This window comes from Bubalus bubalis, chromosome 8 (assembly GCF_019923935.1).
Source record: "Bubalus bubalis isolate 160015118507 breed Murrah chromosome 8, NDDB_SH_1, whole genome shotgun sequence".
NCBI classification, from domain to species: Eukaryota; Metazoa; Chordata; class Mammalia; order Artiodactyla; family Bovidae; genus Bubalus; species Bubalus bubalis.
This window is the reverse complement of record NC_059164.1, coordinates 70,253,203-70,397,381: the sequence shown is the minus strand read 5'-3', so window position 1 is coordinate 70,397,381 and position 144,179 is coordinate 70,253,203. Positions and strand designations below refer to the sequence as shown.

The window sequence follows — 144,179 nt, the reverse complement described above, 5'->3', positions numbered from 1 at the left end:
GAATACATTTAAAGTAATTACATTGTACTACTTTTCTCCTTTTACTACCAAGTGCTATTTAGTAACCACTGGACTTTATAACCCCCAAATGTCTTCCTATTTCCAAGATTTTCCAATCCTGACCTGTTTTGTTAAAGCAGTTTGTGTTTTGTGGGAGGCGCAAGCTGAAGAAATTGTTAGGGTTAAAGACCTATTTAAATTTAATGAATATCCATCCAGGAGATTGACTTGCTATTGATCACCATTAAAGAAACCATGGAGTGGTGGCTGCGCGGGCGCAGGAGGGCCAAGAGGAGATACTCCATGTTCAAGGTCAGGAGGGGCGGCTGAGAGGAGCTACCCCACGCCCGAGGTCAGGGGCAGCGGCCGAGAAGAGCAACCCCACGTCCAAGGAGCGGCGGCTGTGCAGGCACAGGAGGGCCGAGAGGAGCTACTCCACGTTCAAGGTCAGGAGGGGCGGCGGTGAGGTGATACCCCTCGTCCAAGGTAAGGAGCAGTGGCTGCGCTTTGCTAGAGAAGCTGTGAAGAGATACCCCACATCCAAGGTAAGAGAAACCCAAGTAAGATGGTAGGTGTTGCGAGACGGCATCAGAGGACAGACACACTGAAACCGTAATCACAGGAAACTATCCAATCTGATCACACGGACCACAGCCTTGTCTAACTCAATGAAACTAAGCCATACCATGTGGGGCCACCCAAGACGGACAGGTCATGGTGGAGAGGTCTGACAGAATGTGGTCCACTGGAGAAGGGAATGGCAAACCACTTCAGTATTCTTGCCTTGAGAACCCCATGAACAGTATGAAAAGGCAAAATGATAGGATACTGAAAGAGGAACTCCCCAGCTTGGTAAGTGCCCAATATGCTACGGAGATCTGTGGAGAAATAACTGCAGAAAGAATGAAGGGATGGAGCCAAAGCAAAAACAATACCCAGTTGTGGATGTGACTGGTGATATAGAAGCAAGGTCCGATGCTGTAAAGAGCAATATCGCATAGGAACCTGGAATGTTAGGTCCATGAATCAAGGCAAATTGGAAGTGGTCAAACAGGAGCTGGCAAGAGTGAACATCGACATTCTAGGAATCAGGGAACTAAGATGGATTGGAATGGATGAATTTAACTCAGATGACCATTATATCTACTACTGTGTGCAGGAATCCCTTAGGAGAAATGGAGTAGCCATCATGGTCAACAAAAGAGTCCAAAATGCAGTACTTGGATGCAATTTCAAAAATGACAGAATGATCTCTGTTCATTTCCAAGGCAAACCATTCAATATAATGGGAATCCAAGCCTATGCCCCAACCAGTAACGCTGAAGAAGCTGAAGTAAAACAGTTCTATGAAGACCTACAAGACCTTTTAGAACTAAAACCCAAAAAAGATGTCCTTTTCATTATAGGGGACTGGAATGCAAAAGTAGGAAGTCAAGAAACTCCTGGAGTAACAGGCAAATTTGGCCTTGGAGTACGGCAAATGAATGAAGCAGGGCAAAGCCTAATAGAGTTTTGCCAAGAGAATGCGCTGGTCACAGCAAACACCCTCTTCCAACAACACAAGAGAAGACTTTACACACGGACATCACCAGATGGTCAACACCGAAATCAGATTGATTATATTATTTGCAGCCAAAGATGGAGAAGCTCTATACAGTCAGCAAAAATAAGACTGGGAGCTGACTGTGGCTCAGATCATGAATTCCTTATTGCCAAATTCAGACTTAAATTGAAGAAAGTAGGGAAAAACACAGACAATTCAGGTATGACCTAAATCAAATCCCTTATGATTATACAGTGGAAGTGAGAAATAGATTTAAGGGACTAGATCTGATAGACAGAGTGCCTGATGAACTATGGATGGAGGTTTGTGACATTGTATAGGAGACAGGAATCAAGACCATCCCCAAGAAAAGGAAATGCAAAAAAAGCAAAGTGGCTGTCTGAGGAGGCCTTACAAATAGCTGTGAAAAGAAGAGAAGAGAAAAGCAAAGAAGAAAAGGAAAGATATAAGCATTTGAATGCAGAGTTCCAAAGAATAGCAAGGAGAGATAAGAAAGCCTTCCTCAGCAATCAATGCAAAGAAATAGAGGAAAACAACAGAATGGGAAAGACTAGAGATCTCTTCAAGAAAATTAGAGACATCAAGGGAACATTTCATGCAAAGATGGGCTCGATAAAGGACAGAAATGGTATGGACCTAACAGAAGCAGAAGATATTAAGAAGAGGTGGCAAGAATACACAGAAGAACTGTACAAAAAAGATCTTCACAACCCAGATAATCACGATGGTGTGATCACTCACCTAGAGCCAGACATCCTGGAATGTGAAGTCCAGTGGGCCTTAGAAAGCATTACTACGAACAAAGCTATTGGAGGTGATGGAATCCCAGTTGAGCTATTTCAAATCCTGAAAGATGATGCTGTGAAAGTGCTGCACTCAATATGCCAGCAAATTTGGAAAACTCAGCAGTGGCCACAGGACTGGAAAAGGTCAGTTTTCATTCCAATCCCTAAGAAAGGCAATGCCAAAGAATGTCAAACTGCCACACAATTGTACTGATCTCACACGCTAGTAAAATAATGCTCAAAATTCTCCAAGCCAGGCTTCAGCAATACATGAACTATGAAATTCCAGATGTTCAAGCTAGTTTTAGAAAAGGCAGAGGAACCAGAGATCAAATTTCCAACATCCGCTGGATCATCAAGAAAGCAAGAGAGTTCCAGAAAAACATCTATTTCTGCTTTATTGACTATGCCAAAGCCTTTGACTGTGTGGATCACAATCAACTGTGGAAAATTCTTTAAGAGATGGGAATACCAGACCACCTGATCTGCCTCTTGAGAAACCTATATGCAGGTTAGGAAGCAACAGTTAGAACTGGACATGGAACAACAGACTGGTTCCAAATAGGAAAAGGAGTACGTCAAGGCTGTATATTGTCACCCTGCTTATTTAACTTCTATGCAGAGTACATCATGAGAAACGCTGGACTGGAAGAAACACAAGCTGGAATCAAGATTGCTGGGAGAAATATCAATCACCTCAGATATGCAGATGACACCACCCTTATGGCAGAAAGTGAAGAGGAACTAAAAAGCCTCTTGATGAAAGTGAAAGAGGAGAGTGAATAAGTTGGCTTAAAGCTCAACATTCAGAAAACGAAGATCATGTCATCTGGTCCCATCACTTCATAGAAAGTAGATGGGGAAACAGTGGAAACAGTGAAAGACTTTATTTTTTGGGCTCCAAAATGACTGCAGATGGTGACTGCAGCCATGAAATTAAAAGACGCTTACTCCTTGGAAGGAAAGTTATGACCAACCTAGATAGCATATTGAAAAGCAGAGATATTGCTTTGCCAATGAAGGTCCGTCTAGTCAAGGCTATGGTTTTTCCAGTGGTCATGTATGGATGTGAGACTTGGACTGTGAAGAAAGCTGAGCACTGAAGAATTGATGCTTTTGAACTGTGGTGTTGGAGAAGACTCTTGAGAGTCCCTTGGACTGCAAGGAGATCCAACCAGTCCATTCTGAAGGAGATCAGTCCTGGGTGTTCTTTGGAAGGAATGATGCTGAAGCTGAAACTCCAGTACTTTGGCCACCTCATGCGAAGAGTTGACTCATTGGAAAAGACCCTGATGCTGGGAGCGACTTGGGGCAGGAGGAGAAGGGGACGACAGAGGATGAGATGGCTGGATAACATCACCGACTCGATGGATGTGAGTTTGAGTGAACTCCAGGAGTTGGTGATGGACAGGGAGGCCTGGCGTGCTGTGATTCATGGGGTCGCAAAGAGTCGGACACAAATGAGCAACTGAACTGAACTGAACTGAAAGAATCCTATTAGTAGGGAAAAATTGTTCTCCTCAACAAAAGGAAAGAGGAAACATTGGCCACACCCTCATCCATAGCCGCTCCTTCACCATGTTTATGCCAGAAGTTAATTAACTTCCTTTGGTGGCAGCTCTTTAGAGCACTTAGCACCTGCCCCCAGCGCAATCAATCTCCAGACTGGTCAGAAGTTTAGGTGTCCTGGTGCAAGAAACACTGTCCAAACAGGGATGATGATGGTTCAACAGACTTGCTCTTTTTGAGAATTTGATATCTGCATGGAGAGAATTTAGTTCCTGATTGTTTTGATGGTCCTTTTGCTGTGAAGCTGGAGACTTCCTCATACCAAAAGAAGTACCAGCTCTCTCAGGTGCCAGTTCTGCAGTGTAGCTTTGTGAGTGGTTCCTGAAAGCCTAATCTTTGAGTCTTTTTTTTTTCCCCTCCCAATGACTTCATATGCCATTCGATATCTGTAATAAATCCTTTCCTGCTTTAACTGGTTAGAGTGGATTCTGTTCTCTGAAACTGGTCCTTGACTGATACAAATGTAATTCTTGCATTAAAGGCATTACAACCTTTTGCAGATTTAGGCGTATAAACAAGTCAGTGATAAAGCTATGATTCAGGTACATAGACAATACAACAGGTCTGTAAGAGGTGAGTGCCTAAACTTGAGGGTGCTAAGAAATGATTCAGAGGAAAGGCAGCACTGTAACCTGATAACTATGTATGTATGAGATAACTATGTATGTATGAGAGGCTAGCAGAAGCGTAAGGAGAGGAGGGCATCCCACACCAAGGAAATGGCAGAGGTACGGAGACGAGAGAGTAGGGTGGAGAGTTGAGTTTAGGAACAAGAACAGTGAGAACAGAGGCTGATCAGGCTTCAGGTGCAGGGGTGTCAGAGCTGCGAGAAGCTTTAGGAATGATTTAATATAGACCATTTATTTTACACATTCAAACACTGAAGGCAGAGAAATGAAATGACCATTTCGAGACCAAACACTAACTTCATAACCATGCTAGAGCACAGGTCTTCTAACTCTCAGGCCAGTGTCTTGCCAGGTAGTATACCTGGACTCCTAAATTTTTATCCTGTGACTGCGAATCTTATAAGCAACGGAATTTCGAAAGTGAGTGAAAAAATGTCTGGATATCAGGGAAGATAAGAGAGTCGAGAAGGGTGAGTACCTCTGTGAGTGCCCTGAGCACGGCAACAAGAGCCCTGTCTGACTTGCTGTCTGTGTGCGTCACAGCCCATCTCAGGGGTGCCTGTGTGCGTACTGGTGTCACATCAGCCCTTTGCCCACTGCATGCCTCCAGTGGCCCCATGAGGGTCAGTAGTCTGTGGCTCTGTCCCATAGACTAAAGACCACCTGGTACCCTGATCACTGGACATAAATAAGGAAGAAGAGAGAGCGTAGGTAGATTTGCTCCTATCTGTGACTGCTCTTGGAAAAATAGTCCAGGGATCACCTGCTCTCTTTCACCCTCCACATCCTGTATCCATTTATCTCTTTACCATCTATCCATCTGTCCATCCATCCACCCCCTCCACCACTTAACTTTCAATATTTCTACATATCTATTTATTCAAGGATCTATAGCTATAAGGTCAAATACTCATCTCGTGCTTACCCTGTGTCAGGCAGTGCTCCTAGTGTGTTACAGAAATTAATTCAGGTTATATGATTCTAATAACAGCCCTGTGATGTGGATGTTTTCTCCCCATTTTACAGGTAAGGAAATTAGAGCAGTTAAGTAACTTCTCCAAGTTAACATAACTTAAATGTGTCTGCCTACCTTCATGTACACATTCCTTTTCTTCCTTGAAAGGTAACTTCCTGTCCTATTGATCACCAAGTTTGTTAGTTCTATTTCCTAAAGAAGGTGAAAGTGAAGTCATGTCTTTTGCGACCCTATGGACTGTGTAGCCTGCCAGGTTCCTCTGTCTATGGGATTTTCCAGGCAAGAATACTGGAGTGGGTTGTCCTTTCCTTCTCCAGGGGATCTTCCCAACCCAGGGATCGTACCCAGGTCTCCTGCATTGCAGGCAGACTCCTTACCATCTGAGCCACAACCTGCCTCCTTTTAGTTTAGTTCTGGCTTACTCCCCAGCCATGCAGCCGGTCCTAATTTTGGATGATAGTCATAGCCTCCTTGTGAGTCACTCTGATTTCAATCTCCACTTCCTCTTCCTCTACACCTCACAGATGTTTCCCTGGCACAGGCAGAGTGATCTTTCTAAACAGTGTTTCCCAGGAGAGACGTCCCGAGCACTGAGGGACATACAGCAGGCGTGGCCTCGTGTCACCAGGTATCTCCAGCTCCCCTCAGTCACTGTGAGAAAAAGAAGACCCTACACACGTTCAAACATCAGAGCTGAGAACTTTTGTTAGAAAAAAGTACAGAGACTTCCTTGGTGGTACAGTGGTTAAGACTCCGTGCTTCCACAGCAGGGGTCATGGGTTCAATCCCTGGTGGGGGAACTAAGATCCCACATGCTGTGAATCACAGCCAAAAAACAAAACCCACACACATACAAAAGATCATCTCTCCTAAAGCTGCTTAAAATGCTAAGATGAGTTTGCTAATTCAACAATTTATTATACCTTCCCATGTCAGGTACTGGCCTAGGTGGTGGGGTTGTTGTTTTTTAGTTTCTAAGTTGTGCTTGACTTTTTGCAACCCCATGGACTGTATGTAGCCTGCCAGGCTCCTCTGTCCATGGGATTTCCCAGGCAAGAATACTGGAGTAGTTTGTCATGCCCTCCTCCAAGGGATCTTCACTGCAGGCAAATTCTTTACTGCTGAGCCACCAGGTAGCAGGGAGGTAGCAGTAAATGAGCCCCATTTCAATCCTCATGGACAGGGAAGCCTGGCATGCTGCAGTCCTTGGGGCTGCAAAGAGTTGGATATGACTGAGCGACATGACTGAGCGACTGAACTGAACTGAACCCTCATGAAGCTCGCTGTCTACAGGGGATGACAGACATGGAGCAATTCCTCACAGAGCTGTTCAGTGCTTCACAGGAGGTGTGCGGGCAGGGGCACCAGAGCCAGAGGGGCCAGGAACTGCCCCCTGAAGGATATGAGACTTCAGCTGCAACTTGAAGGACAAGCAGGAGTCAGCTGTGCTGAGTGGATGGTCCGGACATCTGGGCAGCAGGGAGAGAATGAGGATCCTGGTCAGAAAGGACCGTGTACATACCGTTCTCAGTGAGGAAAAAGGCACAGCAAGTCCTGCAGCCAGGAGAGGCCTGGTGAGGCTGGGCCAGTGTGGTGAGGAGGCAAGAGAAAGCTGCCGGTTGGTGGGCCGGTAGGGTACTGGTCTTCCTCCCAGGACAAATAAAGGTTTATTTTAGAATACAATTTGAAGCAATAAAATGCCCCATGTTAGATGCACAGTTCAATGACCAACTGCCACCACCATCAAGGTACAGCAGGCTTCCATCTGTCAGAAAGTTCCCTGGGACTCCTTTGTACTCAGTCCCCCTCCCCTGGCCACCACTGCTCTGCTTTCTCTCTTACTCTGGATTAGTTTCACCTGTTCTGGAACTCAAGCGATTTAAGAATGGCTGTAATCTCTTCAAACAGGTTGGAGGCAGCAAGAACAGGTGGGAGAGAGCCATTAGCAGGCTTCTGTGGTAACCAGGCAGGAGCTGAATGTGAGAATGATGGCAGGCATGGAGAAGATGGCATGGAGACACGTTACAGAGACAAGTAGGATGGAATCCAGTTCTCAGCCTGTCCTTCCCAGCATAAAGGCCACACACACTGTGATCCAGTCACAGAGAACTGCTCCCCTGTCCCGGGGCCAATCAAGGTCCTCCATACGTCCTGGTCTCTGCACATGCTTGCACCATTCCTTGACAGCATCCTTTCTCCCTGCTGGCATAGTTCCAGTCCCCATTCATGATCTAGCTGGTTCTCTTCTGGGAAATATTTACCAGCCCTGTCTGGTAGGTTGACTCATCTCTTTCTCTACCATCTCTATGATTCTCATTATAATTTGTACAAGTACTTGTGTGCCTTAATCCCCCACTACACTGGAAGCTCCTTAAAGATAGGGGCTGTGTCCTCATCCTCTTGGGGTGGCCCATCAAAAACAGGTGTTCTATAAATATCTGTCACATAGATGGGTGCACTGCTTAATGATTGAATGCTGTTTATCTCCCCTTCCCCCACCTTCCTTCTACTCCCTCCCTTCCTCTCTATGTCTCTCTCTTCAGAGCCTGCTGTAAAATGAAAATAAGCACTTGGGGTAATAACTGTAAGAAAACAGACATTTATTTCTGCAACGAAGCTGATTGGAAACAGTGGTGATTCAAGTTAACTGGTGTGCTCAAATTCTACCTGACTATGGCAGGACTCTGCCCTCCAATCAGAAGCACCGTTTTTGCTGCACTGCCATGTCTATAGTGTACAGAGAAGACACGGGCACAGAACTCTGGGGAGCTTGTTTGTTATGCTCCCATTCCACTAGGAGCCTGCTCAGTCTCTCCCAGTCTCACATTCTGGATTAAACCTCGGAATAACCATCTGACTTCCTTGGAAGACTCTCCGTGGAAGGTCTTGTGTGGCCATGTTTGGGATGTCTCTGGCTCTCCATTCCTGACTGGTTCTGGAAGTGATTGCAAGAGTGAACCTGTGATCTGATGCAGTATTCCAGGTCTTCTGGGTGAGGGGATACAATTCCGTAAGGAGAGCATCTGTGATCACACACTTGTGGTGGAAGGAAATGACATTCTCTTTTGCTGGTTTTTTTCCTCCTCACTTATACTTGGGGTTTCCCAGGAAACTCAGCTGGTAAAGAATCCGCCAGCAATGCAGGAGGCCCTGGTTCAATTCCTGAATCAGGAAGTTCCCCTGGAGAAGGGATAGGCTACCCATTCCAGTATTCTTGGGCCTCCTTGGTGGCTCAGATAGTAAAGAATCTGCCTGCAATGCAGGGGACCTGGGTGTGATCCCTGGGTTGGGAAGATCCCCTGGAGGAGGGCATGGTAACCCACTCCTGTATTCCTGTCTGGAGAATCCCCATGGACAGAGGAGCCTGGCAGGCTTACTCACTTTTACTCAAATCCCATTACCTTATTTTCTTAGGACAGAGTTGCCAGGCTGAGTTAGGAAGAAGAAAGATAGTAAGAAATAGGTCTTGGCATGTGCACATCTCAGAAAAGATTTGAGATTATTACAAGTCATGTTTTGAGTAACTGGTGGCTCCTTTTTTCTAATTTTAAAGTGTCCTTTGAAATAATGGAATACCGACAGCTGATGTATTTATATGATGAAGAAACTCTTGAGTATATTATATTTTAGGCATTTTGACCAAAACATAAAACTTTTGTACCAACACTTTGGAATCAAAGTCCATATTTGATTTGAAATTAATGTCCATATTTTCTACATAAATTATGCCAGTTGCTGAGGAGTAACAATAAGACTGTTAACATGTCCTAAGAAAATGGTTAGACAGAAAAGTAAATAATTTCAGCATCACATCACATATACTTATGAACAGAACCAAGTAGTTACTAAATGGGCAGTGGTCTGTGGAGAAGGAGGACAGCAAATCTTCATCAGGGCACTGGTAATAAAGTAGGGTTTGAAGGTTAAATAAAGTTCAGGCAAATAAGAGGAAGAAATGTTTTCCAAGAGAGAAAACAACACATGCAAATCATGAAACAGTGTTCTGAGTGTGTGAAAACGCTGGCCATTCAGGTTTGGTGTGTGTATATGTCCAGGTTGGTGGCTGGGGGGGTGGCAGCGGGGGAGGCGGGGGTTGGCGAGAGAGGTGACATCAGGGCTTGTGGCCAAGAGCAGACTTTGGCCCCAGGATACCTGGCTTCAAGTCCCAGCTTTGCCACTTACAATCTGTATAAAATGGAGCTAAATTCTTAGCCTGTCTTCACTTTACTTTTATTGTTAAGAGGAGGATAAAAAAATAATACCTCCACCAAAGAATTTTTCTGAACATTAAATGAAATTACTAATAAAACACTGAGTACTACATCTTCTAGTATGAGGGGGGCTTTTGATAAATATCACTTCTCATGGAGGTAGAAAATGAGAATTTGAAGTTGACAAGAGCTAGATCAAGAAAAGCTGTGTATATAGAAGACAGACTGGTGGTTGCTGGAGGGGAGAGGGACGCTGGGACGGGCAATGTGGTGGGGGGGATTAAGAGGTAGAAATGATTATGTCTGAAACAAGCTTCAGGGATGCAGTGTGTGGCACAGGCCGTATAGCCAGTGATGGCTGTGAATGAAGAATAACCTTTAAAGGCTGTGAGTCACTGTGTGGTACCCCCGTAACTTAAACAGTATTGTTCATAAGCTCTGTGTGTGTGTGTGAAGCCGCTTCAGTCGTAGCCGACTCTTTGCGACCTGCATGGACTGTAGCCCCGGCAGGCTCCTGTCCACGGGTTTCTCCAGGCAAGAATACTGGAGTGGGTTGCCATGTCCTCCTCCAGTGGATCTTCCCGACCCAGGGAGTGAACCCACAGCTTTTACATCTCCTGCATTGGCAGGAGGGTTCTTTACCACTAGCACCACCTGGGAAGCCCACATAAGGTATACTTCAATTGAAAAAAGAAAAGCTGGGCAAACCACACTAAGGGAAAGACTGAAATGTTTCAATCCAGGGTGTGTAGAGGGAAATCTGCACCTGGGCAGCTAGGTGGACAGACAGAAGTGAGAGCAGAGGGGAGGCTATTTCAGTGGTCCAGGCAAGACTGAGAAGGCCTGAGTCCACACAGTGGCAGTGGGGGTGGGGGAAGGGAAAAGGAATGAATTTGAAAGATATGAAGGGGATAAAATTGATGTAGATTGGTGACCACCTAGATGTCAGAAGAAAAAGATGGGTAAATGTCTAGGATCATATATAGGACCAGGCGTGGGTGACTTGGGTGTTGGGGAAGCCACTCAACAAGATCATGGAATAGAAGGAAACTATGGTTTGGAGGGTTGTTAGTTTGCCAGCCTGGAGATAAACAATGTCTTCCGTGTTCTGTCCAAAGACTTTGAGGCACCAATGACTCTGAGATAGGAAGGAGATAGCTAGGGAAGTGGCTGAAGATGGGTAAAGGGTCAAAGGAAGATGTTTATTCATTTGTTACTGCCTTTATTTGTGTATTTAAAGGAGAAGGTAATGGCACCCCACTCCAGTACTCTTGCCTGGAAAATCCCATGGACGGAGGAGCCCGGTACACTGCAGTCCATGGGGTCGCTAAGAGTCGGACACGACTGAGCGCCTTCACTTCACTTTGTGTATTTGGTCAGAGTTAAATATTTCCTTACTGCCCTCAGCCATCTACCTTTTGTTCAGGGAGAGCATAGTCACACTTGGATGGGTGCCTGGAAGTAGGAAAGAGATCCCCCCTACATGGTGCCAGTAGGAAGGAAGAAGCCAGAAAAGAGGTGGAGGATAGAGGAGTCCAGGTGACTGTTGTGGGGTGTACAGGCCGGGAGACTGAGAGCAGCTACCTCAGCAGGGCCTGGGTCCTTATAGGCTTCAGGGGACAGAATAGACAGGGAAATCTTGCCAGGGGAATGAATTGTACCAATTATTCAATTACCCACCATTATGAAAATTGGTGTGATAGGTGGTACTTTTGAGTGGAGGCTCAGGGGCGGCTGGAAGGCAGAAATGAGACAATTAGTTGAGCTCTTTGATCAGGATTTGATTGACCTCTTCCTTCATTAAGCTGAGCTCTGGCCATCCCATACATCACTGTTTAGGAGAATTGATTTAAATTGCAACTGATGGGCTCACAACAACAAATGCAGAGTCTGCGGTTGCAGATGGGGGAGGCTGGAGCCCTCTTCTCTCAGTGGATGAAGTCTTCCAACCTCCTGTACCTGCTCGTGCCTGCTGACTCCAAGGAAACTTGTGGACATGTCTCTGTCCCTCAAAAGTGGGAAGTTGGGAATATACCCAACACTCTGCTCGCATTAGAGAGCAGCCTGGCCGACTGTAGTATACTACACTGAGGATGACTATATGCTCTTTACACAAAATTATGCAGATTGTGTCAATATGTTAGACTCTGAATTCTTTTTACAAAGCATCTTTGTATCTCAGTTATTTGCTTATCTACTTGTTATGAAGCTTGTCATATTATACTGACTTCTTTTCTTTTCACATTTATTATCCTCACTATTCAATACATTTTTCAAAAGCAAAACCCAAATACTATTTATCTTCTTCTCCATGCCCAACATGGTACCACCCATAGTGACAAAGTCAAATTATTTCATGAGAACATAGACAGCAGACTTGTGGTTGACAGGGAGGGAGGTATTGGAGGAGGGCAGGAGTGGGAGGTGGGGGTTAGCAGATGTAAGCTATTACATATAGAAAGGAAAAACAACAAGGTCCCACTGTATAGAACAGGGAACTGAATTCCATATCCTATGATAAACCATAATGGAAAAGAATATTTATAAAAAGAATGTATATATGTATGTGTAACTGAACCATTTTGCTGTAGAGCAGAAGTTAATGCAACATTGTAAATCAACTATACTTAAATTAAAAAAAATTTTTTTTGAATTATTCTATGAGTGCAGTTTACTCAAGAAGGGCAGGGAGGGAGGAAAACACCAGTGTATAAACCCAGGCTATAACTATATACTGAGAAACATATGTATTTTAGCGAAATATCAGAAGAACATTTGGAGTTAAATCATAAAATATGAAATGTATTATATGTTTTATTCACCATGGAGTTATGTCCATTAAGAATTTTTAAACTTTTAATTTTGAAACAATTTTAGACATACAGAAAATACAGTTGCAAATTATATCAATTGTTGAAGTGATAAAATGATGACCTTAAGAATTATTGATGTTGGTGGGAATATAATTCAGCGCAGCTACTGTGGGAAACAGTATGGCTGTTCCTTAAAACACTAGAAATAGAGCTACTATGTAAAAGCTCAGTTGGTAAAGGATCTGCCTGCAATGCAGGAGACCCTGGTTTGATTCCTGGGTCAGGAAGATCTGTTGGAGAAGGGATAGGCTACCCACTCCAGTATCTTGGGGCTTCCTTTATGGCTCAGCTGGTAAAGATTCCACCGGCAATGCGGGAGACCTGAGTTCGATCCTGGGGTTGGGACGATCCCCTGGAGAAAGGAAAGGCTACCCACTCCAGTATTCTGGCCTGGAGAATTCCACAGACTATATAGTCCATGGGGTCGCAAAGAGCTGGACACAACTGAGCGACTTTCACTTTCATATAATGCAGTAATCCCACTCCTGGGCATATATCTGGAAAAGACAAAATCTCTAATTGGAAAAGATGCATGCACCCTAATGTTTATAGAAGCACTATTTACAACAGGCAAGACATGGAAGTAACCTAAGTGTCCATCAACAGATGAATGGATAAAAAAGATATGGGTGTGTGTGTGTGTGTGTGTGTGTGTGCAATGGAATATCACTCAGCCATAAAAAAAGAATGAAGAATGCCATTTGCAGCAACACAGATGGACTGACAGATTGTCATACTGCGTGAAGAAAGTCAGAGAAGGAGAAATATCTTATGGCATCCTTTACATGCAGAATCTAAAAAGAAATGATACAAATGAATTTACTTACAAAACAGAAAGAGACTCACAGACTTAGAGAATGAACTTATGGTTGCTGAGGGGAAGGATGAGGGGAAGGGACAGATCAAGAGTTTGGGATGAACATGTACACACTGCTATATTTAAAATGGATAACCAACAAGGACCTACTGTATAGCACATGGGACTCTATTCAACGTTATGTGGCAGCCTGGATGGGAGGAAAGTTTGGGGGAGAATGGATACATGTATATGTATGGCTGAGTACCTTTGCTGTTCACCTTAAACTGTCACAATATTGCTAATCAGTTATACCCCAATACAAAATAAAAAGTTTAAATAAATGACGAAAGATTATACAAATGAGTCTACTTATAAAACAGAAACAGACTCATGGACATGAAAACAAACTTCTGGTTACCAAAGGGGGAAAGGACAGGGGGAGGAATAAATTAGGAGTATGTGATTAACAGATATGCACCTGTATATAGAAAATAGGTAAGCAACACAGATTTACTGTATAATACAGAGAACAATACCTAAATCTGGTAATAACCTATAACAGAAAATCATCTGAAATATATATATGATTTACACATATATAATTGAATCACTTTGCTGTATACCTGAAACCAACACAATATTTTAAATCAAGTATATTTCAACAAAAATAAAAATTATTGAAATAAATAAAACTATTGGTCTTGAGAGTAACTGGATCCTGATCCTCTTTTGCACTGTGGTGTCATTGCTCCTAGACCCTCTCAACAGACAGAAATAGGAAATGTATGTATGTAGGTGGTGATGGTTTAGTTACTAAGTCATGTCTAATTCTTGTCACCACATGAACTGTGGCCCACCAGGCTCCTCTGTCCTTGGGATTTCCCAGGCAAGAATACTAAAGTGGGCTGTTATTTCCTTCTCCCGGGGATCTTCCCAACCCAGGCATCAAACCCTGTGTTTCTGGCAGTCTCTTGCATGACAGGTGGGTTCTTCACTGACTGAGCAACCAGGGAAGCCTATAACACAGTACTCAGTTTGGTAGTGTTAGATGTGTTCACAGTGTTGTGAAACAGATCTCCAGAACTTTTTCATCTTGCAAGACTGAAACTCTGTACCCATTAGACAATTGTCCATCCCCCCTCCCCTCTGCCCCTGGTAATCACCATCATCATTCTACTTTCTGTTTCTATGAACCTCAATAGTTTAGAACCTTGTGTAAGCAGAATCATATAATATTTGTCTTTTTGTGACCAGCTTATTTCACATAGTCTCATGTCCTCAAGGCTCATCTGTGTTGTAGCATGTGACAAGATTTTCTTTTCAAGGCATAATATCACATGTGAAGGAACAGTGTTCTACTGTATGTATATATATTTTCTTTTTCCATTTTTCTGTCAATGGACGCTGGGGTTGCCTCCACCTCTTGGCTATTGTGAATAATGCTACTATTAACATGGGTGTACAGATTTCTCCTCCAGACCCTATTTTCAATTCTTTTGGACAAATATGCAGAAGTGGGGTTGTTGATTACATGGTAGTTCCATTTTAATTTTTTTGAGGAATCCCAATGCTATTTTCCCCAATGAAATTTCTAATTCCTCTCTTTCCCTTATTTCCATATCCCATCAGTCACCCAGTGTTGTGAATTTTATTGCTTATTATTATTAGAAAAGTGATGCTTTTATGCCAGGGTGACATGCTTTGTCTTTCACACGTGCTAATGGACAAAGTTTAGCTGGAACCAGGGTTGGGGCTGAGGTGAGGTGAGCAAAGAACTCAGATGCAAAAATTTTAAGAGAGTGGTCAGAAAACTCAGTCATTAGGACAAATAAAACTTCATGTAATATTTTTTAAAAAAATCAAATTCATTGCCAAAAAATCCATTATGAACAAATGCCAAAATTTCAGATAAAGAAGTACCTTGCAGAGTCATACTGGAGCTTGAGGCAAAAGGAAAACCCTGTAACATTGATCCTATCTTTACTTGAAATTTCCTGTTAAAATATTGTAGCCAAGACAAGTTCCTCATTTCCTGCACTCTAGTCCTGGCGCTGACTGGGATACTTGTCAATTGTTTAGGATAATTATCCCAGACTTGCTTTTACGTTTAGAAAATGCTGAGGACAGTGAGCTGTGTCTTGTTTATTGCACCACCTTTGCCACTTTTCATGCTCCTCTTTTAAGTATGACTGAAGTATGCTTCAGTCTTACTTAAGCATTGGGAGCTCCCTAGATAGTCTTTGTTTTTCATAGCTCTGTCTTGTGCATACATTAAGCCTGCCGCTTGGAATGCCCTTCTCCCGCTTAATAAATCGCTAGTCGCCATCTGAGCCAGCTGAGCAATCACCTCCTCTATGGGCCATCTTTCACGCCCCAGTTTGAATTTACTAATGACTTCCTCCTCCTGCTTATATTACAGCACCAAGCACGTTCCATTGTTACTATTTATCTATTGGTGCTTAAGAAGAACAAAATGTTTGTTTTAAATTGATTCCAGGATACCATTAGGGAGAGAATTGTCATTACATCTTCTTTGAGGACACAAGCCATTTTTACTTAGATATTAAAGGCAGGGTGGCTCCATGATGTTGGATGATTTGGGGGTAGACACATTTTTTGTCCCAATGGACTGTGAGTTCCCGAGGGCAGAGACCATGCCTTTTTCACCCTCAGTACTGAGTAGGCATATGGTGGGCTTTCAATAGCATTTGAATGGAACTGGGACTCAGCGTGCTAACACTGTTTATATCAGCCTAACCCCGCTGGTTGTTGTTGGTAGATGTTGGTCAATGGAACAAAAGGAATAAAACATTGCTATTAAGAGCTGTTTGAAAGGTAAATCCTTAAAACACATCAAAAACCTAAGAACTATGTGGAAAAATAACCTAATGTAAACTTAGTGATATAAATAGTTAGTGGTGAGATATATGAACTCTGCAGCAGAGAAATAGGTCTGAAAGCCAAAGAGATAAGAGGCTGGTTAAGGAGAAGCTGCCAGTCTGTGCTGGCTCCCCCTGATAGTAGCAGAGTTAACTTGAGGTGAAAGGCTTTGAGGGCGTAGGAAAGTAACCTCCAGACTGTTACTGCCCTGCTTTCAGTGGAATTCTTAGGATCAGAACCTATTCCTTGGAGGGAAAAAAGAAGTTACTAGGGCTATTTTCCCTCTTTTCCTGAGAAGCCACTGACAAGAAAAAGAGGAAGGAAGGAAGGAATGGAACGAGGGAGGAAGGAAGGGAGGGAGAAATAGTTAGCTGATTAAAGCTCCTTGCAATTATGCTAATGATAGACGTCCTGGAAGGGAAACTAATGGGTACTTCCTTCTAAGAGTTTTTATCTATGAAAAACTTTAGGATATACCTGGTCAGTCTAGGATGGCTTGTGATAAACACAGCTGGAGCCTATGGATTTATGGGGCCCGGCTCCTTGGAAAGTGACATACAAACTATGTAACTATATGTGTAAAAGACTGACATGTTTCGTGACCCAAGTTGTTTTTGTTTTAGTCATGACAGCATGCATTGCTCAAAGGCATCATATGTTAAATCTGGGCCAGAGAAAAACTTACATGGCAAAAAAAGACCCGGAGAGCAGCTTTCACAGACCACGGTCTCTGGGATTTATCTGTAGCTCAAAATTATCTGTATTCTTGAAATTATTAGTAACTCTTTTTACTGGTCAAGATCTCTAACTCCTATGAATCTGATTTGATAAGCTGACCCTTTGTGTTATTTCATCTTAAATGTCCAACACATTTTATATTTTCTTTATTCCTGTTGGTTTTTAGAAATATTGCTTTAAGTGAGATAATATTTATAAAGTCCTTAGTGCCTGATATGTAGTAGAGCACTCAATAGCTATTAGCTTATCCTTTTCATTCTCCAGAAGTGTGAGCTTGTCTTATTATGCTGATGGCATTTGGGGTAGAATGGAAAGATGTGACAAATATTAAAGCTCAAGATGAAAGAGCTGTTGAATATTTCTACAGCCTTCCTTCCCTTTTTGGAGGCTTTTCCATCAGGAGCTCTTCTCTTGTCCAGATGGGAGACGATGGAGCTTAGAGTGAAAGCCATGGTGAAAACAGAAAGATTCATAAACCATTTTGAGGGTGGTGCTCTTGGGGATCCTTAATCGTAAAGGAAAGAATCACAGATGCCTCCTGGGTGTGTATAGTCAGAAAAAATAATGCATGATTTGATAGTTTAGGTATCTGGTTGCATTCGCCTGCTGAATGCTTCTCTATTCCTGACTCCTAGACTGGAGGGATGACCTGGACTCTCCTCCTCTTCCCAGCACAGTAGGGGTGGAAGGGCACTGCCAATGCTGCCTTTTGACCCTCTTTTACTATGCATCCATTCAGTTCATTCAACCAGTATTAAGCACTTTCTGCATAGATAACACTGTCTTTGGTCCTGGAACTATAGCAGTGGGGGAAAAACAGCATCAAATACTAAGTCTGCTGGGAAAGTCTGTGCTCTGTGGAGTCATTCTGCATGCTTCCCCTCTCCTCTATCCCACTCCTCTACCCAACCTCCCATCTCTGCTGTAAAGGTACCTTTGTGTCATCTGTCTACCCATCCACCTTCCCACCCAACGCCCCCCACCCCCACCCCTCCAGCATCCTCACTCCACGTGGTGCAGAGCCTTGGCAGTGCTTACACAAGCGCTCGCTGCGATTCCTCTCCCACGTCCAGCTGTGGACACCGGGCTCTGCTGAGTCTTCCCAATCAGGCCTGGCAAACCAAAGGTCAGTCTCCCTGCAGATGAGGTGGGGTTGGGCTTTCTTCAGTCACAAACTAGGGATGGGCTGAGAGACTGCCAGAAGCAGCGAGAATCGCCATGAGTCTACTGCAACCAGTGGTATCTTTCTAAAATGCCTTTATATCCGAGTCCTTAAGAAACCATCCTCTCTCTGATTATCTCCTGCATCACATCAGAGCGGTGATTGGTACCGACCAGATCTCAACAGTTGTTTGTCCCCTCCCAGACACTTGTTCCTCTCCTCTCCTCATTCTCAGTATGAAGAAACCATTTATATTTGCACAAGATTTTACAAGTTAAAATGTGCTTTGCCTATGTGGCAAGATCTCCTTTCACCTTTAACCAACACTGGGGAAACAGGCAGCACAGATGTTGATGCGTCATCTGAACAGGTCAACGGCGTGTCTCAGGCCACAGAGCCTATCAGGCTGGTGGTATTCTGACTGTGTCACACTACCCTTTTGCCCAAAGCTTTTTTTTTTTCTTTTGGTTCTATCAATTTTTGTTTTATATATTTCAGTGCCAAGTTATCAAGTGCATATAAATGTAGGGTTATTTTTTTAATATTCATATATTTTCAGTATGATGGTACATATCAAATTACTATAGTAAGTATATGCTATGAATTACCTTATTAAAATGATGTAACATTTTAATTTTAAAATTCTAATATTTTACAATATGCTAAAAAATTACACTCTTTGCCTCTCCTTGAACTTCCAATGAGGGATTATATATCAATCTAAAATATTTCATTACCAATAACTAAAGCTTTTCTTTTTTTTTCTCAGTATCATTCTATTCATAGTGAGGGAAGAAGAGAGTGGGATAAATTGAGAGAACTGCATGGAAATATATACATTACTGGGCTTTCCTGGTAGCTCAGCTGGTAAAGAATCCACCTGCAATGCAGGAGACACCAGTTTGATTCCTGGGTCAGAAAGTTCCTCTGGAGAAGGGAAAGGCTACCCACTCTAGTATTCTTGAGCTTCTCTAGTGGCTGAGACAGTAAAGAATCCGCCTGCAATGTGGGAGACCTGGGTTCAATCCCTGGGTCGGGAACATCCCCTGGAGGAGGGAATGGCTACCCACTCCAGTATTCTTGCCTGGAGAATCCCAAAGGCTACCCCATGTAGGCTGGTGGGCTACAGTCATTGGGGTTGCAAAAAGTCGGACACAACTGAGTGACTAAGCACAGCACAGCACATATGCATTACCATATGTAAAACAGCAACTGAGAATTTGCTGTGTGACTCAGGCAGCTCAACCCAGTGTTCTGTGACAACCTAGGGGTGGGATGGGGGCGGAAGATGGGAGGGGGTTCAGGAGGGAGGGGACATATATATACCTGTGGCTGATTTGTGGTGATGTGTGGCAGAGGCCAACATCTTTGATAATTATTAGTTGCTCAAAAAGTTTTTAAAGAGCATGTTCTTAGTAATCCCCATGTCTCTATTAATATACACATATAGGCTGTATGAATATAGAAAATGCCCATAATCTAAATGTAGGTGGTCCGCACTTGCTTTTCTCAAAGATATGCTCCTAGAAACTGATGAAGTGGATTCAAGTTTCCCTTAGCAAAATGTCATCTCTCAGAATTATGCTAACTGATGAACCGGAATGAACAGAATCACAGATTATAATCAGAGTGTGTTGGAAAAGCAGTGCTCTGTCAACTAGAAGCTTCTAAAGAAATTTGACTTACCATTTGAAATGGTAAAAACATGGACTTTTAGAATTAGAAGGAAACTGTGAGGTCATTTAATGCAGCTCATTTACTTTGCAGATAATGATCTGAGACTCAGGAAGTTGGAGTGAATTCCACAAGGTGACATGGATGAGTCTAGGAAGGGACTAGACCAGAAAGAAGCTTCTGGTTCCTGCCTGGGGCTCTTTCCACCCACTCTACTCACCTTCCTTTTAAGAATCCTAATTCTATGCACACCGAGTATTCCAAGAACCCCAGTGTGTGAAGATAGGAGTCTTTTTTCTCTCATTTCAACTCCTGGTTCTTTTTTCAAAACTTCAGATGTAAATTATGTACAGAGGTTGTAAGTGAACAGCTTGAGTTTTGATAAATGTATATACCTTAAAAAACATATCTAGGAGTGGAACTGGAGAAGGCAATGGGACCCCACTCCAGTACTCTTGCCTGGAAAATCCCATGGGCGGAGGAGCCTGGTGGGCTGCAGTCTGTGGGGTTGCGAAGAGTCAGACATGACTGAGTGACTTCACTTTCACTTTTCATTTTCATGCATTGGAGAAGGAAATGGCAACCCACTCCAGTGTTCTTGCCTGGAGAATCCCAGGGACGGGGGAGCCTGGTGGGCTGCCATCTATGGGGTTGCACAGAGTTGGACACGACTGAAGTGACTTAGCAGCAGGAGTGGAACTGATGAACAACAGGATAAATGTATATTTATTTTCATAAAAAACAGCGAAACAGGTTTTCAGAGTGGCTGTACTGTATAACATCCTATAAGCAATTTATGAGGGTCTCAGTTTGTCCATAGCCTCACCAACACTTGTATGGTCAGTCTCAAATTCTAACAGTTCTAGTGAATGTGAGGTACTATCTCATTATGGTTTTAATTTATATTTCCCCGATGATTAATGATGTTGTGCATTTTTTATGACCGATGTATTACTAAGGGAACCTGTGCTGTGCTTAGTCGTTCACTCGTATTTGACTCTTTGGGACCCCATGGACTGTGGCCCACCAGGCTGCTCTATCCACGGGGATTCTCCAGGCAAGAATACTAGTGTGGGCTGCCATTCCCTTCTCCAAGAGATCTTCCCCACCCAGGGATTGAACCAGGGTCTCCCGCATTGCAGGTAGATTCTTTACCGTTTGCACCAGCAGCGAAGCCCAAGGGTACCTAGGATACATTATAAATTCAACCAAGTGAATAAACAAGCTAAAGAGGGATGGTTTTGTTAATTCTTTTTAAATTAAGGACTTCTGCAGGAGAATTCAGATATTCTGGTTTTCTTTCATGAATCTCCAGGCAAGATTTAACTGATAATTTCTTTTCTTTCAATGAATCTACTGTCTTAGTTTTTTAATTGGTGCCCTAACAAATAGCTACAAACATGGTGGCTTTAAACAAATTTACTTTATAATTCTGGAGGCTAAAAGTCCAGAATGGGTCTCACTAGGCTAAAATCAAGATAGCAGCAGGGCTACATTCCTGCAAGTTTCTAGAGGTTGCCCACATTCCTTGGCTGGTGGCCCCTCCCACCTTCAAAGCAGCAATGGCAGGTTGAGCCTTTCTCACATCATTCTGACTCTGCTCCTATGGTCACATTTCTTTCTCTGACCCTGACCCTGCCACTTCCCAATTTCACTAATAAGGGTCTTGTGTTGACATTGGGCCCACCTTAGTAATCCAGGAAATCTTCTCACTCAACGTCCTTAACTCAGTCACATCTGCAAAGTCCCTTTCATCATGTAAGGTAACATATTTATGGTTTCTGAGGATTAGGATATAGACAATTTGGGGGGGGGGCATTATTCTGTGAAGTGCACTTACTTGGAAAGGTTGTTTGGAGAATTAAAAGTAAATATATATAAATTATATGGGTCATGGAGACTGTTCAGTGATGAAAGCTGATGTTAAAAGACATGCAAACATGAAAAGATGCTCAGTATCACTAATTATTTGAGAAATGCAAATTAAAACTACAGTGAGTCCTGTTAATATATGGCAAAACCAATACAATATTGTAAAGTAATTAGCCTCCAGTTAAAATAAATAAATTTATATTAAAAAATAAAAATAGAAAAAAATAAAATAAAACTCCACTGAGGTATTACCTCACACCAGTCAGAATGGCCATCATTAAGTCTACAAATAATAAATGCTGGAGAGGGTATGGAGAAAAAGGATCCCTTTTATACACTGTTGGTAGGAATATAAATTGGTGTAGCCACAGTATGGAAGCTCCTTAAAAAACTAAACCTAGAATTACCGTATGATCCAGCAATCCCACTCCTGGGATTCAGAGAAAACTCTGATTTATTATTAGAAAACTCTCATATATTCAGAGAAAACTCTAATTCAAAAGGATATATGCACCCCAGTGTTCATAGCAGCACTGTTTACCACAGCCAAGAAATGGAAGCAGCCTAAATGTAAAAAAGCTGTGGTACATAATATACTATAGAATATTACTCTGTCATAAAAAAAGAATGAAATAATGCCATTTGCAGCAACATGGATGAACCTAGAGACTATCATATTAAGTGAAGTAAGTCAGAGAAAAACAAATATCATATGGTGTGACTTTTATATGAAGTCTTAAAAAATGATACAAATGAGCTTATTTGCAAAACACAGATAGACATAGAAAACAAACTTATGGTTACCAAAGAGCATACTGGGAGTGGGGTGATAAATTAGGTGTTTGAGATTTACATATACACACTACTATACATAAAATAGATAACCAATGAAGATACCTTGTAATTTTCAATATCTTATAATAATCTATATTGGAAAAGAATCTGAAAAAGAATATACATATATATTTATAACTGAATCACTTTGCTATACTCCTGAAGCATTATATTTATAATTGTAAATTATACTTCAATTTTTAAAAAATTATTTGAAAAAAAGAAAAAAGTTATAATTTTAAATTAAAAAAATACAAGTCTAGCACACAAGGTCTAAAGTTCAACAATTTCTGTGCCCTTTCAGTTTCTCTTTGGAAGGATTTAGAGAAGAGTGGTCCCTTGAATCTTATACATTGGCCAGTCTATTCTCTACTCTATTTATGGCAGTAAGGTAACCTTGGCCAGAGAAAAGACGTACAGGTGGGTGGTTAGCAGTGGTCTAGAGGAGGGGGAGAAAAATGATGAAACTAGTTTACTTTGGGGATGATAAAGAGCATTCAAGGGTATGACAAGCATTCATGATTTACAAAGTGTTTTCCCAGGTCAGAGTCCTGGGAGCAGAATTGACCATGATAATAGCAACCAAACAGTATTTCTCTGGCTTAAATTCAGTCTGCAGCATTGCAGGACCCCTAACACTCACCCCCAACCCCACAAGAACCTTCTGGTTCCAGCCAAGACCCAGGGCAACATACCCTTGCTGCAGATGGGTTCCTAATTGCTGCTCCCCAGCAGTGGACCCCATCTGTGCTCCCCAGCACATGGAACCTTCCTTCCCCCTCTGCTGATGTGCTGGCAGCCTCAGAGAAGCCTGGGACACTAGGGCCAAGTCCAGAGCCAGGCCACTGTCAGGCCCATGCACACCTAACCTCCTCCAATCTCCACGTCTATCTGCTCCGGGTCTCAGGACTGGATTTACACTTTTACTGCCACCACCCACATGCCAGTTCTGCAGGACTGTATGGCTTTGTTTTCCACTGAAGTCACCACACCTCACTATGGTCCCTTCCTCCACTTCCTCCCACCACACTGTGAGCGGCTCAAGGACACCTCTAGTCCTTGTTGTTTACGTGCACGTCTATTGCAACAGCATTCCAGCAGATGGCAGTCTAGAGACTGGAGGAAGGGGTGCCTTTAGTAATTCACAAAAAGCTGCCCTAAAGACTAGCACTGAGGTTCAAGAGAGAGGGGACATATGTACACCTATGGCTAATTCATGTTGATGTATGGCAGAAATCAAACCAATATTGTAAAGCAATCATCAGTCAATTAAAAAAAAAAAAATATATATATATATATATATATATAAAAGACCAGCAGCAGTGTCCCTGCCATGGTGGGACCTTGAGACTTTAGTATCCCTCTCCTGGTACATGTGAGGTGGATTCAGCCCTGTGCTCTCAACTTCTGACACCATCCGCAGCACAAAGGAAAGAGAGAGTAAGTGCTAGCCTCGATCAGCACAGAGACGCTCAGTATGACCCCCGCCCAGGCAAAAGCAGAGAAGTGCCCCTGTTGAGCTGCCCGGTGGGGCTGGAGAGATGGGGGGCTTGGGTAGTACCATCCCATCCCTCCTTTCGATCCCTGGCACCTTTCCTGGAGAAAGTCTCTCTCCCTGGAGTGCAGGAAGGATGAAGACACCCACTCTCCCTTTCTGTCCCACCCCCAGCTGCTAAAGGTACTACCCTTCAGAAGGGCCCAGGTTGGTTTCATTTTCCCAGGTAGTAGATGTTTCTAATTTTCTGGCTCCATGACTCCTTGAGGCATTGCAAATAAGGGGGTGCCTATACCGTCCTTGATGAGTGACATACCAGCTTCCACTGGTGGCCTTGAAAGCGCTCAAACTAGAAGGATAAGGCATGAGCAAGCTCAGGCTGCCTGTTCTCATAAAATGAGTCACACCGAGAAGAGAGTGTGAAATATTCAACAGCACAGCCTGGAACACTCTGAAGGTTTACATACCAGTCCCTCCCTGCCCCAGGAAGCAGGGGATGTGCCGCATGGTATGGCTGGAAGTCACAGACCCTCGGGCATCGAGGGAAGAGCCAGAGTGTCGCCACAGAGAACAAGCTGTCAGTCACCTATTACATTAATTAGTGGCTTTCTGGATCAGTGGAAGGGGTGACACTAGAGAAAGAGATGATTTCTGTGAAGGACCAGTCTGTGTAGAGAATGAGCTAGTTAGTGACTGACAAAGAAGTTAATGGTGAAATTAGTGGTAAACTAATGAGAAACTGGCCATGAGCGGGAACTCCGCAGCATCAGCAAAGGGATCCTTGCAATGGGAAATCCTTCCAGACCTTCTTTGGCCTTTCTTCCCAGAGCTGTGAGGAGATGACTTGTGCACTTGTGCACACACGGGCACGCATACACACACTCAGTGGAAGGGGGATCTTAGGAGATTCTTCAGTCTTAGGTCATGTACATCATTGTCAGAGAGCAGTTTCAGGAAGATGCCTGTATTCTCTATTTCTTAACTTTTTCTCTGAAATGGAGCAAGTCTCGGCTATCCCATTGCTTTCCAACCTCTGATTTCTGGAAAGATGAACAACTATAACAGTGTTATAGAGAAGAATCTGTTTGTCATTAAGTCACATCCAACTCTTGCAACCCCATGGATGGTAGCCTGCCAGGCTCCTCTGTCCATGGGATTCTCCAGGCAAGAATACTGGAGTGAGCTACCATTTCCTTTTTCAGGGGATCTTCCCAACCCAGGAATCGAAGCCGGGTCTCCTGCGTTGCAGGCAGATACTTTACCAACTGAGATATGAGGGAAGCCCACAGGGAAGAGTAGAAGTATTTAATTATTTACAGAGCTCCTTGCCATCACTTTCATTTGTTTTTCTCCACAGCACCCTAGTATTGATGGCTTCAGATGGGATAATGTATAGGAAAGAGTTTAAAGTAAGAAAGTCAGAGGATATTATTATATCAATGGTATAATTAATATATTTATATAGATATATATCTATATTAATATATTATATAAATATATTGATACAATGTATTATTAACATATAACAATTAATATATTTATATATTAATATAAATATATAATTATTGATAATATATAATAATCAATGATATAATAATAACCTCTGACTTTCTGTACTTTAAACTCTTTCCTATACATTATGCCATCTGAAGCCATCAATACTAGGGTGCCGTGGAGAAAAACAAATGAAAGTGGTGGCAAAGAGCTCTGTAAATAATTAAATACCAATCATTCATCCTGGCAGTGTGCTAAAGGAAAATAGCCTTGGGTGATTTTCAGGGCTTTCTCCATAAATAAGCCACTATAAAATCTGTTAACATCAGTCCTGTTTTTAAATTGTTGTTCTGTCTTTTAAAAATGTTGCTGTGCTAAACTGTAAGGAGCAGAGCCAAGGTTTCAAAACAAGTGGCTAGAGAGGGCTTAGAACAGTCTCCTTAGGCAGGAACAAAGAGTACAGCAATCACATTTAATTGCACCAACCCCTCACAAAGTCATCGTATGACACTGGCTTTTTCCCTGACCTTTTAGTCAGTATGCAGAGTCATGCTTCTCCCGGAGAGACCTTCCTCCCGCCCCCGCCGACCTCATGCCATCTCACACTCCCTGGCAGGAAACTTCACCCAAGAGATTTTTCCCCTATCCTTTTTAACAACAGGGATAATTAGCACATAATCTAAAACATAAAAAGGCACCTACATTTTGACTTGTTTTCCAAAAGAAAGAAGCTAGGTATAGTAGTTAATTTTGTCACTTGCCTTCTGTCTATGAGCTAATAGTACCTTACAAATTTGCAGGTTAATGGTAGTAGATTGCACTTTTTGTCACTTTGATGTCTAGCTTATTTGATCATGCTTTAAAGAAAACAACTAATGGTTCTGTCTCCACCCCCAAGAAATGTCAATTCTTTTGATAGGAAATGGGTGAAGTCTTGAATCTGAGCTGAAAGAAAAGGATTCCCTCTATGCCAGCTCCAAAACCCATGGATCAGGATGGAGGGATGATTCCTCAAGACATCTGGGGATAAAGCCACCTTGGCTCTAAGGGGTGTCTTGGGGGAAATTACTTCCTTTCTGCATGCTTACACCCAAAGAGCTATGCCACCAAAGGGTTATAGTGCTGGCCCGGGACCCCCAGAGTGAGCCAAGGGACAGAGATTTCCTTCTTGGAGTAACCCAGGACCCAAGCCATGATGGCAAACCAGTGATGGAGAGTATATCACTGACTTCAGCTCATCAAAGCCTCTTACTTGGGTGGCCAGAGGTCCTGTCAGATGGGTGATGGGTGCTATAAAGAGAATTAAAGCAGGGGGTGGATAGGGGGAAATGCCATCTTAAATAACAGGATCAGGGAAGGTCTCTCTAATGAGGCCATATATGAGCCAGGCCATGAAGGGAGGAGAGAATTCTAAGCAGAAGGAGTGACCAGTGATGGTTCCTGGAACTGTTAGGAAACCACTTTGACTAGAGTGAAGTGAGTGGATTAAAGAGTTGTAGAAGGATAAAGTAGGAGAAATAACCAGGAGCCAGGCAGGTAGGATCTGGACTGGCCATGGTAAGACATTTGGATGTCATTTTCAGTGAAATAGATGCCACTGAAGTGTTTTGAGCAAGGGAGCAACCTGATCTGATTAATTTTGTTAAAAGTTCCCTCTGCCAGCCACGGATTGTATGTCAAGAATGGATTATATGTGGAGTTGAGAGAGTCAATTCCTAGGCAAGTTGAAAAGAAGTCTGGGGTCCTCAAGGAGGAGAAAGGGGTCTGGGGCTCTCGAAGCAGAGATAGGGGTCTGGAATTCTCAAGGAGCAGGAAAGGACAAATATCTTTTTTTTTTTTCTCTACATTCCTTAGTCTTAGTCACATAAAATGTTTTTTCTCTAAGCTCGGAACTGATGATTACACAACAAGCAACTCAGTTTAAACTCTGTACTAAGGATTATATATCAGCAATGTATCTTGCTTAAGGACAGTTTCTCCTTCCTGAAAACCTTCTGGCTAATCCTATTATCTTAAAATGTAATTTATGGGAGTGGGTCTAATAAGATCTTCACAACCTTGAGATATTCTTTTGATTTATTGTAATAATTAATTTAAAAAGTATATATCTCCCTTACTTAGACTAGCGAGGGGGGCACTCTCCATCCCCCTTCTGATGTCTATGTCAGAAACTTTCTGTCCCTTTTCATACTTTAATAAAATTCTGCTACACAAAAGCTCTTGAGTGATCAAGCATGGTCCCTGGTCCCTGGCCCTGAAGCTAAATCTTCTTCTTCAGAGATCACGAATCCGACACCATTCACCGTAAGCTATTGGTGTGCTGGGCAAGGTCAGAGTAGGGGGGCCAGTATCATCAATGAAATGGTAGTGATGTGAATTGTAGAAGCGTGATAGTGAAGATGATGAGAAAGGATCTGTTCAAGATACATTTCGAAGGTAAAGCCAAAAGAAGTTGATGGATTGGATTTGATGATGAAATCTGGGCGAGGAGAGTCTAGGATATTCTCTAGTATTTGGCTTGAGTGACTGGCCAACAAAGACACTGGATGAAATGGGTAAGACTGGAGAAACAGGTTTTGGAGGGAAAGTAAAAGTTAGGTTGTTGGTATGTCAAGCTTGAGACACTTGTCAGATGATGAAGAGGAGGTGTCAAACAGGAGCTGGACAGGGAGGCTGGAGTTGAGGGGAGAGGTCAGGGAATCAATGTTAATCTGAGAGTCATAGTGTAGAGATGGTATCCAAAGCCACAGGGCTGGAATGAGGTCACCAAGGGAGTGGGCATGACCAAAGAAGACGTCCAAACCCAGCCCTGGAGAATAATCCAGTGACAGACCATGGAGGTGAGGATTCAGCTGAGACTAAGAAGGAGAAGACAGGGAGGTGGAAGGTAAGTCAGAAGAGAGCACCGAGACGAGAGGGTTTCAGCTGAAGTAGGTTGAATCAACCATGGCAATGACAGTCCAGGTGGATGAAGACGGTGAATCAACTGGCCATTAAAACTGGTGACATGGAAAAAAGAATGTTTGTCAGGGGACAGGGTGGGAATGAAAGACTGATTAGAAAGAAAACAGGAGAAGTAGAGACAGTGAGTACAGTCAACTCATGAATTTTTCCGTGAATGGAAATAGAGAAATCAGGCAGAAACTGGAGGTGATGTGGGCTCCAAGGAGGATTTTTTTTTTAATGGGAGCTATTGAAACATGTTTATTTGCTAATGGCAATGGTTCAGTAGAAAAGAAAAGAAAAACTCACAGAGGTCCAAACTAATCCCCCCCAAAATAGTCCAGTTTCTCAAAGCTCTTATATTCCAGAATGTGTGCTCCCCATTCTTGCCCACCCGCTTCGCCAAAGTCTGTAATATAAATTGGTAAGGATCCCAGCTTTACAGCACGTAGATGACAACAGCAAGCAATGCATGTACTCACATATCCCAGTTTCTCTTGTAAATTATTACCTTATTATATCATGATGTTTTGCAACAGTATTTTACATTTAAGTTTTGTGTACGTTCTTCAACCCATTCATTAAAAAACGTAAACACTGCTAAAACAACAGGAAAAAGACAAAGCCATGGGATCTCAAGAGTAGGACACAACTGAGTGACGAACTAGTCGGTGACTTGGATTTCAATAGCGACACCTAGTGGCGATAAGTAGCAGTAGCCGAAAAGAATTTAATTCCTGACTGAGCCAATTTTCCATTTTTTTCTTCCTCAGGTGACAGCAGCTAGATTGACATTTTCTATTGAATAAACATCCCTAAAAGGCCTTAGAGTCATCTGAGGGTGGAAGTTCCCAGAGAAGGCAAAAAGTCATTTTCCTGTTGGGCAGGATGGGGGCTCAGAGTCATAATTTAATTTTAGTAAAAAGGATAAATTATTTATTCATCTTCTGAGCATAAATCCTCTTTGGGTAATTTAGGGTGCTGGGTTCTCCCCTGACCTGAATTTTCTGAAGAGCAGCTTGAGCAGTTACAAACAATTCTCTTGCTATATAAACCGAGAGGAGGACCAGAAGGAACTCTGGCCAACAGAGGGTCTCACCTTATGACTTTGAACTATAGAATAAAGGCCATAGTAGGTGTTCACATCCAATGAATGTTGGTTAATTCTTAATGTATAACTTCTCCCAAGACCCCTAATGGAGCACAACACTCAATTTTAAATATAACTTTACATTTCATCTTTTCTGCCAATAGCTGATACTACAAAAGCTCCCCAAGAATCTGCGATTCTCCAGATGGGACAACTCACACAGTCCCATCAGTGCCGCCGTGCATCATATTCTCAGTCCTTACTTTAAATAATGAGAAAATAAACCGTGCAAATAGATGGAACCCAAATGATAAAGGGAGAAGGGCGCACGGCTGAAAAAAATGTTTCTACGCTGAAGTATTAACCATAATAATATCATGAAAGGTCATCACGCACATGGAAATATTACAGGGATTAGAAGACAACTAAAATTCATGGGTTGGGCTTGCGAATCAACATCCCAGTTGCATTCTGAGGCAAATAAAACATGAAGCACAGGGCTGGTAACCCCTAAAGTTGTAGTACTTTGGTTTTCAAGTTCTTTATGAAAACAGAATTCTTCTCATCTTATTCTAAGCTGGTACATATTTTTGTATTAGCTTTACTCTTGGCTTTGTTTAGTGTGAAGGGAAAATTTTATGCTTGGTTGGAAACTGTGCATTGTTTATACTCTAGAGGATGCCCCTCTGGGGGTTACCAGATTCTGATTCTATGGGAGTCATTTTGTAACTTTGTAAATTGTAGGTTATTGATGGGAATGTAAGATAATTCTTGTCTGAAGGAAAATGAAAGCATTAGTTGCTTAGTCATGTTCAACTCTGCAATTCCACGGACTGTAACCTGCCAGGCTCCTCTGTCCATGGAATTCTCCAGGCAAGAATATTAGAGTGGGTAGCCAGCCATTCCTGTCTCCAGGGGATCTTCCCAACCAAGAGATAGAAACTGTCTCCTGCATTGCAGGTGGATTCTTTATCATCTGAGCCGTCAGGGAAGCCCAATTATTGTGTATAGACATGCGAATTCTGTCCTGTCTGGTAGAGGTTTAATTGACCACCTTCTCCCTCCATGAAAGGGGCCAATTTTGCCTCTGTTTTGTGCATTTCAACATTCCTGATCTAGAAATATATTTTCAACTTCTCCCTTAAACTGTCAGCTCCTTACCAGCTTCCTCATTAGTAAAATCTTTAGCACATTTTTCACTTTTATTTTTGTATTTATGTCATACTTTGATCATGACTCTTGCTCATGAATTATACTCCACAAATATATAGTAGGAATTGCAAGATCTATAAAGGCTATGTCATAGTATAGGAAAATGTTTATGATAATGAAATAAAAGGATGGGTGCTTTTCTTTTCAAAATGTTCTTTCCCAGTTAAACCCCCCAAAAAATGAGAAAAATTAAAATTTGCAACAAGAAAGTGAGTGCTTTATAACATTTTTTCAGCTTAAGTTCTTTAGAAGTCTTCTTTTCCCTGTGAGATATTATATACCAAAGAACGAACTTAAAAATTAAGAAGGAGTATGCACTTACTCTATGCCCTACATTGTCCCTGGTACTATGATGAATGCATAAGTATAAGATGGGGTCCTTGGCCCAAATAAGTTTAATATGGAAATCTATTAGCTCGAAGGTGGCTTCTGCAAGTTTGAGTAACAAGGAATTATTTCCATGTGGAGAAAAGGGGTCAGAATTTCAGAGCCCCCATTTTGCCCATCTACTCCCTGATTCATCTTCCCCTACCAGAGATTCCCAGCTTCACCCCACACTGACTTGAGGAAGGGGACCTCCCTGATCTGTCTCTAATGCTCTGTCACAATCATGGATGTGACTTGTTCCTTAATTCCTGGTAAGCCAGTGAAATCTAGCTGTAACAAACACAGAAATAAATATACAACTAGATTGGACATAAAAGGATAAAGTTAGCAAAGAGTACACAATACCACTGTTATCTCTTACACCAATTGCAAGTTTGGAGGCTCCCAAGACTACCATCAGTTCCACCAGGATTTATAGAACTCACCGAACACTGTGATAGTTTGTTTGTTTGTTTTAAATTAAAAAAAGGATAGAGATTTAAATCAGCAAAGAAAAGAGACAGGAGGCAGAGTCCAGAAAAATTGTTCTCTCTCAGTGGAGCTGTGGACAGTGCTAACTTTTCTGGCAACAATGTGTGACAATATGCATGGAGGGCTGACAATATGCCAACCAGGGAAGCTCACGGAGCCTTGATGTCCACAGTTATTACTGGGACTCAGTCACATGAATGTACCTGACTGCCCAAGTGGCTGACCTTTAGTCTCCAGCCCCTCTGGAGGTGTAACAGACACTGCATGGCCTAGAGCCCTCACCAGAAATCACGGTGTTAGACTATCTGATGTGATCCAAGACTCTCAGGGAAACAGAAACCCTCTCATCAAGCAGCATATTCCCAGAACCTAGAAATCAGGAGCTAAGGGCAAAGGCCAGACCTCTGGGGGTCAGGTTAGTTCTCTTCATATACACAGGCAGAAGCTCATTGTCCTTCACCGACCAGGAACTCCTCTGAGCTGTTAATAGGAAAATGAGTCCAGACAGAGACACAAATCCCCTTTTATCAGCACTAAAGCTTGACTTGTGATTCTAGGTAGGAGCCTAGAGTTCTACCTCTTCCCAAGAAGGCCCATCCCCTGTAGTGGAGACTTGATTCACTGCCTTGAATTCACTACTCTAAGAATTCAGCAGGACAGTGCATATGACACTGCTCCCATGTTCAAGGAAAGAATTCATGCAAATGAGAAGAAAACACATTTTGTTCAGCGTATGATGGGAACCAAGAGTAACTGACTGTGGGTCCATGACCGTCCCACCCCTAAAGAAACCCTTCCTCTGCTTCTGCTCACTCCACCTTGTCCTAGCTCCCATCCCTCTGTTTGTTGGGCTTACAAATGTTCAGACTGTTGAACAGTATTTCCACAGCTAATGAATGGCCTGAGCTGAGTCACTGCAGTGGACTCAGTGCCCAGGGTGGCTCTGGCATGGAAAATACAGGCCAAGAAATGACCAGCATTTTCTTTGGTGTGAGGCCTGAGGCCCTGAACTTGTGACCCTAAGAACTGCTATAACCTTTCTGATGTTACCAGGATCTTAGAGAATCTGCCTACTATCTCTTTATTATTCATCACCTTTTTCATGCAGGCCTTGCTTATACAGCACATCAAGACTTAAAATTTTTTTGAATATTTAAAAAATTACTAAATAGTAATTATAATTAAAGGTAACTGCTAATTAATAATTTATAGTTAAATATAAAATTTTAAAGTTAAATTGATTATAAAAGGTAAGATTTGCTCATTTTAAGTGAAACAACCCAAATATATAAAAACATATATTAATCTCCAGTTTTTCTCCATTTTTACACCTGAGGTAATGAAAGGTAATAGTTGATATATAGCCTTATGAATATGTGCAAATATGTATACGTTATTTTGTGGTTTGATGTTTACAAATGTAGGCTCATAGCATGCATGCTGCTCAGCAATTTGCTTTTTTCACATAATAATATATATCTCCAGGTCAATGGATATATTTGTCAGGATATAAGCTTGGCTGCTATATCAAAAATTTATAAAATACTGAAACTTAAGTGAGACAGAAGTGTCTATATCAGGGATGGTTATTTTTATGTTTCAGCTTGACTGGGCTAAGGGATACCCAGATAGCTGGTAAAACATTATTTCTGGATATGTCTCTGAGAGTATTTCTAGGAAAGATGAGCACCACCAAAGGGTGAACTGAGTAAAACAGATGGCCATCCCCAGTGTGGGTGGGCATCACCCTGTCTGTTGGAGCCCAAATGCTCACAGTCCCCGCTCCTGCTGGACTGCCTTCCCTCTCCCAGCCTGCACCTACAGTTTTCTAGGATAAACTGACAGAGAAGGAGAAAACTTAGGCCTGGCTTACAGCTCTCTGCATGATATGCAAGTACCATCCCAAAGTGAATGGCCTTTCTGGGACATCCCTGAGGGATAGTGATGAATGAAAGTGCTTTCAGAGTGCAGAATTTCAGACAGGGCACCTAGCTGTTCACTTTGCTTAGAAGGAAAAATGGCCAGACGTGTGATTGTACACCAATTTATGGGCTGTGGTCAACGGCTCAACAGGATGGTCAGGGACTAGTCAACTTGAAGATACAGCAATAGGTATTATCTAGAGCAGAGGAAAAGGGCTGAAAAAAACATCCACACCTCAAAATAGAGACTCAGGAACCTGTGAGGCACCATCCAAAGGTTGGACGTTATGCAATTGGAAGAGAAGAGGAGGAGAAGACGGCACAGAAGAAAATTTTGAAAAATAAATGGCTAAAAACTTCTTAGACTTGGTGAAAGACATAAATTTAGAGATTCATTCAATAAGCTTAGCCAACCCAAAACAGGATAAAAATTTTAAAGCTGCCTAAACACTTCATAATCAAATTCCCAAAAAGAGGAAGGAGAAAGTGAGGAAGAGGGAGGGGGCAGGGGATGAGAAGAGGAAGAAGGAGGAGGAGAAGGAGGAGGAGAAAGAGAGGAAAATAAAGAGAAATTTTTAAAGCAGTTATAGATAAATGGCACATGACATTGTGGGAATCATCATGGAATTCTCGTTAGAAACCACAAAGATATTCTCATCAGAAAACATAGACAATGAAACAATATACTTAAAATGATGAAAGAAAAAAAAACTGACTACCTAGAATTTTATATCCTGAAAAAAAGTCCAGAGTGAAAGTGAAATAAAAAACATTCTCAGAGGAAAAAACGAATGGAATTTGTCTCCTGCAAGCCTGCTCTGAAAGAAGTGTCAAAGGTAGTCCTTCAGGCTGAAGGGGAAATATACCAGAAGGAAATCTGTGTCTATGGAGTGAAGGAAAAGCAATAGGTGGTAACTGTTAACATAAAATATATGTAAATATGAAATATTTTTCCCTCCTGAGTTCTTTAAAACACTAAATAAACCAATAAATCCATTTTAAATATGAATACATACACAGGTTAAAAGCAAAGGATGGATGAAGATATACCATGAAAAGCACTGTAGATTTCAGAACAAGGAATACTACCAAGAATAGAAATGATATTACATAATGCTGAGAGGTTAATTGACAGAATCGTAATTGTGTATGTACCTAATAAAAGAGCTTCAAATTGTGTGAAGCAAAGACTGCTGGAATTGTAAGAAGAAAGAGACAAATCCACAACTATAATTGATTTCAACTCTCCTTTCAATAATTGTTAGAATAAGTAGACAGAAACTGATAAAAAATGGAAGACCTAAAAGACACTATCAACCAGCTGAACCTAATTTTCATTTGTAGAACTCTACCCCAACCCTAGCAGTACACATGTTCTTTCCAAGTGCACATGAAGCATTCACCAAGGTAAAACACTTTCTGAGCCTTCAAACAAATATTAACACATTTAAAAGAACTGAAATCATACAAAGTATGCTCCTGAACCATAATGGAACTAAACTAAAAATCAATAACAGAAGCTAGGTTGAAATCCTAGCTTTCTGTTGATAGGTTGATTATGCCAAAGCCTTTGACTGTGTAGATCACAACAAACTGTGGAAAATTCTTCAAGAGGTGGGAATACCAGACCACCTGACCTGCCTCCTGAGAAATCTGTATTCAGGTCAAGAAGCAACAGTTAGAACCGGACATGGAACAACAGACTGGTTCCCAATCAGGAAAGGAGTATGTCAAGGCTGTATATTGTCACCCTGCTTATTTAACTTATATGCAGAGTACATCATGTTAAATCCTGGGCTGGATGAAGCACAAGCTGGAATCAAGATTGCCAGGAGAACTATCAATAACCTCAGATATGCAGATGACACCACCCTTACGGCAGAAAGTGAAGAAGAACTAAAGAGCCTCTTGATGAAAGTGAAAGAGGAGAGTGAAAAAGCTGGCTTAAAACTCAACATTCAGAAAACGAAGATCATGGCATCTGGTCCTATCACTTCGTGGCAAATAGATGGGGAAACAGCAGAAACAGTGACAGACTTTATTTTGGGGGGCTCCAAAATCACTGCAGATGGTGCCTGCAGCCATGAAATTAAAAGACGCTTACTCCTTGGAAGAAAAACTATGACCAACCTAGACAGCATATTCAAAAGCAGAGACATTACTTTGCCAACAAAGGTCCGTCTAGTCAAGGCTATAGTGGTAGTTGTGTATGGATGTGAGAGTTACACTAGAAAGAAGGCTGAGTGCTGAAGAATTGATGCTTTTGAATTGTGGTGTTGGAGAAGACTCTTGAGAGTCCCTTGGACAGCAAGATGATCCAGCCAGTCCATCCTAAAGGAGATCAGTCCTGAATATTCATTGGAAGGACTGATGCTGAAGCTGAAACTCCAATATTTTGGTCACCTGATGTGAAGAACTGACTCCTTGGAAAAGACTCTGATGCTGAGAAAGATTGAAGGCGGGAGGAGAAGGGGACGACAGAGGATGAGATGGTTGGATGGCATCACCGACTCGATGGACATGAGTTTGAGCAAGCTCCAGGAGCTGGTGATGGACAGGAAAGCCTGGCATGCTGCAGTCCATGGAGCTGCAAAGAGTCGGACACGACTGAGTGACTAAACTGAACTGAAGTTTAAATCCAAATATTTGTTAATCCAAATTTAATAAAGATTGCCTGAGTGTTTCCCAAAAGGTTTTAGCAAAGCAAAGTCCCATGTATAAGAGTGTTTCCTGGAGACAACTTCTTTCTTCAGAGGTGGTCTGGAGGACAAATGAGATTCATGAATGATCTCTTTGGTACGAAGACCTTAGACAGGCAGTATTAATATATATACACAATAGAAACAGCATGGGATTTGGAGCTAACCAGTTGTGTGACATTAAGGAAAACACTCAACCTCTGTAAGTTTCACTACCCCTTACCTGTAGCCAAGAGTCACTCCTAAAGTCTCCAGAGTCTGACTATTTGGCTTCTAATCTAGCCACCATCACTGACTAATAGGTGATCTTGGGCAAATTAACTAACCTCCTTGTGCTTCAGTTTCATCACCTGTATAGTAACAGCAACAATGATTCAGGTCCTGATTTTCCTGGGACAGCCCTAGCTCATGTTTATTGTTCTGCTATAATTATTAACAGTGTCCTGGTTTGGGTGATAAATTAAGTGCCCACCCTGATAAATAGTGCTAATATCTTTGAAGGTTGTTGAGAGGATTAAGTCAGTTCATAGGTATAAAGGGCAGTCAGGCTCATATCTATCCTTTCAGTACATCTGAGTGCTTGCTACAGTCCAGATGTTTTCCTAGGTGCTAGGGTGTGACGGGAAACAGAACAAAAACACACTCAGAGTCTGACATAGTGGTTAAGTGCACGGGCTCCGATGCTAGACTCCTAGAACATGAAACCTGGCTCTCTTCTCTATTAGCTGTGTGATCTTGAGCAAGCAATTTTAGTCCACACCTGTCAAATGAGTTGTTAGGAAGAGTGAATGGGTTAATATTTGCAGAACACTGTAGACCAGTAGCATTCATAGTAAATGCTATATGAATATTTGTTAGATAAATAAAGACAACTTACATTCCAAATGTTAGGAAGGTTAAGTACTTTGGTATATGAGATATGTATATGCACTTATACTGGAACTTACCTTTTTGAACTAAAGTTGTTCATTCACTGGTTTTCCAAAAAAAAAAAAAAAAAAGCAAGACTCCTCCAAGGGTGAATCAATGGTTCCTTCTTTTCTAGAGACAGAGACTTCCAGGAACTTTTAGGTTACAATTTTTTCTAACTTAAAAAAATACATATAAAGTCCCATCACATTCTCACAACAATCACAGAAAGTAGATATTATTAATAGGATTTGTATAGGGAAACTGAGATTCAAAGACTTGCCAAGGACCCAAAGCTTTGTGTCTTTTTGATCAAGTCTCTAGCAAAGTTTTAAGGGGAATTTAAGTGTTTGCTCAAGGACAGTGAGCATGCTTCATTTGCCAGATCAGGCCAGAACCAGTTCAAATAACACATTGTCAAAGCCAATATTCCATTATGAGAGACAGAACAACTATAATAGTAAAACCTTGAGGCGAACACAGGCAGTTGAGCTCCAGAGACCAGTGACAGGAAGAGAAGAGACCCTGAAATCAGTGGATGCTGTGCCTACAACAGTCAGCTCTTACCTTCCCTGGGATGGGATGATGCACCCTCCCTAGGGCGTCACCTGCAGCCTGGCTGTATCTAATCCTGTGTTTAAAGACCCTCCCACCCACAACTCCCAGGCTTCAACCCATTTGATTTCACCCATCACTGTTTCCAATATTTGTAAACACAGCAGCTCTTTGTTTTCTATCAAGAGACTCCAAACATTTCCAACGGTTAATGCATGTGGGTCTAATCCAGGCTTTGCCAAACAAAACCAGCTGATCATGACATTATATGGCATAATATATGTGCACTGATGCACTTCCCAGTGCTTCTTGCCTTGCCCTCAACCTCTTGGAGTGTGCAAAGTGTGCCTGTTAAAGATCATAATATGAGCACCTTTTACTCTGAGTGCCTTTTTCCCTGAAGCCTTAAAAGTGCTCTCCACTAATGACCTATATAAGGATCTTCTTGAGACTGGAGATGGCCACTTGGGCTTTAAATCTAAATGGCATCAGATTTAAACATTTTTGTCCCTGTTTTAAACATTCCTAATATCTTCAGAAAGAGACCCTGAAAAGTGTGGAAGCAGCACTTTGCAGGAAACCACCCTCAGTAGGAAACCCCTTTACTTGTTACCTTAGCAACTAAATTAACTAACTTGTAAACAAGGCACCATCAGGCTCTACTCATCTCCGGTCCAAGCACACCTTTCAGATCTTTTAATCACACAATGCCTTGCCTAACTGGTTGGTTCTTTCCATAGATCAAAGAAGTAGAGATGAAGAATAAGTAACTAACAGATGACCAGACCTCTTTTCTCGCTTCCCCTTCAGTAATCTCATGAGCAAACGGTGTGACCAAACTATGAACAAGATAGAACTTAGAGCAACGTCACAAAAAGCCGACGAGCCTGCATGCAGTGGAGGATGGCAGCGACAGCCCCCATTTCGGTGATTAACTTGAGTTACTTCCCTGCTTCCCTTTAAAGCTTTCATGACCGAGCAGAATCTTAGAAGGAGGTTTTGGGGGAACATTGAGTGTCCCATGTCCCCAGATTGCCGGCATTCTGTTTAAAGGCACCTTTCCTTTCTGTCAATGTCTGTGAATATTGATTTTGTAAGTGGTAAGTTGATTCATTCTATAACAAATGGACCACTTTTACCCTTTCTTATGTGCCCTAGGGAAGTCCTGATTTAGAAGATGCCCCTCTAACTCCAGCTTAAGCTGCAATTGTTGATGACATAACTGACTGTGGGCTGATGTTTAATATCCCTGAAGCAGGCCACAAGACTTTGACCCATCTCAGTCTCCTCTGGAAGAATGTGTTCTTTCACAGACCCAAAAGGAAAAGAGTAAAGAGAGGAGATTGAAGACCTCAGAATTGTAAAGGGGAGGAAGAATCATGGATTCTTTTCTCTTTAAACATTAGTCATTTAAAATGTGCAATTTTAAGGCTGCATTGATCTTCTTGACAGTCCTAGGAAAACTTTCTTTCCTTTCTTAATTCTGTTTCTGGACTTCCTTCCAGCTATCAGCAAAAGCCAGAGCTGAAATCCCACTGAGAATTTTGTGCACTGCTAGAAATCCTATGTTTCACTCAGTGGACAGTTCTGAATTAATTGTTAATCTGCTGGTGGGTGTTACTTTTTTTTTTTTTAAACAGATTGTGACTTTATAACTTTTGAGAAGCCAGGCAAAACCACTTATGAGAGAAGGAAAAGAATAAGAAAACAAAAAATCTGAGAAAATGTCATTTCTCCCTGGAAGCCTTTCTGTCTTTATGCCATGGAGAATAGTTGAACCATCAAAAAATCCATTTATAATTAGTGTTAGTGAAACAAGGAGCTTGGGGGAATAAACTGAACAAAGGCAAGAATGGCAAATCTTGATACATTTTGCAAAAGGTAAGACTCAGGATTTTTAAAAGTTTAAATACAACATGTCATTTATATGCTGCTGTACTTATATGGCTCTAAGGTAATTTTTAAAACAAATATTATAAGGATAAAGTCCTTTTAAAAAAGAAATATATATATATATATGTAGGAATGCCCTTTTTCTCTGGAAATCGACTACATGTCACTAGTCTTTATCATGCTGATTAATGTCTGATCAGTGAGAGAAATTCAAGGGTGAGATATTCAGTGTTGTCAGTCAACTGACCACGGTAGTATTTTCCAGAGATTCAGTTCTTACTGTCCCCTGATGTTGCTGCCAAGGAGAAAATCCTACTATCTCTGTGCTTTGCCAGGGGCAGAGAGAGCCCACTAAGAGTATTAGCAGAGTAGAGACTGGAGTTATATGCATGGAAGGGGTTTCATGGAGAGGTGATAGCTCCTAACCTCACAGAAACCTCCTCTGACTAGAGTTGTCTTCCTCGTCTAGCTTCAGAGCACCCAGAGATGCACTTTGGTTTTCCCTTTTGCAGTGCTGCTGCTGCTGCTAAGTCACTTCAGTCGTGTCTGACTCTGTGTGACCCCATAGACGGCAGCCCACCAGGCTCCCCCGTCCCTGGGATTCTCCAGGCAAGAACACTGGATTGGGTTGCCATTTCCTTCTCCAATGCATGAAAGTGAAAAGTGAAAGGGAAGTCGCTCAGTCGTGTCTGACTCTTGGCAACCCCATGGAGTGCAGCCTACCAGGCTCCTCCGTCCACGGGATTTGCCAGGCAAGAATACTGGAGTGGGGTGCCATCGCCTTTTCCGCTTTTGCAGTGAGACCCATCCAATTGGCCACAAGGTACTCATTCTGCATTTACTGGTCAAATGCAGGGCAATTAGTCCATTTAGCGGTTCTAAAAATACTGTCATCTATGTAAGATAGCAAGATACATAGGACAATGTAAGCTTCTAGAGCTTCTTGGCATTTAGGAGCAGAGGAATAAGTCAGGCAATCCTTAATGACCAGGTTTTCATTGTATCGCTCTGTACTATTTACAACATTATTTGTGTGTGTGTACTTGCTTGCTGTGGCAGTACATGTATGAAATAACTCACCAAAATCATATTAATTGGGAGGCAGGCTTGTCTGGTGGAGAAAACATAGCTTTGGAGTAAAGCAGTGCTGTATTTTAACTCTGGTGCTCCTACTCAGCAACTCTGGGATCTAGGGAGCTGAATGAACACTCTGCCCCTGTAACCCTCATCCTGGATTGGTAAGTAGGGATGATGATATCCAGCTATGAACAGTGAAAGAGATACCATATTCAAGTTCTTAATAGAATAGGTCATGTGAGGAACATACTTTGAGAACCAGAGACCCATTGACTATTACCATCTTTCTATAGTTATTCTTCTTAATACAATCTTCTTTTTGACATAAACTTTCCATGCATACTGATGTGTTTTGGTCTTATTTATCTATCTTTACCAGGATTTTAAAATCACTTCCTAGACAAAAATCTCCTGTCTTGAGTTATTAATGCTTTTTTTTCTGAGTCTAATTTTTAGTCATTATAAAGTTAACTTGGTGTAGCAATGCAATTGATCTTTGTAGATTTCTCTTATATTCTGCAGTCAACTGGCAGATTACTTTTTTTTTTTTGGATTACTTTATTTTGTCATTTTATTTGTTGACTTTCCTGAATATATGAATAATAGTGTGACAAGTACGTTAGCCAAAAAGCAAGTACAATCAGAATACAACTCTATTCTTCCCCCCACTACTTGCAAAAATTCCTTGCCCCTGAACAAAATCTTATGGTATGTCTCATAACTTCTCTGGTCAGTCTTAGGTGGGTGTTTATTGAAAATCCTTAACAACTGTTCTGATTGGGCCCAAAACCGATCAGATCTCATTCTGACCCAATAACTGAAGCGGGCTCCTGGAAAACACCTGCTGGGATAAGTGTTACCTCTTCCATTTCTGCTTCTTGGACCATAGAGCTCAGAAGTGGGGTCATGGCAGCTGAGTGTGTGTGTGTGTTTGTGTGTGAGAGAGAGAGAGATGGCTCAGGCTGGGGCATTTATCATCTGCTATAGAGAAGAAGGCAGTGCTAGTGGTAGAGAATGCCCCTGCCAATGCAGGAGACGTAAGACATGAGGGTTTGATCCCTGGGTTGGGAAGATCCCCTGGAGGAGGGCATGGCAACCCACTTAAGTATTCTTGCCTGGAGAATCCCATGGCCAGAGGAATCTTGTGGGCTACAGTCCATGGCTCAGAGTAGGACATGACTTAAGCGACTTAGGATGCACCCACGCACAGAAGTAATACTCATGTACAGGACGCACCCACGCACAGAAGTAGTACTGTGTATTTGGGTGATTGCTCTGGCTCAGAATCGACCTTGTTCTTAGGTAAAAAAAAAAAAAAAAAAAAATCTTGTGTCTAGTGCCAAGTCACTCATTAAAATTTTATGTCATATATTATTCAAAATGTTAAAGCTTATTCAATATTAACGTCTTTTCTCTACCCCAGACTGAGGAAGGAAGGCAGATCAGCTTCTCTTTGCTTGTCTGTACCTTCTGTCCCTCCCTCCCTGTCACCAGGATGGCCCTGGCAACTTCATAGTTCACAGGGTAGGGGGTCAGGGAGGCGACTGATGAGAACCAGGATAGGTGGGACTTCACAGGCACAGATATAACCCGGAACTGGTATCTCTGATGGTGGCGGTATGTCATAAATGTAGACAGCTACTGCCTTACACTTTTAAGACTGTTAATCAGCGTGTATGTTAACTGGGGCGCTGGTTGTAGGCTGGATCAAATGTCGATACTGCCACCACGTGGCCACAGAATGTAATGCAACTCTAGGGCAAGCTGGGTAATAGTCTCCTAAATTCTTTTTTTTTTTTTTTAAAGCTCTTGAAAAACATGGTTAAGGCAGCACACATACACCTTTTAAAAATAGTTTGGTTAAAAAAATAAAGAGAGAAATAGGAGTAGCTAAAATGTGTGTGTGTATTTAAAATGATTTTCAATTATCAAACAACATCACAAGAAATGTAAAGCATTATAGTAAAAAAGACGGAGAAGGCAATGGAACCCCACTCCAGTACTCTTGCCTGGAAAATCCCATGGACGGAGGAGCCTGGTAGGCTGCAGTCCATGGGGTCGCTAAGAGTCGGACACGACTGAGCGACTTCACTTTCACTTTTCTCTTTCATGCATTGGAGAAGGAAATGGCACCCCACTCCAGTGTTCTTGCCTGGAGAATCCCAGGGAAGGCGGCAGAGCCTGGTGGGCTGCCGTCTATGGGGTCACACAGAGTCGGACACGACTGAAGTGACTTAGCAGCAGCAGCAGCATAGTAAAAAAGAAGAAAACAGAATCCCTCCACCCAAAAACAAATATGGCTAAAACATGGATTAAAAATTTTCTTCTAGCATTTCTCCGATAACAACCATAATAATTACTAGGTGCCATTTAGTTAGCTCATATGCCAAACTCTTTTCTAAATGCTTTTAAAAATGTTCTTTCAATAGATGAATGAATAAAGAAAATGTGGCATATACTACATACAATGGAATATTATTCAGCCTCAACAAGGTAAGAAATTCTGACATATGTGACAACTATATGAACTTTGAAAACATTATGCTAGGTGAAATCAACCAGACAAAATAGTACAAATATTGAATGATTCCACTTACATGAGGTCCCTAGAACAGGCAAATTCACAGAAACAGAAAGCAGAACAGAGAGGCTGTTGCCAGGGGCCGGGAAGGGGGAGAATGGGGTGTTATTGCTTAATAAGGTTTTGTTTGTTTCAGGATCTGCTGTTTTGGTAAGAAGTCAAAGGTGGCGCTCTGTCCTCTCCTTAGGAGGCACAGATACCCAGATGTCTGTGGCATTTTCTGTGATGTTAACCATCATCAGTAATTGTTGATGGATCTCCCAGGACCATTAATTCAGCAAGGATTGGGAAATGACGACACTCCCTCTTCATGTGTTAGCTGGAATGCTTGTACAAAGAAAAGCTTCCCTTCGATTTTTTTATTTTTTTGGTTATCAAGGTACATACAGTGTATACAGGAAGGGCTGGATAGAATATTTGGTAATTTCTCTTTATTTACCATTTTTCAAAATACTGTGTCAGTTTCCTAATAGTGCGTCTTCCTTGGTGACTCAGATGGTAAAGAATCTGCCTGCTATGTGGGAGACCTGGGTTCAATCCCTGGGTTGGGAAGATCCCCTGGAGGAGGGCATGGCAACCCACACTAGTATTCTTGCCTGGAGAATTCCATGTTCAGAGGAACCTGGCTGGGTACAATCCATGGGGTCACAAAGAGTCGGACATGACTTTCATATTTCATATTTCCTAGCAGTGAGCATTGTTTGTCTTAATATCATTTTGAACTCATGATTTAAGCAAATTATTGTGTTTCAGGGAATTCCCTGGTGGTCCAGTGGCTGAGAATCCGCTCTCCCGATGCAGGGGGCTAGGGTTCAATCCCTGGTCAGGGAACTAGATCCCACATGGGACAACTAAAGATCCTGCATGCTGCAACTAAGACTCGGCACAGCCAAATAAATAAACATTAAAAAAAAAAAAACATATTTGATATGTTCCAACTGTTCTAGTTACTGTAATAAGCAGAATAATGCTTCCCAAAGTTGCTCACATCCTAATGCCAGGAATCCGTGAGTATTTTACATACATGGCAAAGAGAAATTAAGGTAGCAAATGGAATCAAGTTCACTAACCCACTGACCTTAAAATAGGGAGATATCCTGGATGACCTGGGTGGCCCCAAGTCCTCCCCTGGGTCCCTACAATTAGAAGAGGGAGGCAAAAAGAAGAGGTCAGAGTGATGAGATGTGAAAACTCTACCATTGCTGGATCTGAAGACAGAGGGAAAATGTCATGAGCCCAGGAAGGCAGGCAGTCTCCAGAAACTGGAAAGGCAAGGAAACAGATTTTCCCCTAGAAGTTCCAGAAAGGAATGCCGTCCTGCTGACATCTCGGTTTTGGCTCAGTGAGCCCAGTGTGGGCTTTTAACCTACATAACTGCATCTTTCATTGGTGCTAAGCTGCTCACTCATGGTAATTTGTTACAGCAACAGCAGAGAGCTAACACAGTTCTTATCCTTATTGAAACCCATATTGATCCATCTGTGGCTGGTGTTATCCTTTGCAAACTGGCTTCCGACTCCTTGAATTTTCTTGCTTTCTGGTATGATAAGATGTCACAGGCCCCCCTACCTCAACTTCTCTTGTTCTCTTTACTGTAATTTGTGAGTGTAAATAGGAAAATCCAGCACTTAACATTTTTTTCTTCTCTGCATACTTTACTCCTTTCTCTTCAAAAATGCATTCCCTATGAGATCACTACAGAATCCTGTTCCATTTCCCTCTGGAGTCTTCCTTCCTAACCCCCTAAAGCTGTCCTCAGGCCTCATTTCTTCTTTCTCCACAGTCCTCCACAGTATTCTATCTATGCAATAATTCCCCCATGCCAAGAGCTCCTAAAGATGTATTTCTCTCCCTTATATCTGCTGGTACCAGTACAGGACCTCATCTCTAACTGCTTGTTAACTTTTATTCCCACTGTCTCAAAACTCTTACTGATAATGACTATTTCTGTTAAATAGTCTACTCAGATTCAAACTCTGGGGGCTATTTAAAAATCTTCCCTGTCCTGTGACCCTCCTAAAATAAGAAATATAACCAATATTATATTGGTGGCAGTATAATATTTTTACTTTTGTTTTGCTATAATAAATTTTTAAAGTCGGTTTTGCCCTTAAGTGTCCCTCCATGGACACAGAGCCCTGTGAGAAGCCAAGTAATCATCAGAGGTTACTTGTGAGCACAGAACTAGAGCTCGGGGGTAACATGATTTGAAGAGTTAATGTCCCCAACTAAGATGCTGTGATGTATGGGCCTTCTCATGGGACTGCAATTCCTGAAGTCTTTGTTAAGGCTCCCTCTTCCCTGTGGTCCTTGCCAGCCTTATTTCTATGCCCCTGTGCCTGACAACATTCTTTTGATTTCTTTACAAATATTGCTATCTTCAAACTGATGGCAGATAATCTTAAAGGTACATAGTCACAAAATTAAATGAGATGGGTATCTCTATCTATCTAGAGTTAGAGTTACCCAGGAGAGTAGCTATGTTTCTGCTTTAACATTTTGTATGAGTAATATTTAAGAAATTTTTTTTTTAAACTTTACATAATTGTATTAGTTTTGCCAAATATCAAAATGAATCCGCCACAGGTATACATGTGTTCCCCATCCTGAACCCTCCTCCCTCCTCCCTCTCCTATTTAAGAAATTTAAAGAAATATTTCTTTAAGAAATATTACTTGAGAACAACAATTTGTGTATATGCTGTGATGCCGAATGTGGGCCTGAGTGGCCTGTGTGTCACTGTGGAGCTTAGCGCCCTCTTGTGTTCACAACAAAGCCAAGCATAGCTGGCTCTACGGTTTTTCAAGTTTATTTTTAACTGTATCTTGATGTCTGAATTTGGCTCCCAGTTTTAAAAAGGATCTGGCATCCTGAGAATCATATTACAGAGAGCCAGCTCTAGGAAAAACCAAGAACATAAAATTCTTTATATCCCTTACTTTCTCTTTCTTTTCATCTCTTTTACTTTCTTTTATTAGATTCCCTACTCTATCCAACACTTTCTTTTCCCCCATTTTTTTCTCTCCAGAGCTCCTTGAACATATCTGAGACTATAGCTTACTATTAAATAATCTAAATTTAAATTTGTGTAATTGTTATGATTCCAAGAAATATTTTAATACATTAGACATCAAAATATGTTGCGTAGATAGATAGATGGAACCAAACAGAACTCAATTACACCAGAGAAATGAAAATCAAAACCACAATGAGGTATCACTTCACAGGAGTCCAAATGGCTATCAACAAAAAGTCTACAAAAAAAAAAAAAAAAATGCTGGAGAGGGTATGGAGAAAAGGGAAGAGTAAATTGGTACAGCCACTATAGAAAACAGTATGGAGACTCCTCAGAGAACTAAAAATAGAGTTGCCATATGATCCAGCAAGCCCACTCCTGTGTATATATTCACACAGGATTATAATCTGAAAAGATATCAGCACTGTTTATAATAGCCAAGACATGGAGACAACCTAACATTTGTCCATTGACAGATGAATGGATAAAGAAGATGTATACACACACACACACACACAACGGAATATTACTCAGGCACAAGAAAACAAGGAATTAATGCTATTTGTAGCAACATGGATGGACCTAGAGATTATCATATTAACTAGTGTAACTGAAGACAGAGAAAAGACAAATATTACATTATAAGACTTGTTAGTGGAATTTTAAAAAAGGATATGAATGAACTTATTTACAAAACAGAAATAGATTTACAGACATAGAAAATAATCTTACGGTTACCAAGGGGAAGAGGGAGAGGATAAATTTGGAGTTGGGCATTAAAAGATACACACTACTATGTATAAAATAGATAAACAAGTAATAGATAAACAAAAAAAATAGACAAACAACAAACAACAATAGATACACTATAGCACAAGTCAATATCTTGTAATAACCTCTAATGGAAAAGAATCTGAAAAAGAGTATATTATATATATTATAGAATATATTATACATGATCACATTGCTGTATACCTGAAACTAACACAACATTGTATGTCAACTGTACTTCAATTAAAACATTCTTTTAAGGTGTCATAGCTCTAGACTCCACTGGGAAAAATGTTTTCCCTCAGAAATGAGTTAGGTTTTTAATAAGAGGCATGATACTGATTGTGAAGAGAGAGACAGACTCAAACTCTTCCAGAATCTCAAAATGGCAATGACTGCTACAAATCAAAGAATAGAACATATATAGCCTAGCTCAATGTTAAGACCCTAACAGTTATCCAGGATACACTAAACAAGATGATCATTTGTTAAGGCCCTTTACAGACATGCCAGTCACAGGGCCTGTCAGGCCAATTAACTATTTCCAAGGCAAAGTACCTTCCTGAGATACCCAAGCTGATTGAAATGGGCCATCCCTCAGTTTTTTTTGTTTTGTTTTTTTTTTTCCCTCAGTTGTTTTTGTAGTAAGAGAAGGCCTCTGATTAGGACAGAGGTGGGCACCTGGAAACCTCTGAAGTGGCTTGGTTTACAAAGCTCTATCTATCAGGGACAAGTAATAGAGCCAGTTGGATTTTCTCCCTCAGGTAGTTGAATGGGAAAGAGTCAGTTGGCTGATGACAGGTGTAGACAAGACATAAAAGAGAAGCAAAGTCCAAAAGAGGAGTTATATGAATAGCAGCATATTAGCTAAAGGTCCATCAGCTTCTGCTGAAAAAGCAAATGTTAATCTGGTCCCTAAACTCCAGTACTTTGGCCACCTCATGCGAAGAGTTGACTCATTGGAAAAGACTCTGATGCTGGGAGGGATTGGGGGCAGGAGGAGAAGGGGACGACAGAGGATGAGATGGCTGGATGGCATCACTGACTCGATGGATGTGAGTCTGAGCGAACTCCGGAAGTTGGTGATGGACAGGGAAGCCTGGCATGCTGCGATTCATGGGGTCACAAAGAGTCGGACACGACTGAGCGACTGAACTGAACTGAACTGAACTGAAAGTTGGTTTAGATTGTGAAAGGAACTACTCTCGGAAGCGAAAGTAATACCAGCCTCCTTCTTTGCAATAAATTTTTTTCCAGTAAACCCCCATTATCTGATAGGGTATGAGATCTCTGGTTCATGCAATAAAAGGAAATTAGCAGCAGTGTGGAGAATAAGTTAAAGGAGAAAGTCTCTGCTATTGTAGAACCTGAATGGTAGTTGGGAAGATCATGTATATTAATACATAGACTATTGATTAGTTTTTTACTAATGTGCTCAGTCACTCAGTTGTGTCCGACTCTTTGCAAGCCCATGGACTCCAGCCTGCCAGGTTCCTCTGTCCATGGGATTTCCCAGGCAAGAATACTGGAGTGGGTTGCCATTTCCTATCTTACTACTGAGTAGTGTAGTAAGGTACCAGGGATACAAAGATAAATAAAACATAGACCCTGTCCTCCAGGGGCTCAGAGACTCCACTGGGAAATGGACTGTGCAAAGGGGATGTCCAACATGCAAAGGGAAGGGGGAAGGAGCTGAAGATGCTTCTAAAGTCCAATTACTGCTTTCTATTAGAAAAGAATATTGTACAATGTTTCTGTTTATGTAGAGGAAGCTCAGTTAATATAACTCATGGCCTCTCTCCATTCCCTTACCCCTTCTTCTGGGTAAGTTCAATCTTAGGAAGAATTAAAATGGGTATGTGTGGGATAAATCTTCTCTTCTTCCCTTTGGGATCTAGAAGCCCCAAAACAGACACTCTAACTCTGCCTACAAGTGGAACTTAAGTGCCTAAATTTGAGGTTCAGTGAATAGGTCTATTTGGCTCTTGGTCTAAGCTTCCCAATTTCATTTTATCAGCAAATACAGTGATATTTGATTTCCCATCCACCTTGTTCTTTTGTGTTTCATTTTGTTCAGTTCCTGTGTGGGGAAGAGAAATTATTATTTGAAGCCTCCTGGAGGCAACAATACTCACATGGAGGTCTTTAGGACCTCATAAACTCCTGCAACCACTGTTATTTAGAGCATTGGTGGAACTAGACTGAGGTCAAAACTGGTCAGAAGTGTGACTGAAGGTCTGGAATGAAAAAATGAGCTGGGCCAATTGTATTATGTAATGAAAGCAAAAAAAAAAAAATTCCAGGTGGTAGCAAGACAGAAGGACATGCGGAAGAGAGCTGAAGCCCAATATTGGTAGTGCTTTAGCATCAAGAATCCCAAAGCTCAAACATCTTTTAGCTCAAGTCACAGTGAATCTCAGCCTCATTCTTAGACTTTTCTGAAATTCTTTGGGGATTTTGGAAGACAGTTCTCCATGGGTCTCTCATGTTTCTACTTATTCTGTGATCAGAAGCAATGTTCTAGGGGACAGACAGCCTTGGAAGATAGTGTGCCCCTCTGAAGCAAAGGGCAGGTTTGTTTACTGACCAGTAAAATAAAGACAGTATCTCCCAAGGGGGCAAAGGTTAGGCAGCTTTGGCTGATAATAAAAGATTTGGGTTCCCTATGTCCTGGCTCCTCCATGCAATGTAACCCACTGCATGTGAAGGTATTATCCAACCGTCTTGCAGATGCCCTGTGGGAACTGGGGATTCGGCAACTGACACAGCAATGCTGACACTCCAGCTTCTGCTACTGCAATTAATGAACTATGTTTGGCCTCTACTCTGGAGGTCTAATGTCTTTTTCCAGTGTCCATGAAATAGCAGCAGGCTGACTTGTTAGCTTGCAAGTAGGGTAAAATCTCTGACTCTTCACTATTGACAGTATACCTTATAAAAAGAAAACAAGCCTTTGAAACTTCCCTTTTCTGAGATATCTTGATAAAGTCTCCTTTCTTTGCCAGGAGCCCTGACTAGAACATGTTTAAAGCAAATCGTTCTAGCAAACTGAATGGGAAAAATACTTTCAAGTTATATCTCTGTAAGGAGCTAATATCCAAAATATATTAAAAAAAAAAAAAAACCCACACAACTCAATAGCTAAAAAATACACAATCCATATACAGTTGACCCTTGCATATTATGGATTTGAACTACAGGGATCCACTGATATGTATTTTTTAATAGTATTTTTTAATAGCAAATACTACAGTACTACTTAATCCATAGTAGGTTGACTCCAGGATTGCAAAACTGTGGATACAGAACTATGACTAAGAGAGCGAACTAGAAGCTACACACAGATTTTGAGAAGCTTGGAGGATCAGCGCCCCTAACTGCTACTTCGTACAAAGGTCAACTGTAGTTTTCTTTTTAGAGACCACAAGGTATGTTAGAGCCTCCAAGCTTCATTGGGTGTTCTCAGTCACTAACTAGTTCTTAGGTATAGTATTCTTATATTATCAGCCTCTAAAAATCTCTTGTGTGTCATTGCATTTTAACTGCTCAGTCAAGGTGATGGCCTATTCAGAACTGTCCACACTTTAACCAGGGGCCCATAGGTGCTTACAATGATTAGGTGGGATTGAGGTTAGAAATTGGAAAAAGACATACAGATAGCCAAGAGGCACAGGAAAAGATGGATGACTAAGTGAGTGAGAAAACCAAACAAGCAGTGAAGCTGGGTGAGAGTAAAGAAATCATAAGATAGATGGTGGAGAAAAGTCATGAATACCGTGATCACAGTACCAGTCACAGAAATGAGGACTTGGTATCTTCACATAGTTTCTTCCTCTATGTGTCCGGTGTTTATTTGTATATTTGACTAATTTTCTTCTTTCATGTCCTTCCCACCCGCCCCTCCCCCCCCCCAGTTATATATTGGATGTGTTCATGATGACACATTTTTCACATTAGTCCTCAGGTTACAGAATAACCAGAGAGGATTTTCACTTTCTAGGAAAGGAATAGGGTCCATCCAGGAATTCTGTCTTATAGATGGATGAGTTTTTTGACAACACTGGAGAAGTCAGTTAGTGTATTTGAGTTGTGCATTGTGGTAGAGAGCTTTTTAAAGGGGAAGGGTTGTTAAGGTTGGAAAAAGGAAACGTGTTTTTTAACCCACATCTGAATATTCCCTTTCTGTTTGGGTATCCGTCTTCATCAGAGGCTAGCATGTCCTCAGCATTGCTTGCAGCAGGGGCACAGGCTTGTGACCCAAGCTCTGTCGTTTAGATGCTTTCGTGCCAGAATTTGGCACAAGCACCAGTGACAGCAGCGGGAGGAATCACCCTAATTAAATGTGATAGGCTGGTACTAGATGAAGTAGCAAGTCTAGTTTCTAGACTCAGTGGTGATAACTGCCCAAGGAGTATATGCAGCACACTTTACACTGCCCAGGCTCAGGAATGACTTCGGGGTGGTGTCCTCATGGAACCAGGTCTGCAGAAAAATTTTTGACCATTTTGCATGACACTGGTCAACTCCCAGCCTGATTCTCAGAGACTTTGTAAGCTATTTTGCACCCCTTAATAAATGTATTTTCTGCTTAAAAAAAATAAAGAAAGAAAGAAAGAAACTTGTTTGTGGCATCAGACACTGAGAGTTAGAGGTGAGGAGGTAGAGCTGTATTACAAACAGTAAGGGCTTTGGAGTCAGAGATCTGTTTTTGAATCTTAGTTCTATTGCTCACTGATGAGGAATTCAATGTCCCTCAACCTCTTTCCTAAAATAAACACAATGTAGTCAACAATTACCACCCTCCCCTCCAGCTGCCCATCCCCCACCCTCCCTTGCACAAGATTGTTGTGTTAATTAAATGAGATAAAAGACTCTTACTCCTTGGAAGGAAAGTTATGACCAACCTAGATAACATATTCAAAAGCAGAGACATTACTTTGCCAACAAAGGTCCGTCTAGTCAAGGCTATGGTTTTTCCAGTGGTCATGTATGGATGTGAGAGTTGGACTGTGAAGAAAGCTGAGCACTGAAGAATTGATGCTTTTGAACTGTGGTGTTGGAGAAGACTCTTGAGAGTCCCTTGGACTGCAAGGACATCCAACCAGTCCATTCTGAAGATCAGCCCTGGGATTTCTTTGGAAGGAATGATGCTAAAGCTGAAACACCAGTACTTTGGCCAACTCATGCAAAGAGTTGACTCATTGGAAAAGACCCTGATGCTGGGATGGATTGGGGGCAGGAGGAGAAGGGGACGACAGAGGATGGCATCACTGACTCGATGGATGTGAGTCTGAGTGAACTCCGGGAGTTGGTGATGGACAGGGAGGCCTGGCGTGCTGCGATTCATTGCGTTGCAAAGAGTCGGACACGACTGAGTGACTGAACTGAACTGAGGCATAGAAAATACGTGATCATGCGTTTTTCCTGAGCTTTAGAACTATAAAAAGCTACCATTATTGTTTTTTTTAATAAGGATCTTTGACCCTGCTTATCAAAATTGTCACAAAATAACTCATTTAGAATTCAGAGGAAAGAATACAACCTACAAGAGTGCTTTCCAGGCTTGTATTTGGGGGATAAATTGAAAAACAGAACACAATATACCTGGAAATGTAAAAATGAGCCTTCTTTCACGATTGACTTGGAGCTGACATAACACTTACTCCAGAATTATCAACAAGGAGAAAGGAGCTAGCCACAAAATAGAATCATACAATTTAGAAAACAGGCAATCCTGACTTTCAGAAAGACTAAAAAAGGCCAAGTATTATTCACTCTGGCCTGGGATGCAGAATGAGGCTAGTTTGAGGGTTGGGACATAAACAGGACCAAGATGTATTTAGGTTGTGAGGAAAGAAAGAAGGTCATCCCTCTAGTATTAAAGCAGAGCTCAGATACCAGGCAGGGCTTCCCAGGTGGCATTAGTGGTAAAAAATCTGCCTGCCCAGACAGGAGACATAAGAGATGTGTATTCAATCCCTGGGTCAGGAAGATCCCCTGGAAGAGGAAATGGCTATCCACTCTGGTATTCTTGCCTGTAGAATCCCAGAGGAGTCTGGCGGATTACAGTCCATAGGGTCACAAAGAGTCAGACATGACTGAAGCGACTTAGCATGCATGCATACACCAAGCAAATGCTTTGCTTGCAGGTCCAGGGTAAAAAGGGTGAGGGGAGCAGTTCAGGAGCCCTGATATCCACCTGTCTCTTGTGTGGGGGCCTAAGATGAAGTTGCCTGCAACTCCTCTTGGAAGATAATGCAGAAGCAATTAGAAGTTGATAAGATAAAATCTTGGAGAAGAGGGAACTGCAGGGAGAGGTGACCAGAGGTGACCAGCTCTGTTAGCTGCACAGAGCTAACAGTGTGCAGCTGCGTTTCCCTTGGAGCAATTAACCACTCTGGGTGTGGGGCAAAAGCCTAAGAACCAAAAGGGTTCTGAGGACCTCTGCTAAAAGGCAGAGAAAAATCTCAGGAAGGAAGAAGTGAAAAGTAGAAGCTTGAAAGGTGAAGGTCTCAGTTAGGAGGAAGGGGCAAAGTCTGTGCCCAACACCTAGCCCTTAAGGCATCTACCACGTTTTCAAGTTGAACAAGGCAGGAGTCTAGGAAAGCCAAGCAGAAAGACTCTGAAGAACAGACTCAAGTTTGCATCTGTCTTGCACTGCTGAGGAGACAAGGGTAGAAGTCAATATTCACCTTGGGATGAGTCCAGGCACTGCTGAGAGGTATGATTTTACATATCTTAGGTTTGAAGGGCCTGTATTGGTTTCCCATTGCCATTGCCACAAACTTTATTGTCTTGTAGTTCTGGGCCATCAGAAGTCTGAAATGGGTCTCAGTGAGCTAAAATCAAGGTGTTGGAAGGGCTAGTTCCTTCTAGAGATTCAAAAGGAGAATCCTATCCTTGTCTCTTCTATCTTCCAGAGGCTACCAGCAGTCTTGGTTGTGCCCACATCACTCCAATCTCTGCTTCTATTGCCACATTGCTTTCTTTGATTCATCAAGTCTACCTGAATAATCCAGGATAAACTCTCCATTTCAACATTCTTAACTTCATCATATTTTAAAACTCGCTTTTATCGTAGCTATGAGGGATCGGCTCATGGACATGTTTGGTAGTTAGAATAGGGAAAAGGAGTCCAAAATGGCGGTGGCTAAAAGACAAGGAAGGGAAAAGCCCGCGAAAATAGAACAGAGGAAGGTCAAAGGAAGGTCCGAGGCCCGGAGTGAGGACTTCAGGTAGAACAGCACTCCTGACTAAGCCCAATTTGCATGCGGCAGGCCCAGGGGGAAGAAAAAAACATATAAAAAGAGGAGCCAAAGGGCTCTCCCGCCCCCTCCCCCCACCCCGCCCCCTCCCACCCCCACCCCCACACTGCGCGCTGGGGCACTCTTCTCTTCTGGGGCACGTCTTTGGATCGACGTGCCCTCACGCCTTGAAGATGGATTTTCCTGCTATCTTCTAAATAAAATAGAGCTGTAACACTGAGCTGTAGCACTGATTTGTCTAAGAGCTATAACACGGTCTGTTAGAGACCCGAGAGCTATAACACGGTCTGTCCAAGACCCGAGAGCTGTGACATGCAGAGGGGGCTTTAATGTCCATCACTCCAAATCTTTGTTGTGACGAGACAAAAACTGAGGAGCATACACTCGCCTGACATCTATGGTGCGGTGACTCAGATTTAACCTGGCTGAAACAACCTCCGTGGGGAAGAGGCCAAGCACAGCAGGAGCCCAACTCAGCCAAGCTTTCGCGGTAGAAGCGAAATGCGAAGAAAAAGTGCAGGGGAAGGCCCATCGTGCTGGAAACCGGGAAAGCGAAAAACGAACTCAGCAGAAAGCTCAGGAGATTCAGCCTCAGTTTCCAGAAGACCTCCGGTTAAGGTAGGAGGTCCTCACTCCTATGGCTGGAGGGACATGCCTAACAAAATCTTAATTCCTTTACAATCTCTCGTTTCCTTGAACCACCCCCCTGCGAACAGGCGGGCGGCAGTGGGCGCAATTGAGAGACTCTGGAGAGGCTACTGTTTGGTATGTCCCACGACAGAGGAGGAGATGGCTGGATGGCATCACCGACTTGATGGACGTGAGTCTGAATGAACTCTGAGAGTTGGTGATGGACAGGGAGGACTGGTGTGCTGTGATTCATGGGGTCGCAAAGAGTCAGACATGACTGAGCGACTGAACTGAAAGGAACTATATGCTGGGCCCCAGTAGCTGTTACCCAAACCAGTGGGGGTTCTTCTGTCCTTAATCTTCTCTGCCAAGAATCAGGCCAATGAAAACTATGAGCACAGTTCAAAAATTTAGCAGATTTTCCAGCAGGCTATGAAGGGGGTTTTTCCCACTGCTTTTTTCCCTGTCCTTCCGCTCTATCCCGGGCCTGAAGCCCAGCCAAAAAGTAAGAGGTGGATTTGTTAGGATTCAGAGAGAAGCCAAGCTTCAGGGTGTGGGCCATTGCCGAGGGCAAGGGTTGGAGCCAAGGAATTAGGCCTGGCTAGGCTTTGCGAGCAGGGTGAATTCACATGCTAGTGAGTGGGAGGACCATCCCAGCCATTGGGGAAACACCCACTACTCCGTCTTTTGACAGTGCCCTAGAGCTGCTGGGTTAGCTCTAGGTGTGTTTGCTGGCTTTTAGATTGGGGATTAAGGTTTACTTGAATTTGACTTGTCATCTGGACCCAGTTGATTTTAATTGGTTTACATTATGCCCTTGTGCTGTGTCATTCTGTCAAAGGTTGTGCTCTGCCCCCTTCCCTCCTGTTTCATGCTCCTTTCCTCATCCTGGCCCACAATGTTGCCTCTACAATCTTCTGGAGAGACAACCAGAAAATAGCTGGCTTTGGGAGGGAAATACTGTATAATATCCAACCCTCTAATCCTATCCAGCACTGGTCACGCTGGAGATCTTGGGGACACCCAACTCCAGTCCGGGGGTCCCAGGAGGTCAACCTGCCTTGACCTGCCTAGGGATCTGGTCCTTGAAAGGTTGTCATGCCTCAACCTGCTCGGGGATCCGCTAGTCCCAGGGGTCCCAGAAGGTCATCACGCCTCGACCTGCTCAGGGACCCAATTCTCAGGAGGCCGTCACGCCTCAACCTGCCCAGGGATTCGATCTCCAGAAGGCTGTCATGCCTCAGCCTGCCTGGGGATCTGCACCCTGACCCGGGGACGCCTGGCTCTCAGGTTGCAACAGTTCTGGGTAGGATAAGCTTCAGAAAGACTCACCCCTAAGGAAGTCCACCCATGGAAACAGAAGGAAGCCTATTACTTGTGGGACTGTGCCCAGTCTCAGCAATAACTCAGGAGCCCAATGAGAACCCCATTGCCTTTCTGGAAAGGCTAAAAGAGGCCCTCCAAAAGTTTACCAATCTGGACTTAGACTCTTAAGAGGGACAGGTGATTTTAAAGGACAAATTCTTGTCCCAATGTGCATCAGATATCAGAATTAAGTTACAACAGCTACAGCAACAGGACTCTGCTGCCTCTTTAGATGAGATGATCCAGACAGCCACCAATAGGTATTTTATACCTATTGGTGTTTATATATGTCTGTTTATAACAGAACAGGAGAAGGAGGCCAAGGCCCAGAAGAAGGAGAGAAGGAAAGAGACAAGGCATGCCCAGATGCTAGCCACCCTCCAGAGAAGCCCTATGGCAAACCCCGAGTTCTTGAAGGACAAGGCATGAGGCAAATGCCTAATCTGTAGACAGGAGGGGCATTGGGCCAAAGAGTGTCCAAACCGTGACAAGTCTCCTAGAATGGCTTGCCACAAATGCCATCAACTGGGACATTGGGCGGCACTCTGCCCTCGGGACCCAAGAGCCTCAAGGTCAAGCGCCAACCCTTCCCTCACGATGGTTCAAGAGGACTGAAGCGCCCGCTCCAGGCAGCCCGCCTGTCACAGACAACCATCATGGCGCTGGAGCCCAGGGTGCAACTGGATGTGGCAGGTAGGTCCAAGAATTTCTTGGTTGACACAGGGGCTACCTACTCTGTCTTGATCTCCTACTCTGCAGCCTTCTCCTCCCAAAGCTGTACCATTTTGGGTGCTACAGGAAAAGCAACTACTAAAAGATTCACCCGAGCACTTATTTGTTGCTGGGATGGACAAATATTTTCCCACCAGTTTCTGGTGGTCCCTGAGTGTCCTACTCCCTTATCGGGAAGAGATATACTCACTAAATTGGGGGCCACCCTTGTGATGGGAAGTTTTTCAGCCCCTAGAGCTCTATAGCTCCTGGTTAGTACCAAATAACCCATTACACCTTCAATAGAGAGGGACCAAAAACTATGGGAAGACAAAATTAATCCCTAGGTGTGGGACCAGGGAATTCCTGGACGAGCCCACCAAGCTGAACCGGTCCTCATCGTCCTCCGAGATCCCACTCGATTTCCTAACTGGAAACAATATCCTCTCGAAAGAGAGGCTCGGGAGGGACTACAGCCTTTAATAAATAAATTCCTTGCTTGTGGGCTATTCAGATAAGATCAGATCAGTTGCTCAGTCATGTCCGATTCTTTGCGACCCCGTGAATCGCAGCACGCCAGGCCTCCCTGTCCATCACCAACACCTCGAGTTCACTGAGACTCACGTCCATCGAGTCAGTGATGCCATCCAGCCATCTCATCCTCTGTCGTCCCCTTCTCCTCTTGCCCCCAATCCCTCCCAGCATCAGAGTCTTTTCCAATGAGTCAACTCTTCGCATGAGGTGGCCAAAGTACTGGAGTTTCAGCTTTAGCATCATTCCTTCCAAAGAAATCCCAGGGCTGATCTCCTTCAGAATGGACTGGTTGGATCTCCTTGCAGTCCAAGGGACTCTCAAGAGTCTTCTCCAACACCACAGTTCAGAAGCATCAGTTCTTCGGCGCTCAGCCTTCTTCACAGTCCAACTCTCACATCCATGCATGACCACAGGAAAAACCATAGCCTTGACTAGATGAATCTTTGTTGGCAAAGTAATGTCTCTGCTTTTGAATGTGCTATCTAGGTTGGTCATAACTTTCCTTCCAAGGAGTAGGCGTCTTTTAATTTCCTGGCTGCAGTCACCATCTGCAGTGATTTTGGAGCCCCAAAAAATAAAGTCTGACACTGTTTCCACTGTTTCCCCATCTATTTCCCATGAAGTGATGGGACCGGATGCCATGATCTTCGTTTTCTGACTGTTGAGCTTTAAGCCAACTTTTTCGCTCTCCACTTTCACTTTCATCAAGAGGCTTTTGAGTTCCTCTTCACTTTCTGCCATAAGGCTGGTGTCATCTGCATATCTGAGGTTATTGATATTTCTCCTGGCAATCTTGATTCCAGCTTGTGTTTCTTCCAGTCCAGCGTTTCTCATGATGTACTCTGCATATAAGTTAAATAAACAGGGTGACAATATACAGCCTTGACATACTCCTTTTTCTATTTGGAACCAGTCTGTTGTTCCATGTCCAGTTCTAACTGTTGCTTCCTGACCTGCATACGGGTTTCTCAAGAGGCAGATCAGGTGTTCTGATATTCCCATCTCTTTCAGAATTTTCCACAGTTGATTGTGATCCACACAGTCAAAGGCTTTGGCATAGTCAAAAAAGCAGAAATAGATGTTTTTCTGGAACTCTCTTGCTTTTTCCATGATCCAGCAGATGTTGGCAATTTGATCTCTGATTCCTCTGCCTTTTCTAAAACCAGCTTGAACATCAGGAAGTTCATGGTTCACATATTGCTGAAGCCTGGCTTGGAGAATTTTGAGCATTACTTTACTAGCGTGTGAGATGAGTGCAATTGTGCAGTACTTTGAGCATTCTTTGGCATTGCCTTTCTTAGGGATTGGAATGAAAACTGACCTTTTCCAGTCCTGTGGCCACTGCTGAGTTTTCCAAATTTGCTGGCATATTGAGTGCAGCACTTTCACAGCATCATCTTTCAGGATTTGGAATAGCTCAACTGGAATTCTATCACCTCCACTAGCTTTGTTCGTAGTGATGCTTTCTAAGGCCCACTTGACTTCACATTCCAGGATGTCTGGCTCTAGGTCAGTGATCACACCATCGTGATTATCTGGGTTGTGAAGATCTTTTTGTACAGTTCTTCTGTGTATTCTTGCCATCTCTTCTTAATATCTTCTGCTTCTGTTAGGTCCATACCATTTCTGTCCTTTATCGAGCCCATCTTTGCATGAAATGTTCCTTTGGTATCTCTGATTTTCTTGAAGAGATCTCTAGTCTTTCCCATTCTGTTGTTTTCCTCTATTTGTTTGGCTATTGGTCCCCACCAACTCGCCATGTAACACCCCAATCCTCTCAGGAAAGAAAAAGGACGGAACCTGGAGAATGGTTCAAGATCTCCAGATCATAAATGAAGCTGTGGTCCCCCTCCATCCCATGGTACCCAATCCTGATGTAATCTTGGGAGAAATCCCACCCAGTGCCAAGTGGTTTACAGTCTTGGATCTCAAAGATGCATTTTTTTGCATACTATTGGCTAAAGAATCCCAATATCTTTTTGCCTTTGAGTGGGAGGCACCAGGAGAAAAACACCAACAGATGACTTGGACAGTATTACCTCAGGGGTTCAGAGATAACCCCACTTGTTTGGACAGGCCCTTAGCCGGGATCTCCTAGATCTGGACCTGGGACCTAATGGGAAAATATTACAATACATAGATGACCTACTAATCTGCTCTCCAGATGAGGCAAATGCCCAACAACATGCAATTCAGGTTCTAAAATTTTTGACAGAAAGAGGATATAAAGTCTCCCATGCTAAGGCACAGATGGTTGAGACAAAAGTCACTTACCTGGGAGTTCAGATTACACACAGGTCTAGGAGGCTGTCCTCTAGAATCCTTCAGTTGCCCTCCCCCATGACTCGAAAACAATTGTGAGCTTTCCTGGGGCTAACTGGGTATTGTAGAATCTGGATACCCAACTATGGTCTAATTGCCCAGCCCTTATATGAAAGCTTAAAGGGACGAGATGATTTAATCCCACTAATGTGGGGAACTCCTCAAAAGAAGGCAGAGGCTACACTAAAACTGGCCTTAACTCAGGCACCTGCCTTGGGTTGCCAGACCCAGAAAAAGCATTCCAAATTTATGTCCATGAAAGAGAGGGAATAGCCTTGGGAGTGTTAACTCAAAGGTTGGGATCTGAGTCCCAGCCTGTAGCTTACTTATCCAAGAGTAAGATCCAACCACCCAAGGCTGGCCCCCCACCTTTGAAATCTTGCAGCTATTGCAATCTGATAGAAGATGCTTTAAAACTCTCCTTTGGGGGCAAGCTATTTTTACCAGCCACCAAGTAAAACAACTCCTAAATGGGAGAGGCCATTTATGGATGTCTGATCAAAGAATCCTCAGATATCAAGTAATGCTGATGGAAAATCCAGGCCTCACTATATCCCCTTGTGAGGTTCTTAACCCAGCCACCCTCCTGCCTACCCCTGAGGGCGCTCTTCACTTTCACTCTTGTCTAGAAACCTTGAACCACTGGACAAAACCTCAGAGGGATTGTCAGAAGATCCTGACCAATCCTGAGGAAATCTGGTACACTGATGGGAGCAGCATTGTCTTAGATGGAAAAAGAAGAGCCAGGTATGCAGTAGTCTCCAATTTTGACATCATAGAGGCTAAGCCTCTGCCACCAGGTACTTCAGCCCAATTAGCTGAGCTCATAGCCCTGACTTGAGCTTTAGAGCTGGGAAAAAGAAAAAGAATAGCCATTTACACTGACTCCAAGTATGCCTTTCTGGTGCTACATGCACATCCAGCTATTTGGAAAGAAAGGGGCCACTTGACCACCCGAGGGTCCCCAATAAAATATGGTGATCAAATTCTTAGACTCTTGGAGGCAGTCCATTTGCCTACTGAGGTTTCAGTCTCCCTTTGGTAAAGGACACCAAAAAGGGAGCACGGAAGTGGCACAAGGGAACCAAGCAGCTGATCAGGCAGCTAAGAGAACAGCATTACAGAACCATGACCTAATAGTGGTTGCCACCTTAGTTCCACAGACTAATGTGCCAGAAACTCCTTCATATACTGAAGGTGAGACTCTTAAAGCTAAGAGTGAGGGCTTTCAAGAAGATCATATGGGGTGGTTCCAAAAGGAGGGACTCCTTTTTCTGCCTGGCAACCTCCAATGGAAGTTGGTTAACTCCTTACATGCCACCACTCATTTAGGGGAAAATGCCCTCCAAAAATTACTAGAAAGGTCCTTCAGAGGAATAGGCCTCCAAACAACTATAAGGCAAGTGGTCTCCTCTTGTCCCACTTGCCAATTAAACAACCCCCAAGGAGCTTGAAGACCCCAGCTGGCCCAGCCCATCCAACGAGGTGGGACCTATCCAGGAGAGGACTGGCAGATGGACTTCACCCAGATGCCAGTTTCTCAAGGGTAAAAATACCCATTAGTCATGATAGATACATTCAGAGAATGGACTGAAGGCTTCCCCACCCAGACTGAGAAGGCTGCTACTACATTGCTTCAGTCGTGTCCGACTCTGTGTGACCCCATAGACAGCAGCCCACCAGGCTCCGCTGTCCTTGGGATTCTCCAGGCAAGAACACTGGAGTGGGTTGCCATTTCCTTCTCCAATGCATGAAAGTGAAAAGTGAAAGTGAAGTCGCTCAGTCGTGTCCGACTCCTAGCGACCCCATGGACTGCAGCCTACCAGGCTCCTGTGCCCAGAGAAGGCTGAGGAGGTGGTAAAAAAACTGCTCCATGAAATTATTACAAGATTTGGTCTGTCCAGGTCATTACAAAGTGACAATGGGACATTATTTACTTCTAAGGTAAATGCTTAGACCCCAAGGGGTCTCTAAAGCATTGGGCATTACTTATTATCTCCATTGTGCCTTGAGGCCTCTATCTTCAGGAAAAGTAGAAAGAGCCAACTAATTCTTAAAACCAGCGATAAAAAAGATAACCCAGGAGACCTCCCTGGGATGGAAGGAGGCTTTACCAGTAGCTCTCCTTCGCATCCGTATTGCCCCTAAGGAACAGGTTGGTCTTAGTCCTTATGACTCCTGGATTCACTACTCATGAGTCAAGCCATGGAAGAAAACAGAAGAGGACAGTCAATACACCTGTGAGTCCCTGGGAGATCTCAGATACCTATTCAGAACTACAAATGAGTGCCATTTTAATGAACACCCCCAAAATCTGGTTTCTGGGGATAAGATTTCTCAGGATAGCTCTAAAGAGCCAACAGCTTGGCAGAGATTGTACTCCAAAACAGACAGGAGATAGATACTCTGATCCCTGAACAAGGAGGAACTTGAGCCATCCTGGCGATGTGAATTTGGAATTGGCTAATGCCCCTACTAGTCCTTGTTATGCCATATTGATGCTGCTTATGATTGTTCTATGTATTATCAATTGTCTAACCTGTTTTGTCTCTTACCAGGTCAACAATTATAACATGCAGTGCAAGTTCAACAAAGATATAAAACTACAGCCAACCACAGAAAATATCACTCACCCTTAGATGGACACCTCTATAGGGACTCTGAGGCTTGAGACTAGCAAGAGGGGGAGGCCCAATACCCCTTGCTGTCCCAGTTCAGCAGAAAGTAGCCAGAAAGACCTCATGCCCATATTCGCAAAGAATTGGGCCTCCCATCTCTTGAGGGGGGAATGTTAGGTAGTTAGAATAGGGAAAAGGAGTCCAAGATGGCGGTGGCTAAAAGATAAGGAAGGGAAAAGCCTGTGAAAATAGAACAGAGGAAGGTCAAAGGAAGGTCCAAGGACTGGAGTGAGAACTTCAGGTAGAACAGCACTCCTGACTAAGCCCAATTTGCATAGGGCAAGCCCAGGGGGAAGAAAAACACATAGGAGCCAAAGGGCCACCTCCCCTCCCGCCCCCCCTCCCCCCACCTCCACCACGCGCTGGGGCGCTCTTCTCTTCATGTTCTCACGTGCCCTCACGCCTCAAAGATGGATTTTCCTGCTATCTTCTAAATAAAATAGAGCTGTAACACTGATTTATCTAAGAGCTATAACACGGTCTGTCCAAGATCCGAGAGCTGTGACATGCCGAGGGGGCTTTAATGTCCGTCACTCCAAATCTTTGTTGTGACGAGACAAAAACCGAGGAGTATACACTTGCATGACAGACATATTTGGAGGAGGCCCTTATTCACGATGTTTGGGGGCAAGGGGACAGAACCCAAATAAAGATGTCTAAAAAGCAGTTGAGTATATGACTTTTGAGCTCAAGAGGTATTTGGACTATAGTTATAGTTGTGAAGTCACTGGCATAATTGTGCTGAATTAAGTCACCTCCTATAGATACATCTGATATATGTGTCCCTATAGTAACGGTTCGGAGAAGGCAATGGCACCCCACTCCAGTACTCTTGCCTGGACCATCCCATGGACGGAGGAACCTGGTAGGCTGCAGTCCACGGGGTCGCGAAGAGTCGGACACGACTGAGTGACTTCCCTTTCACTTTTCACTTTCATGCATTGGAGAAGGAAATGGCAACCCACTCCAGTGTTCTTGCCTGGAGAATCCCAGGGATGGCGGAACCGGTGGGCTGCTGTCTATGGGGTTGCAGAGTCGGACACGACTGAAGTGACTTAGCAGCATAGTAACGGTTGCTCTAATTGTTTTTCAGGAACATGGAGCTGGTCTTACCCAAATTAAACCAGTCGAAACCATGGATTGGGTGACTGTTCAATAGATGACCATTTGACATCAGAGGGCCAAAAACTTCACCCTCAGATCATGTTAATGACACCATTTTCTGAACATACATCCCATGAAGACACATGTAACCCAGATACATCTGTGCAGAACCCCAATTACTTTACCTTTTTCTTCAGTCATCTTTCCCCACACCTCAGACCACCCTGCTTCCTTATCCCACAAGTATCTTCATCCCCTCACCTTCATGAAAGTGGATTTAAGACTTGTTCTCTTGTCTCCATGCTTGGCTGCCTTGTGTATAAACCCTTTCTCTGCTGCATACCTTGGCATCTCAGGATTTGGCTTGATGTGAGTCAGGCAAGTGAACCTGGTATGGTAATATAAGGGATGGAAGTATCAGCTAGGATTAGAATCAGCTGCATGTAACAGAAGCTGAAACAACAGTGGTTTAAATAAGAAGTTTGTTCAAGAAGTCTGGATTAGTATGACAGCTTCACCAGATCACCAGTACTCTAGTCCTTCCACCTGTCTTTCTGCTCGGCCATCCTCAGATGCATGGCTCCATCCTCAGTGATGCAAGCCTGAGATGGCTGCCAGCAGTTTTGCAATCCCATCCAGGTTCCAGGCAGGAAGAAGAGACAAAAGGGAAGTTCTCCTAGCTGAGTCAGCTCTTCCCAGAAGTCCTACCCAACTCACTTTTACTTGACCCACTGACCACACCCAGGCAAGTGGGACAGAGTAGCCTTTTATAGGTCCATTACCACTCTAAAAAATAAGGTTCTGTTACTAAAAGTGAAGAGGAAAATGTGTATCAAGTAGGCAAACAGTAGTTTCTTCCAGAGTGGACAAAAAGAAAGCTACAAACGAAGTTAAGAAAGAATGGTCAGTGTAATAGGAGAGGAACCAAAAGTAGGGAGCCTGTGGCTGTGGCCTGACTCAATTTCATTACTGGTAATTGGTCTGTTCATATTTTCTATCAATATTTCCTCTTGACTCAGTCTTGGGAATTTGTATGTTTCTAGGAGTTTGTCCATTTCTTCTCCATTGTCCATTTTGTTGGTGTATAGTTCACAGTAATTTCTTAACGATCCTTTGTATTCCTGTGCTGTCAGTTGAAAGAGGCTTCATCTTTCATTCTTGATGTTATTTGGGGCCTCTCTTTTGCTTGATGAGTCTGACTACAGGTTTATCAAGTTTGTTTATCTTTTAAAAGGACCAGCTCTTAGTTTCATTTCTTTTTAAAAAAATTTTGACTGTGCTGGGTCTCGGTTGTTGCATGTGGGCTTTCTCTAGTTGCAGCCAGCCAGGCTGCTTTTTGTTGCAGTGCTGGGGCTTCTTATTGCAGTGACTTCTCTCACTGTGGCACACAGGCTTAGTTGCTCCGTCGTGTGTGGAATCTTCTTGGACCAGGTAATCAAACCTTTGTCCCCTGCATTGGCAGGTGGATTCTTATCCACTGTACTACCAGGGAAATCCTCTTTTCTTTCTTTTAGTCTCTATTTCATTATTTCTGCTCTGATCTTAGTATTCTTTCCTTCTACTAACTTTGTGTGTGCTTAGTCATGTCTCTTTGCAACTCTTTAGACTGTAGCCCGCGAGGCTCTTCTGTCCATGGGGTTTTTCAGGCAAGAATACTGCAGTGGGTTGCCATTTCCTTCTCCAGGGGATCTTCCCCACCCAGGGATCAAACCTTTGTCTCCTGTGTCTCCTGCATTGCAGGCAGATTTTTTACCTGATGAGCCTAATTGGGTCTTGTTTGTTCTCCTTTTTCTAGTTCCTTTTGGTGTAAATTTAGGTTATTTGTAAGCATTGGTTCTTTATTTTTCCTCCCTTAATATTATTATGTACATACTGAAAAATTTAGTTTCTTAACCTAGTTTGATTTAGAAAGTTAAAAATCTATCTCATAGATCCCTTCTCAGTCTCTAACCTGTGTACATAGCACACAGTGTTTGACTAGCATGGTGATATTTAAAAAATATATTTATGTACTTTATTCATTTATTTTGGGCTACATTGGGTCTTTTTTGCCACACATGGACTTTTCTTTAGTTGTGCCAGTGGGGGCTACTCTCAAGTTGCTGGCTTAGTGCAGTGGTTTCTCTTGTTGCAGAGCAGGGCTCTAGGGTGCACAGGCTTCAGCAGTTATGTTATGTGGGCTCACTATTTGCAGAGCACAGGCTCAGCAGTTGTGATGCATGGGCCCAGCCACCCCATGGCATGTGGGATCCTCATGGACCAGGGATCAAACCTGTGTCCTCTGCATTGGCAGGTGGACTCTCAACTACTGGATCACCAGGGAAGTCCATGTTTTCTGATATCACACATGCTCCATCCAATAATTATATGAGGTGCTGGTTTCCAGAACCGACATTCTCTAGCCATGTACTACTGAATATTGCTCAAGACAAGTTGGCAACCATTGTGAGGCAAGAATCTTACAGATGGACCCTGCTGTCACCTGGATTAAATCTCCAGATAAATCTTTCTGGGACAGGGAACAGTGGTGGGCTGGTGCCAGCCTCCTACACATTTCCTACTCTAATGGCCTCTAATGCATACTATTTCCATATTGATTTGTCTCCTTTTTTGTTGAGATTACCCTCAAAGGTTCAGGAGAAGTTGGCGAGGGTTGGCATAATCCTTGTATTAACAACTATGTCTTTGTTAGGTTACTGTAAAAGTTAGACAGACAATGAATGTATGAAAATTAGGTGCCCATTTAACCTTATGACCAAATGTCTCACACCCCCTCAAAATAGCTCCCAAAGTAAATAGCTCTCCATTTACTTTGGGGGTTGTACTTCATTGATTCTTGGTCCTGGTCACTAATAGAGAATGATACATCACCTAATGAGTGAGTTATTAGAATTATGGACCTGAATCACAGATATAAATCACTAATTCTTGGTACTTCTGTCCCACTAAATCACTTCAGTTAAAAAAGTCATCCAAATGTGTCCTATCCCTTCCGTGCAATCTGCCCAACTGCTAATTTGACAAGTTACCCTATCCAGCCAGTTCAAAATTAGCTAACTTTAAGGGTTTACTGAATGCACGGCAACACACCAACGTTCTCGTTTATTCCTCACAACAACCCTAAGGATTAATATTATTGTCAGTTCACAGTTGAAATTAAAGGCACAGAACAGTTAATGTGTCTAAGATTCTGTTAGGAAGCCATTAGCAGAGAAATCAGAACTCTAGGCTGTCTTCTTTCACCATTCATCAATAAAAGTTAAGAAATTCTTGTCTGACAAAATGGTATGCCCCAACTTATACCATAGGCAGGTGACTTTAAAGAAAATTAATTTCCCCTGTCATCCCCAAACTGGAAAGACTTGTTATCTCTTGGTCCAGATTTATGACCCCTGTCCAATTCAGGTAAGGATAGCCACAATTTCATTAAACTTATAAACTAAGAAAAGCCATAATTTCCAGAACTTGGGCAATATTTTTTCTGTTGGAGTGTGGCTCCCAATCCAAAGTTCCTGCACCTCAATGAAAACCAGTGTTTCTTCCACTTTCTATGGGAGAGGACAAAGGGGCTGGGAATGGATGTAGATCGACCACGATGGAGCATCTATAGTATCTGGAATTGTTTTGATGTAATTGAACATTCCAAATCATAGCTGAATTAAGAACAACATTGTTGAAGACAGGGATTGGGGATGACCAAAGCCTTCCTTGTATTCAAGTAAATTCCTATCTGAAATAGGAGACAAGGTCATCTGCTGTGAGAGCAGGGAGCTGGGTGAGATAAGAAGCCTGAGGAGCATGAGGACCTTCTAAATTAACAAGGAAGATGCAGAGAGAACGGATATAGGGTTTCTGATGGTTTAGTTGAATCAGAGATAAGTTTACAGGGGTATTGATCCACAGAAGTGTGTGATTTTCTCAACCAGTACTCAGATGCATGTGGAAACTTGGGACAGTGTGGAAGAACAAGCAGACTCCACTTGTTGAGGACTGCAGAAGCACAGAGCCAGAGAAAGCTGTCTTTAATAACAAAAGGAAGTGTGGGAGTTCCATAGAGAGGCTGATAGAGTGACTATATATTTTGCAAGGCACCATGAGAAGGCAGTGTCAGTGCATGTGATACTACCAAGGCAATGTACCTGGGTCTCCGACCTTTGGAAGTAACAACCTATTTACTTAGCTATAATATAAGGACTTCTCCCAATGAGTTAGTGAGGATGAATACACCTTAACTATAAAGCAATTTGGTGATAGCTGGTCGAGCATTTGGGCAATGTCATGCTGACGTGGGTTACTAACAGATGGTTACAGCTATATGAGCATAAAGGTTTTAGGATGCCTATTTGTTTAATGAATATGTGAAATCTGAATGAGGGAGGTAAAAAAAGTAAGAGCAGTCAAGGGTTATCAAATTCCTAGAGTTGTCAGGACCGCTTGAGAACAGAAAGCTAGGAATGACAATTAGGTAATTACTAACCTTGGAAGCAGTAATTTTCCAATAGGTGACTTTGAGGGAATTTGATGAAGATACAGTGTTTCAGTGCTTACCAGTTTTATCTGGTAAGAGTTTCATCTGTGAAAGTTTTCACAGATGCCACTCAGTGAATGCTTATAGCAAGGCATATGAAGTAGAGATTATTCCTATTCTCCAGATGGCAGAAGAATGCAGTTGTGCAAAGCTCTAAACCAGAGGCCAAGAACTTTCCTGTGAGGCACCAGTCAGTATCTTGGGCTTTGTGGGCCATTCGGTCTCTCTTGCAACTACTCAACTCTGATGTTGCAGCACAAAAGCAGCCCTAGATAAGACAAGTGAATATAGTGGACATGTGCCAATAGTTTTATTTACAAAAAGCTTTGGGACTGCTTACTAACCCCCACTCTAAACACAATATTTCCATTCCCAAAACCCACCATTCTTCATTACAACACAAATAAAATTAACTAGTCCAATGGTTGTTCTTCAGAGGGCGCTGTTCAAGCTACACACGCATATTTAAAGGCATCAATGTGGAACACAGGCACAACTCTAATGAATAAAGAAAAAGCAAACTGGAAACAGCTCATTAATATTTCTGGTAAAATGGAGTTAGACTAAGACCAAACTATGGTCAGAGTAGCTTGGTTGTGGTTTCAGCTGTCACTCATCTAGTTTTTTTTTTTTTCCAGTGTAGACAATATTTACTGGCAGATGTTGAGTACAAGAAAAATGCTAACAAATCCAGAGGGGCTGGAAAACGAGGCAGGGCGTTCTCCCCTCCCCTAATTAGGAGGACTCTGTAATCAGGTCAGTGGGGCAAGAGCATGTGATTTTGGCCACTCTGGGCCCAGCATCCCTCAAAGCTCCCAGGTAGGACAACTTTCAACATGTGGAAAGAAAGCAACACTCTGGAAATGGTATGGGCTGTGTCCCAGTCCAGATACTTGCCCCTGCCCACAGCATACCTCAAAAACCTTCACAGCTCAGTGTAGGGGTGTTAAAGAACTGGGCCAAGCCTACCCCTCTCCAAACACAGGTATCTGCCATATGCCTCAGTTCCCTTCCTCTCAGTGACCTGCAAGGTTGGGCTACTAGGTCCTGCTAGGGGCCCAGCTCAACCAAGTGAGTAGTTTCCATAGTTCCCTGAGCCTAGTTAAAGTTAATCTCACCTCTCATCTGTTCAGTTGGAATCAAAGAATCTCTGAGATCTCTTCCAGTTCCAATACTGAGACCTCTAATATGACTAAAATAGCCAACTTAACCAAAGCTTGAGCAAGTCAATCTCTTGCTGTTTTGAAAAACTGTCAATGATGCATCACTTACCACACACTGGCCTTATCATTATGTATGTGTGGAAAGATATGCTACATAACAAGACTACTAGTCAAGTTTCTAAAGACCTGGACATGTTTACCCTTTGAGAAATAGAATGTACCTGTTTAGCTTTCTGAATGAACCAAGAAAGCCTGGGGTTATGACCAGAGTTTCCAAATAACTCAATCTCCAAATAAGACAACCTGGAATCCAAGTGTTACTAAACAAGTGGAAATCTAATTTCTTGTATTATACTTCTGAGTATGTGAACACCATGTCAATGGTCTGGGGAACAAAAAGAAATGCAGCCAAAGATCAGTGTATACTTCTGCACTGAAAAGTGTTAGTTGCTCAGTCATGTCTGACTCTCTGAGACTCCATGGACTGCCAGGCTCCTCTGTTCATGGAATTCTTCAGGCAAAAGTATGGCAATGGGCTACCATTTCCTTCTCCAGGGGATCTTCCTGACCCAGGGATTGAATCCATGTCTCCTGCATTGCAGGCAGATGCTTTACAGTCTGAGCCACCAGGGAAGCCCTGAATTAACTATAGGAACTTATAATTACTAGAGGCCCTTATTGAATATAACTGGCCTAGAACACAACAATTCTCTGCCAACACAGGCCTTAGTTGACTTACGAAGCACAGAAATCAGTCCATTTCCTGGTCTCCATGTGTTCCTACACTGGTGCAGAGCTCTCTTGGAAGCTAACTGCTACACTGACCTGGATACCACCTGAATTATAGCAGGCCTCTGCTTCCCCAAATTGTTTTTGCCCATGTTTTCAGACTATCTTCTTTGCTTTTTCACATTTCTCCAATGACTGAAAATAAGATTCACAAGTTACACAGTGCTCTATCAGGCCTTACAGACCTAAATAAACATCCCCATCACTTTTGACAAGGCCTTCTCCCAGTTCCCTTACTGTCATGGAAATGGCTCTCACCACTGGTACAGACTTATTTCCCCCACTGAGAACTTCTCTCAGTATTCTTTATGGCTTAGTTCAAGTTCACCATTCCATAAAATTTCTAGGGACTACACTAAACATGTGTGGCACAAACTGTGTATGAATAATTTAGCACATAAACTGTAACCATACACTGTACATACTATAACACTATGATCAGAAAGTCTTCTTTCTACATTTGCCATAAATGTTGCAGTGCTCATTCTGGCCAGAGAAACTGAGTGGTTGACTGAGGTGTTGTTCTAGGCAGGCTGTCCTAGAAGACCAAGTAAACATGATCTACTACTATGACTAGTAATAATGCTGCCTGTTTGGGCTACTGTATTTTTCAACCATTTGGTATGCCATTAAATCAAGTCAGAAAAATCATGATCTGTGACTTTGTTTTTTAATTCTTAAGCCTTATATCAGACAGTTTACAAATTTGAGCTAATGATATAGCCCCTCTAATCCTGCTGACTCATGTGAAGAGTTGACTCATTGGAAAAGACTCTGATGCTGGGAAGGATTGGGGGCAAGAGGAGAAGGGGACGACAGAGAATGAGATGGCTGGATGGCATCACTGACTCGATGGACATGAGTTTGAGTGAACTCCGGGAGTTGGTGATGGACAGGGAGGCCTGGCATGCTGCGATTCACGGGGTCGCAAAGAGTTGGACACGACTGAGCGACTGATCTGATCTGAATCCTGCTGAGTTGGCAAAAGCATGATTACCAATCACCATATACAAGTAGTTCTACAGTTGCGTTTCTGAATTCCTGTTTAAGACAACCTTGAATTATAACTTAGTCTGACTTTGTGAAGAATTAACAAGAAAAGTTTGTTAACGTATCTTGTCACAGGGAATTTAAAAAGCATCTGATCTTAAAGATCATCTACAGAATGTGAGGTGCTAAATACTCTTTATTTGATGCTATACATAAACCACACTAAAATGCCTTTCATTAAGTAAAAGGCTAAATTTTAGATAGAGAATTTTAATTAAATTGGCATAGTTTATAAAACCAAAAAGATAAAGTAGACTTTGTCAGTGTATTTTCAATCCTTAACAAGCTAATGAACACAACTTGAAACACATGTGACTCCTCCTCTGTTCTATGAGACAGTGAAGGGACCTTTTCAGTATTTAAATATATTAATATAACCAGTTATAGAAATCTAAATATAAAACCAATCTCTTATAGGTTTTGAGAAGCAATGCACCATCTCCCTAAAAAGTTTAATATTCCTTATTCAAGTTCAATCATCTCTTTAGAATGGGAAAAATGATAGTACTTGTTGAACCGGAATTACTATCAAAATTAAAAAAGCTGACCATATTCGTTTAACCACAAACCAATCTTATTTAAATCAGGACTGTCCAAAAGAATTATTCCATCAGCCGTTCATGATCTGAATTCTAGTGTATGAGTCAATTTAAATATGGTACACATAAAAAGTCATGAGACACTTCTGATTCATAATAAATAAGGCAATGGCCAACTATTATTCATTGGTAGCTTTTTTGAGATAAGCTATCAAGTCCTCCCTCTCTCCCTTCTTCTTAATGCCAGCAAAGATCATCTTTGTTCCAGGGATGTACTTCTTGGGATTCTCCAAGTACTCCATCAGCGTCTCCTCTCCCCAGGTGATACCTAAACAAGGAAGGATATATTGTTAAGCGTGTCACACTCCTGAAACAGTGTTTACCATAGGTTACATTCATACAGTTTGTGCTTGTGTTAGTTAACAATTCCCGCCTCTTACCTTTGTTCTTGTTGGCATCTGTGTAAGAGAATCCAGGAGCCTGACCTGTCTTTCGTCCAAACAGACCATGGAGGTTTGGCCCAGTCTTGTGCTTGCCTCCCTTTTCCACAGTATGGCACTGGGCACACTTCTGAACAAAAATCTTCTTGCCCTTCTCAACATCACCCATATTTAAATCTAAAAATGAAAGATTCAGATTAGTAATATCTTCTCCAAGTACAGTAGATTCCAATCATCAACCCCAGTCACTGACACCAAACTTAAATAACAGGTTGGATTTTGTCTTACTTAGTTCACTTGCAACAGATTCTTTAATACCAAAAACACTATCTGGAAGAACTTCCTTGAAAAACACACCTCTGTGAATATCTCTGCATGCTCAGTCACTAAGTGTGTCTGATTCTTCATGACCCCATGGACTGTGGCCCACCGGGCTCCTCTGGCCATGGGATTTTCCAGGCAAGAATATTGGGTGGGCTTGTTCCTCCTCCAGGGGAGCTTTCTGACCCAGGGATTGAACCCACATCTCTGGTGTCTCCTGCACTGGCAGCTGGATTCTTTACCACTGAACCACCTGGGAAGCCCCTCTGTTTGTGTAAGTGCCAACTAAAACTTGGCACTTGCCATCAGCCTATACAAGGATTAAGGCACAAGCTGCAGTCGCTGACCTTCAACACATTCTGAAAGGATTTCAGGGTGGAGCAGGAATGAGGCACTCTGGGCTCTGAGTAAACTGGCAAAACTGGCCTTCAGATAGATCTTTTCAGGTGAAGATTTTATGAGTCCAATTCTTCCATTTCTTTATTATCTAGAAAAGCACTAAAACCTTTAATGGTGGTACCTGTTCCTGCTGACTAGCAGCAAACCTCTGGTAAAAGTGGGGTTGACTGTAGAGTACTCCCATTCATGAAAATCATACAATACTGACATTCCCCGCTACCTCTTCAGAGCAGTTTCTCATCTTCTAGGACATACTCATCGTTTTGCTCCAGAGAAAACTTAACTCACAACTCTCATGTGCATTTTTTTCCCCAGTTGACATAAGTGATGAAAGGTTAGAGGTCAGGAAAGCAAAGTGGGAATCTAGTTCAAAGCCATTTCAAAAGATGACACCAAGGTCACGCAAAGTCACAAATCCAATTAAGCTGAACTGCGATATTAAATCCAAGCCACCAAAATTCCAACTTTTAAGGCCTCATTATTTGTTCATACAATTTAAAGCCACTGCTATCTGAACAGAAGACTAAATACATTTTTACAAAAAGGAAAATCTTTCTTGATTCAGTCCGCTCAGGTCACTCTAAATTGCTTGCTGTGGGTAGGAGGTCAGCAGCCGGCTTTGCGGTCACCCAGGGACCCCCATCATCCAGCTCTGGGATCCCCGGAAGTGACCACGAGGTCATCCATCAAGGCTTGTTTCAAGGAGACTGTGATAAAACCTACCCCCTCGGACGTTCCTCAGCAGGTTAAGAAGGGAAGCGACAGGTGGCCAAGAAATGACTTATTCGAGGAGCAGTTGTTTCTGCTCCTTTGGAAGGAGGACGTGAAGCGCTGCGCTTCATCCCCGCACTCCCGCCCTCACCTCGGAGGAAGTCTTGTCTACCACTGCCCCAGATCAGCAGTCCTTATAACGGAGAACCGGCGTCTGCGTAGGAATCGCGACCAAGCCGCTTCCGAGTTTTCAGAACCTTGACAGACCCTACTACCTAGTTGGGGTCTCAAGCCGTAGCCCACCCGGAGCAGTCTAGCTGGGCGCCACTCCCTGCCAGCTCCCTCACCCCCGCGCGCGGGCCTCAGTCCACCCGCGCGGCCCCCATGCAGGCGCACGCATTCGTGGCTCAGTTTCCCGCCTGCTGCGGCCTCCGCGCCCCGTGCTCACCGTTCTTTCTCTGTGCGCGACCGAGAAGTTCCCACTCACAAGCCGAACGTCCCGCTTTCTAAGCCCAAGGACACGCCGGTACGTGCCTAAGTACCGGTGTTGGTGCAACCAAACTGGCTCCGCCCTCCGGTCCCCTGACGTGCGTCCCGGCGGCCGGATACGCAGTGACGAAACCGCGCCTCATTGGCTCGGGTCTCCAGGGCTGAGTCCAGACTCTGGGCGCGCGCATGCCGACTAGCATGCTTGGGGGCTACCGCGTTGAGTGCCCTTCCTCTCCCGGCCTTTCCTTCCTGGCAATTACGACAGGCCATTAGAGGTACGACACCGAGGTTGTGCCGGAAGGGGCTGTCAGAAGTCCTGGCCTTGGTGTGCATGCGTGTGCCGTCGGGGAGGGTGGAGCGGAGCCGAGCGGTGGATCGATAGCGTTATCTTCTTGTAAGGTAACCAGTCTCGTGCTGGTTGACGTAATGCTCTTTGAGCAGTATGTTTTGTCTGCTCGGAGGGAAACGATCACTTGGACACACCAGAGGTGTCCAAGTCATCCCTTCAGCTGGAGACTTTTACCCAGACTCGGTCGTATTTCCGCCGCTGGCGCGAGCTGCACCCAACAAAAATAGCCCGCAACCAGGAAGAGTTAGACACGAGCTCCTGACCTTGTTCTTGTTTCGCCTACCCGCTGTAATTTTAAGTTATCTTCTTCCAAATCGTCCCTTGATGAAGCCCTGAAGACTAGGGCAGCTGCTGCAGTTGAGGCAGAGACTGGATTATAGTTCTGGCCCTCACCTGCTGGCTTCTTTTTTACCACGTGCTTTTCTACATGTGCTTTTCGCGTTTGTGTGCAAAAAGAGCAAGGGGTGTGTGCGACCAGCATCCAGAAAGAAACATTTTTACATGGCTAGCGAATCTTTGGAACTCTGTAGAGGATTTGCATTCCATCTAACCTAGGTGAAGCTCATGTTCAAGCAAGCTGATGTGGTTGGAGTCGTTAGAAATGCAAGGGACTTCTGGCGTTCCAGAAGTTAAGACTCCACGCTTCCAACACCGGGAATGCGGTTGGATCCCTGTTGGGAGGACTAAAATCCAACATGCCTGCACGGCAAGGCCAAAACCAACCAACCAACCAACCAAACAAACAAAAAACAGGTTTGATCACTACAGCTTCCAGTAATCATACTTTTCCTCCACCACAAGCTCTCATTCAAGATATGCCCAGTTTTGTCACCGGGAAATTTCTCGACTCCTGTCCTTCAAATTCAGCCCCCGAATTTGAATTTTTCCTCCTTTCCCATATTCTGTCAGACGGTGCTGTATTCATTTAGTCAGGTATTTATTGAATACATACTATTTGCCAGGCACTGTCTAGGACGGTGGAGTAAATCAGTGAGGACTTTTTCTCTGGCGGAGCTAATGTTCTAGCATCCTTCCTCCTCCCTCCAATTAAGAGATAGATTATTGTTTAGTTGCTCAGGTACGTGGGACTCTTTTGGGACCACATGGACTATATGTAGCCTGCCAGGCATCTCTGTCCATGGGATTTCTCAGGCAAGAATACTGGGGTGGGTTGCCATTTCCTCCTCCAGGGTATCTTCCCCACCCATTCATTGAACCCCTCCTTCTGGGCAGGCAGATTCTCTACCACTGAGCTATCTGGGAAGCCCCAAGCAATAGATAGTAGTAGGTTAACCTAGATTATTACCTCAGACCCCTCTTAAACCACTGGTCCTATAATTTCTTCTCCAGATCATCTATCTCCTTATATGAATAGATTATTGTTTTCTGTGTCCTGATTTCCCATTTTCCTGTCTTTAATCTCACACACTGCTGCCACAAAAGTGTGCGTAAAACAGAGAAGAAATCACAACGCTTGAATATTCAAGACCTTTTGTGGCTTTTGGAGTGGACCAAGATAGTGTTTTAACTGTAATACTGAAGTAGGCTCATTTGATTAGCTACCCAAGTTTTGGAAAAACCAAGCTCAGTTAACACCTTGCAAATTCAGTCCACACGTTTGAGGCCAAGTCCTAATGTTGCCACCCATATCTCTTCAAGGAATACTTGGGCCTTAAATAGGTATTTGCCCTAATTCAAATCTTCTGTGTTTGTGGTATCAGAAGTTACTAGTCTTTGTTCAGTTGACTGATGGGGAGTAGCAACAATGTGCTGGTACTGCAGGCCATGCAGAATGAGCAATACATCAAGTGGCCTAGTGAATTGACTGACATTTCAAATTTATTTCCATGAGGGGCAGAATAGAAAATCAGAAGTCCTTAACACCTTTACCTAAGGAAATTGGGGATAAAGACTCTTGTCATTGAAAGTAGTAGGAAAATGAGAAAGCAAACAAGAGCAAAAATGAACACTTGGCACATTCCTGTAGTAGATACTATAACATTTGTGCTTAATATCCATGTATTCAGATTCTAAAGAGATTCATAGTGCTTACCATGTATTCAAGATACCAGAGAGAATTAGTTGAGAACAGTACTATTATACAAGTTGCCCAGTTCCATATATGTATATCTATCTCCATCTTTTTCTATTGTAGTGGCTGGTAAAGGGTATAACTGCTGCTGCTGCTCAGTCGCTTCAGTCGTGTCTGACTCTGTGCGGCCCCAGAGATGGCAGCCCACCAGGCTCCTCCGTCCCTGGGGTTCTCCAGGCAAGAACACTGGAGTGGGTTGCCACTGCCTTCTCCCAAGGGGTATAACTATTATAAAACAAATGCCTTAGAATTCTCCTTCCAGCAGCACAATGGATGATATATTTTTTTAAATGTTCATGATAAGAAAAAAATGTGGTAAAATACCACCCCCTCAATGGCACCCCACTCCAGTACTCTTGCCTGGAAAATCCCATGGACAGAGGAGCCTGGTCGGCTGCAGTCCATGGGATCGCTAGGTGTCGGACATGACTGAGCGATTTCACTTTCACTTTTCACTTTCATGCATTGGAGAAGGAAATGGCAACCCACTCCAGTGTTCTTGCCTGGAGAATCCCAGGGACGGGGGAGCCTGGTGGGCTGCCATCTCTGGAGTCGCACAGTCAAACACGACTGAAGTGACTTAGCAGCAGCAGCAAACCAAAACATCTAATGAGGTTGCAAGAAAATGAGGGAAAAGAAGTCTAGTTGGAGGCAGGGGTGAGGCAGGCAGCAAGAACTGAAAACTGTGATAAGCATAAGTTGACTCTAGAGACACCTTGTGGAAGGTTGCTGAAGTGAAAGAGCCTTAGGCTTTAAGAGCATCTCTGCTGGCTCAGCGTCTGGTGGCTCCTTCAATGGAGAAGTTGTGGGTTCCCTGGGTTGGGAAGATCCTCTGGAGAAGGAAATGGCAACCCACTCCAGTATTCTTGCCTGGGAAATCCCATGGACAAAGGACCCTGGCAGGCTACAGTCTGGGTTGTAAAAGATTTGGACATGACGTAGCCACTAAACAACTGCAGAATGGAAGTAAAGCTTATACAAAAGACGAGTAGTGGAGTAGGGAGGGGTCTCAGTTGGCTGAGACCCCTGCGTAATGCTGAAGCACTTCAATCTAAAGGATAACATAGTCTGCTCATTAGCAAAGGGAAGAACCAAATTAGTCTTATCTGGCTTGGTCTTGGGTACTGAATGGGACGAAAAAGTGTCCTCTGATAATTCATAACCACAGGTCTGCCCACATGGAGGTTTAAGGTTTGATTTATTTTATTACCTGCATGGTCTAAGGAACCTCTAGCAGAAAAATGAACAAAGTAGTTGTAGATAGGTGATGTGTTCTGGTGTCTGGCAAAAACAAACTCCGATCTCCAGAGAAATATCTCAATCAACCCAGGTTCCATGTTTAAGAAATGCTGTGCATGAGATAATGAAAACCAACAAAGAGCAAAATTACAGCCACAAAGGGCCACAGGTGTTGGAATTATTAGATACTGTTGGAGAAGTAAAAACCTTACTGAAAAAGAGAGACCTCACATCATTATGGAAAGAAAGCAAATGCATTTCTTACTGAATAAGCACAATATAAAATAGCTGTATCTAGGTAATCTAGAAGAAACTACCAAATCAAAGTAAGACCTCACACAATTTATACAGCTAAACTAATTATAATCCTTTTATCTCATGCTGCTTTTAGCTAGCACATAAGGCGAGGCTTTAGGATCAGTAGTGCCCTATTTTCCATTTGGCAGCACTCTTGTCACATTATTTGGATTAACGGTAACCTGTTTTCTCCAGTTATTTGGATTAATGGTAACCTGTTTTCCCCAGGAGGACTTGACATCACCGTTTGTGGCCAGATCCTTCTTAGTTAAGTTTTTATTTTTTCACATTATTTCGCCCTAAGTTCACTTGGGAATTTGTGGTAGCCATTTGTTTAATGAGTTGTCCTCATCCAAAAGAAAAATAAAACTTACTTTCCTGAGAAGTAAATGGTTACACCTGCATTAAGCTCCCAAGGTGAAGCTCTATCTACCAAGCTGTTTACATTTTTTGAGAGACCTATTTCCATTCCAAATGGTTAGTGTGAGGATTTAGATGGTTTAGATTTTCCTCCTCCCTCTTAGAAGATGGGAGAGAGGGGAAAGGTCTCTTTTTCCATTATGTGTTAGTCACTTCAGTCGCGTCCGATTCTTGGGACCCTGGACTGTAGCCTGCCAGGCACAGTCCATGGAATTCTCCAGGCAAGAATACAGAAGTGGGTTGCCATTGCCTTCTCCACTTTTTCCTTTATAAACAGAGAAAATAAATTTTATTTACAATATATAATGTGAAATGATATTTGAAAACATTTAGATAAAGAAGGAAACAAAAACATGTGCAACAAACAAGGGATTATCAGAAATAATGTGGCAGATTTTAAAAAGAGACAAAAATAATTTCTGTAAATGAAAGTTAAAGTCACTGAAATAACCTTCATATATAGGGTGAGCTCTATACAAAATTCAAGGACAAGAAAGACTAAGCCATAGCTATAACTAAAGGAAAGGATAATGCCTACTGTGATTCTGAGAGGACAGGCTGGGAAATGGAATGAGGAGGAACATAGCATGTGAGTTCTTGATATTTTAGTGACTGGATTATAGATTAATTGATTTTTAAAAATATATAAAATAAGTATATGGGCTTCCCCAGTGCCTCAGTGGTAAAGAATCCGTCTGCAATGCAGGAGATGCAGGAGACTTGGGTTTGATCCTTGGGTCTGGAAGATCCCCTGGAGGAGGGCATGGCAACCCATTCCAGTATTTGTGCTTGAAAAATCCCATGGACAGCCTGGCAGGCTTCAGTCCATGGGGTTGCAAAGAGTCAGACATGACTGAAGCGACTAAGCGCGCGCACACACACACACACACAATAAGTAAATATGGCCAATTGTCCTGCATTAAAAACTCAAAAGATGGGCCACAAAGCACATTTTAAAAGCAGGTTTAAAGAAAAGGTACAAATGAAAGAATTAATGAAATGGAAGGTAAATACAAAGTAATTACTAAATGTAATTTAGAGAACAAATGGTAGAATATATAAAAGAGAAATTAGAGAAGTTAAGACATAAGAAAAATAGTATAAGGAGGTCTATTTAGAGTTTCAGAAGACTAAAACAGGGAAAATTAGGGAGAGGCCTATGTTTGAAAATATAAATCTGGGAATTTTCCAAAACTGATGTAAGACATGAGTCTCAGATTCAGAAAGCCCATGAATGCAAACAGGATAAACAAAATCAGCATTAAGACCTGGTGATGGAACATCAGAACTTTCTAGACAAAAAGAAGTATTTAAAATAGATGTAAAAGAGAGATTATCTACTTAAGAAAATTACAAATAGATAAACATCACATCTCTCAATAGCAACAATGGAAACCAGAAGTCAGTAGAGTAACTGAAGAGCAAACTCTTAGAGTCACTGTCCAATCCCCCCGCCCCACCCCTCCTTACACCCCGACTTCTTTGCCTTGTTGTTCAGTTGCTAAGTCATGTCTGACTCTTTGTGATCCCATGGACTGTATAGCCCACCAGGCTCCTCAGTCCATGAGATTTACCAGGCAAGAATACTGGAGTGGGGTCCCCTTTCCTTCTCCAGGGGATCTTCCCAGATTAGGGATCAAACCTGCATTGGCAAATGGATTCTTTATCACTGAGCCACCAGGGAAGCCCATCCCCCTCACCTTAGGCATACCCCAATATGTTTACATGTCAGAAGATATGGAGAATCTTGTGATTAAGTCATGTGATTGACTTTCTTGCCCCCAGTTTTCCCCAACGTTATTTTACCATGTGACTTTTTGCTTCCCACAATACCTAATTTAATGAATATAACTAGTGCTACAGAATAAAATTTGGAAAAAATTCCATTCCATAATTTTAGCCCAGAATAGTTTTAAAGAGGGTGTAACCAAAAGACATATTGGTCATGAAACAAAAACAAATATTAAATCTCAAAAATACACTTAGAAATTCCTCATGAACTTTCCATGGTAAACTGTCTAAAACATACCTCTTGGCATATTATCAATAAATGAGTTTATTCCATTTAGCGGTCATATAAATTCTTGGTGGACACCTTCTAAAAATCATATTTGGCTTTAGAATAATAGATATCAAGCCATCTGCTGTGGTCTGAATGTTTGTATCCCCCTCCCTGAAAATTTATATATTGAAATCCTAACCCCCAAGATTATTAGGAGGTGGGAGTCTTTGGGATGTGATTAGTTTCTGCCTGCAATATAGGAGACCCCAGTTCGACTCCTGGGTTGGAAAGATCCAATTGAGAAGGGATAGGCTACCCACTCTAGTATTTTTGGTCTTCCCTGGTGGCTCAGTTGGTAAAGAATCTGCCTGCAATGCAGGAGACCTGGGTTTGATCCCTGGGTTGGGAAGATCCCCTGGAGAAGGGAAAGGCTACCCATTCCAGTTCTGGCCTGGAGAATTCCACAGACTGTATAGTCCACGGGGTCGCAAAGAGTCGGATACAACTCAGGGAACTTTAGTTCATGAAGGCAGAACCTTCATGAATGGGGTTAGTGCCCTTAAAAGAAGCCCAGAGCTTCTTTTATCAAGTGAGGTTGTGGTGAGAAGATGGCGGTCAGTGAGGAAGCAGAGCCTTACTGGACACCAAACCTGCCAGCACCATGACCTGGACTTCCCCGCCTCCAGAACCGTGAGAATGATGTTTGTTGTTTACATAAGCCACCGAGTGCGTGGTATTTTGTCATAGCAGCCCAAACAGACTAAGACACCATCCTTTCTTGCCATAGAGTTCATCAGTTACTAATTAAAACCATTTCTAGATCTTTGCAATAAAATCATTTTTTCTTCATAAAAGAAATGGTTATGTTTCTCTATCAGAAGGTGAAAGGAAAAGAAACATCCAACTTAGAATGTGTGCACATGCAGAGCATTTTGAGTTTTGTCTTTTCCACTAACTTATTTTGTCCACGTGTTTACACAAAGGAACAGGGCCCACATATTTATTAAGGTAATGTAGTTTGTAGAGCTGTCAGTCCCTCAGTTAACTGGGCTTTTGAATTTTGTCTTTGTACCTAGTGTTATTTTATACAAACATTTACCTACAGGGACAGTGTCCATATATTTATTTTATTAAGGTACTACTGTAGTTTGTATAGACATTTGTCGATTATTGGGAATTTGAGTTTTTTTCAAATTTTTTTGTAACATTTTGTCATACACATTGTTTATTATGATTTTGGAAATATTCCTTGGCATATAATTTGAAAATGAGATTAAAGACTATAAATTTTTCTGGTTCTATTTTATTGTCAAATTGTTAAACTTTTGAAGAAGTCAGAACATCACCTTTTCTGGGTTCTTCTGATCAGACCCTAACTTAAATACCTGAAAACATAAACCTCATTAACAAGCTCATTATGGCTTCCTCAGAAAACAGAATCCAGCAATGTGGAAGAAATTCTGTTATATTTTTTCTTTTCTTGCTAGAAGCTGGGTTTTGAAGGGAAGGATGAATAGCTCAATTATAGAAATAATAGGAATTATGGCCATAGAATTGGTGTTTCTTCCCCAAGTGCTCTTTATCCCTGAGGTCTTTATAGTCTTCTAGAACTGATTTATGGAAATGTTTTTGTGCACCAGTTTTTGAAAAAGCGTTCTTAAGCTCCAGCAGGTCCGTTTGAGGTTTGGCCACTCCAGCTCTAGGAATCCAACCCAGGATAGGTTTTGTTTCTTCATCATCCTCCATATTCAAGGTCAACTGTTCTGGCTTACTTAAAAAGTGTTCAAAATCAAAAGTTTTCAAGTCCGGTTTACTTTGTAAAATACCAGGCTTACTAAGACTAACAGGATTTTGGTACACATTATACTGATTTAAATGTTCATAGGGAATGTAATGATCTGGGTTACAGTACGGTATAAGTTGGGGTTTTAATGACAGCTGTCTCCAGTACAAATCTTCTGTCTTTTTAGTATCCGTGATTTTTGGAAATGGTTTTATGTCGTAAGTATTAGCCAGATCTTTTGTTGGGTAACAGGATGGGAGTGCATAGGTAGATAGCAAGCTTTGTTCTTCCTTAATCTTTTCTTCAATCTCCTGGTTTTTATGTGTCACATCTGCAGGTATGTTATCACTCAGAGCCATCATTTCTGTAGAACTGGGCACAAAGGTATGAAAAGTACACAGAACTCGAGGGGTACAGTCTGGACAGGAAGATGGTCTTTGCTCAAGAATAGCCTCCAGAGGACGTTGGTTCTGAATCAGTCGGGCAATTCGTCCTTCCAAGGGTCTGGTGGGCTTTAAGGCAGGATGGAATTTTTCTTGCTGTGGTGGTAGGATAAAAAAGAGAAAATCAAGTAATTAATAGATCTAGCATTGTCAGGATATTGCCACAAATGGCAGGTCAAAATCCATACCCATTTTCACTATCTGAGCAAACACAGGATGGGTTGGAGTAAACACTGCAATGTTTACTGATATTTATTTAAAGACATTGAATTCAATTTGGGTCCTAATAAACACATGTTTTTATAAGGAAAGGGCACATTTTTACTTGGCTATAGAGAAATTTTTCCATGTAGGAACTCTTTGCTTTCAGACTTTCCAAGATATAAAAGAACTTATTGGAATAAAACAGGTCATATTTTATGATGATGTCTGTCACCAACACAGACGATGTTAATTAAAATTTACGTGCAGTTATTTAAATCTCAGCCAAAGCCTTCTTTATTAGACTCAGGCAAGGGTTTTTAAACCTTGGTTGGTTGACTCAGAATCAGCTTTGGAGTTAGCAGAAAATAAGATTCCCAAGCTTGGTCCTCTGAGATTGCGATGCAGAGGGTCTGCAGTAGGGCTTAGGAATCTGCTCTCTTAATAAGAATCTCGAGTGATGCTAAGGCCAGTAATATGCTATGCTTGGAGAAACACTGGTCTGACAGGGGTTTGTCATAGCTGTGCTTCTTTTTTGAGATGTTTGACAGATATTGTGAACTTAATCATGTCTGGTAACTGCAAAAGCAATGAGTATGTTGAAGGGGTTATTAATAGATATATGACTGGGGGGAGGGATGAGGAAGAGGGAGGAGTTGACTTGGAAGGGGCATGAAGGGACTTTCTGGGAGGATGGTAATGTTGAATATGTTGATAGAGGTTTGGGTTACAAAGGTGTATACATTTGTCAAAACTTATAGAATGTACACTTAAGGTTTGTGTAATTGTAATGAATGTATGTGAAGTGAAGTGAAAGGCACTGAGTTGTGTCCGACCCTTTGCGACCCCATGGACTATACAGTCCATGGACTTCTCCAGGCCAGAATACTGGAGTGGGTAGCTTATCCCTTCTCCATTGGATCTTCCCAACCCAGGAGTTGAACCGGGGTCTCCTTCATTGCAGGAGGATTCTTTACCAACTGAGCTATCACCTTAAAAGAAAAAAATAATTTAAGTCCAATTAATGGTACGCATTTTTGAGGTTTCCTGTTGGCTTAGCAGTAAAGAATCTGCCTGCAATGCAGGAGGAGACTCGGGTTTGATCCCTGGGTCAGGAAGATCCCCTGGAGAAGGGCATGGTGACCCATTCCAGTGCTCTTGCCTGGAAAAATCCCATGGACAGAGGAGTCTGGCAGGCTACAGTCCATGGGGTCCCCAAAAGTCGACTGAGCACACATGCATGCACACACACACACACACACACACACGCTGAATGTTTAGGATTAAGTGTAAATCTGTGATTTACATGGAAATGCAGAAAAAATAAAGTGAATTTATCAATGTTTGGAGTGATGGCAAGATAGACAGATGTGTGATAAAATAAGTATAGTAAAATGCTACAGTAAAATCTAGACCATGGGTATACAGGTCTTAACTGTAAAATTATTTAGACTTTTCTGTATGTTAACATTGAACATTTGAACATTTTTATAATCTGTTTAAGAAGGAAAACTAAAAACAAATGAATGTGTGACAATGATGGAATTGATAGCAAAGATAAAAATAAGAATGGTGAAAATATAACTCTAGTTTGGAATTAGAAAAAAAAAATAGGACTTGGGAACAGCTTTTGAAACCTAATCTGTTCATAGTTGGAAGAGTTTCCATACTGTTATCAACAAATTTGTTATTTCCTTTAACAAATCAGGTTTGAGTAGATACTATGAAAACAAGAAAAAAATTTCTTTGAAATACACTGTTAAATTTATCATAAACAAAAAAGTATATATCTTACTTTGATGGTATCCTTATATGTGAGAAGCAGCCTTTATACCTTTATTCTACAACAATATATTTCATACACATATTTATCACCAGTAAAACATGCTTTCTCAGACTCTATTATTTATATTTTAATTAGAAACCAGCAAGATTCATTGAAACTTTCTTTTAAACTTCCAACTATTTAAGGCATATTTTATCTTGTTATTAATAAAAAATGTAGGTGTTATTTACTTGTATGATAATTTTGCATATAATACACTTGACAAACATCCTTTGTATAACTGTACATGTATTTCCTTGTAAAAATGATAAAGCTGCTTCCTGAGGGACTGGATTCTACGGGCTTAAATCTGGAAATCTGGACGGCTGTTGAACATACCTGAGGACGTCAGAGTATAAGTATAGTCTTCTCTAGCCTTAGAGAATGTTTGTTACAGGTAAAACATAGAGAAAATTAAAAACCTTTTAGTGACTGATAAGGCACAGTCTGTGGAACTACTTCTAGTGTTATGATTTATTATATCACCCTGAGAAATATTGAAGGTATATAAAATAAATTTGTTCATTCAGTCTAAAAAGAGTTCATGTTGAAATACCTTAATTGTTTTTTAGGTGTCTTTCCACAACCTACATCTTTGGAAATATTAATCTTGTTTAAAAAACCGAGTTTTAGAGGATAAAATTTAGGTCCAAATAAAACAACATAAATGTATCCTATTAGGTCATTTTATTTCACTTGCATAATTAAGCTAAGAGATTATAACTCCTATCACTAAAGGGCTTGATCATTTCTTTTAGGACATTTCACATAGTCAATTAAGAAATCTCTTGTTATTTGCAGAGAATTTATTGGCTTTTGTTTGTAATTCAGCCAACTCTCAATGATTGTGGATATCAGGAGGAAGCCTTTATCTCTTCAACAGCAGTGAAAATGTACAAGACATAAAATATGCAAAGATTCACAGAATTTATTAAGAATCACATTTATTACTAGCTAAATGTTCATAAACCAATTCCTTTGTAAATTTTAGCAACAGTAGAAAATCTGTAAAACAAAATGAAACAAAAATAACCCAGTACTGTGATGAAGAAAGGACTTGCCAGCTAGCGCTAGTGGTAAAGAACCTGCCTGTCAGTGCAGGAGACATAATGAGACATAAGTTTGATCCCTGGGTCTGAAAGTCCCCTGAAGAAGGGCATGGCAACCCACTCCAGTATTCCTGCCTGGAGAATCCCATAGACAGAGGAGCCTGGCAGGCTGCAGTCCACAGGGCCGCAAAAAGTCAGACACAACTGAAGTGACGTAGCATGCACCCATGTGATGAAGATAAGAAAACTTGCTTGTTCTTCAAAATAGTGGACAAATTCGAATCAATTCAGAATTAACTTCTGAACTGAGTTAAATTTTCCCTTTGCTGGCTTGGTCACTAATATTCAGGAAGCAAATAAAAAGTGAGTAAAGCAAGGAGCCCAGAACCTAGATGTGTGCGTGCATGCACGCTCAGACACTTCAGTCGCGTCTGACTCTTTGGGACCCTGTGGACTGTAGCCTGTCAGGCTCCTCTTTTAATGGGATCCTCCAGGCAAGAATACTGGAGTGGGTTGCCATACCCTCCTCTAGGGGACCTTCCTAACACAGTGATTGCACCCGTGTCTCCTGCATTGCAGGTGGATTCTTTACCCACTGAGCCACCTGGGAAGCCCCCAAATCTAGACACTTTCCCCCTAAATAACTGAGAGTTGACTGCAATTACTTACAGGTTCTGGGTCAAATCCTATCTGTCCAGTTAACTCTGCTACCTCCTTTTCATGGTAATCATCCAGTTCAAGGGGATTCATGGGCCCCAGACCTTAATGGAAACATCACATCTTATTATTTTGTTAAAGTAAATGAAGAATGCTATGTAAATTTAGACCTTTTTATAGAAACACTTACCTGTTCCCCTTTGTAATAGAAATGATAAAAAATGAAAACAAACTTAACTTTCCAATTACCCTCTAAGAGGAACTTACCACCCACCTTATTCCTATTGCTACTTAGATTAAGAAAACGGGGAAATATTAGAAGATAAAGCTGTAATAGCACTTGTTAAATATTCTAAGTTTGTTCTTTTTACTCATTAAAGTGAACTCATACCTGTAAAATCATGATTATATGAAGTGATCCAGTGGGACTTCTCGAGATTTCTTTGTATGTTGACTTCTTTTAGAGAAGTAATAGGGTCCCATGAATTTAAAGAAGTGTTAGGAGCGAAGGTTTTAGGTGGTTTTGGGTAGAACACTGGTTTGTTTTTCTCAACACATTTAGGAAGCTAGAATATGAGTATAAAAGGTCATTGCTGTTAGAAAAGATCATAATACTTTTCCTTCATTAATTACTAAAATTCTGCAACTGTAACCTAAACTGTATTTAGAGTTAAACACAGTATTTTTATCAAAGGAGGTCTTTTTGAAAATTCCTTTACTTTAGCAGGGCGTCTGAAAGTATACTTTGGAGAAATGCAATGAAATTTTATTAGAGAAATAAAGGACTCTGAGGTACAGCCAAAATTGTGTGCCTCCTACTTCTCCTTCCCTGCCTAATATGACACCATATGATATCATTTATGAATTTCTGATGAAGGCTAACACTGAAATTCAAATAAAAATTTCATTCTGTAGACGTAACTGCTTTACAAATAGAGTTTTATATTTTCAAAAGGAGGAATGCACATAAAAGTGAATGAATGGGTTTCACTGTAGTCTTTTTGTTTTCTTAGAAATTCACTTTTTCTCAGATTGATGATTCTCAATACATATTTACAGAGCACCTACATGCATAAGATAGTGGCAGACACATGGATGGATCAGAAACAAATCTTGTCATCGAGGAGTATACTGGCTAGAAGGGGAGATAAGGCGTGAACGTAAATGACTATAAGATGGACAGTAACTCTTTGCTACAGGAGAAGTTAAGACAAAATAATTTGGAAGTTCAGAGGAGGGAGAAATTGATTCCAGCCAAATAGGGAAGTGGTGCTGGAAGCACAGGGTAGGAGGAGACAAGAGACCATGAGGGTGACACGGCAGAAAGTAGGGCTTGAGTGGCATGCAGAGATGGAGAGGCTAAAGGAACAGCAAGAGCAGAGATACGGTGATGGTGGGCGGTATGGAATAAATACTTCTTGAACCTTGCGAACTTGTCCTTACAGCCAGGCCCACCCTTAACACTTGCAGGTCCTGGGACTGTAGTACAATGAGAGCCCACATTCCATTAGTCTAAATAGTTCAATTTGTAAATCAAGGAAATAAACTGGCAAGTAAGTATGTTTCATTTTCCTACCTTGATAAGATACTTTCATAACAACCTGGAAGACCAGGTTCAAATTTATACTTCTTAGACTATTCCAAGTCTTCTTAGGCTGTCCCAAGTATTGCACTGGGACATGATAGTTCAGAAAGAGCCAACTGCTAGCCCCCGGCCCCTGACTGCTTTCTTACCTCACCTTCTTACCCCCACTTCCATCCCAAACTATGAGGTGCCTTTTATATGAGGGTACCTATCTCTTAAGTTCAAGTTCCATATACCTATTACCGCCCCTTCCAGCACACAGCCACCTCTTGGCCACCCGTCTGGCCTAGAGGGATATACTAGCTTGGAAGCACTGTCAACCCCTGGGAGGATGGACCTGGGGAAGAGACCCCATAAAGGGCCTGAAACTGGGTTCAAAGCCACTTGTCAGAGAATGTGCAGTCCAGCATCAATCTGGGGCAAGAGACTGGGGAGCACGGGTTCAGATGGACACACCCTCTTGTTCTCATAAACTTTCTGCCCCACAAGGAGGGGCACAGTTAGCCAGAGCTGGGCCTTATAAAGCATGGGCATTCTAAAGTTCCTGGGCCTAAGGGCTGCTGCTCACTGCAACCCTGTGAGGTTGGAGGGAACCCCATTTACATACCTAAAGTAGTTATGATAAAAGTCACTTGGTAAAAATCTGTCTCAAGAAGTATTAAATAACCAGCTCTATAAACCTTTCACGATTATGTGGCCTGCTTATCCAGGGCTAAATAAAGCCCTCTTTATTTCTTTATCATGATTTTCAAAGCCAGCTTGTTTCAAATATTGTTCTGAGGGGCAAGATTAATTCTGTGTTTTAATCTGGCCCAAAGAGTTGATGCTTTTGAATTGTGGTGCTGGAGAAGACTCTTGAGAGTCCCTTGGACTGCAAGGAGATCAAATCAATCAATCCTAAAGGATATCAACCCCAAATACTAACTGGAAGAAGTGATGCTGAAGCTGAAGCTTCAATACTTTGGCCACCTGATGCGAAGAGCCAACTCTTTGGAAAAGACTCTGATGCTGGGAAAGATTGATGGCAGGAGGAGAAGGGGACAACAGAGGATGAGATAGTTGGATGGCATCACCGACTCAATGGACATGAGTTTGAGCATACTCCAGGAGAGAGTGAAGGACAAGGAAGTCTTCAGTTCATGGGGTGCTGCAGTTCATGGGGTCACAAAGAGCTGGACATGACTTAGTGACTGAAGAACAACAATTTGGTCTATCTAACAGCAGGGATCTACTGAAATGCAATCACAGGCACAGAGGAAGAAAATAGGGAATGTAAAATTTTATTGTAGCCTGAGTTATCTTGGGAAGAGTTTAAAGGGTCAGGAAACTTTTGAGAGTGGACAGTTAGCCAGTTTTTAGTGTGTTAGGTAATGTAATACTGTCAGGACAGTGAGAGAGGGATTTCTGGGGATCATTCACTCAATAGGTTTTCATTGGTTGAATATGGGGGCTTCCCGGTGGCTTAGATGGTAAAGAATCTGCCTGCATCGCAGGCAGATCAACCTGCAGACCCAGGTTCAATCCCTGGGTCAAGAAGATCCCATGGAGAAGGGAATGGCTACCCACACCAGTATTCTTGCCTGGAGAATTCCATGGACAAAGGAGCCTGGTGGGCTGTCGCAGAGTTGGATGCTACTGAGTGACTGTCATTTTCACTTTAGGTTGAATATACTATTCACAGGTGAAAGTTAGGATCTAATATGGAAGGTAAGTACAGAGTAGAAAGGAATTCCAACTTCTGAGATGTTAACATCTCAGCACAACAGAGTATGTTAGTTGTTTCAGTTCAGTTCAGTCACTCAGTCGTGTCCGACTCTTTGCGATCCCATGAACCGCAGCATGCCAGGCCTCCCTGTCCATCACCAACTGCCAGAGTCTATCCAAACCCATGTCCATTGAGTCAGTGATGCCATCCAACCATCTCATCCTCTGTCGTCCCCTTCTCCTCCTGCCCTCAATCTTTCCCAGCATCAGGGTCTTTTCAGATGAGTCAGCTCTTCGCATCAGGTGGCCAAAGTATTGGAGTATCAGCTTCAACGTCAGTCCTTCCAATGAACACCCAGGACTGATCTCCTTTAGGATGGACTGGTTGGATCTCCTTGCAGTCCAAGGGACTCTCGAGAGTCTTCTCCAACACCACACTTCAAAAGCATCAATTCCTCAGCACTCAGCTTTCTTTATAGTCCAACTCTCACATCCATACATGACTTCTGGAAAAACCATAGCCTTGTTAGTTGTTTAGAATTTGGAATACATTCTCAGAGGAGGAGTGCTATATAAATGGTTGTTACATTCCCAGCAGAGCTGATAAAAATCTATGAAACTTGTAAATTATTTAATAAACATTTACTGAATACCTGATACAAGCAAAACTATGTGCCAGCTTTCAAGTGCCCTGGGCTAGGCACCAAAAACTCCATAAATTGCCATAAAAGAACAGGAATTAATACAGTCATAACGTGTTAAAACAAAGCACTAAATACAATGTGTTGTTTTAGTCTTGAGTGGTGGGGCTTACTAAGGTTTAATGGAGAGAAGAGGTCTATTATGGAGACCACTTTGCTCTCTGGAGAGACATTAACACTGGGGACACATTGGATCTTTACTGGATCATATTTCATGTCACTGTGTCAGCACTGTTTTTACATTAAGAAGCCACGATTAGGAACTTTGTCATTTGCATATGAAATGAATAGAAGAGGGAGAGCGAATAAGAGAGTGGCAGAGATACGTTTCTTTGATATCTAGTTAGGACTTTGGAACGGAGAAAGTTGAAGGCATAAGAGGATGCATGGTAGGAGGAAGGCTGCCTGGGACAGAATGGAGGAAAAGCAAAGGCGGCAAGATGGTGAACAGAGAGCATGCCCATTAGAGGACACATGGCAGATACAGCAGGAACTAGAACACAGTTTTCCTAATTTGGTTCACTCTCTGCTATGCAACAGAAACAATGAGGGTTGAGCTGAGCCTTGAAGAAAGAGCAAGTCTGAGATAAGAGAAGAGAGCATTTCAGGAAGAGGAAGTGGCCATGAACCTGCTCAGGGACCAGCGAACAGAGCCAGGCTGTGAGAAGGAAGAGAGGAGGGAAGGCCAGAACCAAAGGGTCATTGTAGCTCGTTTAAAGCACTGGAATTCACACTTAGGTAAAGGGGTGCTAATCAAGATTGCCAAGGGGGGTGACACGACTTACAGCAGTATTTTAATCAGCAGGTAGAAATGAGAGGAATTGAAAGAAGAACTTCTCGTATTTCTAGGTTACTTTGATATAGATTTTGCTTGAAAGAATAAAAGTCATCTAGTGAGATAGATGATTATTGAAGGATTTTTCCTGACATATAACTTAACAAAAAACAAACAGATGCTTCATAGATGACTGTATGACATTGCAATGACCACACTCTGGCCCGCCACACTAGTCTTTCCCAGAGAAATTCAAATGTCTCTAGGTTTCCATCATTATTTCTTGCCTCCTTCACAGACTATTAGATGCAAGGACATAATATATGGAAAACACTTGGTATTGCCTCTCACAAACTAACTGGCCAGTGAATGTCAGCTATTATTATTTTCAAATATATATTTTTCTTCAGGATTTAAAAGTGTTCTCTTTTTACTATGTGCAGTCATGGTAGAGAGGTTAAGAACAGAGACTGGAGTCTCATGAGCCTGAGTTCTATGATTGTGAGATAGTTACCAACTCCCTGAGCCTCAGTGTCCTCATTTATAAAATGGGAATGATCATACTAACCTTTTGAGTGTATTTTAAGGGCCAAATGACACTCTATATATAAAGAAGTTAGGGTGTAGCAATTTCTTAATAAACGGCGGCTACTGTTTTGTTTTCTTTTTGATTGTGCACAAAGGTACTACTGTAACTGGCACATTAAATTGCGAGTCTTTCTGTAGCCCTCCCATTTACTCTATGTATATTCAAAGTTACTTGATATATTATGAATCATAAGAACAGAGTTGTAGAGACAGTGAATGATCTACAGTCCTCGTTTACTTCATTTTGTGGGGAACTTTTTGTAAATATGGAAATGTTACATAAAATCAGTTAAGAAAACAAAAAGTGTGAATCATGGTCAAAATCTCAATGTTTCCATCCGTAGAGAAGATAAAAGTAACCTATCTTTTGGATTTTTATAAACATAGAATGCAAAAGCATTTTTTACTTTGTTTTAAACACACATTTAAAAAGATACTTACATCAAAATACACACGCTGACCCGGCCAAACCAATGCTTCCTTCTTGGAATCCATTGGAAAATCAAGCAGTTCATATCTGTAAGGGTTACCTGAAATTTTCCAGAAAAGCAGGCTTTTAATGAATAGGATTTTGGGTGCAATAAATACAAACAAGATAATAGGAGGTAGAGAGGAATTCAGGCGCACATTTGAGCTTTATAGTTATAGCTCTGTTTGAACTCTTGCCCTTAGTAAACAGCATGTGGGCCACGCAGAGCAAGAATGAGTCTCTAAGCCTGGTGCCTTCAGCAGATTGAGGGGGCAGCAGTACTGCTCCTTTCTTGTTTTTTAAAAAAAGGTGATTTAAGTAAATCATAGGTAAAGGGATTCTTAGGTAAATCATAAATCTCTTCCTAGATACTCTTTTTGGTCTCTGAAGGCTCAGCAAATACATTTCTCTACCACCTGTTTTAGGTTTTCTCTGTTTAAATATCAAGAAATGGAGTTAGTATGTGCTTACCAAAAGAAGTATTTAAATAGAACATTTAAAGAATACAGCTTTTTAGGTATTGGTGGTAGCTGGAGAAGCTTTACCAAATACAGCCTGGCTTCCTCTGGTCCTATGATAAACTCCACATGTTCTGAATACCCATCGCCATATGTAATAAGAACAAAGGCTGGCATTTATTGAACATTTATTATAATGTTAGTATTATACTGCTAGTATTGTACTGAGTGCTATGAGGAAGGTACTATTATTTCTACTTTAACAAATAAGGAAATTGAGGCACAAGGAAAATAAGCAATTTTCCCAAGGTCACACAATGAATAAGTGCAATAATTCAATTTAGGCAATCTGGTTCTAGAGCTTCTCTCTTAACCTAGATTCTACTTATTTCTAGAAAAGAAGAGTTAAAATAAGTGGAAGAGTAGAAAATCCAAGGTAGTTCTAGTTCCTGGAAAGGTTTCATTTATTAGGGTTATTAGAATATACTCATCTTCTTAAAATCCCCCAAAGATGACTAACTGGTCAAGGACAGGTAGATGCTTGAAACAGAAGATTAAGGTGGTAACGTATTTCTTCGATCCCTGGTCTACAACTTCAGCTTCTTCAGCATTACTGGTTGGGGCATAGACTTGGATTACTGTGATATTGAATGGTTTGCCTTGGAAACGAACAGAGATCATTCTGTTGTTTTTGAGATTGCATCCAAGTACTGCATTTCGGACTCTTTTGTTGACCATGATGGCTACTCCATTTCTTCTGAGGGATTCCTGCCCACAGTAGTAGATATAATGGTCATCTGAGTTAAATTCACCCATTCCAGTCCATTTCAGTTCGCTGATTACTAGAATGTCGACATAAACTCCTGCCATCTCTTGTTTGACCACTTCCAATTTGCCTTGATTCATGGACCTGACATTCCAGGTTCCTATGCAATATTGCTCTTTACAGCATCGGACCTTGCTTCTATCACCAGTCACATCCACAGCTGGGTATTCTTTTTGCTTTGGCTCCATCCCTTCATTCTTTCTGGAGTTATTTCTCCACTGATCTCCAGTAGCATATTGGGCACCTACTGACCTGGGGAGTTTCTCTTTCAGTATCCTATCATTTTGCCTTTTCATACTGTTCATGGGGTTCTCAAGGCAAGAATACTGAAGTGGTTTGCCATTCCCTTCTCCAGTGGACCACATTCTGTCAGAGGAACCAGAGATCAAATTGCCAACATCTGCTGGATCACGGAAAAAGCAAGAGAGTTCCAGAAAAACATCTATTTCTGCTTTATTGACTATGCCAAAGCCTTTGACTGTGTGGATCACAATAAACTGTGGAAAATTCTGAAAGAGATGGGAATACCAGACCACCTGATCTGCCTCTTGAGAAATGTGTATGCAGGTCAGGAAGCAACAGTTAGAACTGGACATGGAACAACAGACTGGTTCCAAATAGGAAAAGGAGTACGTCAAGGCTGTATATTGTCACCCTGCTTATTTAACTTCTATGCAGAGTACATCATGAGAAACGCTGGACTGGAAGAAACATAAGCTGGAATCAAGATTGCCGGGAGAAATATCAATGACCTCAGATATGCAGATGACACCACCCTTATGGCAGAAAGTGAAGAGGAACTCAAAAGCCTCTTGATGAAAGTGCAAGTGGAGAGTGAAAAAGTTGGCTTAAAGCTCAACATTCAGAAAACAAAGACCATGGCATCCAGTCCCATCACTTTATGGGAAATAGATGGGGAAACAGTGGAAACAGCATCAGACTTTATTTTTCTGGGCTCCAAAGTCACTGCAGATGGGGACTGCAGCCATGAAATTAAAAGACGCTTACTCCTTGGAAGGAAAGTTATGACCAACCTAGATAGCATATTCAAAAGCAGAGACATTACTTTGCCAACAAAGGTTCGTCTAGTCAAGGCTATGGTTTTCCCTGTGGTCATGTATGGATGTGAGAGTTGGACTGTGAAGAAGTCTGAGCACTGAAGAATTGATGCTTTTGAACTGTGGTGTTGGAGAAGACTCTTGAGAGTCCCTTGGACTGCAAGGAGATCCAACCAGTCCATTCTGAAGGAGATCAGCCCTGGGATTTCTTTGGAAGGAATGATGCTAAAGCTGAAACTCCAGTACTTTGGCCACCTCATGCGAAGAGTTGACTCATTGGAAAAGACTGTTGCTGGGAGGGATTGGGGGCAAGAGGAGAAGGGGACGACAGAGGATGAGATGGCTGGATGGCATCACTGACTTGATGGACGTGAGTCTGAGTGAACTCCGGGAGTTGGTGATGGACAGGGAGGCCTGGCGTGCTGCGATTCATGGAGTCGCAAAGAGTCAGACACAACTGAGCGACTGAGCTGATCTGATCTGGTCTACAACTGCACTGAAAAGTGTTTTTATAAATTCAACACATATTTGTGTGATTTCTTCCTAATTGTATGCACTTCATGTAATTTCAGAATTAACTCATTTCAGTTCAGTTCAGTCGCTCAGTCGTGTCCGACTCTTTGTGACCCCATGAACCACAGCACACCAGGAGGTCTCCCTGTCCATCACCAACTCCTGGAGTTTACCCAAACTCATGTCCATTGAGTTGGTGATGCCATCCAACCATCTCATCCTCTGTTGTCCCCTTCTCCTCCTGCCCTCAATCTTTCCCAGCATCAGGGTCTTTTCAAATCAGTGAACTCTTCGCATCAAGTGGCCAAAGTATTGGAGTTTCAGCCTCAGCATTAGACCTTCCAATGTATACCCAGGACTGATCTCCTTTAGGATGGACTGGCTGGATCTCCTTGCAGTCCAGGGGACTCTCAAGAGTCTTCTCCAACACCATGGTTCAAAAGCATCAATTCTTCGGTGCTCAGCTTTCTTTATAGTCCAACTCTCACATTCATACATGACTACTGGAAAAACCATAGCCTTGACTAGATGGACCTTTGTTGACAAAGTAATGTCTCTGCTTTTCAATATGCTGTCTAGGTTGGTTATAACCTTCCTTCCAAGGATTAAGTGTCTTTTAATTTCATGGCTGCAATCACCATCTGCAGTGATTTTGGAGCCCAGAAAAATAAAGTCAGCTACTGTTTTCACTGTTGCTCCATCTATTTGCCATGAAGTGATGGGACTAGATGTCATGATCTTATTTTTCTGACTGTTGAGCTTTAAGCCAACTTTTTGCCTCTCCTCTTTCACTTTCATCAAGAGGCTCTTTAGTTCTTCTTCACTTTCTGCCATAAGGGTGGTGTCATCTGTGTATCTGAGGTCATTGATATTTCTCCCGGTAATCTTGATTCCAGCTTGTGCTTCATCCAGCCCAGCGTTTCTCATGATGTACTCTGCATAGAAGTTAAATAAGCAGGGTGACAATATACAGCCTTGACGTACTCCCTTTCCTACTTGAAACCAGTTGTTCCAAGTCCAGTTCTAACTATTGATTCCTGACCTGCATACAGATTTCTCAAGAGGCAGGTCAGGTGGTCTGTTATTCCCAGCTCTTTCAGAATTTTCCACAGTTTATTGTGATCCACACAGTCAAAGGCTTTGGCATAGTCAATAAAGCAGAAATAGATGTTTTTCTGGAACTCTCTTGCTTTTTCCATGATCCAGCGGATGTTGGCAATTTGATCTCTGGTTCCTCTGCCTTTTCTAAAACCAGCTTGAACATCTGGAAGTTCACGGTTCACGTATTGCTGAAGCCTGGCTTGGAGAATTTTAAGCATTACTTTACTAGCGTGTGAGATGAGTGCAATTGTGCGGTAGTTTGAGCATTCTTTGGCATTGCCTTTCTTAGGGATTGGAATGAAAACTGACCTTTTCCAGTCCTGTGGCCACTGCTGAGTTTTCCAAATTTGCTGGCATATTGAGTGAAGCACTTTCACAACATCATCATTTAGGATTTGAAATAGTTCAACTGGAATTCCATCATATCCACTAGCTTTGTTCATAACTATGGTTCCTAAGGCCCACTTGACTTCACATTCCAGGATGTCTGGCTCTAGGTGAGTGATCACATGATCGTGATTATCTGGGTTGTGATGATCTTTTTTGTACAGTTCTTCTGTGTATTCTTGCCACCTCTTCTTAGTATCTTCTGCTTCTGTTAGGTCCTGTATTGAGCCCATCTTTGAGCCCTGTATTGAGCCCATCTTTGGGCTGTTCTGTATTGAGCCCATCTTTGCATGAAATGTAGGGATTGAAAAAATTAATTTACTTTGATGATTTACCTAATGAGATCATAAAAATTTCAACTGCTTAGATATCCTATACATATATACATACATGTGTGTATATATATGTATATAGATATATATCTATATATACATTTGATATAGCTTTCATTACCTTTTATGGAATGATTCAGCATTCTATACACATACTAAAAACCATTATATATAGCAAAGTATGTAATAAAAATAGTAGCTGCTAACACAATCTCTGTTATCTATGAAGTAGGCATGAATGTTCCATTTTACAGATTGGGAAGTGGAGGCAGAGAAGCTAAGGAACTTTCCCATGGCCTGTGGTGAGTAAATGGCAGAGCCAGAATGCTACCCATGCAGTTGGACTCCCTAGTCCCTGCTCTTAAACACTCCACCATATCTTTCAAAATTTACTGCCTCCTAATACGATGCTGAGGTTGATATTGATCATGGCAGTATTCTCTTCTTAGATTGGGTCCAAATATTCATGTAGAGGAACTGCATTATAGTATAGTTCTTGGGTCTTACCAAAAGTCATTCAAGAAATATTTACCTCTGTCTGCCATGTACCTCTTTCGTCATCTACAGTTACCAGCCCTCTAGTATCTTGTCTTTCTCCATAGATTTATTCTCTATGTGTCTAGGATGGGATAAATTGATGGCTAGTGTATGAGCTTACTATCCTCTTTAGTGAAACATATCTGGGAAGACCCCAAGGTTTGCATCTGCGAAAAGACACTCCAGAGTGTTCAAAGGAATTGATTAAATTGATCTTATTACTTCCTGAGTCTTATTTCAATGATGATCTTTTCAGTTTTATCACAACAGCTACATGCATGTCTAGACTGAGCCTCTGAGCCAAATGTTGTCCTTTGTGCTGATCACTTGAGCGAGAATGAAATTTGTCAAAGCTAAACCATAGAAAGAATGGGAAGGAAATAAACATTGAAAATACAAGTAGAATACAAGCAACTAATTCTACATTTGGTTTCTGGTTATATCATAGGAAGCTCTGTAAAGAAAAGTAAAGAGCATCTGCAGAGAATTTAATTTAGTCTATAATGGGGTCCTTTGTTTAATTTTATTATTGAATAAACTTCAAATATAAAAAGAATGAATACTGTTCTGATTTGAAATCACGTTACCTCTTGTCTTCAAAACTGTTGTATCATAAGGCTTTGTTGGCACCGTGGGAGGGAACGGCTGTTGGGTTCGGGCTTTAATGCCAGTGTAGAGATCCTTGGGTGATGTAAAAGTCGGGAACATGGCTCCACGGGAGATGTGTGTATGGTAGGGGTGTTGAATTGGATACGGGGAGCAGATTTCCCTGCGATTTAGTTGAGAAAACAAAACAGAATAGAAAGAAGTACAATGGAAAACACTTAATCATCCAATATTTATTGGGACTCTCTCCTTGTGGCAGTACTGTTCTAATCCCTGGTGTATGACAGTGAGCCAAAGGCCCTATCCTCATGGAGTTAGCATTCTGGTGGAATAGATATCACAAAACATATGAAATTTTCTTAATTTTGCTAAATGAATAAAAAAATATTATTTTAAGAATTAATCTCAAAAAAAAGAATTAATCTCAAAAATATACAAGCAACTCCTGCAGCTCAATTCCAGAAAAATATACGACCCAATCAAAAAATGGGCCAAAGAACTAAATAGACATTTTTCCAAAGAAGACATACAGATGGCTAACAAACACATGAAAACAGACATCACTGAACATCACTCATTATCAGAGAAATGCAAATCAAAACCACAATGAGGTACCATTTTACGCCAGTCAGAATGGCTGCTATCCAAAAGTCTACAAGCAATAAATGCTGGAGAGAGTGTGGAGAAAAGGGAACCCTCTTACACTGTTGGTGGGAATGCAAACTAGTACAGCCACTACGGAGAACAGTGTGGAGATTCCTTAAAAAACTGGAAATAGAACTGCCATACAACCCAGCAATCCCACCACTGGGCATACACACCAAGGAAACCAGAATTGAAAGAGACACGTGTACCCCAATGTTCATCGCAGCACTGTTTATAATAGCCAGAACATGGAAGAAACCTAGATGTCCATCAGCAGACGAATGGATAAGAAAGCTGTGGTACATATACACAATGGAATATTCAGTTTAGTTCAGTTCAGTCACTCAGTTATGTCCGACTCTGCGACCCATGAATCACAGAACGCCAGGCCTCCCTGTCCATCACCAACTCCCGGAGTTTACTCATACTCATGTCCATCGAGTTGGTGACACCATCCAGCAATCTCATCCTTTGTCGTCCCCTTCTCCTCCTGCCCCCAATCCCTCCCAGCATCAGAGTCTTTTCCAATGAGGCAAATTTCGCATGAGGTGGCCAAAGTATTGGAGTTACTCAGCCATTAAAAAGAATACATTTGAATCAGTTCTAATGAGGTGGATGAAACTGGAGCCTATTATACAGAGGAAAGTAAGCCAGAAAGAAAAACACCAATATAGTATGCTGCTGCTAGGTCGCTTCAGTCATGTCCGACTCTGTGCAGCCCCATAGATGGCAGCCCACCAGGCTCCCCCATCCCTGGGATTCTCCAGGCAAGAACACTGGAGTGGGTTGCCATTTCCTTCTCCAATGCATGAAAGTGAGAAGTGAAAGTGAAGTCACTCAGTCATATCTGACTCTTAGCAACCCCATGGACTGAAGCCCACCAGGCTCCTCCGTCCATGGGATTTTCCAGGCAAGAGTACTAGAGTGGGGTGCCATTGCCTTCTCCCAAATATAGTATACTAACACATATATATGGAATTTAGAAAGATGGTAACGATAACCCTATATGTGAGACAGCAAAAGAGACACAGATGTATAGAACAGTCTTTTGGACTCTGTGGGAGAGGGCAAGGGTGGGATGATTTGGGAGAATGGCATTGAAACATGAATGCAAAAAAGCAAAATGGCTGTCTGGGGAGGCCTTACAAATAGCTGTGAAGAGAAGAGAAGCGTAAAGCAAAGGAGAAAAGGAAAGATAGAAACATCTGAATGCAAAGTTCCAAAGAATAGCAAGAAGAGATAAGAAAGCCTTCTTCAGCGATCAATGCAAAGAAATAGAGGAAAACAACAGAATGGGAAAGACTAGAGATCTCTTCAAGAAAATCAGAGATACCAAAGGAACATTTCATGCAAAGATGGGCTCGATAAAGGACAGAAATGGTATGGACCTAACAGAAGCAGAAGATATTAAGAAGAGATAGCAAGAATACACAGAAGAACTGTACAAAAAAGATCTTCACGACCCAGATAATCACGATGGTGTGATCACTGACCTAGAGCCAGACATCCTGGAATGTGAAGTCAAGTGGGCCTTAGAAAACATCACTACGAACAAAGCTAGTGGAGGTGATAGAATTCCAGTTGAGCTATTCCAAATCCTGAAAGATGATGCTGTGAAAGTGCTGCACTCAATATGCCAGCAAATTTGGAAAACTCAGCAGTGGCCACAGGACTGGAAAAGGTCAGTTTTCATTCCAATCCCTAAGAAAGGCAATGCCAAAGAATGCTCAAACTACCGCACAATTGCACTCATCTCACACGCTAGTAAAGTAATGCTCAAAATTCTCCAAGCCAGGCTTCAGCAATATGTGAACCGTGAACTTCCTGATGTTCAAGCTAGTTTTAGAAAAGGCAGAGGAACCAGAGATCATATTGCCAATATCTGCTGGATCATGGAAAAAGCAAGAGAGTTCCAGAAAAACATCTATTTCTGCTTTATTGACTATGCCAAAGCCTTTGACTGTGTGGATCACAATAAACTGTGGAAAATTCTGAAAGAGCTGGGAATACCAGACCACCTGATCTGCCTCTTGAGAAATGTGTATGCAGGTCAGGAAGCAACAGTTAGAACTGGACATGGAACAACAGACTGGTTCCAAATAGGAAAAGGAGTACGTCAAGGCTGTATATTGTCACCCTGCTTATTTAACTTCTATGCAGAGTACATCATGAGAAACGCTGGGCTGGATGAAGCACAAGCTGGAATCAAGATTACCGGGAGAAATATCAATGACCTCAGATACACAGATGACACCACCCTTATGGCAGAAAGTGAAGAAGAACTAAAGAGCCTCCTGATGAAAGTGAAAGAGGAGAGGCAAAAAGTTGGCTTAAAGCTCAACATTCAGAAAACAAAGACCATGGCATCCAGTCCCATCACTTTATGGGAAATAGATGGGGAAACAGTGGAAACAGCATCAGACTTTATTTTTCTGGGCTCCAAAGTCACTGCAGATGGGGACTGCAGCCATGAAATTAAAAGACGCTTACTCCTTGGAAGGAAAGTTATGACCAACCTAGATAGCATATTCAAAAGCAGAGACATTACTTTGCCAACAAAGGTTCGTCTAGTCAAGGCTATGGTTTTCCCTGTGGTCATGTGTGGATGTGAGAGTTGGACTGTGAAGAAGGCTGAGCGCCGAAGACTTGATGCTTTTGAACTGTGGTGTTGGAGAAGACTCTTGAGAGTTCCTTGGACTGCAAGGAGATCCAACCAGTCCATTCTGAAAGAAATCAGCCCTGGGATTTCTTTGGAAGGAATGATGCTAAAGCTGAAACTCCAGTACTTTGGCTAGCTCATGTGAAGAGTTGAATCGTTGGAAAAGACTCTGATGCTGGGAGGGATTGGGGGCAGGAGGAGAAGGGGATGACAGAGGATGAGATGGCTGGATGGCATCACTGACTCGATGGACGTGAGTCTGAGTGAACTCCGGGAGTCGGTGATGGACAGGAAGGCCTGGCGTGCTATGATTCATGGGGTCGCAAAGAGTCGGACACAACTGAGCGACTGATGTGATCTCATCTGATCTGATATTATAATATGTGAAACAAATCGCCAGTCCAGGTTCGATGCATGAGACAGGGTGCTCAGGGCTGGTGCACTGGGATGACTCAGAGGGATGGGATGACCCAGAGGGATGGGGAGGGAGGTGGGAGGGGGGTTCAGGATGGGGAACACATGTGCACCTGTGGCGGATTCATGTCAATGTATGACAAAACCACTGCAATGTTGTAAAGTGACTAGCCTCCAATTAAAATAAATAAATTTATATTAAAAAATAAATAAATCATAGTGAATTCTTTATCATTGCATATATTTTGCTACTGATATAAAAATATGAAGTGGAAGATGTATGAATTTTGTAGTTTTTGGAACACTACAGGAAGAATTTCTAGTTGCTTTCCATTTCTGCATCTTATTTTTAGAGAATGCCCTTACTTCATTTTATGGAATCCTTTTAGGCATTCAGTTTCAACGGGCAAAATGATCCCTTCCCATCTTGGACTCAACCAGGCCATCTGTTTCTTTAAGCAATCAATCAACAAAATATACTGCCTGTTTATCTACACAGCGTACACAGTACTGTTTAGAGATCTAAAAGCCAAAAATAGCTAGTATACCGAATGAAAAAAAAAAACCCAACAATTTAAAAAGACAACAGGGATACAATTTTCTTCTCATTTGAAGAATAAGCAGAGTTCTTAAAAAGAACTAGCAGAGGTTTAAAAAAACCTGTGTGAGAGTTATCTAAATTAGAGGAGAATCAAAATTAGGAAGTCCAAGGAACAAAGAAGTGTTAGTAGAAAATACAGTTTTAAAACAGGCTGAAATCTTCATCTCGAATTTCTAGTCTTCAGAACTATGAGACCATAAATTTGTTTGTTTGTTTTTTCCCCAGCAAATATAACCAGATAATTCAGACCTCCAATAGAGCATATGCAAACTGAATAGAAAACACGCTCCAGGAGTACAGGTGCTCTGCGCTTTTATGGGAGAAGAGCTAGGGAAAGGGTTTGAAAGTTGAACTGCATTTCTAGTGCTCACAGTGAGAACTCACAGAAATTATGGGAAAGCTGTGTGATGTCTGTATTTACCAGGCTGAAATAAATGTATAGGTTATGCCACAAATGTTTATGTGAAAGTCTTGTAACTGAGATTTTTCTATCACTATTTTCCATCTAAGTATTGGAAGGATTTATATAATAGCTTTTGCAAGTTACTATGGATGGTGTGACTATGAAAGAATGAGAATAATTTCTATAAGAAACATTTTAAAATGTCTCATTGCTTTTGCATCATAGGACATTTTTCAGTAGCAGTCATTTTTGGTTGGTTTGGCCATCTGTTCTCATCACCCTGATGCAAACCTGTACTGAATTCAGCAGCCCTGGCATCTTGGTGGGCTTTCTGAAATACCTCATAGCTTCAGATTCTTAACAAGTTCCTGGTCTCTTATGGACACCACAAGAAGTTAAGATTGATTTGTAAGAGAAAAAGCCTGGACTTCAGGCATAAATCATTTCTGAGGCCAGTCATCTATTTTTGTTTTTGTGTAAAGTGATCTGGTTTTCTTGCCCTTGTGGCAGGCTCTCCCATTTGAACACACTTTTGAATTTGGTATAGCATTATTTTATTGCTAGCCACTAAACACTTTTCCAGATTATAAGTGCCATATCATCTACTGGACAGCTTGGAACAAGGTATAATGTCATCAAGTCTATGATGACATGAGAACACAGAATCAGGACATTCCTGGATTCCAGCTAACTGATGTCCCTGGGAATCATGAAGACACTGAAGTAGTGACTGGTCTTTCACTGTAGCAATACTGGTTGTACTTCATTTTACATGCTATGCAACGATTTTCATTTCTTCTAGATAAATATTTCCAGTGTCTGCTTCAATGGTTCTATAGTGAACTGTGTCCCTTTGTAAGAGGAATTAATTTCTTACCATTATGCTTGAAAATAAGTGAGCATTTAATGTTTGAGCAAATAAAGCAGGAACAAATATGTTTGTGTTCATGGAGAGTGTCCAGTCTACTTGAGTCAAGAAAGGCTGGAGTTTCCTGTAGGCTAGTAAAACCTATGTTCTAAGGGGGGGTTTTGTTCAAGGCACATGCAAAGCCTTGAGGGCTTGGCTCATTCACCTTCAGGTAAGAGCACTCAGGAAGCAGGGGACCTGGATGAGAAACAAAGAGATCCTAGGGACAGTGAGGAATGAATGAGAAAGGCTGGGCTTCTAATATTGTCCAATAGCCAGGGGACCTGAGTCATAAAACATACTGGGAAGATTGGTTAATGGAGTAAATTGAATGCAGTAATTGTCTTAGTGCTAATTAACTTTTAATGTATGCAACTTTTCTGGGTAGAAAATTCATTTTGATTCTCCTGGGTTCTTTCCAGGATGTGCCAGGTTGAGCTGAGGGGTAAGAACCAGTGGGAATGTGCAATTAGTGGGATTAAATTTGGAACTTCCGTTACCATTTCCCATGGACTTGATGGGTTTAAGGAAATGTGGTTATTATATTTATTATTATTATAAATATTTCAAAAAACGGTCCTATCTGCTCCCTGTTCCTAGAAAATATCCCAGTAGGCCATCTTGGAAGGTCCTCAGACATTGTAACTGCTACATGAGTAGGAATTACACTCAGAGAACTTTGCCTTTAAATGCTAACTACAATGATAATAAAACACATGCCAGGCCCTCTGCTAACTGCTTTATCTACATTCTTTCTGAGAGAATAATCTGCTGATAAGTATTTAGCTCCAGGCCAGAGGCCAGGGCAAGGCGACCCCATGTCTTACTAATTTGATATTGGTAAGAACTTCCTGAACAAAAGTCATTACATTTCTTTTCATTATATCTTGTTTTTGTCACAGAGACACCAGAAAGCAGAGATTAAGTTGTTAATTTAGAAAATAAATTCCAAAGGCCAAGAGTTTGTTGTTGTGCTGTGTGTGTGTATTCAGTTGTGTCCGATTCTTTGCAACCCTATGGACTGTAAATCACAAAAAAGAATCACAAGAATTCGATAAGCTTTTTCTTTCTGAGATTGATCCTCTTAATAGAAAGTAAAATCGAAAAATGTGTATCTGTAGTTCTTAGGATCTTCTGGTTTTGGGTGTGGCCTGGATTTTGGCTTTGTGTAGAAGGGGTAAAAGTGGGACTAGGAAGGCAGAGAGGGGCCCCCATTAATTTTCATCACTTAGGATTAAGGCAAAACTTTTTTTCCCTTCAGATTCTAGTAATATGTATTTCTTAGCAAACAGTATTAAGTTATATCCAGTAATGATTTAGGAAAATGTTTTTTACTTTTAAGACCTGAAAGCTGTGGACTCTGTGTTTCTTGAGTTGAGGTATATTATGGAATTTCATTTAATATCTTGTATATATGTTATTTTTGTTAGTTAAAAAATTGCAAATTATACCCTCAACTAAATTTTTCAAGTTGTAACCCATTCAAGTTTTGAGAATGTATATTTATTCCTTTAAACTAAGACTGTGTAGAAATTAATTATATTCCAGTTATATTGCTGCTGCTGCTGCTAAGTCACTTCAGTCGTGTCCGACTCTGTGTGACCCCATAGATGGAAGCCCACCAGGCTCCCCCGTCCCTGGGATTCTCCAGGCAAGAACACTGGAGTGGGTTGCCATTTCCTTCTCCAATGCGTGAAAGTGAAAAGTGAAAGGGAAGTTGCTCAGTCGTGTCCGATTCTTAGCGACCCCATGGACTGTTATATTAAATGATTTATAAATATTACTTTTCATTTTGTATCCATAAATAGAGAAGAAATAATTAGGAAAAGGCAGAATATCAAACAATCGCTTAACTACATACACATTTAAATAAAGGAATTCAGTTTCTCTTTGAATAATTCAGTTAGAGGCATGAGCTGTCTCTGGACTCAGTCTGCCCTATTGAGCAGGTCTACTAAGATTTTTATCAAAACACTACACAGCTCTTCCAAGGGTATGTTTGAGGAGTTGAGGTCAAAGGAAAAAGAGACTTTGGAACTTACCGGGCTATAAGGTCATCTGAGTAAAAAAATAAAACCAACAAAAAAGGACTTTACTTTTTGTTTTTCACGTTGCCACAAAGAGAATTTTAAAAGTCCAAAACAGAGGTCTTCATATAGTTGTTTTTTTAAAAAATAAAACCCCAAAGAACCTAGACTTTACTTTTAATAGCCTTTTGAGCAGATCTTTGCTTTAACTGAAATGCAATTCTTAAATGCCAGCTTAGCATTTCCAGTTAAGATTGATAGGAACTCTAACAGCATCAGGGACACCGAGCACTCAGATAGTGGATTCTAATACCATTCTCCATTGGAAGGAGCTGGGCTCCTTGGAGAAATGGCTGGTTCTAGAGCTGGGGCCACCCCACTCCAGTACTCTTGCCTGGAAAATCCCATGGATGGAGGAGCCTGGTAGGCTGCAGTCCATGGGGTCACTAGGAGTTGGACACGACTGAGCGACTTCACTTTCACTTTTCACTTTCATGCATTGGAGAAGGAAATGGCAACCCACTCCAGTGTTCTTGCCTGGAGAATCCCAGGGATGGGGGAGCCTGCTACGCTGCTGTCTCTGGGGTCGCACAGAGTCAGACACAACTGAAGCGACTTAGCAGCAGCAGCAGCAGAGCTGGGGCAGGACATAAACAGGATGAGCCTGGAGCATCTTGTACTCCAGAAGCATCTTGGAGCATCTTGTACTGCCAGAAAGTAAGGAAATGCTAAAACAAAAAGCCCCACAGTGATAAGTGATAAACTACTCAAAAACAAAGAAACGAACAGAAAAATAAACCAAAAACCCTCATACACAATGCCCCCAACACTAGGGGTATGGGCATAGAAGCCAACTGAAAGAGCTCTCGTGGCCAATTTGAATGACAAAGTAGTACAGTATTGCTACTGAAGTGTTGAGTACAAAATAAAATCCATGAGTCTATATTGGTTAAATAAGTGATTAAATAAATGAGGAGGAATAGACACATTTCCCTTACAAAACAATACCAAATAATTTATGCAGATACCCTGCCTTCAAGGAGGTGGAGTATAATTCCAGACTTTTAAGTGTGGGCTGCACATGGTGATTTTCTTCTAAAGAGTATAGGATGGGAAAGGGAGGAAAAAAAGGTTAACTGCACACTGGGGGAACCTCATAAATACTACATCAGCTAGGTAATCAAGGTTACCATCAACAGTGATAAGTTATGCATTGGATAGGATATGATGAAAATGGCAGTTTACCTCTGTGGTCCTCCTCCCTAAGATGTACTACTGCAATCTAATCATGAGGAAAACACCAGACAAATCCTGATTAGGGGACATTCTACAAAATACCTGACAGATAATCATCAAAACTACTGAGGTCATTTAAAGTATTTATTTTTATTTATTTGGCTGTGGCAGGTCTTAGTTGCAGCACCTGGGATCTAGTTTTCCTGATCAGGGATCGAACCCCTTTGCACTGGGGACACCGAGTCTTAGCCACTGGACCACTAAGAAAGTCCCCTGAGCTAATTAGAAAAAAAAAAAAGGGAAGTCTGAGGAACTGTCAGAGCCAAAAGGAGCCTAAGGAGACATGACTACTAAAGGTACTGTGGTGTCCTGGAGAGGATCCAGGAAGAGCAAAAGGACATTAGGGGAAAACGGAGGAAATCTAAATAATACTAATGCACCAGTACTGGCTCAGGAATAGGACAAAGGGGCCATGCTAATATAAGACGCTAAAGGGGAAACTGGCTCTGAGTAAATAGGAAATCTCTGTACTATTTTTCCCAATAATTTTGTAAATATAAAATAGTACTAAATTTAAAGGTTTACTTTAAAAAATAAGTCGGGAATATAATTGGGGGAAATCAGTAATGCTGTTATTTTGGACTTGTATCAGCCTCTTCTCTTGCCTGATTAAGAAAAAAAAAAAACTATGAAAAGTATAACCTGTCCTTACACTGTCTAAGACATATAGATGGCCAATATTTTTTTCTTGAGTATAACAGGGAAGGAAAATATAGTTGTCTACTTACCCTACTGTTGAACTAGGTGGTTTGGGCAGCCTAGAATAAAAACAGGAAACAAATCCTAATTTATATTAAGGACTTTTAAAAGCTCACATTTCTATTAGCAACTTGCTTAAGAATAAAGAAGTATCCCATTTGCAAACTACAGAGTCTTTATGATACTGACTGACTTTCCAGAACACTGAGTATTAACCAGACAGATATGATATTCTCATATCTCAGTTGTCTGTTGGTCAATTTTTTCCATTACGCTTATTCTAACTTCAGCCCCACTCACCACGCGTTCTGCATTTCTAATTTATTCTAATGATAATAGTGCTTTAGTTCTTACTGACTTCACGCTCATAGGCAGAGCACCGAAGTGCTCTGAGGTAGCCTGACACCATGCATGTGGTGCAATTACATGACCTAAAGTGACCTGAGTGTGGCCTGGTTGGAGAAAACATATAAGTACAGTGTGTGCTTTGCCCCTTTGCCCAGAACTGCTCACCTCTCATGAGAGTAAATGTTGCCCAGTTGCAGAGAGGCTAGAACAAAACTGAACAAGTTCTCAGAGGCATGCCTTTTCTGAATCACTTCACTATTAGAAGGTTGTGTATTTACTAACTGCTCTGAGCTCTACGTGCCAAGAAATAACACTGCAGCCCAGGGACAAAGTCCACACTAGAGAAGGACTGTCATCAACTTTCATTGGATTTCAGCAATTAGCTTCAGCCTATACAAATATTTCTGAAATAGTTCAGTTATGAAACATGAACAGAATGCTATCAGTCAATAGTAAAGGCAGTAAAATTGAATATACTGTTTCTTTTTAATATGTTCTTCTATTTAGAAAGTGGTACATAAGCCACGTAATTTTATCGGTCTATAATGTATTGTAAACACACAATCCACATGCACTTTAAAAGGTTTATATCTTTATTTGGACTCTAAGTTTGTTGGAACTAAAAAGAAAAAGCATGCCTTCCAGTTAAATTTCTGGTTGAGTAGGGGATAGAAAACAATGAATATAAGAATCTATGAGATAGAGAGCTACCAGATTGACTATTATATATGAAACATTAAATCAGCATTTAAGATTTTTCTTGTTTAGCTGATTTTGACAAGTACTTACCTAAAATTAATTTGATTAAACATGGAAAAAACTGTTTGTGTGTGTGTATGTGTATAACTGAAATCACTTTGCTATACACTTGAAACTAATACAACATAGTAAATGAACTATACTTCAATTAAAAAAACAAAATGGAAAAATAAGAATAAAAATTTAAAAAGAAAAGCTTTTTTAAAAATTCAAAGTTTGAAAGGATAAAATGAAAATAAAAAATGCTCAGAGACACGAATTCCTTGACCTGAACCTATCCATGATTTTACTGCCACTCTCTACTTTTCAGTTTATTAATCCCAAAGGGAAAAAGGCCTAGCAACCCCAAATTTCATAACTTTTTGGCTCCCTCTTGTGGCTGAACTCTATATTAATTTATCACCTATATTAATTTATCTCCTATAAACAGAACTAATAGTATTTTCATTTTTATGTCAGTGCTGTCAGTATTTTATCTGAAAATTACAAAGTAGGCCTTTGTAATATCTACAACAAACTATTTCAATGAGCAAAAAATAATATACTAGAAAATAATTCCTCTAAGCAAAGAGTAAATTAAGTATTCTTTATCCAAAAGAGAAACTTACAGAGTAATTTTATTAAGAGTTATTTGTAGATTGTCATCACAAACCACTTTCATAAAATTCTGATTAAAATTTTTATTGAGGGCACTGGGGATTTTTCTCTGACCCTCTTAAGAAATGTAACAGATTCTTATTAGATTGAATAAAAGTCAAAGGCAGGGAAATGGGTCAAGGAGACCTGTATGAATCTTTTTGAACATTACTATTCCATCTTTCCAATTTTTTTTTTAAATGCAACAAACTATCAGTAGGTTTTATTCTATTTTTATTCTTGTTCTTTTGGTCTTGGTTTCTATAATCAATGATTTCTATTTAAAAAAAGGAAGACTTTGGTTTTTCTAGAAGTTCCCTAGACTTGAGGAAAATTTGGGGACTTTTAAAATTTTGCATATAACTCATTTCCACTTAAAAATGTTATGTGATTTCACATAAGGAAAAGAAACCTCAAACTTACAAAGAATCATTTCCGTAGATGTCACTTTTTTTGTTCTGGGACAAATAATAAAATTGTTCAATAGGAAGCTTTCTGAAAAGAAAGAAAAGATTAAATTGAACATCTTTTTAATAGCAGTGTAATGGTGAGATAGTAAAAGATAAATAGACGAATATAATCATGTATACGTGGTAATTCAGTATATGAAAAGATGGCATTTTAAATCAGTGGGAAAAGGCTTATTTTTTAATAAACAATGCAGGAAAAATTCACTAGCCATTTGGAAAAAAGGATTTCAACTTCATACTATTCAAAAAGATAATTTCAGATGGATTAAAAATCTAAGGAACTGGTGAAAAGCATACAAATATTAAACAAATATAGGAATATGTTTTTTTCTTGGTGGTAGGGAAAACATTTTAAATAAGATTTTTAAAAACTCAAAAATCAAAAGGAAATTTGATAACATCAAACGAAAAATTTTTGAAAAGGACTTCCCTGGTAGCTCAGTGGTAAAGAATCCGTCTGTCAATGCAGGTGATGTGGGTTCGAGTCCTGCTCTGGGAAGATCCCACATACTGAGGAGCAACTAAGCCCATGCACCCCAACTACTGAGCCTGTGCTCTGGAGCCTAGGAGTCGCAGCTACTGAGCCCACACGCTGCAACTACGGAAGCCTGCGTGCCCTAGAGCCTGTGTTCCACAACAAGAGTGTGTATGTGTTAGTTGCTCAGTTGTGTCCAACTCTTTGCGACCCCATGGACTGTAGAATACCAGGCTCCTTTGTCCACGGAATTCTTTGTAACAAGAGAAGCCACCGCAATGAGAAGCCCACGCACCACAGCTAGAAAGTAGTTCCCACTTGCCAAAACTAGAAAAACGCCTGTGCCACACAGCCAGCACAGCCAAAATAAATAATAGAAAAAAATTTAAAAAAAGATACGGAGAATTTTTTAAAAAATTTAAGACAAGACAGTAAAAAAAGCTCAAATAAAACAAAGATTAGAAAAAATATTTATAATAGATACATATAGGGTTAATATCCAGAACATAAAGAACCAGTAAGCATCTATAGCTAAAAGACAAGCAATAAAAATGAGCAAAGAATAAGAACAGAAAGGAAATATAAATAGTCAAAAATAAGAAAACAAATGTAAGAAAAAAGTACTCAGTCTAATCAGAGAAATGCATTCTGATAATCAAGATAAACTTTTTATTCTTTAGATAGGCAAAAATTATACAGTTTGATAATGTTAGTACAGTTGGCTAAGAATATGGCAAAATGGATACTTTTAGATACTACTCTGGGAATATAAAGCATTTGGGGGATAAAATTAAAAATAATTCATATATTATGATCCATAACTTCTACTTAGAATTTTCCCTGGAGAAACATTTGTGTACTGAGTTCAAGGAAGCCTGTATAAAGATATTCACACATTTAGTTAATACAAAAGAAGAAAAAGAAAATACAAGAATGGCTAAATAATTTAATACATCCATACTGTGGAACACTATGAGAAATTTAAAGAATCAGATATATCCATACTTACAATCTTTAGATTGCAGTTTTAGGTTCATGGCAAGGTTGAGAGATTTGAAGGTAGAGAGATTATCAAACACCCTTTAACTCACACATGCTTCAGTTCAGTTCAGTTCAGTTCAGTCAGTCGCTCAGTCGTGTCCGACTCTTTGTGACCCCATGAATCGCAGCATGCCAGGCTTCCTTGTCCATCACCAACTCCCGGAGTTTACTCAAATTCATGTCCATCAAGTCGGTGATGCCATCCAGCCATCTTATCCTCTGTCGTCCCCTTCTTCTCCTGCCCCCAATCCCTCCCAGCATCGAGGCCTTTTCCAATGAGTCAACTCTTCACATGAGGTGGCCGAAGTACTGGAGTTTCAGCTTTAGCATCAGTCCTTCCAATGAACACCCAGAACTGATCTCCTTTAGGATGGACTGGTTGGATCTTAGCCTCCCCCATTATCAACATCTCTCACAAGAGTGGTACATTTGCTAGGATTGATAAACTTCCACTGACACATCATTATCACCTGAAGTCCATAGTTACCGCAGCCTTCATTCTTGGCACTTGTGATATTTTAATGTATACTGTAGTGCTGAACTCAGTATCTTTTGAACACCCATCCTACATCTCATCTACCCAATGTAGACTCCAAAATACTCGCTTTCTCAGTCTTTGAGATTGGTCCTAGAGTTGAGGGTTATTCCTACCCCACAAGAATGCTCACCAACAGAATCTCACAACTGAGGATGTTCTCAATTATGTAGACACTCTGTGGGCATCCGCCAGGCTTTCTCCAGTCACCCGGTGCTTTCTCAGTGGCTTCATGAACTAAATTATTACAGGGGCAGGAACAGAAGTTCTCATGTATGAACTCAGCAACACGAAACTCCTCTTCATCAAAACTGGCCTGGCCACATTTGAGTTTACCAGCAAAAGTTACCAATCCTAAGTAATTCATAGAGAAAAATCTCCCTGGGTGTACTAGTCACCCACCTGGTGGGTGGTTGACTACATTAGACCCCTGCATCATGAAAGATGACTTATCCTCACAGGAACCTTTAACTAAGGATTTCCCTTTCCTCCTCACTACATTGCTGCCAGTTACATCATCAATGGAATGTAACTGAATGCCTTATTCATGACACGATATCTTAAACAGTATTACTCTTGACTAAGGAACTCAATTTATCACAAAAAGAAATAAGCCACTGGTTGAACTGAAAAGATTCACAGGCCTTGCCATATTTATAGAATGCTAGAATAGCCTATTGATGATTCAGCTAGGGCTCAGTGTTGTCCTAAAGAGTGGCACATGCTCTGAACTGGTGACCAGTAAATACTTTCCCCTGTAGCCAGAATGCATGGTCTAAAAAGTACGGGGGGAAGTGGGAGTGATGCCCCTCACTGTTTTTATTACACTTGAGAAAATTTTTACTTCCTCCCCAGCCACCTTGAGCTTTGCTCATTTAGAGGTTAAGGGAGAAATGCTGCCACCAGATGACAGAGCAATGGTCCCACTGAACTGGAAGCTGAACTGATGATGTAATCTGGGGCTCCTTATGACTCTGGAGAAAACAGGCAGGAAAGAAGTATTCCAAGTAGGCTGGGATGATAGATCCTAAATATGAAGGGCAAGAAGACTGCTGCTATACCATGCTGGGGAAAAGGAGTATTTCTAGAACCGGGAGTATCTTTTGGACACCTCCTAACATAGCTCCCAGTGGCATAAAATTCATAGAATAGTGTAATAGCTGCACAAGGCAGAACCGCTAACATCTTAGTTTTTTTTTGTTTTGTTTTTTAAGATTTATTTATTTATTTCGCTGTGTTGGGTCTTTGTTGTTGTGCGGGGCTACTCGCTGGTTGTGGTGTGCGGGCTTCTCATTGCAGTGGCTTTTCTTGTCTCACAGCACAGACTCTCCCGCATGTGGGCTTCAGTAGTTGGGGTGCACAGGCTCAGTTGTTGTGGCCCATGGGCTTAGTTCCTCCTTGTCATATGAGATCTTCCCTGATCAGGGATCAAACTCGTGTCTCCTGCACTGGCAGGTGGATTCTTTACCACTGAGCCACCAGGGAAGCCCCAAGGGATGCTTAGAAATCTTTCAGGAACAAAATTTGGGGTTGCCCCACCAGGTAAAGGCTTCCCTCGTGGCTCAGACAGTGAAAGAATCTGTCTGTAATACAGGAGACCTGGGTTCGATCCCTGGGTCAGGAAGATCCCCTGGAAAGGGAATGGCAAGTCACTCCAGTATTCTGGCCTGGAGAATTCCATGGACAGAGGAGCCTGGTGGGCTACAGTCCATGGGATCACAAAGAGTCAGACACGGTTGAGCGACTTACACACACACACACACACACACCACACCAGGTAATAAATGCCTACGGGCTGAGGGCAAGGGAACTTGAAATATTTTTAAGAGATAAATATGATAATGATAACATTTAAATGATAAAAATGGTAATGTTTAACACAAAAGGGTGTGACAAGAACCGAATATATTAACCTGCATTTCTGAGTCAGGAGTGATTGACATTCTAATTGGAACAAATATTTCCTTTCCCAAGTAGGGCTGCATTCCGTAAGACACTAAGACTTCTTTCTCATAAGAAGCTAGTCTTTTGCTTTCTTTTTACACACTATTATTCTGAATATACTTCTAAGTCTTTTAGGATATTGTACATTTTTTTAATATACAAATTCTGGGGATCAGAACTATAAACTCCATGAAGAGCTATACCTTAATCTCAACAATGCTTGCTATATTCAAATGACTGAATAAATGAATAGCTGGAATGAGTGAATGAATGAACAGATGAAAAGAACGTGGACTATGGAGTTAAATAAACCTGGATTCAAATCCCCATTCTGAAACTTCATATTGTCTGACCCTCTTGTGTCAGAAGGAAAGGTACTAAACCTCTTGGGTCTCTATTGTAAAACCAGGATAACAATTTCCACTTTACAAAGATATTAAAAATCTATATTATATTAGAAAGTAAGTTCCATGAGAGGAGGGGCTTAAACAAATCTGTTGAATGAATTAATGAACTTGAGGTCCTATCTTCAATGTGTCAATATTTGCATCTTTCCAATTGGACTTTTCATTTGTCTGCTTTTTTACTGAGGCTTTCATAAGGCTACCACATGTCCCTACTGGTATTGTTTTCCTCTTTAGCTGTGGCCTATTTATTTATTTTAACTGCTTTAGAATAAAAAACTAGTTAGCTAGATTGTTAGTAAACTAGTTAGCCAGGATTGTTAGATAAAACAGGAGTAAGCGGGCTTTGTGTGGAGAAGCTTCAATGGATTTTGTTTTGAGTAAATTTCATACTTAGTAGTTAATGTGACATTTAATTTACTGCTCAGATTTTGTGTGTGTGTGCTTTATCTTCAGTTTTAACTGGCCTTTGAATAAATTTGCTGAGAGGGTAACTTTAAGACATAAACGATGATTGAAATATTTTAATACTTGAAAACAATGCCCATTAGATTCTAATGACTATAGATGGTTTTAAAAAAATAGAATTCAAAAGTCAACATTTGTAGAAATTAGGCCATCTATTTGCTCAAGCCAAAAAATTAATCTCTCTCAGGAATGTTACTTAGTTTTAGATAAAATATGATTAGCAAGGGAATTAGATTAATCAAAATTTTTGATCACATAAACATCTCTAAGGAGAGCAAAGATATTTATAACATATTTTTTACTGACTTCACAATTAGGAATTATATAATTAGTGTTCCCATCTGTTTCTTTCCATAAATAATAAAAGTTTAGAAGTAGATTTAAGTTAACAAAGGACTCACAACAGAAATACAGAAAATTGAATAACAATGACCTCTATGTGAGAGACTGAAAGTTCATTTACCTTGGCCAGATTTCTCCACCAAATCCATAATGCTGATGTCCTTTGCCCATGACTCTAGGAGGTTCACATTTCGGCCTGTGTTCCTCAGGGAGCGAAATGGGTATCATCCCTCCGTATTCCCTTTCAGCGCCCCATGGAAGCCTACAACATTGGAGTGACTGTCTGAATTTCTGATACCTGCACACAAAGAGAGATTTTTGAAATATTAATGGGTTCAGAGTGGAATGCTATGGTCTGAATGTTTGTATCCTTCCTGCCCCCAAATTTATGTATTTAAATCCTAATGTCCAATGTGATGATATAAAAAGGTGGGATCTTCAGGAAGTGACTAGGTCAGGAGGAGCAGTCATGAAGGGGACTAATGCTCTTGGTAAGAGAGATTCCAGAGAGCTTGTTAGCACTTCTACAATGCGCAAGTGAGCTAGAGAAGGACCTTGTTAGAAATACAAATTCTCAGGCTCCATCCCAGATCCAGGAATCAGAATTAGGGGGTGCAGTGAGGTTTTGAGCCCTATAATCTGTTTTTCTTTATTTTTTAATTGGAGGAAAATTGCTTTACCATGCTGCATTGATTTTTGCCATACAGTAGTGTGAATCAGTCACCATGTTATCTCTATATATATCCCCTCCCTCCTGAGCCTCCCTCTCCTCTCCCCATCCCACCCCTTTAAGATGTAATCTGTTTTAAACAAGCCCTCCAGATGATTCCTTTGCATGCTAAACTTTAGAAGTACTGCCCTATTCAACAAATTACCTTCCATAGAAAATAATTCTCCAATTGTTCCACCTTTTACAACTATAGCATTCAGTAGGTTGAAGACATGGAAATTTCCTAAATTGGCTGGTAGGGCTAGTCTCATCTTAAAAACTGGTAGTTCAGATGCCTTTCTCTGCTCTTTCTCAACAAGGGAGTGAAGGGCAAGGACACATATTCACTGTTGTAAAAATGCTTCACAGGAAGTACTCAGTGGATGTCTGTGAAATGAATTGCATGCCTGAGCGAATGAAAAAGGCCAAAGAGACTGATTTGTTTCCTGGACTGCTACTTATGACACAATATGAGAACTTTAGGCTAGGGAGAAGTCCGCACAGAGCTCTTAATCTGGCTAAAGACCTGCGTCCTAATTAGGAAGGATTTCATGTCTTCCAGTTTCCACTAATGGCAGTCAATTATTTAGACTAACCATCCCACTAAAAATAACTTAAAATGCTGGAAAAAGAGCTTTGGGGTTGGTGACCATGTGGAGGTGGCAGTGGGGCCCTCAGACTTCATGGAAGTTTCAGTGCCCCAATCCACATACCTTGCCCTATGCACCTCTTCCACCTGGCTGTTCTTAAGTTACATCCTCGTATAATAAAGCAGTAATCTGTCACCAAGAAATGAAAAGCACAACGTTCTAGAGAACAAAGAACAATGATTCATCACAGTTTCCCTAGCACAACAAAGAGGACAGGTCACTGCAGACAAAAGACTCTGGCACACTCACCATGGAATCCCCAGGATATGGCACTGTACCTTGCAAATCTATGCTCAATAAATAGTTACTGCAAGGTGGTTTTCCTTGAGAGCAGACAATGACATGATAATTTTAGAAAGGGGACCCACTGAACTTTGGGTCAAATTTTCTTGGAGAAGTTGAATTCTATTTTTATTTGACTGCTTCGATTTTCCTTGAGCAAACAACACAAAATGTTAAAAAGAAAAGCATCTTCTTAAAAGCAACTCATTGTTAACAAGACAGAAAGAGACACCAGGGTTCCGTAAGAGGGGAAATAGGAATCCAGAAAGGTAAACAAGCACTGCTGCTGCTAGTGCTGCTAAGTCACCTCAGTCGTGTCCGACTCTGTGCGACCCCATAGACGGCAGCCCATCAGGCTGCCCCGTCCCTGGGATTCTCCAGGCAAGAACACTGGAGTGGGTTGCCACTTCCTCCTCCAGTGCATGAAAGTGAAAAGTGAAAGTGAAGTCGCTCAGTCGTGTCCGACTCTTAGCGGCCCCATGGACTGCAGCCTACCAGGCTCCTCCGTCCATGGGATTTTCCAGGCAAGAGTACTGGAGTGGGGTGCCAAACAAGCACAGAAGCCACTTTTGCCCTTAAGGCAGTGCTAATTCTGGCAGATTTCATTTTTGCTTTAAGGACATTGCAGGGGGAGAAGTACAGAAATCAGCCAGGTGGGGAATCTAAAGGAAGCCATCCCTACCGTAAACTCGGACCCTAAAAGACTGCCCTCTCATGTTAAAGGTGAGTCAGGAAAAACCAGCTCTCATTTTCTCCCCAAATTTGCACTTGCCCATGACTTGAACTTGAATTTAAGTGGTCAAAGATAGATAGCATACCCCCTATTCATACATATGCAAGACCAACAGGATCCCCTTCTGGAGGAAGGATTCTTGGGTGAATCACTGTCTAGGATGAGTCCTAAAGGATGAGTAGGACTTTTCTGGGTGCAAGAGAGGGAGGACTCTAAGCAGGGGCAATATCATGGAAGAAAGTTGAAAGGTTAAGGAATTAAAAATTCCTGACAGTGTTGGCTCCAGAATCCTTCTTGGGGAAGATTGGCTTGTTTGATCAAATATTTTGTTAGGCCACTTGGAGAAGAGACAGAGACTCTGCAAGTACAGGTGTTGATAAGGACTCAAGCAACCCAAGATTTATTAAGCTGCTCAGCAATGGAAGGGATTTGGTGTTTCACTCTTGAGAGAGGAAGATGAGGGGAAAGGGAATTAGAAGGAGAGGAAGAAAAGAGACTAGCAGGATGCTAAGGGATCACAGTGAATGAAAAGCCATTGGGGGAACTCTGATGGTAGCTGGGATAAAGAACTTTTAAATACAGAAGCTATGGCTTATAAGGGACTCTTAGTTATATATTATATGGTATGATGTGATTCTTCCTTCAGACCCTTACCTGATCAGTGAAATTTACCAGGCTCACAAACGCTGTTTGGATGAGGTCTTTGGAGGAAAGTAAAAAATGACTGTTTCACATCTGGGTCAAAATGTTGTTGAACAGAAGCAGAATACGTGGAGCCGGTACCCAAAGTCAGTTACAGCCATCCCCACCCCATCCTGGGAATTTCAGTACATTTTGAGGAAGGCTTTGGGTTACCAGAATGTATGGAATAAAGATTTGAGCGGAACTTAGTTGAATCTCAAGGGCTGAAAAGACGGCTGAATTTTGGGCTATATCAGAAGAGCTGATACAGAATATTGAAATCTGAGGCACAGTAGAGAAGAGCTGCTTGAGAGGGGAAGCAAGTGAGGAAGACAAGGGTAACACCCTGCATGATCTCACGGGCCCTTTGGATGACACCTTCCGAGCAATGTGGACCCAGTTAGAAACACGGGAAGGAAACTCAGAGATACAGATGTGGACAGTGGAGCCGCTTTCTTCTCTGCACCCATGCCACTGGTTTAGTGTCAACCTCCTGCACAAATTTGCTAAAAGAAGAACTAACACTTGGGACTGTTATACATGGAATGTATTATCTCAAAGTCACTACATAGGGGTTGGCAAACTATGACCCACAGGCCAAATCCAACCTACTGCTGTTTTTGTAAGTAAAATGTTATTGGAATACAGCCATGACCATTCATTTGTATACTGGCTATTGTCTATGGCTGTTTTTCTGCTACAACAGTAGAGCTGAGTAGTTTGACAGAGACTGAAAGTGAAAAAAGTGAAAGTGTTAGTTGCTCAGTCATATCTGACTCTTTGCAACCCCACGGACTGTAGCCTGCCAGACTCCTCTGTCCATGGAATTCTCTAGGCAAGCTAGGGTCTCCCACATTGTAGGCAGATTCCTTACCATCTGAGCCACCAGAGAAGCCCTTGACAGAGACTATAGAGCCTTAAGTATTTACTATCTGGTCCTTTAAGAAAGAAGTCTGCCACCCCCTGCACCAGCTAGTCAAGGAGAATCTGGTGTCCGCTGATTTGGGGTACTGGAGAAGGGATGCAGGTATTCTGTTCTCAGACCTCTGAGCTATGATCTATGACTATAATCAATAGACACAGTGTGTGGGCATGACAAGTGAAAAATATTTAAATACATTTGATTAATGGCAACCTAAGCTTTAATATCTAAGTTTTTAAAAGTTACATTTAAATTAGATGAGTCAATTTCTCAGCATCTGACCCTCATATATTACACTAGCCTAGGAAGATGAGCCAGTAGAATATGTTAATCAATCATTTGAGTTGTCATTCATCTAAAACCAGTAAATTGCAGGAAACCATTTAAAATAAAAGGCAAAGCATAAAGAAGTCATATTTCTCTTTCACTGTAGGGTCTCATATCCCTACCCCTTAGCTTTAATATTAACAGAATTTATAGAAGGAACTAATTAAATGAAATATTAAAGTTTCAGTATTAAATAATTTTATAGCTTAAATAATACATGTCTCCTAAGCAAATAACAATAAATTATTAGTGTTGAAATCTGTAGCCACGTAAAATTAATGTTTACTTGTTTAAGAGAAAGATATGTTCCCTGTAGATAAACCAATATCTTTCTTTGGAGTCACTTTACAGGATTTTGATTTGGGGGACTGAATTTAGCCAATAACGATCAGAGGCATGATTAAAGGAAAGGCTAGAACAAACATATGCTTATTTTTTGACAGGAAGCTAACAGTTAAAAACAAAACAACAAACAAACCCCCAAACCTCAGGAATCAGAAAGCAATGGCATGAACACAGAAATAAAATGGAACTTGTAATTAAATCTTAAGCAATTCTCAAGACACTTCCTTAATTGATATTTATCTTCCTAATGGACTAGGAAGGAGATGTCAGCTGAATGGAAAAAGGAAGTAGGCATCTGTGATTTTGAGTATCTGTACCTGCCACTGTTAAATTTTCAACGGAAAAAACACAAAAGAATGCCACTTACTTATTAATATTTTTTAAGGAGATCAAGTGATTATACATAATAGTGACTAGTATAATTGTCCCAAAACATACCAGTGAAGAAAGTAACTGATGTGCAAAGATTAACTTGCCCTTGGTCACTGGGTAAGCCAGACCACAATCCTGGTTTTCATGTTGTGTTTCAGTGCTTTCTGCTAGCCCAGTGATTCTCAAAACAAGTTGAAAACTACTAAAAATGCAGATCCCCTAGATCCAATCCAGACCCAGTGAGTCAGAGTCTCTACAGATAGAGCTTGAGTGCAGGCTAAGACACTTTAGTGGCATCCAACTCCTTGCGACCCATTGGACTATAGCTTGCTGGGCTCCTCTGTCCATGAGATTCTCTGGACAAGACTACCGGAGTGGGTTGCTGGGTTGCCATTTCCTTCTCCAGGGGATCTTCCTGACTCAGGGATCAAACCCTTGTCTACTGCATCTCCTGCATTGCAGGTAGATTCTTTACCGCTGAGCCACTGGGGAAGCCCAAAGACAGAGCTTGGGAATCTGTATTTTCAGAACACTTGTCATGTTATTTTGATGTGCCCAGTTACCAGACTAGTGGTGGGTAACAACTTAGTTTCACTGTGCTGCCTATTCTGGAAAGAAAAAAAAAATAGGTGGATGAGAGGAAACAATTTTTCATCTCTGTTTAAATTGCCAAGTTAGTTCAAAACACATTATAATATTTAAAAAGCCATCCCCTTAAGTACAGCCACACTTAGAAAATTAAGCTGCTGAGAGCTAATACATTACGACTTGTATTCATCCTTACCATTATGAAGGTAATGTTCTTCATTGTTCTGTTTTGTTTTTGAGATACCTTGAGGTTTGAGTTGGGAGCCATATACCCTGAACCTGGTTTGGAAGAAGTAAGCCTCAGTGTGGATAGGGTAGTGTTACCAATGTTGCCCTGATGATACGTTCTAGAGAAGTTGAGGAATACTACTGAGAGAAAAGAGAACTTCTATTTCTGTAAGCTTCCCAGCTACTATTTAAAAGGGTGTTAAATGGGAGGGGGAGGTTCTGAGAATATAGGATCATCCTGGTTTTCCCATTTGGGGACTAGGAAAGAAAAAACTTCACATGGAATAAAGTGAAAAGCAAATTTTATTTATTAGGAACTAGGACATGGTTGTACCTAGATACTGCTTCAAATAATACCTTATTATATTTATAGGTAATTGAGTATATGCTGTGTTTAATTTTGTGGCCAGTTAAAGAAACAAAAAAATATTAATGACCCAGATAACCACGATGGTGTGATTGCTTACCTAAAGTCAGACATCCTGGAGTGTGAAGTCAAGTGGGCCTTAGGAAGCATCACTACGAACAAAGCTAGTGGAGGTGATGGAATTCCAGTTGAGCTATTTCAAATCCTAAAAGATGATGCTGTGAAAGTGCTGCACTCAATATGCCAGCAAATTTGGAAAACAGCCATGGCCACAGTACTGGAAAACGTTAGTTTTCATTCCAATTCCAAAGAAGGGCATTGCGAAAGAATGCTCAAACTACCGCACTACTGCACATATTTCACATGCTAGCAAGGTAATGCTCAAAATTTTCCAAGTTAAGCTTCAATAGTACATGAACTGAGAACTCCCAGATGTTTAAGCTGGATTTAGAAAACTCAGAAGAACCAGAGATCACATTGCCAACATCCACTGGATCATAGAAAAATCAAGAGAATTCTAGAAAAACATGTACTTTTGCTTCATTGACTATGCTAAAGCCTTTGACCATGTGGATCACAACAAACTGTGGAAAATTCTTTAAAAGATGGCAAAAGAAGACCACCTTAGCAGCCTCCTGTGAAACCAGTATGCAGGTCAAGAAGCAGTTAGAATCAGACATGGAACAATGGACTGGTTCCAAACTGAGAAAGGAGTACATCAAGGCTGGTATATTTTCACCTTGTTATATGCAGAGTACATCATGAGAAATGCCAGGCTGGATGAAGCACAAGCTGGAATCAAGATTGCTGGGAGAAATATTAATAACCTCAGATATGCAGATGACACCACCCTTGTGGCAGAAAGCGAAGAGGAACAAAAGAACCTCTTGATAATGGTGAAAGAGGAAAATGAAAAAGCTGGCTTAAAATTCAGTGTTCAGGAAACTAAGGTCATGGCATCTGGCCCCATCACTTCATGGCAAACAGATGGGGAAACAATGGAAACAGTGACAGACTTTATTTTCTTGGGCTCCAAAATCACTGCAGATGGTGACTGCAGCCATGAAGTTAAAAGACGCTTGCTCCTTGGAAGAAAAGTTATGACCAACCTAGACAGCATATTAAAAAGCAGAGACATTACTTGCCAACAAAGGTCCATCTAGTCAAAGCTGTGGTTTTTCCAGTAGTCATGTATGGATGTAAGCGTTGGACCATCAGAAGGCTGAACATTGAATAACTGATGCTTTTGAACTGTGGTGTTGGAGAACACTCGAGAGTCTCGTGGACTGCAAGATCAAACCAGTTAATCCTAAAGGAAATCAACCCTGAATATTCATTGGAAGGACTGATGCTGAAGCTGAAGCTCCAATACTTTGGTCACCTGATGCAAAGAGCCTAACTCATAGGAAAAAACCCTGATGCTAGCAAAGACTGAAGGCAGGAGGAGAAGGGGATGACAGAGGATGAGATGGTTGGTTGGCATCACCGACTCTATGGATATGAGTCTGAGCAAGATCCAGGAGATCGTGAAGGACAGGGAAGCCTGGTGTGCTGTAGTCCATGGGGGTCTCAGAGTCAGACACGAATGAGTGACTGGAAAACAGCAATGAAAAGCAGTATTTTCTCTGACTTTTCTCTTAGATTTCAAGTTTGTTTAAGGGTTTTGGAGCCAATTACTAACCAAACCATAGGACCATTTAGGTAGAGGGTATCAACATTTCAGTTAAATGCCTCTGTGAGTGCTTTTGCGGGCACAGTGAGTTCCATCAGGTACGGCAGCATTAAATTCCTACTCAGATCCCTTTTGGCCAAATATAAAACCTCACACTGCTGCTTTTGATCCAGGGACCATTGCCTATCCTCATATCACACACGATCTGCTAAGGGTTTCCTCTGGCTCCAGGAAAGCCCTGTCTGATCTTATGGTCCTTGGAGCTGAGCAGGAATTTAGGGCTCACAGCCACTTTTGGGAATCAGATAACAAAGCAGGTACACCAAGGAATGAGTCTGTAGATGTGAACTGAACACACTTTCCCACAAATATGAACATATTTCTTTGCATTAAGTGAAAAACAGTAGTTTACAAAAAATACATTGAATGGAATCTTCAAATTTAAAAAATGGAGGAGACATATTGAAATATTAACAATGGTTACTGTTTCTGGATAAAGGAAGTACAGAAGGTTTTCTTCCTGTGCTTTAATTTCATTTTTTCTTCCATTGGAAAAATGGAAAATTTATTTTATTTTTGGATTTTCATGATTTCCAAGTTATTCATACAGAAATATCAGGGTTTTTTTTTTTTTCAGTTAAAATTTTTTTCTTTATATCTTTTTTCTTTTTTCTTCTGTGTTAGTTTTTAATTGGGAGAAAAAGCTTTCTTTTTATTTTTTCATATAAAGAATATGTTTACAAATTGGAATAGATCCATGGAAGTCTGATCAAGACAGTGAAAGTCTCAACACAGGAAGAAAGAAGAGTAAAGTCTGTTGAAAATGAGTGTTCATCTGGCAAAAAGAACTCAGACAGTTAAAAGAATCTTCAAACTCTTGAGGGGTTGCTATCATAAAGATAACGTGTGTGCATGCTCAGTCATTTCTGTCATGTCTAACTCTTTTGACTACTTTCTTAAATGAGAAAGACTTCTTAAATGAGAGATCTGACAATGTGAAATTATAAAACAAACAAGCAAAAGCAAGAAAACAATTACACAGGTTATTTCTCACCCATGATTTTGAGTTTTTTTTTTTTCTTTCCTAAAAATGGTTCAAATAAATATTGATACAATACAATAAAGCTGGCACTAATATCTCGGAAAACTACTTGTTTGTACCCTGTTTCTTCATACATAAAATGGGGATAATAATACTACTTATCTCATAGGGCTGTTGTAGGGATTAAAAAGAATTACCACATTAGTAAAACATTTGGTACAGTGCCAACACATAGTAATCACTCATATATGTTAGATGACATTTTAAACATAATCTGTAATGCATTATAGAAAATTTGGTAGAGCATAAATAAAGTCTGAATAACAGATTCTGGGAGTATTTTTGAGCAGATGGTGTTAGAGAATTATAAGGAACCACTATGCTACTCTTTGGGCTTCTCTGGTGGCTTAGATGGTAAAGAATCTGCCTGCAGTGCAGGAGACCTGGGTTCAATCCCTAGGTCAGGAAGATGCCCTGGAGAAGGGAATGGCAATCACTCCAGTATTCTTGCTTGGAGAATCCCATGGACAGAGGAGCCTGGCGAGCTACAGTCCATGGGGTTGCAAAGAGTTGGACGTGAAGAAACACAAGCTGGAATCAAGATTGCCGGGAGAAATATCAATAACCTCAGATATGCAGATGACACCACCCTTATGGCAGAAAGTGAAGAGGAATTCAAAAGCCACTTGATGAAAGTGAAAGTGGAGAGTGAAAAAGTTGGCTTAAAGCTCAACATTCAGAAAACAAAGATCATGGCATCCGGTCCCACCACTTCACGGGAAATAGATGGGGAAACAGTGGAAACAGTGTCAGACTTTATTTTTTTGGGCTCCAAAATCACTGCAGGTGGTGACTGCAGCCATGAAATTAAAAGACGCTTACTCCTTGGAAGGAAAGTTATGACCAACCTAGATAGCATATTCAAAAGCAGAGACATTACTTTGCCAACAAAGGTTCATCTAGTCTAGGCTATGGTTTTTCCTGTGGTCACGTATGGATGTGAGAGTTGGACTGTGAAGAAGGCTGAGCGCCGAAGAATTGATGCTTTTGAACTGTGGTGTTGGAGAAGACTCTTGAGAGTCCCTTGGACTGCAAGGAGATCCAACCAGTCCATTCTGAAGGAGATCAGCCCTCGGACTGCTTTGGAAGGAATGATGCTAAAGCTGAAACTCCAGTACTTTGGCCACCTCATGCGAAGAGTTGACTCATTGGAAAAGACTCTGATGCTGGGAGGGATTGGGGGCAGGAGGAGAAGGGGACGACAGAGGATGAGATGGCTGGATGGCATCACTGACTCGATGGACGTGAGTCTGAGTGAACTCCGGGAGTTGGTGATGGACAGGGAGGCCTGGCTTGCTGCGATTCATGGGGTCGCAAAGAATCGGACACGACTGAGCGACTGAACTGAACTGAGCAACTAACATACATACTACTCTTTATAAAGTTCAATTAAAACATTAATTCACAGGGCTTCCCTGGTGGTTCACTGGTAAAGCATCCGCCTGCCAATTCAGGAGACACAGGTTTAATCTCTGGTCCAGGAAGATCCCACATGCTGAGAAGCAACTAAGCCTGTTCGCCACAACTACTGAGCCTGTACTCTTTAGCGTCTAAGAGCCACAACTGCTGAGCCCTCACGCCCTAGAGCCTGTGCTCTGCAACAAAAGAGGCCACTGCAATGAGAAGCCTCAGCATCGCAACTAGAGAGTAGCCCCCATTCTCCGCAATTAGAGAAAAGCCCACACATAATGAAGCCTCAGCACAGCCCAAGACAAAGAAACAAAATTAATTCAAAATGAAGGAACAGATCATTCTAGAGTTCTAGAATGCAGTAGATGAATTTGATGTTTGCCTTTTAAAAATATACACTAACTTTTTACTTCTTGCCAAGTTACTAATAGATGTGGACACTTCAAAGTTTAGTTCATTGTCATATTATGCCTTCCCGGTGATGTGATACACAGAAGAGGTCCATAACCTTAAATGCTTTTTCTCACAAAACAAAAATACAGTAATATATTAAAACCTTTTATAATTGTTTGCATTATCCAGTCTTTGTTTTACCTGTCCTCTGAGGCAGTTGGGCGAGAAGCCGTTTCTAGTGGAGTGTGCAATTCATTAGAATAAAAGGTGTCTGACAATATGTCAGCTCCTTCAAGCTCCCTACAGCAGTAGGGCTGGCCATGAATTACCTCCATGCTTCTTGGCTAAAAGGGCACAACCTGCAAAAAGAAAAGGAGGGCACACTTGGTTAAAGAGTCACTGGGTTAGCTGCTGTCACACTGACCCTCCCTCAGGGCAGGCAGGAAACTTGCTTTGTACTGCTCAGTAGTTCAACCCAAGTCTGCTTAGAAATCATGGGCTCCTATCTTTGGGGTGAGCTCTATCTGTGGGCCCTCGGGTGTCCTTTCAGTAACAGACAGCAACTTAAGTTCTATGGAAACGAATTTCAACTAAAACAAATCCACAAAGTGGAAGAGGTTCCAAAGTAGAGTATGAATGCTAAGTGGATGACTCGTGGACTCATTTAAGGCCTCTACCTTGAGCGCATTGACTGACCTTCGATTCTTGCCTCAATTTTGACCGTAATTATTCAAGAAAACTCAGCTGATTCCCCCTGCCCTGGTCTTTTTTTTTTTTTTTTAAGCAGGGAGACTCAGCATCCAACAGAATTAACACCTGCGCTTCTAAAGTCTTCAGGGATTCCAGTCGAGAGGTTCTTTGCAGAGAGGTGGAGAAACAGCGGTGCAGCACAAGCGAGACCCCAAAGTGAGAATTCCACCCCTCCTTAGGACTTGATGAGGGAAGCAAAAGAAGCGCTTTGGCCAGGAGGGGCCTAAGCCTTGCCTCCAGGGCCATCAACGCCCTGCCGATCTGTGCCTCGGGGTTCCGACGCACCTTGGGACATCAGCCTGGAAGCCTTAGGCGGCAGAGCCTCCCTTTCCCCTCCCTGGAGCTGGAGGGCCTCTGCGGGGCGTGGAATTCCGCCGTCGTCCGCACCTGCGGCCCGGGGGAGCTTGCGTGCAGGTGCGGGTGAAGGAGAGAGAGGGCCGGTGGGCAGGCCAGGGGTGGGGTTGAGGGTGCCTGTGACGGCGACCGTGACCGTGGCAATAGGTAATGCATGCTTGCGGGGCGGCGGGCTTCGGGGAGGAGACCAGGGACGGCAGTGGGCTCTTAGAAGTTTCGGAAGAAGCCAGCCCGCGAACTCTTGGAACCCGTAAGAATTGGAAGCCGGAAGGAAGGTGGGGAACGAAGGCTAGACTCCCCGTCGACGCGCGAAAATTCTTCCGGCACCCCTGTCCCTCGGTCTCGCCCCTTTATTCGCCCCTCCCTTCGCCCCTGGCCCCGCCCCCTGGCGTCCTGGGCAGGACGTATCACGTGCTCCTTCGAGGGCTGCTTGGTCCAGGCGGCTCCCGGCCATGGGGCCCGCGCGTTCTCTGCTGTGCACTGGGTGGTGGAGGAGTGCGGTGCCAGTGAGACTCTGATGAGGAGGGAGCCTCCAACACATCCATGTTCCTTACCCTCAATGGGGAACAGTGCGGCCTTATCGAGGGTGGCTTCCGCAGGACTCAGCACGTGCAGCCCCTACATTATGCCAGGCCGAGGCGCTTCCTCTTCTAGGTGGGTGTGGACAGGGCAAACAGGCAGTGTGCCTGCGGTGGTCTACCCGATCAGCAAAGACCTCGCCCTGCTTTCATTACCTTTGTTACCAGCCCTCCCTTCCCCGCCCCCAATCCTCCCGAAGAAACCAATGTGAACCACAATTCTGCATCTACGGGACCACGAGTTTCTGTGATGGCTGAGGAAAGAACCGCTGAGAAGGACCCTGATGTGGGAATGTTGGTTACTTTTGCTGGGAGAGGCTGGAACTGAGCCCGCAGGAACACAGGGGAAGGTGGGGGCAGGAACAACCACCTCTCAGAAGGGAGGTGTAACAGGGCTGTTCTCTGCCTGGTTCCCAACTTCACTTTTACTTTTCACTTTCCTGCATTGGAGAAGGAAATGGCAGCCCACTCCAGTGTTCTTGCCTGGAGAATTCCAGGGACGGGGGAGCCTGGTGGGCTGCCGTCTATGGGGTCGCACAGAGTTGGACACGACTGAAGTGACTTAGCAGCAGCAGTGGGTATTCATTTTGTGCTGTGCTTTGCAGGTGAGTGTTAGCTGATGTGAGGGAAAGAAAGCTGCCTTAGAGTAGACCAGGTGGTAATTTTGTATTGCTGGTCTGTTTCTTTGTCCCTGCACCTTTCTCAGAGTCCAGTAGTTACCAGCCACTAAACCAGGAAGCATAGATTTTTCAGGACGCAGAGTTGTGAATTAGGTGAAGTTTGACTTTCTTTTTGACCCCGTTAACATTTTTTTTACCCAAAAAATTTCTCATAGAATTTCACCTCAGCCTTTTCGCTGCTTGGTGTGTGCAGGATACCCATGACATTATCTTGTCAGCCCAGCCTATTTTATGTGCCTGGCCTCCCAGGACTTTACATACGTCACCTTTTCCCATGCTTGACCTCTGTCCAAATTTCCTCATGGCTCGATTCTTCCTGGGAGGTAATAACTGAGTGTCATAGGTTTAATCAGTGACATCTGATGAGCTGTGTCACTAGCCACATGTTAGTATGTAATGGGTGTTTGTGATACCAGGAAAGTTGAGGAAACTGTAAGTTGATTGACCAGGATATGTGGTGATAGCTTCCTGGTGGGTTTGAAATTTTATTTTGGTCAAATGACTGTTGTTGTTTAGTCGCTCAGTTGTGTTGAACTCTTTGTGACCCCACGGACTGTAGCCTGCCAGGCTCCTCTATCCAGGGATTGTTCAGGAATATTGGAGTGGGTTACCATGCCCTCCTCCAGGGGATCTTCCCAACCCTGGGACCTAACTCATGTCTCCTAATGTCTCCTTCATTGGCAAGTAGGTTCTTTACCACTAGCGCCACCTGGGAAGCCAGAGTGTAAAGGTTAGGAAAATTTAATTATTTTTGCCTTTTTTATTTTCAAGTAAAATTTACAGGCAAGAATAAGTTTTTTGCCAGATCTTTTAAAAAACAGTTGTTGTCTTTGGAAATGTTTTTACATCTGCAAGATTCTAAAGGATGTCAGGATTGGGTCTATTATTTAACCAACACTCTTTAATCTAGGCTTTTATGATTTAATTCACACCATCTCAGCCATCTGGTGGTATGTATGTGACCCCCAACGAAACACATGTCATCGTTGTTTAGTTGCTAAGTCGTGACTGACTCTTTTGCATCCGCATGGACTGTAGCCCACCAGGATCCTCTGTTCATGGAATCTCCTGGGCCAAGAATACTGGAGTGGGTTGCCGTTTCCTTCTCCAGGGGATCTTCCCAGCCCAGAGATCGAACCCAGGTCTCCTGCATTGCAGGCAGATTCTTTACCATCTGAGCCATGAGGGAAGCTCCTTTACTGCCCTAGAGTGGGTCAAAGATATTTATTATCATAAGGAAAAAAGCCCCGGACCAAATTCTGTGTGGATTTTCCCTATAGACTGTGTGGAAATCCCTACAGACTGGAGTGGGTTGCCATTTCCTTCTCCAGGAGACCTTCCTGACCCCGGATCGAACCTGCATCCCCTGCATTGCAAGCAGGTTCTTTACTGCTGAGCCAGCAGTAGCCTCCTATCTAGATGTGTGCAGCATGATTGAGCAAATCCCCTTTTGGCCTGCCATATTGACTTCTCTTTCACTACCTCATTTCCCTTAATGTATTTTGTTTACCTTTTGTATCACTCGTAATTCTTCCAGTAGGGAAGGTGAAATTTGAAATGAAAAAAAAAAAAGTATGCATAGAATATTGCATCTGAGTTGATGAAAATTCCAAACTACTAAAACTAGACCTTTAACTGTCAAGAAAAGAATATGCAGGAAATATATAACAATGTAAAGCATGGATTATATTCTATAATCTTTTTAAAGGATGTTATAGAGACTTTTAACCCAGTGGCATTTGATAATGAATAAAACTTTAAGAGACTTAGTACTCCTTGGCAGATATGAATATTTTTATTTTGATCTTTTTTCCAGTTTTATTAATATAATTGACATACAGCACTATATAAATTGAGGTTTCCTTGATGGTTCACATGGTAAAGAATCTGTCTGCAATGCAGGAGATGCGGGTTCAATCCCTGTATCAGGAAGATCCTTTGGAGAAGGGAACGGCAACCCACTTCAAAATTCTTGCCTGGGAAATCCCATGGACAGAGGAGCCTGGTAGGCTACAGTCCATGGGGTTGCAAAGAGTTGGACACGACTGAGCAACTAATACTAACTGTATAAATTGGGAATTCCTGGTGGCTCAGTGGTAAAGAATCTGCCCACCAATGCAGGAGACTCGGGTTCAATTATGGGTTGGGAAGATCCTGTAGAGAAGGAAATGGCAACCTATTCCATTATTTTTGCCTGGGAAATCCTGGCAAAAAGGATTCAGGAGAGGAGCCTGGTGGGCTACAGTCCATTGGGTCACAAGAGTTGGACACGACTTAACGATTAAACCACTACCACCACGACTGTATAAATTTAAGGTGTACAGCATAATGACATGATATGTTTTATGAAAATGAGGGATTTCCCTGGTGGTCCAGAGGCTAAGACATTGAGCTTCCAGTGCAGGGCACCTGGGTTTGATCCCTGGTTTGGGAACTAGATCTTGCGTGCAGCAACTAAGACCAGCACAGCCAAATATTCAATTAATAATAGATAATAGATAAATACTTTAAAAAAGAAGATGAATAAAGGAAAGCCTCATTCAAAATGGAGTTGGGAAGACCTAAGGGGGAGCTTTCATACACATACCACTCATCAGTTTACACATTCCAGCCAGAAGAAGATTAATTTACAGCAGGAAGAAGGAAGATTTTCTTCTTGCCTGGAAATAATCCAGCCAATGAGAAACTGTTACAACCCTGAAATCTCCTCCAGTGAACTTTTAAACAAATAGCCCCTCCCACCTTCCACTTTTCCACTATTCTTCTATAAAAGAATACTCCTTCTTTTGGTCTCCAAACTATGGGATTCACTGGTGGCTCAGATGGTAAAGAGTGCCTGCAATGGGTCAGAAAGATGCCTTGGAGAAGGAAATGGCAACCCACTCCAGTATTCTTGCCTGGAAAATCCCATGGACAGAGGAGCCTGATGGGTTACAGTCCATGGGGTCACAGAGTTGAACACGACTGAGCAATTTCACCTTTCACCTTTGGTCTCCAGACTATGGTTTGCCATAGTTTCCATGGCCCAAAGGGCAATTCATGTGGTATTCCCAAATAAATTGGATTTTGCTGACTAAACTGTTACCATTTTCTTTTAAAGGTTCACATTAGTTGGTGTCAAAAGGGGTATTCGAAGGAGTTGAATCCCTAAAGAACTAATGATCCTGGGAATCATGCCTGGTACCCACTTGATCCCCTTGTGTTCTCCACTCTTTTGGTCTGGTAGGTCTCCTCTCAGATTCAAGCTCATTCCTTTTGATTGAGCTCTCCAGCTTTTTAGGGGGATCTGTTTTTGTTTTCTTGACACTATTGCCCTCTGTGTGAGCACTCATTTGTTTTCTGAACCTCTGGTTTTGACATATAGGATCTCAATTCTCTAAATTCTCTCAGGAGAGTCCTCCTCCTGGGACCATGGCTTACTTTGTGTTCAAAAACTGTGGTCCCTTCTTTTGCATATTTTCTTTTTTTTTTTTTTTATTTTATTTTATTTTTAAACTTTACATCTTTTGCATATTTTCAACTAAATGGACCAACTTAATAAAAAATAGTTTAGAACTCCAGTGGTCACTATAGGGAACTTTCAAGCTCTTCATTATTGATAACTGTACATGTATTAAACCACTGGTCTGTGGATAAGATAATAATGTTTATGAATCAATACAGGTGAGGAAATATTAATAAGGCCTCATGAAGTGACTACTTTGCTTGTCCCACCTGTTCAAAATGTACTCCTGGGAAACTGTCTGCACTGCCCCGAATACTTTATTTAAAAAAAATTTTAACATTAAAACATTTTTAATTTTACATTGGCGTATAGTTGATTTACAGTATTGTGTTTCAGGTGTACAGCAAAGTGATTCAGATATACATGTATCTATTCAAATTCTTTTTTCTGAACATATATGAAATGATATTTATTATATGAAATTGGCTTAAGCAATATGGTGGCTAGTAAGTGCAAATCTGCTGCCCTTTGTGAACAAGCCTGATAAGCAGTCTCCAGCCACCCCTCAATCACTTAAAATTGCTCAACTGACCATTCAAATTTTTGGCAAATAAATTTTATACAACTCCCCTGTCTCAGGGATATATAATAAATATATTTTGTCAGACATTTATAATGTCTATTTTTGTTATATTTTATATTGGACTCTTAATTCAGTGATACAATAAAGGAAGGGTATGAGGAAATAGACTCTTCTATTTTTTTCAAGGGAGTACAAATTGGTATGGTAGAAAAGGAAGGCAATTTACCAGCATCTGTTAAAACTATAACTGTAGCATGGACACAACTGAAGCGACTGAGCATGCCCTCATGGCATTTTGGCCTAGGAACCCCTCTTCTAGGAGTTTTCCTACATGCATGCACACATAGGGTTTGAAAACATGCATAACAGGTCTCTAATGCACACAGAGATTATTCAGTGTAACACTGTGCATAATAGGAAAAGATTTGACATAATTGTTCACCACATAAATTGTTATTTCCATGCAATAGGATACCAGGCAGCTATTAAAAAGAATGATGACATGTTTTATATATTGTCTAGTAACAACCTCTAAGATATATTTAAATGGAAAAAAGTCAAAGTACTGAAGAGTTGTGGAGTATGTGCTATTTGTGTAGCAAATGAAATTACATGTTTTCTTATAAATTATGTGTATACGTGTGTGTGTGTATATATATTTATATAAGCATTTCTTATATATGCATGCTATTCCTAGAAATATGCACAAGAACCTGGCCACATTAGTTGCCTTTGAGAAGGGGAACTGATAACTGGACCTCAGTGGTGGGAGGGAGGTATTTGACCATATTCCTTTTTGCACTTTTTGAATTTGAACCATAGTACCTATTTGTTGCAGATTGCATTTTCTGGAAGCAGATTCTGAGATGGAGTTTGGGGTCTAAGCTGTTTATTAAAAGTCAACACCTGTGGAAGGAAGAAAAGGAAGCAAGATTGGGTAAAGGGACAGGTCCATCAGAGAAATGAGCCTGACAAAACCTTGGCTAACCTTCTGTGGAGCTCTGGAACACTGAGGGCATCTCAGAGCAGCCCTAGGTTGGGTGGGAAAAATTGTTTTCACCCCTGACTCAGTCAGGCATTGACTGCTTCTGATTTGGGATGGGTATTATGATGGGGCCAGATAGCTAGCTCTCTGCAGCTGAGTCAGCCCCCATCAGGGTTGACAGCTTGAGCGGCTGTCAACCGCTCAAGGTCTTATTCTGAAGGGAGATCTAGGTAGTGTGTCTCAGCAATGACATTACATTTCCTACCCTTATGCTTTGTGAGAATTTGAATGGATATAAAATCCCAACGTGTAAAGGGGGAAGTAATTTTCAGATGAATAAGTCTTCAAACAGTATACCTTCGAGGAACCTCTTTCTACCTGTTTAAGTCAATGATTTCCCACCCCCGACGCCCCCAGCCTTTGCATTCTAAGGCAGTTTTAACTGATGCAAGTAGTATTCTCATGTTTTGTTTGTTTAGAAATTTGAATCCATATAGAAAATTTTCTAAACATATTGAAATTAATTGCTTCTGGGGAATAGAAATTGGGGGTGGATGTGGTTGGGGCTTGGGACATTAGTTTTTCATCCAGCTGGGACAGTTTGGAGAGTAAAAGGGAGGGCTATTAATACTTACACTGGGGTAACAGGCGTAAATCTGGACTGTCCCTGGGAAACTGGAAGTTTTTGCAGTCACCCTAACTAGAAGCCTTGCAGAATTCTTTTGACTTTTTAAACTTGTGCAGGTATCTGTTTGCTAAACATAAAATAAATCTTAAACGAAGATTGAAGATGTATAGAACAGTCTTTTGGACTCGGTGGGAGAGGGAGAGGGTGGGATGATTTGGGAGAATGGCATTGAAACATGTATAATATCATATAAGAAACAAATCTCCAGTCCACGTTCGATGCAGGATACAGGAAGCTTGGGGCTGGTGCACTGGGATGACCCAGAGGGATGGTACGGGGAGGGAGGTGGGAGGAGGGTTCAGGATGGGGAACGCATGTACACCCGTGGCGGATTCATGTTGATGTATGGCAAAACCAATACAATATTGTAAAGTAATTAGCCTCTAAGTAAAATAAATAAATTAAAAAATAAAAAAAGATTGATAAGGTTTTGGAAGTTAATTAGTACAACTTCACACAAGCAGAAGTGACATCTGTGATATTCCTTTTTGATATCCCTATTTGATACATAACCATCCAGTCTCTGCTTAAACACCTTTCCATGACTCATGTGAGTCAGACCTATTACTGGGTAGTTATTGTTGTTAGAACCTTTTGTAACTTTATACCAATAGTCATAGCACAGAAGCCGTTCCCTCTGACTAGCCCTGGTTTTACATATACATGGCTTTCGTTAGCCCAAGAGAAGTGACGCCTCTCGCTGTCCCTCCTTAGCTTTTCTACACCACTGTGCTGTGTTTATTGGTATTAAACAGTCCCCGCAGACTTGAAAAGTGGGGACAGCAGGTTTGCTTAGGCTAAGAAACAAGACTGCAGAAATGATTTAGTGTCTTGGGTAAGGTCAGCAATAACCCTACAAGGTAAAAGCCTTGTCAGGTTTGATTGGCAAGTGAAAGGCTCATGCATCAGAGAAGTCGCTGACTCCAGTGATATAACCTCTGGCTTCATTCCTGTTCTCTTCTTCTGTCAGGCTGCCACCATTGCCCTCTCTGTGTCCTGTGATGTAGGACATGACCAGGATTGACGGAGAGAGAAGGCAGAGGGGGCAGTTGTTAAAATGTTACCCAGACAGATTGAAATCCAAATGCCTTAATTCACCATGATATGTTTTGATTAATGAGAGTGAGAAAGTGAAGAGGTTGTGATTTCTAATCAAAGAAAGTAATGCTTTAGTTACTGAAATGCAAATGCCTTAATTGGGAGGGACAAAAATTAATAGAAATAATTAACCAAAATTAATGAGGTCGAAAAGATATATTAAGAGGAAACTTAAAGCATCTTTGTCACAATTAGAAATACATTTGGTTTGTGGTAAAAGAAAGTATGTTAAGAAATTAAAGAGTCAAATATAAATATTTTAGCATTTGATCAATTTATGACTTCAGTTACTATTTTAATTTTATGATAAACAACCTTTCCATTCCATTGTAGGTGTTTTAATGTAGAAAGAATCTTGCTGATTCTTAATGGGTACTGCCTGTTTTGTTAAGTATTCTGACTTTCCTTAAAGATGTGCTGATTCCTTAATGCTAATAATCCTTAACTCACAGCTAGACTCAGGCTGTAAAAATGTTTACTTTTGTCTACTACAAACTGTTGAATTGAGGTGATTGTGCATTAGTTTAAAATTTTAGTTGTTAAGTGAGCCTTTAGTGCACAGTATATTGTACAATATAAAGCAAGAGGATCTTAAAGACTTTCTGTTGTGGTGGGGTGGTGATTATTGTTTTTGGTTTAAGATTTTAAAATCAGTTAGCTGAGCGCCAAAGAATTGATGCTTTGGAACTGTGGTGTTGGAGAAGACTCTTGAGAGTCCCTTGGACTGCAAGGAGATCCAACCAGTCCATTCTGAAGGAGATCAGCCCTGGGATTTCTTTGGAAGGAATGATGCTAATGTGACGACTTGACTCATTGGAAAAGACTCTGATGCTGGGAGGGATTGGGGGCAGGAGGAGAAGGGGACGACAGAGGATGAGATGGCTGGGTGGCATCACTGACTCGATGGACGTGAGTCTGAGTGAATTCCGGGAGTTGGTGATGGACAGGGAGGCCTGGCGTGCTGCGATTCACGGGGTCGCAAAGAGTCGGACACGACTGAGCGACTGAACTGAACTGAACTGAACTATGTACAAATGTGGAACATTTTCTGCCCTCTAGTGGTTAAAAGTAACTTTGCAATATCAGTTACAATTCAGTGCTTTAAATTACAAGGGAAAAGCTGTGTGACATTTTAAAAGCAGGTTGAAAATTATGTAGGTATATTGCCATAGCTAATTAGTATTGCTACATATTTTAAGAAAGTGAAACAATAGTTTTATGTTTTATTAATAACAATATACTAATGCCTGGAAACCGGCAAGAGGTAAAATAAATTTTGAGATAATTTTTCTTCAGGATTAAAATAATATTTCTCTATCTCTACAAAGAGACTGTCAATTCCACATTAATCTTAGTAAAGTATTACTCCACTCCTCATTCTAATAGTGATTTTCCAGTTCAACTCCTTTCATACTTTAGTTCCCACATTTACGAAGAGAATAACGGGGGATAATACTTCTCATTTCCTAACCTGCACACAGGATAGTACACATTGCTTTTGTGTTACGTTCTAAGAGGAAAATTTCATGATGTAGGGAAAAATAAAAATGGGCTATTAGAAAGGATGTGATAGTGCGCTGAAGTTCAGAGAGAAATGCTGTAACATAGTATGCGTATGACTATTGCCTGTTATCCCTTTCCCAGGGAAATTAAACTAATCAAATGCTTCATCTTCATTACTGTTCTGAAATACATGTGTTCTCATATCTGACTGATAACAGAAGCTTTTGCTGTTCCAGATATTTCTAAAGAAGCACTAACTTCTGCCCCAGGTGAATACAAAGCCATATAAACTAGTGAGATGATAAAATAGTTTGGGAGAAAAAAAGATTAGCAGCAATTGCTTCCTTGCAAAACAAGCTTCCAGGGAATATAGGAAAAATTTAATGTTCTGGTGAAAAATCTAATATTCCTAAATAAGCTTGTTAGAATCAGAGCATCTCTAAAAAGCGTCAACTTTATTGTTGTCAGAGGCATTTTTTTCTTGTAGGCAACATAATGTTAAAGCTTTGAGTATGGTTATTTAAATATTAATAGTGTGAGTATAATTAGAGAATAGTACTAGACCTTGTAAAAAGGCAAGTGAAATGGACTTAATGCCACTGAACTGTACACTTAAAAACAGTTAGAACGGTAAATATTATGTTATGTGTATTTTACCATAGCAAAGTAGAATACATAAAAAAGGCAAATGAAATCTCTCTGGTTGTTTTCATACTTCTAACAGCAAATAAAATGTACAACATCTAATAAATGTTTTAGAAACTCAAGGCCACTTAATAACTAATAAGTTAAAATAAACATTGGGTATTATGTTCACCAGATAATATTTTCGTAATTCAATTTGACTCCAAGCAGCAATGTGATATTTTCCACAGGGTGTTTAGTAACAAACATCAACTGCAAAAGGCAGGGAAAGGCTGCAGTAGTCCAGCACTCCTGCAATTCATGTTGGTGGACTGGGACAGGCTTACTTCGATTTACTTTAATTCCTTTATTGCTTTGTCCCACTTCATTAATGGGGTTGGTAAGAGACTGCAAATAACCCAGGGGGTGAGAGACGTATCCAGGCAGAGGCGTACTTACTGATACATTTCCCAGCTCCACTGGCCAGTGACTGCATATTTCAAAGCCTCTCTTGACCAGTTCGGTTCTCCCACTGAAGCAGAAACTGATAGTTGATGAAATTGATAATTGATGATAGTTGAGTTTCATCACCAACTATAGCACTTTCTTTGCTATAGAAAAAAGAAATCATTAGTTGCTTCTTTAGAGTCTAAAAATGGTAGAGCATTTCTTCTGTGATGTTTTAAATCTTTACGGTCATTCATTACTAAGGTGGACACTTCCTTACTTGCTCTTAAGGTAAATACCTGAACAAATGGCTAGGTTAAAGCTGTCCAGGCATCTAGGTCTTTTTAAATTTTTTTTCTCTTTCTTCCTTCTTTCTTCCTTCCTTCCTTCTTTCTAAATATCTGTATATGATGTTTAAAGCATTGAGGCTTTCTTCCTGGACTCCAGTGTGCTCATGTTTTCTTTTGAGAGCTTCATTCAACAACTGTTTCCTGACTACTCACTACGTTTGGGGGCTGGATGGGAGGTGATTGACGGGGTAGTGGACAGGACGGATGAAGGAGGAAAAGCACAAACTTTGAAATGAAACAGACCTTGGTCGAGTCCATCTGTTAGTTCTCATTTCTTCTGAATGTTCTTTGTGAGCTCAGTTCTTATGTGTAAAAATGAACATAACAAGAATGCTTAAAACAGTATTAAATTTAAAACAGACAGAATTATCATAGCAATCAATAGTCACTATTATTATTAAGCTGGGGATGGGATACAAAGAACAAGCTAGTGCAGCGGTTCCTAATTAAGGATGATTTTGCCTCCGAGGGAACATTTGGCACTCTCTGGAGACATTTTTAGTTGTCTTATTTATCGGATGGTGCTACTCGCATCTAGTGGGTAGAGGCTACTGGTGTTGATAAACATCCTATGATGCGCAGGGCAGACTCCATAGCAAAAAATTATCCAGCCCACAATGTCAATAGTGTTAACCTTGGTTGAGTAAAGGAAAAACATTAAAATGTGCTATATATTTCATGTAATAGAAATATATATTTATGTAATATATATTTCATGTATATTTCAAGGAAGTGAGCTTGAGGAGAGGCTGGGCAGACCTGTCTGATTGCCTGTCCAATATCCATGCTTTTTTTTCCTGTCCTAATGTCAAATGGCAGCCCACTCCAGTGTTCTTGCCTGGAGAACCCCAGGGACAGGGGAGCCCGGTGGGCTGCCATCTCTGGGGTCGCACAGAGTCGGAAACAACTGAAGTGACTTAGCATAATGTCATTAATGCAGTGTGCCCAAAGGATAAACTACATTTCCCAGCTTCCCTTGCAGATTGGACCAACCAATGACATGAAAGAGAAAGTTGTTGGATGGGGTCCTTTAGAAAAAGAGCATCCCTATGCTTTGCCCCTTTTTTTAGCTGTGAAATGGCCTCATGGGAGTTGAGATGGCCTGGTGGGAGTCATGTGATTGGAATGATAGGTCCTTGATGACCCTGGAATTCCCACACCAGCCTAGAACTGCTTCCTTCCAGACATTGTTATAAATGTGGGGGGGAAAAAGTCTCTCTTGGTTAAATGTATGTTTTTTAGGTTTTCTTTTATATACAGTTGCATCCAAATTTGACCAGGATTGGGCCTTGAAGGATTTTGATAAGTATTAAAGGAGCCTTTGAGCTGAAGGAATTAGTACAAATGAAGGCATAGGAATGTACGTATTTTTGTGAACATGTATATTTCTAGGGAATAACATGTAGTTTGGTATGGTTATTAAATAACATGATAAGTTACATTGGAAGAGTATAGATAATGTTTGCAGGAAGGTCTTTAGAGAAAACAAAATGAAAGAGAAAAGACTCACATGAAGAAAGTAGAGGCTGGCACTCTCCCCTTTCTTGGCTGTTGCATTTTGTTGATCACACCTAGATGAACACTGACCTTTCATTTTCCTCACTGAGAAATTGGCCCCAGAGTCAGTACTTTATTTCTCAAGGTCATTGTTCTAGTATGATGTATGAAATGTGGACCCGCGATCTCATGGAAGTTGCCTTCCCTGAAAATCATTGACATATAGCATGATCCCAAACTTTCCCCAGAAACCCCACACTCCCCTTGGCTTTACAAGCTGGCTAAGGTTTATGTTAGGGTGAATCCAAATGGAATTTCTTTGAGGAAGTGAAGTGTAGGAAGAGAGGAGGCGGGGTAGAGAATGGAATATTTGAGGGGATGTGCCTGGTAAAGCACAGGAGAAGAGCTGAGGAGGTGAGCACACTTAACCACCTTGCTTCTATTGTCTGCTATTCTAAAAAGCCAATATTTGGAGGAAGATCAGGCTAAACCACTTGAGTGATTCTGATTAGGTGTTATGTTCTCAGTGCTTAAGTAACCAATCAGATAATAATACTCCTTAATAAACTGACTTAGATATTTAAAATAATTCTAGAAATAAAAATCTTCTGTGGCAGTAAATCTTAAACTTTATGGCATCACAAGGTCTACTGAGAATTTACCCAAGAACTCTGAAGTCTCTCCCCAGAAAAATGCACATATATATGTAATGATGCAGAGACAATGTCATTTTTAACAGCTGTGAGCATACCTTACAAGTAGAACTCCATCTTTGTTGCAAAAGTGAAGTTTTAATCAAAATGCCAAAATCTGATAGATTGGAAAATTACAAAGCCAGATCACTATGTGCAGACTTTATGAAGGAAGTGCTTGTTAAGTGGTTCTGCTAAGTTCTCAATTTTCTAACCCACTTGGAGACCATAAAAGGGTAAGATTTGAATTTGTGAAGAGATTTCTTTGGAGAGCATTGTTACCCTGCTGTGAATGCCCCCTACCGATGCCCATGTGCTAGGGATTACTGAGCCCATTACTCTTCAGCAAGGAGAGGCTTCCATATGATGAGGAAATGTGCTCCATGTGGTTGAGAGAAATGAAAAATTGGTGCTCAACTCCAGGCCCCACAGCTGAAGAGTCTGGGGGCAGCAAGATAGAAGAGGTGTGTTGGGATCACAGCCAGTGTGGAGAGTGAGCTGTGGGTAACCAGATATGAGCTGCAGGAAAGAGAGATTTGTGGAAGTGGCTTTGAGCCCTACTAAAGAGGACCCCTCGAAGAGAAATGGGCATGAACAGAATGGGTGCCCATGTCCCTCGGCAAGGGCTGAGCCCAGCTATGGTGGGCGGGCCATCCTCTGGGTCCTGGGAGTGAATCCATTCACCCTAGCAAGAACTGTCCTGTATTCCTTGCCTCTCTTCTCAAATTCTCTTTCATCCTAGAAGAGTCCAACAAAGCCAGAGAGTGAGGAGGCAATTGAGGCTGGAAAAGAAAGCAGAAGTCAGTCTCCTTCCTGTCACCCAGCTCAGATCTCACATGGGAAGAGTTGAACATGAATGAATGAATGCAGATTGAAATGTTGATTACAATAGAATTGATACTGTGCATTTTTGACTTAGGCCAAAGAACCACTTAAGAGCAACAGTGAAGTTCATGGCATCTGCCCAAGTTTCTATCCAGGGCCAGTGAAAGATTTCTGCACAGTCTGTTCCCCATCCTTTACATTTTAAAGGGGGTGGTGGGTCACACACAAAAAATTTTGCATTTTGACGTTTCATGAGTCATGCAGTTATATTTTTTACCTACTGTGGGGTGTAAACAGATTTCTCAGGCCTGTGTGATAAGCTGGCCCTTGAGTTTCATGTAGAAAACAAAAGTGAAAGTGAAAGCCACTCAGTCATATCCAGTTCTTTGCCACACCATGGACTATATAGTCCATGGAATTCTCCAGGTCAAAATATTGGAGTGGGTAGCCTTTCCCTTCTCCAGGGGATCTTCCCAAACCAGGGATGGAACCCAGGCCTCCTGCATTGTAGGCGGATTCTTTACCAGCTGAACCACCAGGGAAGCTGAAGAATACTGGAGTGGGTAGCCTATCCCTTCTTGATCAGATCTTCCAGACCCAGGAATCAAACTGGAGTCTCCTGCCTTGCAGGCAGGTTCTTTACCACCTGAGCTATCAGGGAAGCCCAGAAAACAAAAGCTGTTCTCATAAATAAAGAGGGGAAGGGACTTCCCTGATGGTCCAGTGGCTAAGACTCTGTGCACCCAATGCAGGGGGGAACTGGGTCCTACATACCACGACTAAAGTTCCTGTATGTCACAGCTAAGACTGGGACAGTCAGATAAACAAACATCAGACAAAACAGGGAGGCATTGGACATCGTGAGAAAAGGCAGGGGTGGCAACAGGGCTGAAATAGGAGGAGCAGGACAGGCTACATAGTTTGCAGGGCCCACTGCAAAATAAACAATGCAGAACTCCTTGTTCAAATGTATTGAGAATTTCAGGACAGTGACAATAAAGCATTTAACCAAATGTGGGGCCCTGTGTACCTGCAGGGGTCACATGGCCATAAAGCTACCCTGGTGAATGTCAGAGGTCAGAAGAAGAGGAGACCCTGCTAGGGTTCCAGTTAAAGAGAGACTTGGGACAAGAGGCTTGTCTATTCAAGACTTTTCTCAGTGAAATCACGTGCAGTGTGACCTCCTCCTTGAGATCCCTCAAGTCCTCAGAGAGGTTGCAGACTTCCTTATGTGAATGGATTTCTTGTAGAAGCTGGTGAAGTGGGTACCAAGGGGCTGAAACAGAGTAAGCTCTGTGGGTTAGGGGGCAGCTGACAGTTGGTTATTCATTTAATATTTATTTTCAATAAATTTCAAGGGTTTAGGTAAAGAACCCATGTTCTAGGACAATAAATTTTCTTGTGTCATGTAGTATCGAGAGACCGAGTGGCTTTCTGTTTATTTATTTATTAGTGCAGCAGAATGTTTCATACTTTCACTTTGCTCAGGATGAGCAATTGGGACCAAATCTGGAAGTCCAGAGGAGCTGAATACTTTTATATGCAAGTCATGAATGGCGGGGGGGCCAGACACCCCTTCAGGGTTTATGAAGTGATGGCAGAGTCTCATCAGCCCTTGCCTTGCCCCATCCCCGTCTCCGCATCCCCCAGTCTCCTGGTGGTGGGCGAGAGGTTGACTGGGAGGGCTGCTACAGCTGTCCCTCACCCTGAAACCAAACGAGAAGTTTCTAGAAAGACAGAGTGGGAGTCACGAAGCAGGTACTGGCCATGCATTTCTGGTAGGTAGTGTGGTAGGCAGTAGGCTTGCTGGCCTGCCTCTGCCCCACCTAAGTGGGGCAGAGGGGCTTGGAGACAAATGGGGGCAGTGGCGGGGCATCCCAGAAGCAGCTTAAGTCCTGCCTTGGCATGACGAGGACCTCTGCCTTTTCTGTAAATCAAGTGGACACTGAGAAGGTAGCTGCCTTGAGTCTTTCTTTCTGGCAGTAAGAGTACAGATGAGATGAGGATGACTGGAAGAGATGTGGATGACTGGAAGAGATTAGGAAGCATCCAGGTGTCTTAGGTCACTGACCTGGGCAGTGTGACATTCCCTGAGTGCTTCCCAAAGTACTCAAAAAGTAGAAAAAGTAACATTATAACGAGAAGACCAGACAGGGACTTTCAATTCTCCACCCCCACTCAAAAATACCCATCCCCCTCCCTCACCCACCCAACTTGGAGAAATCAGAAGAGAAGACTGTTTTCCAGAGGCCTACCATTTTTCCCTCCCATCACCCTACCTCGGGGGTGAGAAAGGGGAGGAAAGAGGAAGAGAGAAGGAGCAGCCTTGCCTCTCCGGCTTCACGTCCTCCCAGCCCCCAGCCCCCAGACACGGGGGAGGGGAAACTTTGATTTGGCTATGAGTCGGCCATCTTCAGCTGGAGTTGATGAGTTCTTTAATATCAAGCATTGACGAGGAAGTTGAAGAGTGTGTCTGGGGTATTATTAAGAGATCTCTGCCCAGCAGGGGAAGGGGATTCAACACAGCCCAGCTGGGGGCAGGATAGGAGACAATTACTGCCACTCCTGGTTTGTACCTTAAGGAATTAAGATTGCTTAATAAATCTGATTAAGGACTTCTTATTCTATGACTAAAGTTGAATCACTGTACATCCGGGTGGTGGTATTGTGTTCATAAATTGTTAGTTTTAAGAGTAATTAGGTTTTGTCTACAAATCAAAAACTTGAAATAGCAAATGAGGAGGAAAAAAACATACCAGAAGGCAAATTTTCAGTTATGGATAGAAGAGACACTTAAAGAGGTGTGTAATAATTGCTTTTTTCTTTTATCTGTTTTTTAAAAAGATTTTCAATCTATCATGTATTTACTAACAGCTGATACAATGAAAAAGTAGGTGTATAAAAATATTGGGAAATGGTTTATTATTCATGTTCATTTAATTGTCAAACATGTTATTCTGTTAAATAATTTAATATTCATTGTAAAATTTGCCAGGCTGCTCCTCTGTTTAAATTTTTACTTAAGGGTAACTGTATTCATAAGATGGTGTTGTGGCTTAAGTCAGTCTCTCCCTCCTCTTCTCTTCTCCCCATTACCAAAGGCTTCTTAA

At 41.7% G+C, this 144,179-nt stretch overlaps 2 protein-coding genes and 1 long non-coding RNA gene across 7 annotated transcripts; 1 reads left to right on the top strand and 2 right to left on the bottom strand.

The window, feature by feature from the left end:
• Positions 1-71,338: 71,338 nt before the first annotated feature.
• Positions 71,339-74,236, bottom strand: LOC102391189 (cytochrome c). The gene is made up of 3 exons (XM_006055278.3): positions 74,079-74,236; positions 72,200-72,376; positions 71,339-72,087 (listed from the first exon to the last, which is right to left on the bottom strand). The coding sequence occupies exons 2-3, from the start codon at positions 72,366-72,368 to the stop codon at positions 71,939-71,941; spliced, it is 318 nt and encodes a 105-aa protein (XP_006055340.1). The 5' UTR covers positions 72,369-72,376; positions 74,079-74,236; the 3' UTR covers positions 71,339-71,938.
• A 7,390-nt stretch (positions 74,237-81,626) lies between these two features.
• Positions 81,627-127,825, bottom strand: C8H7orf31 (chromosome 8 C7orf31 homolog). 5 transcript variants are annotated; one of them, XM_044946728.2, is made up of 10 exons: positions 127,629-127,825; positions 126,172-126,329; positions 115,311-115,487; positions 109,934-110,005; positions 107,797-107,826; positions 98,098-98,279; positions 92,271-92,359; positions 86,868-87,042; positions 86,489-86,580; positions 81,627-82,840 (listed from the first exon to the last, which is right to left on the bottom strand). In XM_044946728.2, the coding sequence occupies exons 2-10, from the start codon at positions 126,303-126,305 to the stop codon at positions 82,037-82,039; spliced, it is 1,755 nt and encodes a 584-aa protein (XP_044802663.2). In that variant the 5' UTR covers positions 126,306-126,329; positions 127,629-127,825; the 3' UTR covers positions 81,627-82,036. The 5 variants fall into 5 exon arrangements, with proteins under 5 accessions (XP_044802663.2, XP_006055341.3, XP_044802665.2 ...); XM_006055279.4 differs by lacking the exon at positions 127,629-127,825 and adding an exon at positions 127,006-127,270; XM_044946730.2 differs by lacking the exon at positions 127,629-127,825 and adding an exon at positions 126,787-126,921.
• LOC112586514 lies at positions 127,484-134,098 on the top strand. Its single transcript, XR_003110997.3, has 3 exons — positions 127,484-127,728; positions 131,433-131,554; positions 133,199-134,098. It is a non-coding gene; the product is annotated as an uncharacterized LOC112586514 (long non-coding RNA).
• The last annotated feature ends 10,081 nt before the right edge of the window (positions 134,099-144,179 follow it).

Bases quoted from the DNA above. Each gene is read 5' to 3' on its own strand.
- LOC102391189 (XM_006055278.3), bottom strand. From the start codon at position 72,368: ATGGGTGATGTTGAGAAGGGCAAGAAGATTTTTGTTCAGAAGTGTGCC. The intron at 72,088-72,199 runs GTAAGAGGCGGG...TTCCTTGTTTAG, and splicing joins AGATGCCAACAAGAACAAAG to GTATCACCTGGGGAGAGGAG.
- C8H7orf31 (XM_044946728.2), bottom strand. From the start codon at position 126,305: ATGGAGGTAATTCATGGCCAGCCCTACTGCTGTAGGGAGCTTGAAGGA. The intron at 92,360-98,097 runs GTAACGTGATTT...GGAAAATTTCAG, and splicing joins AACAGTTTTGAAGACAAGAG to GTAACCCTTACAGATATGAA. The intron at 86,581-86,867 runs GTATGAGTTCAC...GTTTCCATTAAG, and splicing joins ATATAATCATGATTTTACAG to GTCTGGGGCCCATGAATCCC.